The sequence below is a fragment of the Chenopodium album genome, chromosome 18, assembly GCF_948465745.1.
Source record: "Chenopodium album chromosome 18, dcCheAlbu1.1, whole genome shotgun sequence".
In the NCBI taxonomy this organism is placed as follows: domain Eukaryota; kingdom Viridiplantae; phylum Streptophyta; class Magnoliopsida; order Caryophyllales; family Amaranthaceae; genus Chenopodium; species Chenopodium album.
The window spans coordinates 4,945,034-5,085,456 of record NC_137851.1 but is presented as its reverse complement, the minus strand read 5'-3'; the positions used below and the strand labels follow the sequence as shown (position 1 = coordinate 5,085,456).

The 140,423-nt window shown below is 34.1% G+C and overlaps 17 protein-coding genes and 1 pseudogene across 21 annotated transcripts in view; 9 read left to right on the top strand and 9 right to left on the bottom strand.

Moving 5' to 3' along the window:
* The first annotated feature begins 3,972 nt into the window (after window positions 1–3,972).
* On the top strand, window positions 3,973–6,580 carry LOC145592807 (uncharacterized). Its single transcript, XM_081649314.1, has 5 exons — window positions 3,973–4,183; window positions 5,147–5,315; window positions 5,864–5,947; window positions 6,036–6,239; window positions 6,352–6,580. The coding sequence occupies exons 1-5, from the start codon at window positions 4,136–4,138 to the stop codon at window positions 6,438–6,440; spliced, it is 594 nt and encodes a 197-aa protein (XP_081505440.1). The 5' UTR covers window positions 3,973–4,135; the 3' UTR covers window positions 6,441–6,580.
* Window positions 6,581–8,140: 1,560 nt separating this feature from the next.
* Window positions 8,141–12,848, top strand: LOC145592806 (uncharacterized). The gene is made up of 10 exons (XM_081649313.1): window positions 8,141–8,543; window positions 9,362–9,457; window positions 10,875–10,959; window positions 11,160–11,281; window positions 11,384–11,408; window positions 11,501–11,584; window positions 11,709–11,738; window positions 11,818–11,923; window positions 12,021–12,122; window positions 12,561–12,848. Exons 1-9 carry the CDS (start codon window positions 8,448–8,450, stop codon window positions 12,082–12,084), a joined length of 708 nt encoding a protein of 235 aa, XP_081505439.1. The 5' UTR covers window positions 8,141–8,447; the 3' UTR covers window positions 12,085–12,122; window positions 12,561–12,848.
* A 933-nt stretch (window positions 12,849–13,781) lies between these two features.
* On the bottom strand, window positions 13,782–18,966 carry LOC145592805 (elongator complex protein 5-like). Its single transcript, XM_081649312.1, has 9 exons — window positions 18,705–18,966; window positions 18,528–18,620; window positions 17,681–17,844; window positions 17,140–17,186; window positions 15,953–16,022; window positions 14,780–14,988; window positions 14,604–14,693; window positions 14,326–14,401; window positions 13,782–14,197 (listed from the first exon to the last, which is right to left on the bottom strand). The coding sequence occupies exons 1-9, from the start codon at window positions 18,869–18,871 to the stop codon at window positions 14,007–14,009; spliced, it is 1,107 nt and encodes a 368-aa protein (XP_081505438.1). The 5' UTR covers window positions 18,872–18,966; the 3' UTR covers window positions 13,782–14,006.
* A 7,861-nt stretch (window positions 18,967–26,827) lies between these two features.
* On the top strand, window positions 26,828–30,829 carry LOC145591279 (mannose-6-phosphate isomerase 2-like). Its single transcript, XM_081647690.1, has 5 exons — window positions 26,828–27,807; window positions 28,110–28,277; window positions 28,710–28,922; window positions 29,575–29,832; window positions 30,327–30,829. Exons 1-5 carry the CDS (start codon window positions 27,328–27,330, stop codon window positions 30,642–30,644), a joined length of 1,437 nt encoding a protein of 478 aa, XP_081503816.1. The 5' UTR covers window positions 26,828–27,327; the 3' UTR covers window positions 30,645–30,829.
* Window positions 30,830–32,013: 1,184 nt separating this feature from the next.
* On the bottom strand, window positions 32,014–34,592 carry LOC145591278 (small ribosomal subunit protein eS7-like). The gene is made up of 6 exons (XM_081647689.1): window positions 34,521–34,592; window positions 33,581–33,665; window positions 33,407–33,480; window positions 33,193–33,316; window positions 32,476–32,658; window positions 32,014–32,371 (listed from the first exon to the last, which is right to left on the bottom strand). Exons 2-6 carry the CDS (start codon window positions 33,653–33,655, stop codon window positions 32,252–32,254), a joined length of 576 nt encoding a protein of 191 aa, XP_081503815.1. The 5' UTR covers window positions 33,656–33,665; window positions 34,521–34,592; the 3' UTR covers window positions 32,014–32,251.
* Window positions 34,593–36,360: 1,768 nt separating this feature from the next.
* Window positions 36,361–40,680, bottom strand: LOC145592804 (uncharacterized). The gene is made up of 8 exons (XM_081649311.1): window positions 40,256–40,680; window positions 39,204–39,248; window positions 38,927–39,056; window positions 38,482–38,551; window positions 38,341–38,389; window positions 37,043–37,140; window positions 36,794–36,932; window positions 36,361–36,622 (listed from the first exon to the last, which is right to left on the bottom strand). Exons 1-8 carry the CDS (start codon window positions 40,607–40,609, stop codon window positions 36,476–36,478), a joined length of 1,032 nt encoding a protein of 343 aa, XP_081505437.1. The 5' UTR covers window positions 40,610–40,680; the 3' UTR covers window positions 36,361–36,475.
* Window positions 40,681–42,395: 1,715 nt separating this feature from the next.
* LOC145591276 (uncharacterized) lies at window positions 42,396–49,499 on the top strand. Its single transcript, XM_081647686.1, has 11 exons — window positions 42,396–42,683; window positions 44,422–44,614; window positions 44,698–44,783; window positions 45,081–45,165; window positions 45,402–45,480; window positions 45,615–45,745; window positions 45,838–45,924; window positions 46,068–46,180; window positions 46,979–47,109; window positions 48,531–48,644; window positions 49,034–49,499. Exons 1-10 carry the CDS (start codon window positions 42,634–42,636, stop codon window positions 48,641–48,643), a joined length of 1,068 nt encoding a protein of 355 aa, XP_081503812.1. The 5' UTR covers window positions 42,396–42,633; the 3' UTR covers window position 48,644; window positions 49,034–49,499.
* A 202-nt stretch (window positions 49,500–49,701) lies between these two features.
* Window positions 49,702–51,805, bottom strand: LOC145591277 (protein ABA DEFICIENT 4, chloroplastic-like). Its single transcript, XM_081647688.1, has 6 exons — window positions 51,474–51,805; window positions 50,745–50,973; window positions 50,504–50,604; window positions 50,222–50,350; window positions 50,042–50,130; window positions 49,702–49,944 (listed from the first exon to the last, which is right to left on the bottom strand). The coding sequence occupies exons 1-6, from the start codon at window positions 51,522–51,524 to the stop codon at window positions 49,788–49,790; spliced, it is 756 nt and encodes a 251-aa protein (XP_081503814.1). The 5' UTR covers window positions 51,525–51,805; the 3' UTR covers window positions 49,702–49,787.
* On the bottom strand, window positions 50,963–59,665 carry LOC145591275 (caffeoylshikimate esterase-like). Of its 2 annotated transcripts, XR_014102286.1 has the most exons (10): window positions 59,129–59,665; window positions 58,772–59,025; window positions 57,157–57,186; window positions 56,361–56,487; window positions 56,095–56,241; window positions 55,021–55,151; window positions 54,778–54,909; window positions 54,534–54,632; window positions 53,925–54,275; window positions 50,963–50,987 (listed from the first exon to the last, which is right to left on the bottom strand). XR_014102286.1 is itself a non-coding variant. In XM_081647685.1 (9 exons), exons 1-9 carry the CDS (start codon window positions 59,187–59,189, stop codon window positions 54,045–54,047), a joined length of 1,212 nt encoding a protein of 403 aa, XP_081503811.1. In that variant the 5' UTR covers window positions 59,190–59,665; the 3' UTR covers window positions 53,801–54,044. The 2 variants fall into 2 exon arrangements, 1 of the variants encoding a protein (XP_081503811.1); XM_081647685.1 differs by lacking the exon at window positions 50,963–50,987 and having other exon boundaries at window positions 53,801–54,275.
* A 5,826-nt stretch (window positions 59,666–65,491) lies between these two features.
* Window positions 65,492–67,698, top strand: LOC145591274 (uncharacterized). Its single transcript, XM_081647684.1, has 4 exons — window positions 65,492–65,614; window positions 65,884–66,103; window positions 66,211–66,274; window positions 67,035–67,698. Exons 2-4 carry the CDS (start codon window positions 65,931–65,933, stop codon window positions 67,347–67,349), a joined length of 552 nt encoding a protein of 183 aa, XP_081503810.1. The 5' UTR covers window positions 65,492–65,614; window positions 65,884–65,930; the 3' UTR covers window positions 67,350–67,698.
* A 1,355-nt stretch (window positions 67,699–69,053) lies between these two features.
* On the bottom strand, window positions 69,054–73,083 carry LOC145592803 (large ribosomal subunit protein uL14mz-like). The gene is made up of 4 exons (XM_081649310.1): window positions 72,995–73,083; window positions 71,471–71,521; window positions 69,799–69,893; window positions 69,054–69,653 (listed from the first exon to the last, which is right to left on the bottom strand). The coding sequence occupies exons 2-4, from the start codon at window positions 71,502–71,504 to the stop codon at window positions 69,270–69,272; spliced, it is 513 nt and encodes a 170-aa protein (XP_081505436.1). The 5' UTR covers window positions 71,505–71,521; window positions 72,995–73,083; the 3' UTR covers window positions 69,054–69,269.
* A 6,920-nt stretch (window positions 73,084–80,003) lies between these two features.
* Window positions 80,004–87,669, top strand: LOC145592802 (uncharacterized). 2 transcript variants are annotated; one of them, XM_081649309.1, is made up of 11 exons: window positions 80,004–80,127; window positions 80,505–80,606; window positions 81,689–82,078; window positions 82,393–82,500; window positions 83,797–83,887; window positions 84,187–84,255; window positions 85,019–85,096; window positions 85,904–85,990; window positions 86,400–86,450; window positions 86,946–87,182; window positions 87,276–87,669. In XM_081649309.1, exons 2-11 carry the CDS (start codon window positions 80,533–80,535, stop codon window positions 87,423–87,425), a joined length of 1,335 nt encoding a protein of 444 aa, XP_081505435.1. In that variant the 5' UTR covers window positions 80,004–80,127; window positions 80,505–80,532; the 3' UTR covers window positions 87,426–87,669. The 2 variants fall into 2 exon arrangements, with proteins under 2 accessions (XP_081505435.1, XP_081505433.1); XM_081649307.1 differs by having other exon boundaries at window positions 85,901–85,990.
* A 3,792-nt stretch (window positions 87,670–91,461) lies between these two features.
* LOC145592801 (ribulose bisphosphate carboxylase small subunit, chloroplastic 3-like) lies at window positions 91,462–92,138 on the bottom strand (annotated as a pseudogene). The gene is made up of 2 exons (XR_014102490.1): window positions 91,816–92,138; window positions 91,462–91,714 (listed from the first exon to the last, which is right to left on the bottom strand). The product of XR_014102490.1 is annotated as a ribulose bisphosphate carboxylase small subunit, chloroplastic 3-like (transcript).
* A 5,915-nt stretch (window positions 92,139–98,053) lies between these two features.
* LOC145591271 (ribulose bisphosphate carboxylase small subunit, chloroplastic 3-like) lies at window positions 98,054–99,291 on the bottom strand. The gene is made up of 2 exons (XM_081647682.1): window positions 98,914–99,291; window positions 98,054–98,570 (listed from the first exon to the last, which is right to left on the bottom strand). The coding sequence occupies exons 1-2, from the start codon at window positions 99,223–99,225 to the stop codon at window positions 98,337–98,339; spliced, it is 546 nt and encodes a 181-aa protein (XP_081503808.1). The 5' UTR covers window positions 99,226–99,291; the 3' UTR covers window positions 98,054–98,336.
* A 4,587-nt stretch (window positions 99,292–103,878) lies between these two features.
* LOC145591270 (putative manganese-transporting ATPase PDR2) lies at window positions 103,879–116,362 on the top strand. The gene is made up of 23 exons (XM_081647681.1): window positions 103,879–103,982; window positions 104,095–104,168; window positions 104,575–104,856; window positions 105,399–105,491; window positions 106,965–107,155; window positions 107,850–107,922; window positions 108,068–108,240; window positions 108,323–108,494; window positions 109,011–109,115; window positions 109,227–109,337; window positions 109,424–109,510; window positions 109,614–109,796; window positions 110,315–110,365; window positions 110,456–110,581; window positions 110,662–110,741; window positions 111,575–111,683; window positions 112,126–112,254; window positions 112,381–112,446; window positions 112,521–112,592; window positions 113,686–113,837; window positions 114,004–114,115; window positions 114,197–114,313; window positions 114,904–116,362. Exons 3-23 carry the CDS (start codon window positions 104,608–104,610, stop codon window positions 115,999–116,001), a joined length of 3,549 nt encoding a protein of 1,182 aa, XP_081503807.1. The 5' UTR covers window positions 103,879–103,982; window positions 104,095–104,168; window positions 104,575–104,607; the 3' UTR covers window positions 116,002–116,362.
* A 599-nt stretch (window positions 116,363–116,961) lies between these two features.
* On the bottom strand, window positions 116,962–118,441 carry LOC145591272 (ribulose bisphosphate carboxylase small subunit, chloroplastic 1-like). Its single transcript, XM_081647683.1, has 3 exons — window positions 118,202–118,441; window positions 117,510–117,644; window positions 116,962–117,408 (listed from the first exon to the last, which is right to left on the bottom strand). Exons 1-3 carry the CDS (start codon window positions 118,373–118,375, stop codon window positions 117,178–117,180), a joined length of 540 nt encoding a protein of 179 aa, XP_081503809.1. The 5' UTR covers window positions 118,376–118,441; the 3' UTR covers window positions 116,962–117,177.
* Window positions 118,442–131,776: 13,335 nt separating this feature from the next.
* LOC145592800 (LOB domain-containing protein 42-like) lies at window positions 131,777–133,219 on the top strand. Its single transcript, XM_081649306.1, has 2 exons — window positions 131,777–131,988; window positions 132,382–133,219. The coding sequence occupies exons 1-2, from the start codon at window positions 131,799–131,801 to the stop codon at window positions 133,050–133,052; spliced, it is 861 nt and encodes a 286-aa protein (XP_081505432.1). The 5' UTR covers window positions 131,777–131,798; the 3' UTR covers window positions 133,053–133,219.
* A 3,353-nt stretch (window positions 133,220–136,572) lies between these two features.
* LOC145591269 (KH domain-containing protein At4g18375-like) overlaps window positions 136,573–140,423 on the top strand; it is a 9,252-nt gene continuing 5,401 nt past the window's right edge. For both annotated transcript variants that reach the window (XM_081647680.1, XM_081647679.1), the window contains exons 1-4: window positions 136,573–136,879; window positions 137,311–137,960; window positions 139,747–140,217; window positions 140,395–140,423. The exon at window positions 140,395–140,423 is cut by the window's right edge and continues 217 nt beyond it. In XM_081647680.1, coding sequence (XP_081503806.1) covers window positions 137,349–137,960; window positions 139,747–140,217; window positions 140,395–140,423 — 1,112 coding nt within the window. In that variant the 5' untranslated portion in view covers window positions 136,573–136,879; window positions 137,311–137,348. The remainder of the gene's footprint in view (window positions 136,880–137,310; window positions 137,961–139,746; window positions 140,218–140,394) is intronic.

Genomic DNA, 140,423 nt, shown 5'->3' with positions numbered 1-140,423 from the left:
ACAAGTAGGGAAATTTTGCACAAATGGGCCATGCATAGTGATTTGCGAAAAATGAGATTCATTAAGTACAACAACTTACAAACAATTTCAATCAAAATCTCGATCCCTTAATCCAACATATAAAACAAGTTGATTTTTCAAACTCATTTACTAATCTAGTTGAGAGGTGAGCTCCAAGACTTTTTTGGCTGTTTTATGTTGTCAACAACTTGATCATTAATGCACTTTACGTGCATTTTAAGTATAAAATATAATGATTTGTTTAAGCGTTCGTACACTTTAACCCCTATTTTCTTCAACTTATATAAATACGACTATACGAGTACTTGATATCCATGTTTTACGTTAATCAATAAAAATTAATAAATTTTAAAACAAATATAATAGATAATTACGTAGTAAAAATAATTTTAGGTTAGCAAATTTAAACTAAAGAGAAAACAATATTTACCTCTAAAATAAGCCCAAAAAAAGGAATTCTGTAAGAGAAAAATATCAAATCTACTCCAAGTACTTGTATAATTGTATGTATCAAAACTCTTTTTTTTTTAAAAAAAAAAAAAAGTAGGTTAGTTACTTACAACCATTTTTCTTTTAAAAAAAAAAAAAAAAAAAAAAATTCAAACTTGAAGCAACTAATAAGAGGAGCGCATATACCTTAGTAACAATAAATGAAGACTTGAAATGAATGTGATGTCGGTGAATCTTTCATCATTTTACCGTCAAAAATATAAATGTGAAGGCTTGACTAATTTCCTGCCTTGTACGCTACTAAAGTACTAATCTGCCATATCTTCATGTATGAATTATGAACATGGAGTTGTGGAGCCATGGAGTTACTAGAAGAACCAATAAAAAGACAAAGAAGATAATTGCACTACTAAAGAGTAATTTGACAAAAGAAATCGCTTTCATTTTCAGTTTTTAGTGCAGATTGAACCCTGAACTCAAGGACAGTGACGTAGATATGATTTGCAAATATTTGAGATACTAGGTTAAGTCCCGTGCCATACTGCCATGCACGGTCATAATTAAATTTTACAACAAAATAAACAATAAATAATGGTGTTAATTCAACGATAATTTATCCAAAAAAATTATTTGTAACAAAATAACTTGAATTTTAATTAGTTTATACCAATACTAAATACGTAAAGGTTATTGAATTGGATTGTATAAATAAATGAATATAATAATAGAAACTTAGAAGCTATAAGGTTTTATATAAGAAAATTAAAATATTAGCTTAGGTTAGTACCCATATACGAACTCATATACATTTGTCCTTAAATTATTGACACACTTTGATCGATATAATATGAAAATTTAGTTGAGTTCATTTTACTTTAGGATAATTAGTATTCAATAATCAACTTTTAAATATATCTTTAGTGAGTAGTAGGGGTTTTTATTTTTTAAATAATCACATAAATGTTTTGAATAATTAAATAATTTTCCTATATATGTTGCGTAAAGAGTATACTATAACAAACTTATTTTGTTCTTATAAATGTTACGTATAATTTTAAGATTAATACAAAGTTTGCTATCAAAATGATTTTTCTTTTTTTAATTAAAATAAATTTTATTATCAAATGATAAAAGTTGGAGAAAAAAAATCGATATTGATAATATTATACCAATTTGGAAAAGAATATATTCCAATACATTATTTTTAATCAATGTTAGTATTTTTGTAACTAAAAGTTTTCTAGTATATAGAATATATGTAAAAAATTTAATTGAATGTAATTGGATTAAATTAAATATGTTGTCAAAAAACTAAAAAGGAAAGGAAAAAAAAGGCGGGAAAATTTTTAACCAGGAAATGACAAGTGTCATTCCTGGTTTCGCTTTTAGTATAGATTTATGATTGTAATTTTTTAAGTAAAGAAGTTTGCAATTTGACGTAGTTAATCAATTAATGAAAAAAAATTAAAAAAAAAAACTTTTCTTTTAATATATATTTCTATAGTTCTCTATAGAAAATATATGAGAGTCTAAAAGAGTTGTGTCTAAATTAGAGTTTATCAATAAGTTTACCCTAAACAAATCTAGTCCACAATTTCGAGCTTGAGCCGAGGATAGATTACCTTGAATTTTTTAGTACTTCGTATTATGTATGGGCCAACTAATCTAATTCAAGCCACAATCAAGTTGAGCTTTTATTTGTCGTCTAAAACCGATTTATCAATATACTCCTTTTATTTTATAATAGTTGTAACACATATTTTTTTACGGTATTTAAAAAAAGTGGGATTTATATTATTTAACACACATTAAAATGAGGTGAGAGGTTGTTAGAAGTACAATATAATTTAGTGGGGCATGTGATTTAAATGAGAAAAATAGTACAATTTTTCCCCCCAAAATAACTTTTCAATTATAGTGTGTTGTAAATATTGTGACATTTTCATTTTAGATAAATGTTGCAAGTATCAATACGGATGAAGCATATACACTTCCAAGTATCTTGTGACGTATTAATAGCAACAATAATTAGGAGCTCATGATCAACATCCGGCTATGTTTAGGGCAAAATTTTTGGATGTGATATGTGGCCTAACTCACATGTTGAACATATGATTGAAGTAATGCTAATGATCGAAAAGATAGTTTTCAAAGAGGACACAATCTTAGTAATTTTGCTTATTGTTACACAAATATGATCCGTGTATCACGGGATAGATAAAGAATTAAAAATCAACAAATTCTAATACTAATATAAATAAACTTACATTATATTGTCAAGTTATCATGTCGGATCAACTTTTATCTGTTACAATTAAAGTATATTTGCGAAGTGTTATGCTCGAGAATTGACCAAACCGTATACAAGTCGGACCTGAGTTTGCCTGATTAACCCTACAAAGTGTACCATACATAAAAAGAGAGGCAAAACAAGTCCAAATAATCCGCTGGCAAAATTGATCGTTGTTGGTTATCTTTGTTTCACTCTTGTTAGGTTGTAATGTCAAATATAATTGTCAATCTCGACATAAAAGAGGAATCCACCAACTTTTGCAGAGTACAGCCATGAAAGTCCAAATTACTAAAAGCAAATTTTTAAATTTTTTTTTTTTATTTTTTGAGAAAAAAAGGAATAAAAAGGGAAACTTTATTATCCGATTGTTACTCCCTATTTAGCTTTATATAATTGCCCGAACATGCCTCGTGATGTAGGGCCTAATTCGGATAATGGACTTTTCCTTAAGATCAATGTCCATTTGGCCCACTTTTTCAATGGCCTATGATTTCGACAAAATGAAATAACCAAATAACGATTACGCAACAACATAATTTGTACATAATTTTAGAAAATTTATAGGGGGGAGATCGAATGGTGAATTTTATAACATAAATTTTTAATGTGTCTGGTCACACCGTGTAGTCGGGATTACTCGGCCGGTTAGGGATTACTTATTCAGAAATACTCAATCGACCATAGATTGCTGGGCAGTTATGGGTTACTTGGTCAGGGGTTACTCGGTCGGCCATGAGTTACTCGGTCAGTCATGGGTTACTTGGTCAGGGGTTACTCTCATACAGAACACGTGCTAACCGACTGAGTAACCTTAGAATAAATAACCCTTGACCGATTGAGTAATCCCAAAATAAGAAACCCCTGAATAATTAAACCTGACAAAAACCCGTTAATCAATTGAGTAAACCCAAAATAAGTAACCCTTGGTCGACTAAGTAACCCTTACCTAAGTAACTCCGAGACATTTTTATAATATAAAACATAATTAGTGAAAATATATTTAGTTTTTAGTTAGAGAGCTAAATAATAAAATAAAAATTGATCCATATCAAATTAGAAAGAAAGTGTTGTGACAAGTTAATATATAATATGAGTAGAAAATGTTCAAATGTTACAAATAAAACGGAGGCAAAAGAATAGTGTTGCGATAATTACAAAACTACGTTGTTTAAGTCCTACGAGGCTTTGAGTTTTCCGTGGTTTTGGTGCGTTTCATTTTACACCACAAACATGTTGGCTGTTCCAAGTTCACTCGACTATTGTATAGTTACAACTTTATCAGCATCCATCTTTCGATTCCTATCACAAATACAACATCAAAGATCAAAGTATCAAACACATAGTTTCTGCAATTGTGCTTATTGTTAGTCAATGGCATCTTTTCTGACTTCATCTCCCACTTTTTCACTTCCAAACAAGGTAATAATACTCTAATCTAAACTCATAGTTTTTTTTTTTTTTTTTTTTTTTTTTTTTTTGTGTTGCGTTAACTCAGTTTGTGCATATGTTTATTGATTTCTTGCTATTTTGAGAAGAATTGATCGATTTAATTTTGGGTTTTTTAAAGTTTCTTTTAATTTTTATCTAGTTGCTGAAAATTTGTAAGCTTGAAATTATTATTATAAACCCTAATTGATGAATCCAATTGTTCCAATTATGTATGATTGCTTGGTTGGGTTTAGTGATTGTGATAGTCTAGTTTCTGGGTTTACTCATGTTTATGAATATTGTTGCGGAATTATTTGCTACTGGGAAGGTTTTTCAGAATTTGATTAATTAAGTTTATTCAGGAATCAGGATTTAATTTCCAAAATCAATGGTTGTAATCTTACCAGTGATAGTTGATAGATATTATATTTATGGTAATATTTGTCGCAGATTAGGATAGTTATTTTGGCAATTATACTTAGTGAAACAAACTTTGGCCCAACACCAAACTTTAATCCTTTGCAACTTTAGATAATTAGTAGCACGATTATCGTTCGAGTTTGGAAAACATTTTAGAAGTCATCCCATATCAATTTACTCCAACTAACACGTCAAATTTCCGGTTTTTCCATGCTATCAAAGTTGCCAAGTTTGGATTCCCAAGCTGAATTTGACTAGTGTAGATTGGCATTTATGATTCATCACAAATGTGCAATGATCTTGAAAATTTCATAACCAAGCAAGGGAAGAGTTAAGAATGGTTAAAATCAAAATGGTTTCCTGTGATTTTTCCTATTTTTAAATGTACAAATGTTGTCCTTAAAGGATTGTAAATGTTTATGAGAAAAATGTTTTCATTTATGGATCTGTCTAATGATGGTTCGGCTTTTTTGAGGAAGTAAAACTACCTGATTCATGTGTTTATTTGCTTATTGTCGATTTTCTCCATAACAGATTATATATCACGGTGAGAAAATTCCACTCACTACCTTATCTGTATCAACTTCAAGCCCATCTATCGTAAGAAGGGGTAGAGGCTATGGGAAATGTTCAGTATCAAGAGCTACTTCAATCGAAAACGATGTTATTCAAAAGGATGCTCATGGGGTTGATAAAAAGGATGGTATGTCTTCCTACTAGCATGCACAGATAGTTGAATATATACAACAGAGTCCAGTAATTGTTGTCAAACATAAGCATGCAGGCACACATGGCTGAAAAAGTGTAGGTTCAAAGTTTATCAGACACTACAATTCAAAACTATGTTAAATATCCTCTCCCTTCATGATTTTATCTTGAAAATGTGTGCTTCTTACAAAGTAAGTACAGAGAATAAGACCATAGGTTTGAATTTTGCGGTTACTTATTCAGTAAAGTTCATGATAGCTCTAGCCTTTAAACCTCAATATTACGGAATTGTCAAGCTTGATTCTTCTTTGTTATTCTTTTTCCCTTTGGGTGATGAGGAAGCGAATTGGCACTTCCCCATTCTCATTTCTTTCAAAACTTTGTTTGTCTATCAACAAATAATTTCCTTTGCTTCAAACTGTGTTATAAACTGATGAAGCGCTTCATAAATCAAATCGAATCACGTCTGGTTTGCGTAGTATCTTAAACAGTTTTCTTTGTTGGTGTTGCCTCATCTGTACTGAGTTGGAGCTATTGATACAGATTTTGGAGTAGTTGGCATGCACCATGTTGGCATTCTTTGTGAAAACCTTGAAAGATCACTCGATTTTTACCAGAACATACTAGGTATGTATATATATTGCTATGTTTCCAAGGACACATTTTTTATGTCTCATTTTCATTTCAATGCTTTAATACACCCATATCTTGGCAGGTCTGGAGATAAATGAGGCTAGGCCACATGACAAGCTTCCCTACAGGGGTGCATGGTTGTGGGTTGGCTCTGAGATGATTCATTTGATGGAGCTTCCAAATCCTGACCCATCAACCGGGAGGCCTGAACATGGTGGTCGTGATCGTCATACTTGTATTGCTATTCGGGATGTGTCTAAGCTTAAGGATATCCTCGACCGAGCAGGTAGATATATATTTTCCCTTTTGGTTCAGGAATGAACTGCTTAAGTAATGTTTTAGACTTTTAGCCCTCTGCCATGATCAAGGGAAATAATTTTACTAATTGTAACTGGCAGGTATACCATATACCCTCAGTCGATCTGGAAGACCTGCAATTTTCACTAGAGATCCAGATACCAATGCACTAGAATTCACGCAAGTCTAATTATGCATTATACATAAATTTTTGTTTTGATTCCTTGATATATAGGTTGTACATAATGTTAAACGAACAGTTGTATTTAGAATATCTGGGTTTTCAAGTTTATATACTAGTATAATAATCATATGATTTCTTTGCATGAATTTGTATGTAATTTTGCAAATAAAATTTATTATTATTATTTAAAAAAAAAGAAAGATAGAAAGAAAAGGGTAACTTTATTATCCAATTGTTATTCTCTACTCGTATGTATCTTTATATAATTGCCCGAACATGTCTCATGATGTAGGGCCCAATTAGGATAATGGACTTTTCCTTAAGATCAATGTCCATCTGTTGGCTATTTGGCCCACTTTCTTAATGGCCCATGATTTCGACAAAATGAATTAACCACAAGTGTCTATATGCTCATTTGATCATCTTACCAAAACCCTCCGTCCCTAATTATTTGTCGATTGTCCATTTTCTGATATAAGAGGGAAAAGTGGTGAGATCTTATGTACGGAGTTGTAGTTTTTGTGAAGGTAAAGTTGCGGTCTTCATAAGAGAGTATGAGATTCAAGAAAAACACAAAATATATCTACGTTTAAGCACAAATGTTTCTACGTTCAAGCACAAGTATAAAGTTGTTGTCGATGGTGATAGATCTTGCATTATATCATTATCTTTATCCCATTACTATACCAACATTATAGCTTGTTGTTATTGCTTTGTTTTATAAGCCATATAAAGATTATTGGTTAGGTTCTCAAAAAAGCTTTTTTATTTTTGGCCGTATATTTATATATCCTTTTAGCTCGTATAATACGTAAAATAACAAAATGATTAAATTTTTTTTTTCTTTTCATTGATGTATAGAGAACTTGTGCAATAGCAAAAAATTGGGTAGAGTTGAACTTTATTACGAGTACGAGTCATAAATCTTACAATACTTGTGGACAACTTGTGCAATAATAGAAATATTAATGGGTGGAGTTGCACTTGATTTACAAATCGAGGACTAGAGTTGTTGCTACATGAATCTAATGTTCTAGTAACAATCATTGTCAAATTTGTTATAATCATCAATCATGATAATCAACAATTCATATCTATGGACACTTTTTTTAGTAGGTGTGACAAGACTCTTATCTTGGGGGCTTGGGGCCTCATTACCTTCATCGCATATCAACAATCTAAGCGTCTCATCAATTCATAACCTCATAAGCCCCAAAGACAACTTGAGTGCTTTAAAAAATCCACTTTGATCCTTACCTATCAATTTAGCTCGTTATTGACACATCTGTCGTCATTTTGAATACCACCGTAAACCTTTTTTTAATTACAGATTAATGGATACTTTTGATTCTAAAATAAGTTTTACGATTTTTGGATGCGTCCTTCATCATTACTTGATATATTGACACCGAGAATCTCAAAAAAATGGTTCAATTTCATGAAATATAATCTTTCATTTAGCCTCTGATAATCATTTTCAAATCTGACAAGATTTTATCGATATGACCAAACTCAATTATGTGTTATTATTTTTTATTTAAAAAAAAAAAACCAACAAACTATGAAAGATTAAATTATGAACATGGGAAATCATGTGAATACATTAATTGAATATCATTTGAAAGAATTGACGCTGAAAACTGAATGACATTTTGGAAGGTAAAGCCCAAATTAATAAATTCAATGAGTTTCATACAGAAAGAGCCAACTAGGCTTACCTTTCTTGAGAAGTTGGTACCTGACGCGGTTAATAACAGGTCAAATTCAACATCTAAACAAATTCTGTAACTGCAAATTTGATTTATCCACTGTCTTTTTTTGTTTCTTCCAGATTAATTAATTAAAAATATAAATTTCAAATTCAAAAAAAATTCTGAAACGTAATTGGCCTTTCTGGGTTTGACCTTTTCCACCAAACACAAAGCAAGAAGAAAGCAAAGTTTAAAGCTTTTTCTTCATTTTTGCTAATTTTTTTTTGAAGTTTTAGAGAGAGAAAGTTATAGAGCGAGAAAGATGAATCAACCAAATTGGGAGCTGAAGGGTTGCTGTAATCATGATCAAAGAAATTTTATGATCACCATTGGCATCTTCACAGTTGTTATTCTTGCGGTTTGTTTCTTTTTACTGATACCCTTTAATTTTCTTGAAATTTTTTCATGAAACCCAGAAAATAAAGTTTATAACTTTCCCTTTGATCTTTTTTGATTGTGCATTTTTATGCAACTTTGAATCTTGGGTTTCATCAGTAATGTATTTACTAGGTTTTTATAGGTTACCAAGATCCCAATTTTACTACTTATCCACTTGAGTTTACTCTTAATTATTGTAGATTTGTAGAAGAACTATTTGATATCATAGGGTAATAAACTGTTTTATAGATTTTGTCAAATTTTGCACTTTAAGCTTGTAGTTTAGGGGAATTACTTGATAATACATAATTGGTAGAGTAAGGATTGATTTACAGGAAATTTGAGTTGTTAAGTTTGTAATTTGAGTGTTGATGATGCTTAATTTAACTATTAAACTGTTCCGAGGTACACAATTTGGAGTTTGTGTTGTTAATTATAGTGTTAGTTACTCAAATTACTATGAGAATTTTTCATAGTTTTAGTATAAGCCTTATTCACTCAAACATTGGTACCCTGCATTAGGGTTTCTTCTATTATTTCTAATTGCTGATATGAACTCAATAGCTGATAGTGGATAGTGATGCCAGGATTGCCAACATTGCTCAAGGTCAACATGTTTTAGCTGAAGTGTTGAACTACCTGAAAGTTTGCTAGGATAGTTGAACAGTATATATAACTGCTTGAATATTTTAATCTTTATCGTTTAGACCTGTATGATCTTATTATACTCGACGTGTTAGTTGAATTTCATGACTTGATTAATTTGCTGAGCGACATACTTTCTCTCTTGATTGACAGCTATGGAGGACATTTTTGCTGACACCATTTAAGCTCATTACCGTCTTTCTGCATGAAGTCAGTCATGCTATAGCATGTTTACTTACATGTGGTTCGGTAAGTTATTCTCTGCTTTCTTTTTGCAACTTTATTCACCAGTTTTTTTTAGGTAGAGGATAGACAGGATAACCGTGACACTCAGCTAAGCCCCTGTGCCTCCTCCAAATTATTACTCAGATTAGTTAATTACTTTTGCATTGCAAAGACCAAATTGCAGAAAGTTATGTCTGGAGCCATTTCTTATGAATTAGCCAATCATCTCATTAGGTCAAGTTCATGAAATGGATCAGGAATGTCCCTAAAACAATCAGAAAACAAGGTGGAAAAACAGTAAATTTTGGAACTTGGAAACCATCTTTTTAGGAGGCACATCTCTCCCCCCCCCCCCCCCCCCTCTCTCCTCCTCCTCCTCTCTACTCCTGAGGCATTAAAATTTTCATGAAATGAGAACGAGTCAAGTTCCATACACTTGAATACGTCGATATCAAGTCAGAGGCATTTGTTTCAACTCTAGAGAACAAGCCAACCCAACAGTTAACTGTATTTATTGTCATAACGAACATAAAACAAGCTTAAACTGAAGTCTCTATGGCTCTAGCTTACCTACACAGATCTTAGAGAACTTCCTAGCACGAGTAGATAGTGTGAAATTAAGATATGAGATTCAGCAACATGCAACAAACAGAACTCCTTAGGCAATAGCTTTTGAAATTACATTACAGACTGAACAGCATGCACTTTTAAGAAAAAATGTTAATTAACCTGTTTATGGTTGCATGTTTCATAAAAGCAGCCTTGGGAAGGTGTAGAGGATATTGAGTGGAATATACAAGTCAAACACATCAGAACATTACAAATAGAAATTAATACATTTGTTTTATGAATAACTTTTTTCAAATACTTCGGTTTATCATAGCATAATGACAATTAGGTCTCCAAGTTCTTAGTGATTTAGGAGGTCAGTTAACCATCTTCTAGATCAAGATTCTTGTTGGGAATAGTAGGCCCGTAAGGGTAAGGCTACAAGCTACAGAGTAAAATTTTCAGATATACAGGTAATGGTATCTGTCTACGTAGGAATTTGGTGTCATTCGATTCAGGGATAATGTTATGTCGTGTTATCTTGTTTAGATGTCTATTCATTTGCAGTTCATCTGCACCAACTGTAATATATGCAGTTCAATAATTGCTGCCCTATTTTGGACCATAATACTTCACCTGTGTCTTTATGCCTAAACAGCTTAACGCTTAGATTTCTGCTTCCATCCCATGTAGTTTATAGACAGTATTCTGACTGAATTTTGAGCCAGGTTTAATAAAATTATGCTGAACTATACATTGGAATTTGTTTTAAATTTTCTATTACAATTCCATGTTACTAAGAGAATGTAAACTCGAGAAATTATCGATCAAAGGTACTGCAGGTCAATTCCTGATTAATGATTATGGTCGCTTGTTCTATGCTGATATCTAGGTGGAGGGAATCGAGGTTCATGCAAATGAGGGAGGTTTGACACGAACACGTGGCGGTGCATATTGGCTGATCTTACCTGCTGGATGTAATTTCCTGTCTAAAAGTTTTATTTAAATCCATGTATATTACTTTTCCTGCTTCTTGATCAATCTTGCCTATATCTGAGGATTCTTGCTTTCATATTATGCTTCAAGTTCACCTTTTACTTCTTGATCTGCTTATTTAGAGCTTAATCTTATCATATCGTTTGGGCACTCACACATTCAATGGATCTTACACATTTAGATCTCGGCTCTTCATTCTGGGGAATGCTTTTGGTACTTGCCTCCACAAATCTTCTTACAGCAAGAATTGCTGCTGGCTGTCTTGGTGTAGCACTGATCGTCGTGCTCTTCATTGCACAGAATGTAAGGGATTTATGATTGATTTTACATCATGGTACCATCATTTAGCTCCATTTTTGTCTTAGATAGATCTGACTTTTTTTAAATTTGCTTGGTAACAAACAGTGGACACTTCGAGGACTTTGTATTGGTGAGTCTATGTGCTAAATCTAATACTCGGTTTTTCTTTCTAATGATTATTTGTTGTATTAATTTACATGACACTTGATGATGACAATACAGGATTTATTGTTTTTCTTGCTGTAATTTGGATCTTGCAAGAAAAAACAGATATACATATCCTTCGGTATGTCATCCTTTTTATTGGTATGTGCTTACAATCCTCTTTTTCCATTTGATTATATGTACATGTTAGCACTATCTTTAATTTCATAAAATCTCAACAAGAGATTTTGCATCAGTCACTAAAAAGCATGTTTCATTTTTGCAGGGGTGATGAACAGTTTATTCTCAGTTTATGGTAAACTCATTTATCCTTTTCCAGAAATATCTACTCGCTTGATTTTCGGTTAAAGTTCTGAATTTATGCTATGATGTAGATATCTATGATGATCTAATATCTCGAAGAGTAAACTCTAGTGACGCTGAGAAATTTGCTGAGGTTTGCCCTTGCCCATGCAATGGGTTTGCATGGGGGTTCATTTGGTGAGTTTTTTGGAAAGAATAAATGCAATTTACACTACTTTGATTTTTTTTAGTTTGACAATAATTTTTTTTCTCCATCTTGAAAATTTTGTTGCAGGGGAATTATATCCTTTGCATGTCTCTGTGGAGCCATGTATTTGGGCCTTGTCATCCTGTCATGACCTTGAGTAACAATGCTTCTCTGAACATACTTTCCAAGGTGCATTTCATAGCCTGAACTACAGTTAAAACCGACTCTTGTTGCAAAGTGAGGAATGGCAGTGGTACTGTGGTAGTACATTTGTGTGTAGTAACTAATAAATGAGGAAATTTCTATAATGACTGCTCTAATGCTCTATGGTAATGCAACTCTATTCCCACTTAGGTGTTCATAAAGTAGCATCGAGTGGTAATGAAAATTTACAAATTAAATATTAAAACATACTTGGGGATGGATCTGCATTACTATAGACTTCCAATTTTTTAGACTTTCTTTACAAAATTACAGTGTATTGGAAATTTGCAATTACCATCAGTTATTACCACCAACTAAACAGACTGAAAAATGTTCTCATAATGTATTAGTAGTCTCCTACTTGGTGGTCACAGGATGATTTTATTGACATTTGACAGCAATGATTGGCCCTTGTTTATGCAGGATTTTGCATCATTGCGCTCTGGGATTGAATTTCTAGTTTCAGCTGACATCGTGGATGAACAGAATTTCTTCATTCTTTCGCCGTAATTTTTGCTATCTACATACCAAGGGTGGCTTGTACATTTAGACAGAAATGAACCTATTGTTGTAGACAATCTAGACATACTACTGACCATGGAAAACAATTTATTGGAGTTATTTTTTCGACTACTAAATAACACTTTGTATATTTGAGATGTTTCTGATGCATTGGTGTTGCCAAATGACTATAACTTTTACTGATGACTACTGCTGGCATTACTGCAGTGTGAAACACATTTTATCACAGCAACAGCTTCATGCTGCTACTAACTGAAGCAAAGGTTGTGTTAATGCGCTATGGGGATGGATTTCAGAGTTTATCGACTCCACTCCCTCACACACATATACATAGTACGATTAGTAAATTATTTTGAACAACACACGCGCACAACCCCAACCTGTCCAATTATCCTCCCTACACGGATGACAGGATGATATCAACCTTATATTGGCGGCCTTGATCCTCAAGAAGCAAATAACTATCAAAGACCATAACTAAACCTGTGAAGGTCCCTCTGTAGTCTGTACCCATCAAAGGCCGAAGGCCATAAAAGACGGCATAAACATGAAAGCATTTCATGAAGTTGAGTGAAAACCTTGTCCTGAGTTGAGTTAACTAATCAAATTCCATAATTCCCCAGAGTTCCGAATATTCTATTCACATATACCATGTTCTGAAGTACTTGTATAGTTTTAGTAAAGTAAACACGAAAGTTGTTTTTCATTAGACGGATGTTCCTATAATTCCGCTCTCAACTTGAAATTATTTTAATCAAAACTTACAATTTATTGTTGCTTTTACTTTCTTTAGATTTTGTGGAAAGTCAACTAATACAAGTTCTCTTATGCATAAAGGTGTATAATATATAGTTATACGGTACCATGCAAATATTCTAGAGTGCAAATTAAGTAACTTCAGAAATAAATGTTCCAAGTTATAATTTGTCAAGAGTTTTTAATTGTCTTAATATAAAGCTTTCCCTTTATGACTTTATTACAAATTTACAATATGAACTAAATATATGTAGTGAATGAACGTAAGATTCAATGAAGTGTCAAAAAAAAAAAAATAATACGAGTACAAAAAAAAAAAAGGGAGACAAAGTCGCACGATATGCTGCACGTTTAGAGAGTTTCATTCTTCAGCTGGTTTTTTCTTCCTGGTATTCTACATTTGAATTTTGACTTGGAATATTTCTTAATTTTAAATATATAATCCACATTAAATTCCAAGTAATTAAAATGTTACAATTGCTAAGATTATGAGCTAACTCTTTTTTACTGTAAAGACAAGCAAGTCATGCCAGGTTACAAAATTAGCCTTCAGAAATTCATGCAAGGCTCAATATTTTTTACAGAACAAAGCTATATATCCAAGTCATCATCAGGATCCTCATCAGAGTCTGGTCTTTCATCATCTGAATCACGGAGATAAACTATCTCACCTCTGGAAGAATTTTCAGTAATTCCTGATTTCTCAGCTTCGGTTGCCATCCCATTTTGCGACTCCATGAGAGATCGACGGCCATCATAAATTTGGTTTGCTTTATCTGTTTCTGAAGAAGTAACAACAAAATACATCATCAAATGTCACAGATACCATAATGACTGTCTTCGGACTTTTTAATATAAAAAAAGCTCAGATATAACCAAAACAGCCTTTTGCATTTGGATGCATCAGTACCTTGGTGTTCAAAAGGAAGAACTACTTTTGAACGATCAATATGCTCTTTCTCTGACAGATCTAGATTAAATTGCACCTGCAGAGATTAAAATTGAAATTAGGCAAAAGTTATGCTCAACCAAGAATGTTAGTTTACTCAGATTAGTCCATATAAGGACCAATAACTTCATTTAAGTCCAGGTAAAGCAGATAACATGGGTTTTTTGCAGTCTTTGTACCATGGAAAAAGTGGAGTATAGGAAGTAAAAATTCTACTAACGTGTGCACAGATTACTAACCTTTGGTACAAGTGTCTGTGCCATTGACTCCTCTTCAGAAGAAATTGACTTGAAAGTAATTCCTGTCGGCTCAACATAAAATTCTTCAGACTGAACAAAGTTAAATGTATCAGCAAAAGGACATCTGGACCACTGAATCCTGTAATGATATAGCATTATCTTAGAAAAAAGAATACCATCAATCTAACTCTTCCATTTCTGCGCTTTAGGCGCACCCTCAACTTTGCTTTCCTAAGATTCTGCTCAAGCAGGCCTTGTTGTCCATTTTTTAGTTGAGTCGAGCCTTCCACACTAGCCACAATAGAAGACATATACTCAAGAGCAGCAATTGTACTTGCGTCATGAATATCTGAATGCAACAGCCAAAAGGTACTGGAAACTTGTCCTGCAACATCACAGATATAGCGATAAGAAGGGTCATATAGCATACTCCACAGAAAATCATGATCCATGAACAACTTAGTGATTGCAATGAGATCATTGGTATAACCAGCTTACAAGACTATCACTCTTCAAAATGACAGGAAAAATACGCTAACAGTAGGAGAATTGGACTATAAGATGTCCTACATCTAGAGTAGTTAACTGTGTGCTTCACGCTCTGCTTGACGCCAAGTAATAGAACATAAATGAGAGGTCAAAGAGAAAATGTCATATTCCATTAGAACAGTAGCACCGATTCATGGACAAAACTTTGCTAGAGTAGAGTAAATTCAAAGAATTCCAGAAATTAGCAACAAACAAGAATGTACAAATAGATTATACATGGAAAATAAATCTCCATGGCCATAATAGTAATGGAATTATGGAAAATCAAAGCATGATGGCAACACAAGATCGCGCATTTTCATAGTTTAATCATGCTTTTTAAAGAAGGATTAAAGGATGAGATATAAGGATTTCAGCACTACATAAGAAAACCCAATCTTTTGAGGGTTTAAACAAGTGTAGAATTAACAAAAATACCCAAACTAGCAAAATTAGGGGTGGGAGATATATGTTCACAGACGCAATAGTTCCAAAACGAATCCAAGTCAGGTGAAAAGTTGCTGAACATATGGCCCAATTAGCCAAAGGAGGCAGACCAGAGATGTGATAGTATAATGATGAACAAGTACTGTTGCACACCTAGGTTAAGCCTGCTATTATCAAAACAATAGGCATACATGTCTTAGGCCAGCTGCAATAAGGAAAAGGCAAAATGTAATTTCATGATACCCTCTCATTTTAAGAAGGCAATCATAGTATTACATATTCTGGACACTGATTAACACAAGTTACGTGCATTTAGTTTAACATCTTACACATCATAAAGAAGCAAAATATTCAATCTAGATGGAGAATCATACCATGACAGCGAATATTACTAAGAAGATCGGCAACAGATGACAATGGGACATCTCTTAGTAACTCAGTTACCTGGAAAAATTAATTAACTGTTAGAAAGAAGAAGACAATATGAAAAAACTTTTCAAACACTATAGATTATAATAAGATACATTATAAAGACCGATTCATCAAAAATATTAACATAGAAATTTGCGACGCAAATATTAACCCCTTCCCGCCCCCGCCCCCCCCCCCCCCCCCCCCCCCCACACACACACACACACACAAAAGGCAGGACAAAGTAGAAGACAAATTTTCACATAATATGCTATATGAGTGATGAATGGGAGGCTATTTGCGTAGAGCACATCAGATATTTGGAGCCTTTTGGAAGTTATATCACTTTGACCAATTGGGTTTCATATTACTCGAGCATAAATTGACACCGAAACCATACATTTAGGTTGAAGCGCTGAACCACCACAACTTTAGCTTATACTTCAATAACTAAAGTTTCGATAGATATGAATACAATCAAGAGAATATATAAATATATTATGCCACGCCCTGCCCAAAGAGTTTTCACATCACGGGCACAATAAATTATCAGGAACCTTAGGGCTTGTTTGGCATCATTTTTGGTTTTCAATTTTCTGTTTTTTTGAAAACTAAAAACCAAAAATAGGAAACAAGAAAAAGGTATTTTCACTTTTTTGTTGTCAGTTTTCAAAATTATTATGATTTTAATAAGTTTAAATAATTTTTGATTCATTATGTAACATATATCATATACTTTTATACAACAAAAAACCAAAAAAAAAAGAAAACCACAGCAATGCCAAACGAACCCTTAGTTATATATTTCCATGTGTTTGTACGAATGGTGAATATTTCAATCCAGTGCTTGCCAAAATAATTTATTGCTAGTAGCAACTTAAATTCTTAAATCTAAAAGGTTTGTTCTCACTCCTCCCATCATTTTGACTTAGACATCCGCCCACGACCACCTTACCCCCAACAACAAAAAAAAAAAAAAAAAAAAAAAGCAATAAATAAAGAAAACCTCAAATGCATTTCATCATACTTGATTCTAGTCTACAAATCTACAACAGTACAATGTGAGAATCTATTCTACCAAAAGAAAAAAAAACGAGCATATTATCTAGTTTTTTATTTCAGGGAGGGGAGAACAGAAACAAATCATTACCGAGTCTATTGCTATGCAAAATCGATCCTTTCCTTGTCCAACCATTCCTGTGGCATAAACATGTAGAAAGTTACAGAGCGGTCTTTCATTTATCTACCCCTGGCTAAAACTAGCAAATATTAACATTAATATCACTTCCCATACCATGTGTTTTGACCATAAAAGATAATCATCTCTCTCCCTCCCTGCCTCCCTCTCGTACAAACATCATGGGATTTTATACTAACAAAAATTCTGAACTTCCAACAATAATGCTCTTTCTCCATAGTTTATCTACATAATTTTTGATAGAAGTAAGTTGAGTTCCTCATTAAACAAAAAATAGTTTGAGGTAAGCAAAAGTTCAGCAACACAAAAAGTTAATTTGAGCTATAATAAGTTAAGGAAAACAAAGTATTATTATTTTCAGAAAAATAACTTGGGGAGAGCAAAGCCTAAGGCATATCTCTAGCACTCACTTGTTTACGCACAATTGCCAACTATGTTTAATCAATCTCAGCTTTATTAATATGAAACATAAGAGCACAATTCGAAGCTATACCTTTTCCCAACTCAAGAATCCCAGAAAGCAATTTTTCCAAATTTCTTACATCCCTGAAAACTGTCACCCCAAATGAAGAATCTGAAGAACTGCCAATCCGCCCACTTTCCTTAAGCCTATGCTTCCAACCAAGAGGATCGGTATAACAATCTAGTATCCGAACCCTACACAAGAATTTCCCAAAGTCAGAATATTCCACATCATAACCAAGATTAGACCTTGACTTGTTAAGGTTCATTTTTTTGACTGATTATGTAGAACCATGAAAACAGACAATAAAACTAAGGAAACCTGGCAATTCTGAATACTACATGATCAAAATAAATGAATAAATTGTGAAACATTCCTTGGTTGGAAATAGTTGTCACAACTCACAAATCCTCAATCACTCATAAGGATAGACATGATATACAAGAAGAGCCTTCTATATGGTCGAACCACTCTCACGGTCTCCTCAACACTCAACCAAGTCTCTTGCAAAATCTAATCATAAACCATCACTATCTTAAGAAAAATTACAACTTTCTGATATGAACATCTGTAAGTAGTACTACTATATGCTATATTTTCAAATCAGCATATGTTTCTACTCTTCAACAAATTCAAACAATAATACAACCTCATTTCCTTAGCTTATTATCGTGTAAATTTTTGAAAAAAAAAAAAAAAAAAAAAAAGATAAAACTCGGGAATATAAGATAATTCAAATCCAAAACATTGGAAATTCTCACATACATTGTACCAAAACAACTACACCATTTAATCATCAATATCTTCACTATTTAAAATTAAATAAAGAAATATTAACTTCAAAATAAAACAAAAATGGAGGAAAGTAAATACATGCCATTTATCCAAAGAAACGCCATCGATTCCACTGCTCTTCAGGAAATCAATATAATACGACGGGCTTCGAGCAAATGCGACGATCACCATACCTCTGCAAACAAACAAAACACAAAATCAATGTAATTTTCAAAATTTTGGAGAAAACAGGATGATATGGCGTCACTAGGGTTTTAACCTGGATTGTGATTTTCCCGCCAAAATGAAGGAAGAAAGCTGAGAGAGAACGTAATCGAAGACATGAAAAGCTAGAGGAGAGAGAATGGAGTCTTTGATAGTGAAAGCTGGAGCTAATTCTCCCTCTAATGCTCCGTCTCGAAGAACTCTGCAGGTTGCTTCCGCCATTGTTGACGATGATGAAGCTCACTCTAAAACCCTAGATTTTGCAATCTGGGGTTGGGGTTTTGAGTTTTGACCTCTTTTCGATTTTGATTTTTGGTTGACGGTTGGTTGGTTATACCCCGCTGGCCGTACGTCGTCGTTTTGGGTTTTTTTTTCCCATTGTATAACCGATTGTACGAAAGTACTCGCGACGTGGGGAATTCACCTATGGACTTTGGAGTCGCAAAATTGAGGCCATTGTTATGGAAATGGTCGGAAAGGATTTTTTAAACTCGATTTTCAAGTTAAATAAGTTTAGATAACTAAAATTCAAGTAAAGAATTCATAAAAATAGTTAATGCTTGGAAAACAGAAATTATAGTATGAGTTCGAACTCATAGTGGTACATATATTATGAGCTATTAGACCTTTTAAATACGTTTTTAAACATTTTTGACTGATGAATGATAGCAAGTTTTTTAATACAAGTATGAAATATTTGGCATATCAAATTTTGAAGTTTATTTATTTGGTGGGTGAAGTCACAATGAAATAGAATCACCCATTAATATATGAAGAGACAAATATTTGAAAAAAAATATTTGGTTGGCTTTGTCGCATTAACACAAATACACATTAAGTGATAAATTTTCAATTCCCATAAAATGAAAAAAGTTGTTAAGGGTCTGTTCTGATTTATTGAACTAAACTAAATTAAACTAAATAGAGCTGAAAATGAATTGTTTATGAGGGAAGAAAATTAGGAACTGAATTGAACTGATTAGAGCTGAAGTGAACTAACATTAAGCTGAATAGAATAGGCCCTAAGTTGCTTACATATAATCTCCTGTGCAAGTAGAACTCTCCATGGGAATTCCATTTTCCTATTTATAAGCAATAATCAAACAATTTTCCTCACTTCTTTAAAAGTAAAACAGGGTCTACAATGCGAAGCTTGGGCATGCTTGGAAGCTATGAAATGGGTTCGTGCAAAGGGCAAACGGGGTCTCCTTGTCCTCTCATATTCAACTGCCCTCCTTAACAACCTCCAGGGCAACACAGGTAAGGATATTGAGATTTCGTGGACGGTAAATGAGATAAAGGAGGTGGGTGCATCTTTCAAAAGATGTACCATCTTGAAGGTTTCGAGAGACCAAGTCAAGAGGGCAAACGATATTGCTAGAAATTGCCGCTTTACTACGCTTAATTATCTATAGGTTTGTATGTTCCTTTGCTCTTGTCAAAAAAAAAAAAAAAAAAAAAAAGTGAAACCCATACTTTTATGATTTAAATGGAAGTGTAACTTACTACATGCAACCAAAAGATTAGTTATTTTAGTACTTAAGACAACAAAATACATGCATCCAATGGAACAAAATCGACATTTTTTTTTTAAAACTAGGGAATAACACGTGTTATTCTTGAATTAGTATTTGGTATTTTATTCTTGAATTAGTGTTTGGTATACGGAATTACGGAGTATAATTCTCCCTAAGCTTGTTAGGTAATCTCTCTTGTGCGTGGCGGCAGGCGGAGACAATCATGTGATCTCCATCAAACATGGGCCAATCTTGTGAATAATTTGTGATGTCATGATTTGCAATTGTAATGCAAAATTGTAGGAGAAATAAAGGGGACTACTACTTTACACTATAATGCATCCATAATTTACATTTAGTAAAAGAAATTAATTAAAGTGCACACTTGACATTACAATTCACGTGATTTTGTAAAATTTAAATTTATTATACAACTATACAAAAAGAAAAAGGTCAACTCGTGTATATGTTGTTGGAGTTTGTGAATTATTGTACAATAATATATAATCATAATAATTATATGATGTGATATTTTAAAATTAAAAAAAGAAAAAAAGAAAAAAAAAAAAAGAAAAAAGAAAAAAGCAAGATCCAAATGGTGAAAATAATAGTGGTTGTGATCTCAAAATTACGTTAGTTGTAAAGGTGTAATCAATCAATAATTTCATAAACTCTTCTCACCTTATACCTGGGAAAAAAGTTTCTAAGACTGTCGGTTACTATGTTACCTTCATTTTGACTAGCAACTATATTAAGAAAGGGATTATGTCATAGAATTTAAGATTTTGATGTTTCTAGTCCCTTAATTACTACTTGTGGTTAAATATAATAAGGAATTGATGTGTCTATTCAGTGAATGATTTATCCTTTGATTTTACAAAAGGATACAAAAATTGATAGTTTACTTCATGTGTAATGACTAATGAGTTAGTTTCTACCGTAATATACACGGGTATAATATAACAATTACTTTATTAGTTAGGTGCTTATCTGTTTCTAAATGTTTGCTTTTATATTGGTATGTCTTTTTGTATATATGTGTAGGTTTTACTCGTACATTATATGTTAAGATGATACATTTGTCTTCTAATGTACACACAATTATTTCCTCATATCACTACTTCTTTATTTACTCTTATTAGAAAGTGTATTAAAGTGCAAACAATAAAGAATGGAAAGAGTACATAGCATCCGAAACATGTTTAAATTAGGGTAAAATGGATCGAATGACAAAATATAAGAATGTAATGGACCCGTTGTACATCAACTCTAAGCAAGTATGGTCATATATCAAGGGAAACAAAAAAACATGGTACCTCTTTATATCAATGCATGTTACCAACTCATCATGATGATTTAGAATATTGTGTCATTGTCCTTTTAATATTTAAGCAAGTAATTAAGTTGAGCTATGTGGACTATTTCATAAATTAATAAGTGGGTCAAATGAGATTATTGAAGATCAGACATCATACCAAAAATATAAAATATTACTTAATGAGCTTTAAACTCATCAAGACCTCATTGAACTAGATATGCTAGTTGTACTTTGAATGTAATTTAGAATACCTAAACTAATTGTTTACAATATATAAATCATATAAAAGACCTACTAAAATCTTGTATATTAAACTTTCAAACTTTCAAAGGGAAGAAGACACACTACCTTGATGTTGAAGACTAAAAGAGTCATTTATTGGAAGACATGAATTTTGGTGTGATTTTGTTAGTAAAAAGGCAAGAGTCTCACGTGCATAGTAGTTTGAGAAAAGCATCCTTTTGTACCTTGGCAAATAAGCAAAATGTGATCACCTCTCTCTTCAATTCGATCTTTAGCCCTTTTTCTTTTTCTTTTTTCCAAGCTTATTAATTCCACTTTAATTTGGTCATTACTCACTAGACAAGTTTATGATGTAATTGTAAAGCTTTTGTTTTAGTAACATATCTAGAACAACTTGTGAATCAAGGTATTAATACTATAAAAAAAAAATGGAAATCAAATTAATTGGGGGTTAACTTTAGTTATTATATCATTGGTAGGGCATCCACAATACCACAAATAATGAAAATTAATAGAGAAAAGTTGATTAAATGAATATTTTTTAGACTTTGTTCTAATCAAATTACTATAATCGGTTTCAGTAAAATCAATTTTAATTACATCAACAAATAAATTCATTTACATTCTAAAATTCAAATCAGTTTTAATTATTAAAACCATATCGATATAACTTAGTTGCAAATAAATAACCTAATTGTAGATGAGCATTATCTTAACTTTCGATTAATTAGCACCAACGGATCAAGGGCCTAATCAATTTATTCATCATATTTCTGCTTATCTTAGGACATTAGAACTTGCACATTAGGAATAATAGTGATGAGAAAGTGATATTGTAGCAAATAGGTATTGGTAGATATGTTATAATGACGTATGGAGAATTTTTTTAAAAAAATTAGAAAAAAATGAGTGAGAATTGGAAAAACAATTGTATGAATTCTGAACCAGAAAAAGGGGAAAGAATTTAAAAAAGGGGAAAGAATTTAGAAAGTGATTGGGATGTAATTGGGGGGCTAGAGTTCCTTCTCCATATATTTCTGAAGGGGAAAGCCAGTAAAACCACACCCACGAATAATAGAAGTAATGTCTTTTTCATTGAAGTCAAAGTACTAATTGAATATTTATTTATTTATTTAATTACTATTATGAGTTTAATTTGTAAGTAATGGTAGATACAAATTTATAAAATTTATTTTGACATATGCAAATTCATACAATTGAGACCCTTAATTTTGTACAAAAAACACATAGACTCATACAAAAGAACAAATTAAAATTTGGAATATATACAGTATCACATTACTTATGTAGTAGTTGATGAATGAAAACCTTAACAATTTAACGGTGATACTTAGTTAAGACTTAAGAATAGAGTGATACATAAACTTCAATAATATTATTCTTAATAACTCTTCACGCGAACAAATTAAGTAAACAAAAATATTTATTTTTTGAGAACGAAAGAAAAACACAGTAATTGATCATGATTACTCTGTATTTTTTTGGACATATGTTTATAAAATCTTTAATCCGAAGTTCCTTTCTGGAAAGTAATGTTTCTAAATTAGCATAGTAACAATCAACAACTATGCATAATTGGAAAATGGAGATTGTAGTACCTTCATTTGTCAACATCTTTACCATAACTATTTTGTTTTGATCTTCACAAACTTGTCATTCTACATTTCTACCCCATAACCCACGGCATACAAGATGTCGAAGTCATTATTGTGTAACTTTTGCGTATCTTAATATATATTTACTGATATACAAACAACATAAATTCCAAATTTTTTTCTTTAGTTTACACTTTATTATTCAGTCCTTCATATATATATTTTCTTCTAAAGAATAATAAAAAATCACTACAATTTCCTTGTCTATTTTGATATTTCCAATGAAATCGTAAGTACGTGACAAAAGGATATCTTTGGATAATTAATGGAAGAGATTATTAGTATTAGGGTTAGAGAGTTATGATAACAATCTATAAATAATCCACACGGACATAAAAATAAATCTAATATCCGAACCAGATAAAATTTTTAAGGAATTTTGGACTAAATTTGACCGATGATTGAAAGATAAATTTTTTTAACCTACAGCCTGGACCGATTCTCTCCGATCGATTCATTCTAATCCATTTTTCTAGTTCGGGTTGGTTTTTTGAACTCCAATCCCCTAAGTGTGAACACATAATTAATGTATAGAAACTTAATATTTGTCCCAACACATGCAATTCCAATGCTATCTTCATACACACAAAAGCTGAGCATGCAATTGATATATTGCCAAACTTGTAAGGGTCAACTCCTTCACTTGTTTAAGATCATTACAACTTCTACATTAAACTACCTTCAATTCACAACTCACAACCGTTACTATGCATGCCAATTCAAAGTTGCGTCATCTCCAACCTTCTTTTAGTGCTTATATGCCAGCAAGTGCACAACTGCCTACACAATTTTATTTATATCCTTTGTTTTCTAATTTATCATATTTATTGCATGTTGTATGATAATAGATAATACACAAATTAATTAATTAATTAATAATATATTGTTTGGTCTGATTTATTTAGTAATTAGTTTTATGTGAGTGTGGTCGACTATATTATGTGTATGTATTCCTGCAATTAGGAATTATATCTAACTTATATACCAAGTCAAATAACCAAATAATTTGTTCAAAAGTCTATGGACTAGAAACTTTGACCGATCAAATTATTTGCTTGTTGCAACTTATTAGCTTACTTAGTATTGTACAATAATGAGAGTGACGGATAGCTCAAGTGCTTAGAACTTCTCTCCCGATTTCAGGAGATCCTAGGATCGATTCTCACCCCCTCCTTTGTGACTCTCTAAACACCAAAAAAAAAAAAAGGTATTGTACAATAATATAATTTCAATCGCATTAAATATGTTTGAAGCAATAGATAAAGACTTTATTTTCTATTAATTGATCCTTTTTGGTGATCATATCATGTAACATTAATCTTCTAAAGTAACTAGTTGGTTAACAATTTTAATATCCTCTCATAAATCTCATATTTAGCTAATATATTCCCTATTTATGAATGTATAATAATGTAACTTAAATCTCATGAAGATGTGGCCAGCACTCTATAAACAAATTGGCCGGTAGAATGCTAGCCATTTGACTATCATCACACATTTTCATTATTATAAGAAAAATCCGACTTCCTTAAAATTGCAACAATTTAAGTATGTATGTATCATGTTAGATGACACACTACTTTAATCATTATACATATTAAATTTATTTTTATATAATACTCCGTATTACTTCGTATTTATCAAGTTATTAGTAGCAAACTAGCAACATGAGGTCAAAAAAATTTGATAAAACCTCATATGATATATGTATACAATGTGGGACCAATAAAGATTTGAAGCATAATTCTATAGTATAATAATATTCGTTCAAGAAGTAAATTTTAGATGCATTTATGTGGAGTATAATTTCTAATAATGTCATGAAAATTTTGTTACTTCGTAGATTCTTTATAGTCGCAAAGTGTTTAGCGATACACGAAGTATCCACGTCCTCAAAGTGCAAAAATGATAGTTACACAACTACTAAAAACAAATCTATCCACATTAGAAAAATTCAGTCCACGAACAATACATAACGAAACTCGACCATTGACGGTCCAAATTTGCAGGAAGTTGGTTATTTTAGGATTTTAGCATAACGTGGATAATTGTAAAAAGAAAAAAAAAACAATTTGTTTGTTATCCATGAGTAATTTATTTGTTGTAGACTAGTAGTAATTGTAGACTTGTAGTTATTTGGTGTGAAATTATTATCTTTGTTATCCATTGTTATAGACTTGTCGGGCTTGTTTGACATTGTTTTTGGTAATCTGTTTTTTAGAAAACAAAAAACTAAAAACAGGAAACAAGAAAAAAGTGTTTCTACTTTTTTATTGTCAGTTTTCAAAATTATCATGTTTTTAATAAGTTTAAATAATTTTTGATTCATTTTATGACATGTATCATATGATTTTGAAAAACAAAAAACCAAAAAATAGAAAACCACAACAATGTTAAACGAGGCCGTAGTTATTTGGTGTGAAATTATTATCTAGGTCAATATCATGTTTTAGCTTAAGTGAAATTTGACCATACTTTGACTGGTTTTTATGGAAAAAAAAAATTGTGTGATCTTGTAAAATTTTCAATTTGCATTGTCCAGATAAATAATTTCCACAATTTGTCATTTCCCTCTCCAACCCCTCACCAGTCACCACACCCGAAAAAAAAAAAAAAAAAAAAAAAAAAGATGATCGCACCCTAAATCAAAAACTAAATTTCATGATTGTTCCCTCTATATTAACGGTGTTATGTTTTTTCTCTTATATCAAAAACTAAATTTCATGATTGTTCCCTCTATATTAACGGTGTTATGTTTTTTCTCTTAATTTGCCATTATAAATTTTTAAAAACACGTTGCCTGCATAAATATACCTTCCTTAAATATAGTACTCCATTTTACTCCTCAAAATTACTTTCCTTATAAGTTTGTAAAAACATGTTGACTACATAAAGCTCATTTTAATGGAAAATATTACAAAGTACTGTACATTCAATGTATGTTATAAGTTCTTGAAAACGCGTTAACTACATAAATATACTTTCCTTAAATTTACCATACATTTTAATCCACAAAATTATACAGCATGTACAATGTTTTTTATTTATAATTTCTTCAATACGCGTTGACTACATGAATATACTTTCCTTAAATACATTTTATATTTTTATTCCATAAAATTACTTCCCTTCTCACCCAAAAAGAAAATTACTCGTACTTTCCCATTCATCATTCTTATCCAAATAATAAGTACACCGTATACGGCACATCATCAATCTATCTCCTTCCCAAAAGCCAGGATTAAAAAAAATCAATTTTTTTACCATTAAAATATTAAATCTGTTAAAAAAATCATTTTTTTTACCGGAAAAAAATTACTGCAAAATATCTTTCGTCATCCCTTTCCAACGACTCAACTGCCTATTTCCCCCCTTTTTTCACCCCACCGACCCTCTTCATTCAACTCCATCTTCTTCTTCTTCTTCCTCCTAATCCTCTCTCTTCAATCTCAATTTTCTGACTATTTTTACAGAATTTAATTCTTTCTTTTTCAATACAGAACAAATTTAATTAAACCCTTAATTTTGTTTGTCCTTGTTTCATTTCATACCTTTCAAATTACTCATCTCTTTCTCTCTCCTACGATACCACACAAACAAACACATCCTCTGGATCTCAATCTTCCAATTCTTCTTTCTTTCTACATCAATTTCTCACTTTTTTTCCTTTTCTATATAAAACCCAAACATTTGTTTTAACAATGACACACAATTTCCATTGTTTTCAATACACCCCCTTCTTCCTCTCTAACCATCTATCAACAATCAATCCCTAATTTCACTTCAGTACATCATCTACATTTGTGGGTATCAATCGATTTTAGGAATTCTTTTTCAAAATTCATTCTTTTTGAATTTTGATTTCTGGGTTTTATTTGAATTTTGTTGGGGTTTTTTTCTTTTAATTTTTTAAATTTCTTCTCAATGACTGTCGAGTTTGCAGATGATGTTTCATATTTAACTTTTCTACCAATTTCATTGATTTTTGTTCTGATTTGTTTGGTTTCATTGTTGAAGAAGAAGAGTAAAGGGGTAATGGCGTTTGATGATGGTGTTTTCTGGAATGAGCATAGGCTTCAGAGGCTGAAATGTTCTGTGAAAAATTATGATTGGGGTAAAATTGGGAGTGATTCTGAGGTTTATAGATTGTTTAGTGCCAATTCTGAGGGTAATAAGTTGGATCCAAACAAACCCTATGCTGAATTTTGGATGGGTACTCATGAATCTGGTCCATCTCATGTGCTCAAAAAAGGGAATATTTTTGCAAATGGATTTGGTGCTAAGAATAGCAAATTTGGGGATTTTGAGGGTGACACTCTCAAGTCTTGGATTGAGAAGAACCCTAATGTGCTTGGTCATAAGGTTGTTGACAAGTGGGGTTATGATCTACCCTTTTTGTTTAAGGTAAAATTCTATTGATTTTGGGTTTTTTTAATTTCATTTTAATTTATTGATCTTGCTGAATTGCATGTTTATTAGATTGCTTAATTGGAAATTCAATGTTTGTTTGAGTTTTGGAGAAATTTGCATGTGAATTTTGTATACTGTTTACATTTTTATGGACTAATTACTTATGATTTTTGTGGAAGTTTATGTTGTGAATTATGTTTACCTTTACATTTTTATGGACTCATGGGATTGTATTTGGTTAATCTGTGATTAAAAGGATGAATTTGATTGTAATGTTGCTATTTTGAACATTGTAGGCGTTGTCGGTCGCAAAGACACTGTCAATACAAGCTCACCCATGCAAGGAGTTGGCTAAGAAATTGCACATTAGGGACCCACTTGTTTACAAGGATGGCAATCATAAGCCAGAAATGGCTCTTGCAGTAACAAAGTTTGAGATCCTTTGCGGATTTGTCAGTATCGAGGTATGAAGCTTGCCCGAGTTTCCTTTTCATTAATCTCTATAGCTGATTATCTGATTTTTCAGGAGTTAACTTTCTATTGAAATCAAGTGTTTGAAACTTATTCTGTAGACTGTAGTTAACTAGAAGTCTTGGCTGTTTAGACTTGTCATAAAGAGTTTTTATATGGAGCTCATGTGTTGCTGTTTATTTGATTTAGTAGTGTATAATTAAATACAGTATATAAACTCGTACATAATTGATAAACTTTTGTCTTCTTGGCTTATACATCTTTTGTTTTTTGGACCATTTGTTGTGTCTTTTTCTTTATGATGTTGTTTCTTAAGTAATCTCTTAGAAGTGCAATCTCCACCTCCCTTGATTCTAAGAAATCGATGAATCACTTGTAAGATAAAATCGTTTTGGCTAATGCATTAGTTTCCTCTTGTACCTCAGGAACTCCAAAGGATTCTTAAAGGTGTTCCAGAAATATCACAATTGGTTGGTGCTGCAGTTGTGGATCAGCTGCTGAACATTACCCCAGAAGATGGGGAAGATACAGTTAAAATTGCCTTGAAACAGCTGTTTACTCAAATTATGTCAGCAAGTGAGCATGTGATTGCTGAGGTGCTGTCTCAGTTGATTCCTCGTCTGAGGAAGAAGGATGAGGTATGTTATTTTTCTTATTGGTTTTGTGTTTTACTTCATTTCATGTTGCTCTTAGTTTTTTAAATATGTAATGGCAGATTTTGAAATACTTTTGGCAAATCTTATTGCTCTAATTTGTATAGTAGTATGTAAGAAACTGGGTCCTGATTCAATTATCAATGTAGAAAAGGGCCATTATGCAATTTGTGAGCCTGATGTCTGACGCACATTGAGTTTGTTTTAATGTAACAACTGTTTTTTTTTTTTTTTTTTTTTTTTTTTTTTTTTTTTTTTTGGTAAACAGTAACAACTGGTTTTTCATCATATCACGGGTGCAGTGTTTGTTAATTTTCTTTTTTTGAGTTGGTTGATGAATTTAGCTTGTTGCTTTTGAGGATGTTTTACTGAAATTACCTATGTCCTGTTTTATTTGTTGTCAATGAAGGCTTGCTCAGTCTTGAAAATGTTTAGACCTATGCCTCTGTTAGCTTATCTGATGCAGATTTGGCATAGTTCTGTATATTTTAGAATCTACTGTTTGTGATGGAATCCCTTATATGTGTTTAGCACATGTGCTTTATTGTTCTATTCATCAAGATACAATTATTTTCCTCACTTATGTGGGTCCTTGTGAAGCTATTGATCTAATGACATTTTCTCTTATATCAATCAGTTAACATCAGAGGAGAAGCTGGTCCTACGGCTTGAAAAGGAGTATCCGGGTGATGTGGGTGTGCTGGCAGCTTTCCTTATGAACTATGTAACGCTAAACCCTGGTGAAGCATTATGCTTGGGGGCAAATGAACTACATGCATATGTATCTGGTGATTGCATTGAGTGTATGGCAACTTCAGATAATGTTGTTCGGGCTGGTTTAACACCCAAAAAGAGGGATGTTAAAACATTATGTGATATGCTCACATACAAACTGGTAAGCTCTTGGTTTACTTGCTTGAATATTTGAATCCTGCTTTACTACGGAGTACTAGAATTTAGTTTTAGTTTGCATTGTTCTTGGTGCAATCCCTGAGTGATGTGTTGGTACTTAGGTGGGGAATATCAGTGCTTTAAACTCCTCTGATACTTCTGTATTTTTCTGATCACTTCCTTTAGATAATGGTTTCACACTCGGCTTCTCAGTACATTTTTTGGTGCATGAATCTTAGTTTTATTTAACAGTTTTATACTATTATCATTTCATGTAGGTTACAGTAGTATTTATGACAGGTTTAGGGTGGCAAAGTTTTCTGTGTTGTTCTTGGCCAAATTGTGTTTTCCTCATTTCAATTTTAGTTTGAATCGTATTGATGAAACTCGGTTTTTGATAGGAAGTTGTACACACAAGCAATTATGGGCTGTGATAAGACATAGTAGTACTGCATATCATCAAAGTAATATATCTGACTGTACTCATCTGATTTTCAGGGCCGACCTAATATACTTAGGGGCTTCAATGTAGAGGGTACTAATGGACTCACAAAAAGGTACCGTCCTCCATTTGAAGAGTTTGAGGTTGATCATTGTGATCTTCCTGAAGGAAAATCGACAAAGTTTCCGTCAATGGCTGGTCCATCCTTATTTTTGGTCACTGAAGGGTCTGGAATAATCAAAACAGCCTTTTCTGCGGAGATGGTAAGAGTAGGTGATGTGTTATTTGCACCAGCGAATACGAAGATAACCATAGAATCTTCTGGTAGAAGGTTGCAACTCTACCGAGCTGGAGTGAACAGTAAATTCTTGTGATCTGAAGGCTAAGTTGCATAATTTTTCAGATTTTTTTTGGCAGCCCCTAATGCATCATAATTTCACTATTCTGAGATTAATGTATCTATGTATTTGTTGATTTTAGCAAAAGGGCTTCTGTTGTACACATGCTACACAAAAAAAAATATATATATAGTAAAAAGTAGTAAGAGAAATTTCTTACATCTCCTTCCTCTTTTGTCTTGTGTTTAGTTTGCTTCCCATCTGCACAAATATATTTGCTCTGATCGATGTACTATTATAGATAATGCAAACTTAAAGTGAAATTTTTTTGCCAGAGTTAAGCTAATGAATTGTGGAAGTACTACGTATTTTGAAACGCACTAAGTATATAAATTGTGTGATTTGAGAAAACATTGCGTGGTTTTGAGCTTTCTCTTTCACGGTCCAACTGGATTACCACATTCTACATTTCTTACTACTTTACATGTTAGATCATCACACTATTTACATAAATTACTTTTGACTATTGATGATTAAAGATATTGCTAACTCATTACTGCAAATTCATTGCATGTTCAAGATGCTGAAGATAAAAGGGTAAATTGGCTTGAAAAACCGAGTACGAAGTATGATTTAACATACGGAGTAATTTGATAAAAACTAGCCCTAAATGGTTTGTCATTTTCATCCAAGTGAAGATTTGCCATCAGAAGTTGCGACTTGCGAGTGATGTCACTAGAAGAAAAAAAAAAAAAAAAAAAAAACATTCATAATATACAAATTTTTGCAGTGCACAATTGAGGTATTCAGTTAGTACTACTAATTCAACTAACATAACATCAAAGTAGCAATTAGTGCCGCTTTCATCGTGGTTGGAAAACTAATATAATGTTAAAAGATTAACCAAATATCAATTCACAATTAATTGGCAACCTATCAATTAACTACTAACAGACATGTCTGGCCTGCTTTTTGATGATTGCCACATCTAAGAACAGTGACTTCAACAAGTTCACATAAAAACAACCAGATACAATTACTCCATAAAACTATATCATTCAAATTAAATTAAAATATAGATCCAATGATTTTCTCAAACACAATAACAGATTCAACCAGTTTCCCAGTTGGGATATATCAGAGGAAAAAGATGAGCCAGTGCCCAGTTTGCTTAGCCTTTAGAGGCAGAAGATTTGGAGAATCAATAAACATTTTTTCTAACCTTCAAACCAAAGCACAATTGCTTTCAGAGACAACAGTATAGAATTTCTACTTATAAAAACCATACACCCAATTATACTTTCAACAACCCATGCTACAATCCCCAACTATATTTGCATAATAAAAACAAACAGCGGTGCAAATATGCAGGACATGAACAAGGTTGTTTAGGACACGAACATCATCAAGAAACCATAGTAGGCTAGCAGTTTTAGCTCCAAAAAAGATAGATGTTCTACAAACACTTTCAAAAGCTCAAAATCTTTGGCAGAAGAGAAAATTTCATAATTGTACTTCTGTTCCTAATTAACAATGCAATTCAAGGTGGATCAAAACTTAATAAGTAGTACTATCTTAAAGAGAAAAATAGACGAGATTTGCAATTGGTAGCACAAAACTCTGATGACATCCTGATTGCAAGCTTAAGCCTCTGGATTAGGGTATTCAAAAACTACATCCTTTCCGCAAAGCTTCCTGTAGACGCCAGAAAATGTCTCTAGCTTGTACTCTGTGTCGTTCTTGGCTTTGGGGTCCAAGAATACCTGCCCATCAACAATCAGTTTTACATCAAAACACGTAAACAAACATTCAAAACCTGAGCTTCTGAACACAGTGCAGTTAAATATACATGCAAGTCTTATAATACCTTCATGATCTTGGATCCATCTAGACGGTATCTGCAACGCTTTCCAACAATCTCAGCAGGCTGCACAAGGTCCTCAAGAATGTTCTCATGCACTGAAGTGAGAGTACGGGATCTAGGACGCTTGGCTGCAGAACCCTTCTTTGGGGGCCTCACAATCCTTCTGGTGGCAATGAAGACGACATCCTGAAGAGATAGAAGGATAAGAATGGACAAAAAGGTAAGAAAAACAAATCAAACATAACTCAAAATTAACACTGTAATATTCGACCACATAACTCTACCTAATAAATGTCAAACTAAAAATGTTTAATTTGGAGACATCAGATATAACCAAGAGAAAGCCACCCAAGAACATAATTGCCAGCTAAGCTAGCCAGTAACAGAAGCTAATACCAAAGGAGCAATCATACTAGCAATTCTACAAGATGTCCAAAGACTACAAATAGACCACCAGAATACATGAATAAGCGCACTGTCAAAGTAGATGTCCATACAAAACACCATACTTGAAGTGATCAAACAGCACAATAATAGATCCTAGTTAGAAAATAAAGCACAATCCTAATATGATGCTTATCAACAGTTCATACAGCTTAATCTTACATAGCCATATTGGAAATAACTAAAGGCTGTTTTCAATGGAAGGCACAAAAAATAAATGGACAAATTCTACCCAACAAACTTTATAAGCAATAAAGTAATGCAGGTTGAAGTTACCTTGCCACTGAACTTCTTCTCAAGCTCTCTCACCAACCGGCTGTGAATTTTGCGGAAAGATTTTCTCAATCTGTAAGGGACATGGATAACAACAGCCTTTTTGTTGTTGGAAATGTCAACCTGACTATACATTGATTAAAAAAAAAATTATCAAAAACCTCAAAGCAAACAAAGATCTATCACGTCATGAGCATACAAATCAAGCAGCACTTACGCAGCAGAGTTGATAAACAGATCCTTCAAATCAAGTCCGAGCTCCTTGTTGGTGGTCTCGAGGTCAAAAATAGCCTATAAAAATAATTAATCCTCAATTACAGCTCGTTTCTCAGTGAATGTATTCACAACTAGTCACATAACAATAAAGCAGCTTAATGTAAGCAAACGCTACCTGAGCAACAGTATCCTCGAACTCAGTTGGGTCTACACCCTTATCTTTCTGAATCTTCCTCGAAGAAGTAAACATTTTGACAAAGCTGAAACACAGAAACAAAGGACAACACAAATCAGCTCAAGTCACACAGTACTTCACTGGCAAATTCCATCTTAAAATAAACTAGCATTCGACTATTACACATAGCACTAGATTTCAAAATGCACCAATTCTAAGCTAGATGATCCTACAAAACCAAAATAGCCTTATTCTAACCCCAAATTGTCCAACGCATGATCCCATAATAATCAAACCGTTGCCACTGGTACAATGCACATAAAATGGTTATAATTTATAATGGTCCACAATGATTCAAGGGACCTACTGATTGGGTCTTATCAGTAAAAACAATGTCTAACATTTGAGTGAAAAGGCAACCCATTTTCATATATTAAGCCCATAATACAAATCTATCAGACTATCATCTTACAAATTATTCAATTTACTAAAAACTCCATCATTACATTAAATTCTAAATACTTCTCTTAGATAATGAATGCTAATTCTAAGTTTCCAACGGTACTACCAAGTAATTCCAGCAAAAACTCATATCATAATTTCTCCCAAATAGCAAAATAAAACCATGAAATCAAAATAAATACAATTCTAATAATCGAAGCCGAAAACAATAAAAAGAACAATTTCATTAAATCTAACATCATAATATTAAAACGCAGTAAATTAAACCCAGATAATCAAACCAATCAAAGATGCAAAATTTCCAACTTCTAAACCCTAGAATCAAAATTTATAAAAACTCGAGCATAGTATACAAATCCAATTCTACATTTCACTAAACCCAAACACAAAAACTAAAAACGAAATGCATTGAACGAACCCAGAATCTGAATACAACCCAATTGAAGAATAAGAATACCCAGAAAGTAAGAATACGTACCAGAAGTCGGGGATCTCAGGGAGGAGAGAGAAAAACCCTAGTAGGGGAGGAAGAGAAGCTGCTGCAAATAGAGAGAGAGAACAGAGAAGGGTTGAAGGCTGAAATGTAGGGTTTATATGAGAAGCCTCTTTTTTAGATGGAGAGTTATTTACCCTAGAGATCGACGGCTACGATTCATGGCTTTTCTCTCTCCTGGGCTTGGCCCATTTTTACTTATTTGGGTTTTCGGGTTTATGAACTTATTTTTTATAAGAAGCCCTAAGTTTCAAATACTAATTTTTTCAAAAAATTGTTCTTGTTTGACTTGTCAATGTGAAACTTTAACCAATAATATATTTAATTATTTTTAAATACGAACTACTAGTACGGAGTATAAGAATAACCTATTCACTACAACTTAATTTCAGTTCAATTCAATTCAGTTCATTTCAGCTCCTAATTTCATTCTCTCATAAAATATTCATTTCAGCTCCAATCAGTTCAGTTCAGTCCAGCTCCAATCAATTCGGTTCACTTCAACTCAGTTCAGTAAATGTGAACAGGCCCGAAGTTAATATAGAAGACTATGTATTGAAGAGGTTTGGCAAGTATTCACATAAATCTATTTGATCTTATGTATAAATCATCAACATTGGTTAATGTGATGTGTTTGATTAATGCATGCAAAAATCAAACTGGAAATTTAATTTGAAACGAAGGAAGTATTATTTTAGTAGGTTAGAACCCAGTCATTCGGTTTAAGTAGTGTGGGAGTGGAAAGTCATGGTTGGGTGATTTCTAAGTATTTGACAATTAATACGAATAGCTTTATTATAGAATACTAGCCGTATTCAGTTTTCGATATAATTTTATTCTATCCGAGTATCTAGACTTAAGTACCGTTTAGATATGATTCTAATGAGTTTGATCAAGTCAACATGAATAGATTATAGGGAAATTGTTCCATGTACCCTTGAGGTTTTAAAAAATGCACCGTGTACCCCTGAAAATTTTTAAATGCACACTATACCCTTGAGGTATGTAAAAGCGTGCACCAAATACCCTTAAACTTACAATAAATGTTAATTTTGTTAAATTGAGACCCGCTTAACATCAAATTCTATTAAATTATTACAGTTTAATGCTACTATAATGCTAAACCATTTAATTATAAAGTAAACTTAACTAATAAAGCAAATTCAGTTTCACACCCAAAAGTTTAGGATTTAGAATGATCGATGGAGTTCAAATTTTGATATAATTTATACTTTTAGGCGGTTTTACTAAAAGTAATTGTGGGCATGATTTCAATTTAATAAGTAAATGATATGTGCATTTGTTGGAGGATTAGTGTATTTGGTGCATTTATTTACAAACCTTAAGGGTACATGGTGCATTTGAAAGTTTTCAAAGGTACATGGTGATTTTTTTTAAAACCTCGAGAGTACGCGGAACAATATCCTTTTTTTTCTAGCAAGTAATATATTGATAAGTAACTTGCAAACCATTAAGGCAATAACTACTTCGTTATTCCAAATTAATGCCACAAGGCTATTTTTATGCTCGTTTGTTCATTTGGAGAATTCTAAAGAAGCAAAGAAAAGCTCCATTGGATATATGCTAAAGAATAGATCGAGGATTGTAACAATGGAGCTTTACCTTGCTATCCTGATGTATTAATGGTTACTATCCTCTATTGTTGCTTACTTGCTTGATGCAGTGATTATGCTAAAGAAAACACGCAATCAATTACTCGTCTGATAAAGTCACAAGTCTACTACACATAGTTCTTGGTTATAGTTAGAAGCTTAGAACCACTTGACAGATGATTGAAGGTTACCAACAATAAAATTCCAGAACAAAAAGTTAACCATGCAATGTTTGATTAATTACAAGTTTACAACTAACTGGGCTTCTAAGAAGCCACTGAACTAAAATAAACCATAACAAAAAAAAAAAAAAAAAAATCCCTTGTCTCAGGAGTCAATAGTCCTTAACCAGGAAAGAATAACATTGGCACCTTTTTCCCAAGAACAATCCAGCATCATATCGTGTGCAACTCCATCCACGCAGACGGGAGAGACACCATAGAATTTACCCGTTTCATCAAGCCCTTTGGCATCCTACAAGGATATTAATTATTAATCATCCCACTTTTTTAATGACAAATAAAATCATAGAACAAGAAACAAAACCAGCAAAAGCGGAGGACCTAGGTGCATATCATCTAGTGTAGAATGTGGATTATAAGAGATGACGTGAAAATTAAGGAGCATATTAAAAAACAATTATACCACTATGAAGTCATCTCTTGCACCCACAACAAGAACTTTAACAGAAGACTCAGGCACTGAAGGAACAGGAAGGGAAGCGTTTAGCTTCCTCAAATCAAACAAAGGCAGCCTTGAGCTCTCTTTCATCAACATTTGATACCTGGAGTATCAGCAAAGTTGGAGATCTTAAGAACACAATGCAAAGCTAAGTTGGATATCACATGGAGTGTGCATAACAAGCATGTTCAATAAGGCAAGCTATCCAGCTACCTTTGGACCAGGTTGTCGTCCATCTGCGTGGAGAAAAATGTTTCCTTGCAAAGTGACAAATCGGTCTGAAAAGCTTTTGCCGCTAAGCTGCGAGTTACCTGCCAAAAGTAGAATGTAATTAAGATTTTTCATTGTTACACAACATCACATTTGGGGTTTGAAAGGAGAGGGAGGCATTAGCAGAATGGTCACCCAACTAAATTTAACAAAGTGGTTTTACTGTAACTCAAATAAGTTGGACCAAATACAGTATAGGCCAGTTAAAATTGATGATTGAGATCGGGATAGAAATGAACAATAAAATTATAGTAAAGTACTTTGTAGTTGACAAACACCAAGTACATCTTGTCCTGACAGAGGTACTAGTAGTTTTGGCATAGATAGGCAATATAGTCAGATTACAGGGAGGAAGAGTGATTAGTGATGGACTAGGAGGTGGCACCTGGCATGCAGACACCAATGAAGCATTGGACCAATCCCAACCCCTTTAATCATTTGTACTACAATTTGTAGCAGCATTCTGCAGATTTGAAATTAGAATTGGTTTTCTAAGGGTGGAGCAAGGTGTTTCTTTAATTTATTTTTTACGCCATAATTTTGCTCAATAAGTTGATGCACAAGTTCAGAAGAACTTTCGAGCTATGAAATTCCCTTCAAGTCCTCAACTACAACATCAGTTCAGAGTTGCTCCAAACTAGGAAGGTAAGATACTGTCATCCTAGACAAAAACTTGATCCTTGCATCCTTTCAATAAGAATTTTGGAGGTAATTACTTTTCTAGCTCACTGTAACAGCTGGTATGACCCATGGTTTGTATTTTGTAATAAAAAGAGTTATTGCAAGGTTTTCAAAGTGTTTCCACTAGTCAACAACTTTTTCTGTAAGTTTCAGCGACACATATTACACCAATTACGGAGTACAAAGTAAATTATGAGTATTGTAGATTTTCTAACAGGTGCTTCTGATACTAAAAATATTTAACTAAACAGTAAAGGTACAGATATTCGTCAAATAAAAAAAAAAAGGCACAGACATCAACTCGGGAAGGGGGTTTAGAGATCCTAATAGGAAAGGGAAAAAAAACTTATGCATGCATGACAGCATGACCATGATTTATGAGGTTTATTATTAAAAAAAAATAAAAATATCTACTATAATGCTGGTTTCTGACAATCATTTAACAGCGTAAAATCAATCAAAGCCTTAATCCCATAATAGCGTAAAATGATTGAATTAAATCAATAAAGCCTAAGAAGCAGGCAAAGACCAGTATGACAAATACTAAGAGAATGCAATACCTTGAAAGCAGCAATTGGTTTGGAAAAGAGATATCTCCACACTAAGCCACTACACAACAAAAGTAACAAGATACTATTAAAATAATTAGAAAAGGTAGCTTATAAAAGAATAGTAACGAGAGGGGAAGGAAAAATCATCACCTATTACCCGACGGTGGCACAGAGCAAACAAGTACAGCTCCCGCAAGATCTGGGTGTTGATTGCCCATATCTAGCAACAAAGGCCGTAAGTATTAGAATCATAATTGATCATATTCCAAAATGGAACATGCAATTACCACCTTGCAAGTGAATAAAATTCTGTTGGGAAAAAAAGATTGTTGAATTTTCCTGCTAGATGATTTCATGCACGTTGATTCTTTATAAGGATACGACTCTTTCTTCAGCTAGCTACTAATATATGCTCTCAAATATAAGGAACATTATTATCAAAGCAACATCATCACAACATCTCAGAGAAGAGACAGCTAGGTTTCATCTCTCAAAGTTGAATAAACAAGACACTATCACAATATCTTCAAGATTTCATACATTATGTGAAACAACAGACGGTAGTACGGTACTAAAGGAAGGAACATGAAACAACCTAACATCTGCTTGTTTCCTAGGCTTGATAAGTAATATTGAACGATAAGACCTCCAAATGAATGTCCAACCAAAACAGCAGAAGATGTAAGTTCTTTCTTGATAAAGTGTGCAACATCAGCTGCATGTGTCTACTGAGCAATACAGATTCCAGAATAGTAAGATGACCTCATTAAGATGTACAAAATAAGCTTTCATATATTAGACAGCCGCAGCTGGAAAACTTCAGATGTTCAGAAGAGGGGATAGAGAGGAGGAAGGTACCGCGAATGCATTACCTGGAGAGTGCCAGCAGCTTTATCAGCAGGAGCATCACTCTCACCCTGGCCAAAAGCAGAAATCACATCAGCAAAGACTCACTTCAGCAACCAATCAAGCTTAGTGATGGAAGAGAGAATCCCTTACTTTTCTTATCCAATACCTAGGGGTGATAAGAGCCTAGTTGAGCTCAGGTCGAAAATACTATATAAGCAAACTAAGCTCAACTTAACGGGCTAGAGTTTCTTTAAATATGTAATATTTTGTATATGGTACTATACATTTGACTTGCCTTTACACAATACTTATGAGGTCTTTAAGTGTAAGCATAGACTTATTATTAGCAATCTTATAACCTCAATATATTAATGTATTATACTTCGTATTTTTCTTATTGCTATTCTCAAATTTGAGTTTAAAATTATATTGAAATTTTTCCCGAGCTATTCATTCTAGGCTCGAGCTGAGATATAACTCATGTAGATGTAAGTGTTAGAAGCAAAGCTACCTACCCTGAGTCCCTGACCTTGAGCTCAGCCTGACCTGTTATCATCCAACAACATACTTCTATACTAATCTAGCATCCTATTCTACAGTGTCCCATTGATATATAATCATCAGCTTTCAATAAGCTAAAATTTAACACAATCCCAGTGATCAAATGTAGTATTTTACTTTCGTGCCACGAATTTGATGACTTTTACAGGGCATACATATATTTTAGAATTATGATAAATCACTTGCATAAGTGCAAATGCACCATATGCAACATACTCAAACCCAATACATACAAAAAAATACACCCCAATTTTATTCAAGAGAGGCAAAAGAAACAGTACATTAGTACAACAAGTCACGATTGTTATCATAAACAATTTTATCAAACTAATAGCAATACAATCATCACCAAAAACCACAAGAATCAAGATGCCAATATAATCTAGGAATTATATAAGCTAAAAAATAAGTATACTATACAATTACCCTTTTCAATTTTCATGATATTAAGCCATGAACAAAGCCAAAAATTCATCTCAAATTTAAATTACCAAAAATTGAGAAGAGCACTGACCTGAGCTAGCAAGCTGAGGGCAAAACAGTCAAAGCCATGATGAGAAAAGAAAGGCAACCAATGTTCAGCCCAACACCAAGCACCATGGAAACTACCATGGACAAATACAAGCGGCGGACTTTCTCTCTCCTCTTCATCTTCTTTCTTTTTCTGTTTCTTCTGGGAAATTACCTCCATTTTTAACCCAGATGAGAGCTCGTGAAAGCGACGATTCTGCCCTTGTTTTAGCTCGTATTGCACTCCCATTTTGTACCCAGTTGGGCTGAGAATTGCCAGGGGTTTTACTGTCATTTTAGTGGATTGTGGGAAGGTTTTGGAGAGAGGAAATGAAGGGAGACAGATTGTAGCTGCCATTTTTATGTAGGAAGTAAGCTATTGTGAGTTTGTGACGAAATTGAAATTGGAATTTATCTTCGGCTAATCGGCTCTTTCGGTCATAGAACTTGGAAGTCTTGGGATGGAGTTGCTATTTACAACAAAACAATTACTAGAGGTAGCCATCGAGCCGGCCTAAGCTAGGTTAGGTTGGGTTGGGTTGGAAAATCTAGACATGGAATCGCATCTAATTAGTTTGTGAGTTTATTATACGGGTTAGTTTAGGCACCTAAATAGTTGTAAATTATGATGGTCTTGGAAAGTTTTATGAGTCGGCAAGTAGATTTAAATGTTTTAGTTTGTTTATAATTTCACAAATTTTTATATGTGGCTACAGAGATTACTTATATTGGTGTTACTCAGTAAATCACCCATGAATAAGTAACCCCTGACCGAGTGAGACCTCTGAATAAGTAGTCCCGGCCACACAGAATAAACACCGTAATATTTTAAATATTCGAACTTAGCCGAGTTCATTGGCTTCGATTTCAATTTGGGCACAATTCCCAAATGGAGTCAAGTTGAGTTGGTTTGACATTGGGTCAAAGCTGATTAACCCATTTAAGGGACGGTATAAGTGGATCATGATAAAGCAAGCCCTAACTAGGCCATATGGTCATCTCAACCACAAACACTCTACCTAGACGTCACCCTTACCACCTGCCCAACTAGCTCCTACATATATTCAATGAATGAATGAAACTCTTACTCGTTATTTTCTCTTCATTGTTTGACATGTTGCAAATATTTATGCATTTGATAATTTTAATTTTTGAATTGCTCTAATTTCATGTAATTCTCTTGTCATAATTTGGCGGAATTAAAGGGTTCTTGATGTAGAGAAATCACAAACATGATAAAAGAAAAATATATCAAACATACAAAGTATTAATTATTGTACGAGTGTCATCCTCAACTCCTCACACATATTCTTTTTTCAAGTAAGGGTGTGCATATTCCTACCAACTCAAAATTTACTTAGTATGTGGAGTTGTGGACCAAACACTAATTATAAAGTATAAAAAAATAACGAAACCATTCCAATTCAATAAATTCATCCAAAACCAACATTTATCCAATCCGATTGTTGTCAACCAATTTCCTTGACATGACTTTAGACCCGATCTTTTTTGTTGCAAAATCCTACAATACTAATAAGGAGCCACTTGTAATATTAGGGAAAATAAGGAATGCAATTTCTTTCGGATATGTTGTTTCATGGTTTTTTTATTTTTTTTTTATTTTTTTTAACAACTTGAAACAAATCTCATGTTTGTTGTGGGAATGAAAAATGAAGGTGGGTTTTGAGAACAAGAAACCTTTGGATCAGTTCCCATGATCATTTTATCTAGGGATGCTGATGGGAAATGAGCAAACTGTCCAAAATGCCATTGATGAGAAAAACGAAAGTAATAATATGCATTGTAAGGGTGTATTCCCGATATATATCCATTACGATCCAAACAATTTAAGGCATGTTCTGATTGACTGAACTGAGGTGAACTGAACATTTTACGAGAAAAGAAAATTAAGAACTGAACTGAAAATAATATGAAGAGAACATGCCCTTAATCGAACAAAAAAATCCAATAAATTATCTATCTATCTATCGTCTATAATTATTCAAGTTAATCACATAATTCATACCCTATTATCTCAAAATTCTCATTCTCATATACCAAACGCCCCATCATCCAATAGCCCAAACCAATATAACAAAGAATATTAGCCGGTTAGCCAACATGCCAAAGACCGACCACAAACTTTATGAAATGGTCCAACGACTTCAAAGACTTAACTCCTAAGTTCGTGCTTCAAGGACTTAAACTTGGGCGAAAACAATTACTCGTACCCAGATGCCTGAGAAACTAGTTAAAGCAACCATTCATTATGGCGTTGAAGATGCAAAATAGAGATTTTGTTTCACGTAATTTTTGTTAAATTTCATATTTTACATTTTATTTTAGAATTCTAATTGTTTGAATTTTCTGGGGATTAACAAGATGATGTCTCCCAAGCCAACTTCTGAGGATCGTTACTCAGTTTATTCCAGGTATAATTAAATTTCAGTCCCTTTTATTACTTTTGCATTGGATTCAGAACCCTAATTTCCGACGATTATTATTAGTTTTAGTATTTGGATTCTTGTGATTTTGTTTAATTTTTGCTCAATTAATGTTATTAGACTGATTAATATACTTGGTTATGTTGAACCTCAAGACCCTAGATCATTTTTTATTTTATTTTATTTTTTATTTTTTTTGTTGGATGTGTTTTAATAACGAGTAATAAAATTGAAAATGGAGGGTATAGTATATTGTGATACAAAAATCTTCAATTGGGAGTTAGAGCTTATCTGGGGTGTTGAGCATTGAGATTGTCTTACTCTGGAAGTTAGGATTGACTGGAACTTGTAAGTTATACCTAACTACCTAGTCAAGATGGAATGAATTGAGTTTATTAGCCGAATGGTTTGAACGAGGCCATTTATTTGAAATGAGTTGCTTACAATTATGTTTGCTTCCATTAGTGAAAATGAAGAATGGATTGTTTGATTGGATTTACCTGGTTAGATAAACATTTTTTGTATTTTTCCTACAGTATATACTTTTTATTTGGGGTTTTGTTGCCTGGGTCAAATCAGTTGATGATGACTTTAATGGAAGGAGTTCCCTGGGGTGTACAATGTAGTAGGATATTATTCCGAGGCTTAAAATTTTATACCACGAGCTACAGACGAGAGATTGGGTCATGGAGGTTTAAAATTATGGATAGAAGTAATTGGATTGGTTAGGCTTTAAACTTGAAGGTGTATAGACGGTGATGTATACATCGTATATTACATTGGGTGGTGACATACAGTACAAGGTGTTGTCTTATTTCCCGAGGGGCAATGTTTTGATCCACGTAAAACAAAAGTCCACGGAAAAACTAATACGCCAGAATGAAAGTGAAGCTGAATTGGTAATCACAATTTAGTTGGTCAAAAGAAAGCTTAGTAGATGGCATGAAATTCCAGGGCTTCCCCCATGGGATTTAGTCCTTGTTTCATTGGTCAAGTCTCTGTGTAACTCAACATAGTACATATTTGCTTAGTTGTTGGTGTGTGTTTGTTGGGGTTGGGGATGGGGTGCATTGGGGTTGGGGATGGGGTGCGTTGGGGTTCTGGTCAGGCAAGCATGATTCTTTCTGTATGTATGTCAAGTTGCCAACGGGATCCAACTGACATGGGAAGCATGGGGAACATCTTTATTTAAAGATACGGAGTGCTGCATCAGTAATGTCTGATGTCTGAGGACAGAATTTTCTAATCATGAGTAGTTATGATTTATGTGATCTTTAATAGATAGTGAGCTATGTTACTCAGACTCTTCATTTCACTATAAGTACCCATGTTGGATCCCCAACACAAGGATATCAAGTATCGACACTTCACACTTCATTTTAATCTTTAAAATTTGGATATTCTTGATTCTTTACACAGTATTCAAGTCAGATACTTGGACAAGTACTCGTGTTTGACACACTTACCCCGAGTTTCCAATTATGAGTACCGTAGGTCGTAGGATGTGAGTCAAAATTCTGCTGGTATTGCTGATAACATAAAAGAACTCAAACTGCTTTTGAGATCTAACATTCTAACCATTTTTGAAGTACTTTCATTTAGCATCATTAAGGTCAAAGTTTGTAACTTTATTTTACTTACTCATGTAGTGTTTTTACCAATATTTATCCCTTTTGCTGCCACTTCCTTTGTATAAACTAATTCCCAATGATATGCTTTCTCACAGGCAAACTCCTCTTAGAATCATTCATTTCACTGGGAACTTTATGCGGATATGGTCAATCTATTCCATGTACCATTATTTGTCTCAGTCAGAATCTTCGGTTGTGCTATATATCTTCAGTTGCTTGGTTCCATCATCCATCGTCTTTCTCGTTTTGCAAAAACCTTGGAGAGGAAGGCCACTTTCCAACACACAGGTTAGGCAACAAGGAAACAGACATATAATCTTTGTTTCCTAATACCATTTAATCTAAAATTTGGATTTTCTTACGTCTTCCAGATTGTTCCTTCTTTGATAAATGGAGCCATAACTGCTCTGTATTTCATCCTTTGGGTGAAAGGAGTCAAAGCATGTGGCCCTCTTCGGTATGATTTCTTATTGTCTACTTATGATGACTTCATTGGCAAAGATTGAAATGTGAAAAAGCGCCCCCCCCCCCCCCCACCCCCCTGATTTATTTATTTATTTATTTTCTAGGGTAGTATAAGCTGATAGCATCCTTTGATGGACCAGGATAATGAACTTAGTGTCCCAGCTGTCATTTTTGTAGCAGTCTCCTGTTTATTCTTCAATATTGTTTCATATATGTTGCTTGTGACCTTTTTCCGCATATGGTATCACTATGAGAGAAGGTAATTAACAATTACAGTTGTTCAACGCAGAGCAATTCTTGCAGAATACTCAGGTGCTGTACTTGGAGTATTATCTGCAGTTCTATATGGGCGTAGGGGTCATATCTGGAAGAAGGTAGCTCCAAGCTTCTAACTGTCTCTCATCTTATTTCCATATATTTTTTTTCCTTCTTCATTAAGGCAGCTTGAATTGGTAATATCATATTCTTTGATCTATCTATTGCCACAGATATTTAAGGGGAAAAAAAAAACTGGTCACTTTGAAGCTTGATTTAATGAGTGTGATATAAAAATTGCATTTTCTTGTTGCACATTGTCTTGGTTAATATAAATTCTGTATATTTTTGTCAGGTTGGTGGACTGGTAGCAATGCTAGCTTCCCTCTACTTCTTATCTCAAGGATGGGCCATGGCCACTTATTCTCCTTTTTATATCCTTTGGTTACATAGGCTCCTATTTCTCCCATGGGGAGGGAGAGAATATTTCCCTGGGTTTGTTTTTGATATTATCCTAGTAGTATTAAAATAAATACAAATTTGAGCTGTGAACTTAACCATAGATTACCGTCAGGAGAGAATCTGGATTCTGATGCTCAGAAGGAAAAGGTATTGGGAATGAGAGAAATGGCTGTTCCTATGTTGGCAGGAATATTATCAGCTTTCAGAAGAGTTATCGCACGGCGTATTTCAATTAAGGTTTCTATCTACTTCATACATATGCAGTTTAATTTGCTCAACCTGCTATTAATAAAAAAAACCTGTCTTAATTTTCTATCTATGAATTTCAGAATCAGCTTAAGAGGCGCCTTCATGCCATTACCATTGCTTCTGCTACATGCTTCATGTTTCCTGTTGCCATGTGGGACGTGATACTGGTATTCTGAACTCAGTCTACTTTCATCATGTTCTTTTTTTAATTACTAGAAGTGGGAGAATGGGAATGTTTGCTATTTGACCTTTTGGGTATAACTTGTGTGCTCAATTGGATTTTAATGTATGGTGTTGTTTTGTACTTCAGGGGACAGCTCCTGATAGCAATAGGGATCTTCCCTTTTCCACGTGGCCTTACATAAGCACCATCCTTTTTGGAGTGATATTGATATCCTATGTTGAGAATATTGCAGAAGAGAGGTACCTAGCCAGCTATTCTATTATTCTCCTTATAGATATCTGCTGTTGGTGTTTGTTGTGCATAATATGTAATAAGATCTATCATATATTTAAAGTTGTGCATCCTTGAAGATGTAGACTTATAAAGTGTTTGGTCTCTCAAGGTCACAACAGTTAATTGTATTTACCTTGCCGCTGTAACTTTTAGCTGAGAATCATCATTGTTCTACGGTGTCGTTGACATTATTTCTTATCTTATTGATGTGTTGGCTATAGTGTTGTGTGAAGCTCTAAATTAGCTTTTTTTCTGTACCTACCCAAAAGAAGGCCTGATGTTTAAGGAGCTTCCTTTGATGTGATGATTAAAAGTCAAGTCACAGTTTGGAAGGATGAAAGGAATAGATTTTTGCATCATGTCATGATCTTGATATGAAATACAGCATAGAGTTCATAAAAATCTCCCTTACTTTCCTTTCTGATAATTACTCAACTTTTCATCTAGGAGCATTAATTTGACCTAAATTTAAGGTGAAGTAGGATGTGACGCCTCTAGTATATGTTGAAGTTTTGCTGAATACCATGTTTTGATAGCTGAAAAGTGAAAAAAAAATTGCACTTTGAAGCTGTCCTGTTTGTTTGCTTTCACTTCTCCAATAACTTTCCATTGTATTTTTCAAGAAAATGATATATCACTTGAATATTGGTATGTTTCTGTAAAAGTTTCTTATTCTTAACTAGAGTCTTTTTGAATCCTTGCTCTAATTTCTGTGTACTGGTGGAGCTATAAAAATGAATGATGAAGTCCTTGTGTCTGTGTAGGTTGCACATGGTGTTTTCATCTCCTAAACACCTTATGGTAGCTGGAGGATGTATCATTGTATTGGAGATTTTGTACAAAATGGACTTCTCTCTGGCAGGATTCATTATTTGCTGCGCACTTCTGGGTTTTGGTATGTGTTATAACTTGTTATTAAATGTTCAAGTTTTAGTAGTAAATGATGTTGCAGGAACTCTAATAATGATATCTTGAAGTCAAATCGCTTTAATTAGGAGATTTTGAGCTTTGAAGTTATAGAAAGGTCTTTTTTTTTTATTGGATATCGCCAATTTGGTTGACTTATAGGGAGTTTTGTATTTCCTCTTAGTAACAAGCATATCTCGATTCTCATGTCTTGCTATCAGTAAACATGGTTTTTGTTCTCGCTTTTACCAGCTTTCTTAAAATATATTATGTTATAATGAGTTGATGTCTGGCTTGATTAGAAGATGAATTCAGTATGTGAATCTTTGCTTCTGCTCAAGATTGATGCTGTTTTTTCCTCCTTGGAAAATTGTATGGCTGCATTCCCAACTATGCATCCCCTTTTTATTAAACAGTCCCAACTATGGCCCCTCATTTTTAAACATGCCAGTCCCAATTATTGATTAACTAAAGGCACTCTTAACGATTTATTAACCATTTAGCCTAGAATAGTCCCAACTTTAGAAGTGTTTTCTGATTTCTAAAACTAGCCTCTTGCAAGCTTATTTATTTCATCTCTATGCTATGCGTCAGTTTAGGGAGTTTCCTTTTTACCTTTCACTAAAATATAGATAAATAAAAGAATAAATTAGGCTTTAAAATAAAAATATTCTTCAATATCAGACATGGTAGAGACAAATCAATTTATTTCATAATAATTATAAGTAATAAAGGGCAAAACTAGAACAAATAATTTATCATTATACATCAACATTCCATGATTAATCAAGTAATTAAGTATATCTTATATAAATCTTTGGTAAAAATTGATGTTACTTTTGGTTTTGATATAGAAAGAAGTGCTCCAAGTAGACCCATAGGGTTCGGGTAAGGGTCTAAAAATTTTATACCCTAAGGTCCGGGTAGGGTGTGGATAAAAATTTACGGGTACGGGTATTACTATACCCGGCCCAGACCCTACCCATTGCCATCCCTAGTTTCTACATATTATGAGGCACGTGAGATTGTCTTTGGAAAACACTCCAAATGTTCCCCACACTCTTATCAAACAAGGTAGGTATTGCTAACTCCAGCAATTTTCTCCAGGCACCAGGCCTTGGTATCTTCCTCGTGTTTCATGTGCTTAAGAAAATTTGTTATAGTTTATTTTTTGGGGCGTGTGTGTGTGTGTGTGAGGGAGGAGGAGGGGGGGGGGGGGGGTGGGGTGAAGGGAAGCTTTGCTCCATCTTTTATTTCTGGTTATCTATATAGTTTGAGGATTAAAGGGTTTTATTCCTAGTTTTGAGTCTGACAAGTTTATTGATTGTTGTGCACATAGAGAGACAAGAGTTTTGTGCTTTTAATTGTCTCTTTATCTTTAAACTATTACTTAATGTCTACACTCTACAGGGATATATGAAGCAACTTCTTTGGAACGTCCAAGGCGAGATCATCAAACTCTAGAACCTTCAGAGAATTTATTTGAGGAGGATCAGATTCAGATGTCATCACTGCCAACTTAAAGTATGATCGCGTTGGAAGTTCACTAGTCAGCTAAGATGTGGTTATATATTTTAATTGGTTTATTTTGGTGAATTGGTTTTTTGACTTGATCATATTGAAGAATGGAGTTTAAAGTGAGGGAAAGGGAAGAGAGTGTGTGTGAACTGGGAAGTGATGCTAGGCCTTGGGTATGGACCCTGAGACTAAATGTAGGCTATGTAGGTAGTGTTGTAGTACAATTTAGTTTGAATTATAGCACAATACTGAAAAAGTATGTGCACTGATCTCTAGATGTAAATAATACATTACAGCTGATCATTGTAGATATTATCAAGTTAGACCGCTTGATTGTATTTATTTTCTTACATTTAGTGGCTAGCTTTGCTAACTAGTCATTTCTACTTGTGCAGCCGAGATTGTAGATACCTAAGTTAAACCAGAAGAATTTAGCTGGGACTGAGAGCTTGATGTTGTAACTCAGATGGTGAATTTTCAGGAAAATGTCAGTGTTTTTTCATCTTTTAGGCAAAGCTTGGAGGCTCGAAGATTGACTTGTGAGATCAAACAAGGTAAATTGATGTTGGATTGTTGGTCTGTCAATGTTGGGACTTGGGAGCTACTTGTTGGAAAGAGATTTTAGTAGTTCGGGAATATGCAGCGTATGAAGAATACTAAACTTGGCTGTGAAGCAGCATATACTCAACTGGAAAACATAATTGTAGTTAATTTTTTTTTCTCGAGACGATAAGGAAAAGGGAAAGTGATTTTATTTTTGCATCTCTTTCCTGTTTCTTGTATTGCAAATGTGTAGTTTAGTGATACAATCAATTCATGACAGATAACTTGTTATATTCAGTCTAATGTTATTCTTACGCGTCTCTTATGGCTAATTCTTGTCTAAAGTGTGTTATGGAGTACGGAATATTTCCTTTTTGGTTTATCGTCCTTTACAATCATCTTATATACGCACACCACTGTTCTTGATCCTACTAAATTTATCTTCATTAGAGTAACAATTCCGTTGATCTGTATTGCAAAGGACATCTTGGTATGTTGGCATGATGTATGAATGAGAAACTAAAACTTGACAGCAACTTCCTTTGCACATTTAACTACAGAGTAATACAGTAGTTCACGAAAGCCTGAAAATACAGTTCTGAAGAATTAGATAATAGTATCTGTATGTCTAGTTTTCTCAGCAGGTTTGGTCAGTGACGATGTGATCAAATGGCTTAGGATTCCAACTGGACAGAAAAGCAAACACATTGAGACTGAATGCCGGGTTTCAATTTCTTTCTGTAGACCATCATGATAAACTTGCCTGTTCACAAAATAGGAGCGTGTGAGCTTTTAATTCAATGCCTGATTATAATAGAACACCATAATCTAGAGTCAGCAGGGGAGAGGGAAGAAGAGACCTAGCAGCATAGAGGTCCACTACCAACAGATGAATCCATGCTGATGCTAATGTCATCTCACTGGAAAACATTTTCGCTATACCTTGCAGCTACATATCATCCATAAAATGCAAAATTTGAGGATATGAATTTGTTTTGTATTTGAATCTGCTGTTAATTTGTTAATGCCAAACAACTAACCTCGGGTAACCAGTATTTACTGGCAAACATCAAGCGTATAGTTTCAGGAGTCCACGACAGGTACAGAAGATAAGCGTACAGAAGGCCAAACACAACATATGGTATGCTACTTTTCATGGTCTTTTTTGTCTGCAGTATATTCAGTAATCATACTGTCATACACATAATAGAAGAGCACAAAATAACACTTTCCTTGGTGTAACATTCATTTAGACTATTTAACGATGACTGTTACACCAAGAAAAGATTTCATACATAGTTCAGTTAGTTCAGAGAAGTTACAAGTTCAGCTTTCGGAGCAACAACCATAAGAGTGTAAAACGGGAGGACAGCTGCTGTCCCTATGGTAAATGCACTGGTAGCAATTTGAGGATCCGGCAACCCTGAAATAACAAGCAAAGTATGCTGCATTGGGTTAAAGGTCGAACCTAAGATTATAAACCCGACAAGGATAAAACTGATAATCACATGTTACAGGCTTTGAGCAAACCAGCATTTTCAGGATTAAGAAGAAAAATCTTACAAGAATAGCATACTCCAGAATTCTTCCGCGAAAACATAAATTTGTTTACTTTCGGTCTAACATCAATTCTAAGCCCTCCAAGGAAACACCAATCATGCTTTACTTCAGGTCTTAGCTTAGACACTTGCTGGCTATAAATTTCAGTGCCTACACCCTGATGAGAAAGAGCTAAACTTGGACTTAATCCCGCCTTATGATGGTTTTTATGTACTAAAACGCGGCAATCAATCTACATCAAACAACCTTAAATCATAAAATTGGACAAAATTAAAGAAATTGAGTGATATTTCACCACTGTAATCATTCAGTAAATAATGTGGTTCTGACACTTAACACTAGAACATTAACAATGCATCATTTTTGCCACTGATTTATAGAGGATTAGAGGCAGTTAAATCTTTGTTATTTTTCAGCTTTCAACCAGCTTTTCAACTACTTTGCATGCAAACCAAGCATATATAGCATAATCAAATAAATCAATTGGGTGAATGTTCTGTTTTTAATCACCAAAAAATGATCATGAATTCTTCAGAAACCAAAAATACATACTAAAAGAAGTTAATTTGATCAACACCCAGATGAAATTAAGCAAAATTATCAACAAATGATGATGCAAACAGCAAAAAAAAGAGCACAACATCAGAAACAATTGAATTCAAAGTTTGATAATTGGGATATAAAATTGAAGTCGATTAAAAAGCTTGTAAGTCAAAAAAAGAAAGTGGGTACCTTGGAAGAAGAGATCTGGGGATGAAAGGCAAAGCAGGAAGAAAAAGCCATACCCAAAAATATAAAAACAGCACTAATTCCAAAAGACCCAGAAAGTATAATGAATAGTGAAGTTAGCAAAAATGAAGAAAAGTAGAACCCACTTATACATTTATGATGAAATTATAGCTTAAATATAGAACTGTGAATTAATTTTGACATAATCATGATTCATGAAAAAAAGGAAATGGGTGATGAAAGTAGATAAACTTCCTCCCATTAGAGGGAAAAAGAAGGGTAGGCTGGCATGTTGTTAGGCCCTGGTAAGGTAAGTGCTCCACTGACTAAAATTGTCATGACTTCATCTAAATTGTTGATTTATGACTCATACTACTGCTCATTCAGTCATTCCCATGTGGGCTCCTTTTTGTTTGCATGTCTCTCCTTTTTTTTGTGCTCATTTTTGGGATTTTAAAGTTGCTTACTCATCATATTGATACTCATACTCCCCCTGATTTTTTAAAGTGCATTACTGCTTCTTGACGCATATACTAATGTTAAACTTTGACCAATAATTTAATGATAAATAAAAATTATAACAATTGAATGCTAGTATTAGATTATTCATTAAAACGATTTCAATAACTATCTACTATTATATTTGTTTCTTATGTATAAATCATTAACTAGTGTGTGTCCCAGACGATGCCCCGGATTGCTAGTTTGTACTTCTTTAATTTGATAATTATGTTCAAGTGTTGTATAGCTAGTGTGTGATTTGGACGTTGTCTCGGATGTTACGGTTTTTTTATACTACATATGTATTTATTTTCTAATCTTGTGAAAAACAAATAAATTAAATAACCTCAAAGAAATATATAATGTTAAATATGTGAAATTTGAAACACTAATAAAAGTTGGTTGAGATGGTAAGTGTGTAGCATTTATTTGTTTGAGGTTGAGGGTTCGAATCTAGATAAAACCATATTTTATTAATTTTGTTAAATGAAGTCGCAAGCTTATGTGTCGCTGACGTGGCATTGTGACATGTTGTCATATACATTGAAGAGTGCAACGTGGCACCGTTCCTTCAAAAGGAACGCCTTTTAATATATTGTATAGATAGTAGTCAACGTAAATTGAGAGTGAATAGTGCAAAATGTCGAAACATTTTATTCTAAAATTGGAGTGTGTAATTGTTTAGTGCCTAGGTAAATATAGGGATACACTAAGCAATAATAATACGATCCCAAGATGCTAAGTTGGTGATAGAAATCATCTCTTGCGGCTATTGATTATCAATGCAATTGAATTTGAACTACACTCAATTTCATGACTTTATAGACCTATTGGTTGGCATTTTATTGTTCCAAGCCAACTTATATGACCTCAAGAAACATTTCCTGCATTCAATTAAATTTGAAAAAAAAAAAAAAAAAATCTCAAAATTGGTCAAAAAGCGTGGATTATAGCCTTTAGTTTTGCACAATTTTCGACTTTTTCAAACTCGGAAAGAAAAGAGGTTGGCGAGCTTTCCATCAACCCCACGGGACCTCGAGAGGCATTTGGGTAATTGAAACTGTTCACTTTGCCTTAAAACTATCATATTTTCCTTTTTTGTGACCGACCTACCTAGCTTCATTAATTCAGGCCACCACGAGCCTTTGTGTGACCGACTAATTGATTTGATTTCATGTATTCTAGCCTTTAAATTTGATTTCCACACAAACAAATGAACCTCATAAGATTATGTATCGAGGTACGTTCTAAGATTCTTCGGAAGGTCTACTTGGTGCTTGGAACCTATGTCAAGGGTCGTCCCAACAACCCAACTTATACAAAGAAAACTCCTTAACTAGTAGGAGTCATGAGGTTCCTATGTTGCCACATTTCACGAAGCTAGTTTGTTTGTTTCGAAGAAGGAAAAATGTTGTCCTTCATAACGGCTAGTGACTAAGTAAGCGATCCTATCTGTGGAGATGTTCCAACAACACTGATAATAAAACCTAAAATATAGATGATGAATATGGCATTAAATCATATTGCAAACATATAAATCCAAGAATAATACACCCTATTACTTGACATTAATTATTCTATTTATAATTTTTTTTGCTCCTTCCCTCCTCTTCTCTAACCCTCTTCGCACGTTCTCTACCACCACCGCAACCATTCAGGGCTCACCGCCACTAAAAAAGACATGAACCAACTTAATTTGATTTTAAAACGACACATTATATTTATCTTTTGGCATTGTAAGAATTGTAACAATCACAAAGGACTTAGTCGTGGATGGTCAAGGTAAGGACTTGGACTAAGAAGCTAGATTAGTAGTTTCATCACAGATGTCAAAGACAGCTACACCCTCGTGGAAAAGCCAAAAATACATTAATTCACACAACTACACCAGAGTTAAGCAAGTAAATATGCAACAAAACATTTTACTGCTTCAAATATTTATTGCATATTCACCTGAAAATTTCAATAGATAACAATGCTTCTAGCACCAAAACTTTTCAAAGCCTGTGATTTTTCCTTTGTACAGAACAAATACTGCTTATAAAAAATGTTTGTTTTCCTTTATTTTCATCATCAGCTCTGATTAGTGTCGTTCTTGCTGTGGTCATCTAACCAAGAGATAATATCATCAAATACGCGAAAAATAACATCATCTGGCTCCCCTTCAAGAAGTGAATGGTAAGCATCCTTGTAAAGAATAAGATTTTTGTCTTTGCTGCTTGCCTTCTCATACAATGCCTCGCTAACTGATGGATCTGTTACTACATCAGCCTCTCCATGTAAGATCAACAACGGCAATGAGACCTATTCAATTATCAACAAGAGAAACAGTCTGTAAGATTACAGAAAATACTCAACGGCCTACTCTTTTTGTAAGCATAATACTAGCTGGAGGACTGGAATCTCATGGAAGTTGCAAAGTGATATGAACATCAGTGTTTGTACAAAAATCGATAGGAGCCATCAAAATTTGCACGCAGTAAATGTCATTTTATTTCTCCTAAAAAAACACACCATTTTATATAAAATACACAAGATTACAAGGCAACAGTAATCACTTACTTCTTCCAGTCGACGAGCTATCTCATCTGTTGTGTGAAGCAGCTCAACAGCTGTCTTCAGACGTGGTTTATCCTTGTAAGCAACGACATTATAGCCTGCCTGAACTCAAGAATGTGACAAAAATATATTTAGTGTTCTGGACTAGTGCCAAGAGTTAGGAAAATGGGATGCAATAACAATTTGGAGCAACCAAGGGGGAAAAGAGTTGGGGGGGGGGGGGGGGGGGGGGGGGGGAGGTGGTTACCGTTTCTTTCTTCTCACGGAATGCCAAATCGGCTAAATCTTTTTGTGGAACCATTTTCGATTTGGGAAGAAACTTTGCTATGGTAAGTAAAATTTGGACCACAATAAATGGGGGGTACATGTCATCTGCAATCTACACAAGAGGAGTAGAAAAAAAAAAGGCAGCAATTGTCAATAATGCACACAGGTTTAATAGCACTATGTATATGTTGATGCTTGTAAGAATTTCATGAAAGAAAAGTACTTTGCACATGGGTGCCAATAGAACAGCGCCATTCCAAGCATTGGGTTGCTTAAAGTGCACCTTTAGAGCCACAGCCCCGCCCATTGATTGTCCAAACAAAAAGCTTGGATGGCCACAAAACTCTGGTCTTTCTGCTACAGAAGAGTAAGTGGTCAGCAGCTTATATATAGGCAATACAGCCAGAAATTTGTGAAGGAAATCAGATGGTTCCAGTCAGTGATTATCCATGAAAGTATCGCATTGAATTAATTATCCATATAGACCCCATGCATAGACGAAAGATAATGAACATAACATTGTATTAATTATCACAAGATAATGAACATTGTCATAAACATTATCCTGACTTGACAAGGGGGCCATTGTAATATTGTATTGATTATCCATATAGAATAACAAGAAAAGAGATTCTGAAATAAAATAGAGATAATTGTAAATTATTGCAGAAGAATATGCTTTTGATTGAACTCTTAGGAATCTCTAATGAGAAAAGATAATTTCACAATCAAAACTTCAAACACGTTGCATAAGAATTTTGACTCTTTGTAACTAAAAAGTTGCAGACGATAAAGATGAGAATGTTCTGTTATCTACTTCGCCAAAATGATATCCAAGAAATGAAAGAAAAAGAAGGCTGAAAGGCAAGAATCAGAAAAATGAGTAAATTAACAAAATCACGAGTGACAATGAAGATCAGAATGTTTTCGCTTTTTCTCCACCAAAATGATAATCAGTGAATGAAAGACGTGTCACGAGGGTGAAAAGGAATCAACGAGCAGAATGATTTATTCTAAATCCATTGAACACATAAGAAAAGCCTAAATGTACAAGTGTCATCCTGTATTGCTTAATGCTTATAGCATATTATGATGGAATCTCTTTTGGCCAGATCACCTTCGACCTTTCCATATATTAAGTTAGTAAGGCAAGAACTGACTATGAAATGCAAATATCAACATGAAGCACCAAAATTTATCTCAAAACCAGCCAAAAGATCCAGGCAATACAATAAGAAAAAAAATAAATAAATAAATAAATCCTCTGAAGAGTTGCCATATTAGTGTCCATAATTACCTTTAACTTTGGAATAATACTCGACCACATCATCAACGAGCTGATCAAAGCTTTCAATATAGCAATGAAGACCATCTGAAAGGCCAAAACCTGGATAATCCATTGCACAAACCCCATATCCAGCTGATGCCAGCTTTCTAGCAATTCCTGCAAACTAACAAAGTAGAAAGATTGAACTTTTACCATCAAGATAATTTTCTATTTTAATTATGAAAATTTGTGATGAATAACCCAAATATTAACCCAATGGGAAACAAGGTACATGCCTTCGAAGAAAAATGAGCAAGTGTCTCCATAGCCATGGCAGTAACAAATTAATGCTTTTGGAGGAGACGACTCTGGAAGCCAAGTTTTGGTGAAAATTTCCAAACCTCTTGAATTCTTTTCATACTTCTGTTCCAATGAAAAAAAAAAAAAATAAATAACAACAAATTAACTTCACTTACATAGGACATTGCACACACAAAAAAAGGGAGTATTACATCAAAAAGATTATACAGCAAGAGGAAATGTCAATTTTTGGATTCTATTTTACAAGTACTTTCCACCAGTGTAAACTGATATGAGGCTACGATGACTGATCAATTAGTCTACCACTTACAGGTCACTCCCACTTTGCTCGGGCCCCTAAAAATTCTAGTGTGTGTAGCTTACATGTTCTTAGTTACTCGTAGATTATAGCAGCAGCAGCGATACACTCATGTGGGACAATTTGTCTGAGAGATCAAGTTTCATATAGGCTGGCTTACCATTAAATTAACCAAGACTATCAAATCAAAACGTTTTTTGCAAAAAGACACAAAATTGTTTAAGTTATAGCTATTACATAAGTACCAAAGCTTGCTGTAAAATAAGTAGTTAAACTTAAACATATACTATTATACTAAACAATTACCAAGACACTCAACTTGGATTGATTGATTATTTATATATTAGCAGGGTGTTCCTCCCTTTACTTTTTCTATTTTTTTTTTTTCTAGCTCGGGGGGTAGAAGGAGGAGCTTTGGACTAGTTGAAATATTCAAGAGCTTTTAACAGATAGTGATAGATAACAGTCATTACCTCTTCCATCTTCAAACCCTGAGTTGGAATCTGTAGCATGTAAAAAAGAACGAAAAAAATAAACATCAAAATAAAAGAAGTCTCATACACCAATATTGATCAATGATTAAAAGAATATTCAAAATACTGAAATCAATAAGTAACATATTTTTTAACCCATCATAAATCCTCAAAATTACATATTGGCAATGGATTACTATTTACAATATCAGCAATAGAACAAGCACAACTACAACATCAATAAAATCGAGTGTCAAAACTCACAAGTAATGTGAAACTTCCAATACTCAGGTAAAACCTAATCTTCAACCATAGGGATGATGAGGTACAGTCCCAAATAAAGCACTAACTTACTGTAAGCTAGAATGTATACTCATGTAATATGTTATTAGTAAGAATCCAAATGACTAAAACAAGTAAACTATCCATGTTTGTGTTTTACTCCATTCAGTAATCAACCAACCATCAAGTGCCAATTCCATAAACAATACTTCCTCCGTTCTTTTTTTATTGCACCATAAGGGATTTCACGTTTGTCAATGTATTGCTTTAGCTATCAATATCTTCAATTATACTTTTGTAAAAATTATAAAAATTTGGTATTTGAAAAGTAGAGTTCGATACGAATCTAACTAGATCCCACATTACTATATTTTTCCTAATGTATAAATTACAAATGATGGTCAAAGAAGATTAAGTGAATAGTGTAAAAGTCCTAATGGTGCAATAAAAATAAAAACGGAGGAAGTATAATATTCGATGACACCCTATTGATTTTGAGTGACACTTTAATATAGGCTCGAGCACTGTGAATCCGTGATCATAGTGAAAGTCCAAATGCCTAAAACAAGCAAGCCATTGATGCATGTACCTTATTCAAAGATTCAGACAAAGATAAACCACCACAAGGCACCACTTACATATAAATCTAATAATCCGTCTATCCCACTAAGATTGCCCCACTTGACCATCAAATGGGGTAATGGTAATGGACCGAAGGAAGTAGTTCGCATTACTTAGTGACAGTGTGACACAGTGTTGACTTAGTGGTACACAAGTACACAATATCAACTACTTTAGGTCCCATTAAAAAAACAATCAACATGGTGCTTATAATGTCATTTAAAATTACACCCCCACAACTATAAATGCAACAAACTCCAACCTTTTTGACCAAGTTGTTACATACACTGATACACTACCTATATATAACCCACACCTTTATTTATAGTTCTCTGTTCTCTGACATAGTAATTACATGCATTTCAAACTTCCAAGAAGAGCCCAATATCAACCAATACAAAGATGGTAAATTTCTTAAAGTGAAGCTAGATAAAAAATTAAAAATACCCCTCTACGCATTGATAGTATAATTATTGATAGTATAATTTCTTAAATTTGAACTGATAACGTGACAACCAAATCCGACCCGATTTACTACATAACCGTCTTAATTCACCCTCAAAACTAAAGTTCCCATCTTTCACCACCACCGTACAACTACACCCATTGAAAATTTAAAATCAATCAAAATACCCAAAAAAATAAAAACTTTGTGTTAAAAAAAATTTAAAAACTGAATGAATTAAATAAAATTGCGAAGAAAAATTAAAACCTTGAATAAGCAATGGTCGATTGAGAGTTGAACATCCTTAAAAGCGTCACGAGCACGGCGACGAGCAGGAGCTTGATCCATATTAGCGTCGAGAATTTTCTTAAGATCGTCCGAAATGCCATTAAATTTCGACGATAATGGAGATGCCGCCATTGCTGACACTTCTCTGTTTTTCTTCTTCTTCTTGTTCTGTTTTCTCTCTCCTCCACCCACAACAAAACCGCAGCAATTTATCCCAATTCTTCGCTTTTTACCTACAAAAACCCCAATTTTTATTTTTCTTGAAATTACTAAAAATAAAAATTGAGATTAAAAAAACAAAATTGAAATTGGGTAATTTTATTTTATTTGAAATACCATCGTCAAGAGGAGATTGGTCGTTGTTGGTGGAGTATGACTTAGCCAAATTCAACGCCATGTTGGAAAAAGGGGAATTACAATAATTAGAAAATTAAATTAAGAATTTGTATTATAAAAAAAAATTAAAAAGGAAATTTGGGAAAGTTTGTGAATGGAATGATGGTGGAGATGAAGAGAGTGGAAGTAGGAAAAGGAAAAAAGATGGATAAAGGGGTTGAGCTATGGTTGCATGAATAAAATAAGCAAATTGGGTAAGTTGGGAATTATCAAATTCATCAACAATCATATTTATACCCTGATAGTTTTGGAGATTGGATGATTTTTTTTATTTTATTTTTTGCCATTGAAGTGTATTTGAGAATTTTTTATTGTTTTTTAGGGGAAAAAATCTAATAAAATTTAAGGGTGAGGATATTGGATGAATTAGTTGGTGCCATTGGTGGTGTAAGAGTTCTTTGTAGTTATTAGTTGGATTTGCTACATCAATACTTCCATCAACCATGCATCAATACATCCATCAACTATTCAACATTAATGTTTTTTGATGTAAATTCCATATTGGATAGAATTTTGAGTTCCTTTAGCAGTTTCCATGAAAATCGCTCGTTTATTTTTATACATACACTTTTCATCTACAAATAATCTTTCCGTTAGATTTAGACACGCATATTAAGGAAGTTGGTTAGCTAAGTGAAAATGTGAGAGAAAGAAATTTAATGGAGGGATTCACATCACATGATTTGTGTAAATAATACTCATTAGGAAATTATTTGTGAATGACCTTAAAATAAATAAATAATTGTGGACAAAGGGGAAGTTGAGTGCAATTATTTATAACTTCGTATATCTCGTTGGAAAATTTCATGATACAGGCACAAAGGGGAAAAAACAAATAAAGTTATCCTAAAAGTTATCAATGCAATAGTAGGTGAAATTTAATCCTTACTAGTGTGTACTGAGTACTGGATAAACATCATATTAACAATATAATTCTAAGATTCACTTATGTCAAATTATTATTTATGAAAAAAATCGTTCATAATTATTTATGTTATGCTGTTATAAACCCCATTTCATGCACATAGTGAAAAAAAAAATATACAAAATAACAATAATTTTGTCAAGTTGTAAGAGGTATTATTCAGGGTTGCAACTTCTCTTATCCTTTTCAACCCTCTCACAAAAATCCAAGTAATGCAAACAATTGGGGATATAGAGAGAACTTTAAAAGGTTGTTTGGTTCGACTAAGAGAAAGGGAATGAGCTCACCAAAAGGAAACAAGGTGAATGGAGGAAAGCCCTTAGATTTTTTATGTTGTTTGCTTTTTATAAATGAAGGGAAACAAGCTGCCATACTACCATCACACAACAACCATACAAGATACAACCACCTATTTCCTTCAATTTTCTACCTTCTCCAACCACCACCCATCCTACATCGTCACACCTCCCCCACCCTCCGAAAAGCTTCCCCCACCCGCCGTAAAACCTTGAAAAACCCTTCCCCCACTCTGTAAAACCACTAGTTGCTCCTCTTCTACCCTCAACACCCTAGCTGGGGGAGGGGAGACAATAGGCCGGGTGGTGGCTGGATGGTGGGGGTGGGGTAGGAGGGTGGTGGCTGGTGTGGGTATGTCGGTGGCTAAGAAAAGGGAAAGGAAAGAACCGGGGGGCGGAAAATCAATTTGGAAGATTTTTTGGAAAAGTAAAGAGAGTGAAAAAATGTCTAACTAACAAACAAAATTAAGGAGAATAAGGGTAGTTGATTCCTTTTTCATTTGATGAATATCCCCAACCAAACGGTCCCTCGGCATAAAGTAGACGTGGCAATCTTGACCCGACACAAATTGATTGACTTGACCTGTAACCTAAAAAATGACTTGAATCCAAACTAACCCAACCCGACCAGTATCCGACCCGAAATAGAGTTGACCCGACCCAAACTTGACCCAATACCCAAAGTTGACTCTACCTTAAGTGAACCAACCTGAATTTTAACCTGGACTTGACCAGACCTAAACTTAACCTTAAGTGTTGACCCGAATTTGAACTAAAACCCGAATTGACCTATCTTGACCCATACCCAGCAAGAATATAATTCAACCAACCCAAACAACCCTTTTACCAAGTTTACTATAAAGTATTATAGGAAATATAAAAATAAGGAAAATGATAATATAGTCGTACGGGCTATGTATAAAAAGCTAATAAATAAAATATCAAAGATAAATTAACATTAATTACACCGATTTATGTGTGATTTTATCATAAATTTCCAACTTAATTTTATTTTACAAAAAATTATATTTATATCATTACCCTAAATTTAAAGATTCGACACAAAAATAGTCATAAATAAGTAGATATTGGACATGTGATCCAAAATCTTTGCAAAGTAGAGCCCAAATTTATATGAAATTGGACCCATAGTACCAAACTAGCATAATTCAAGCAAAAGTGGAGCCCAATTAAAAAAAAAAAAAGTTTGGTACTAGCATAAAAGTGGGCCCACTTGCATGAAGGAAGGAAAGTAGGGCAGAACAAAAAAAAAACAAAGGACTTTAGAAGTAAATTTGCTTAGTCATAGACAGCAAGGATGAGATCAAAGAGTCAGATCACGCGCCGAATCCATACTTTTGACTTTTATAAAGGGGACACACTTCTAACATGGGTCCCACAACATGTTCCCTCTCTGTCAACTTCAGCGCGTGTGAGTTATTATCCAGTACATACAGTTGCATGGAGATCTACACTTTGGAGTATCATTATGACGTGGCATGTTTTTATTTGTTGGTATTTGAGGAGATATACGGTGTATCTTGGAATAGTTTGACTGTCTAACACTTAAACCTCTCTTGCTTACTTTGCGGTCGTACTCCTTTCCTATGTCCTTCCGAAGGTTATTTAAATTTATGTGTATGTAATACCAAGTATGTATATTTGAGTGTATAATTTAAATTTATGTGTATGTAATACCAAGTATGTATATTTGAGTGTATAATATAATGTTCAAGTACAATTATTTATATGCCTTTACTTTTGTTTAGTATTGTTTAATCAATCTTATTAAGGAATAATATTCGGATCTAATGCATTGATGAGGAAAAGTGGGGTGGTGGTTTGGAAGTTGTATTATCATATTTTTGGGTCAAGTGTGGAATACATTCGTGCGGTGCATATTAAAAGGTAAGCTATGAAAAAAATTTAAAGCTTAGGTTATAAATCTTGTTACTCCGTAATATTAATTAAATTAAACTTAATGTGATTGAGTTATCGTCCTCAATTGAATGAGAGTGACTAGAAACGTATTAATAGTTCTATGAATACACAAAGGGAAATTAACAAGCCCCCTAGTCATGAAATTTCCTCAACTAGGTATTAAGGTAGCTCTAAAACTTGCATTTATAGTCCATTGTAAAATGTAGCAATCAATGTTGTGGATCCGAATGAGTTTTCTCATTCTCGACAATGATGATTTGCTTTGATACTTGCTTATGGTTAGCTCTTTAATCGACCTTTATTGAATTGATAGGTTTAATATATTTATCCTTGATCCATGGTAGGGGTAAGTGTAGCAGGGTACCCTGTAAAAATCTCAGAACCCGGAACCGGAGCCTGTTGCAATAGGTTCCTAAAAATAGGAACCGGAACCGAAACTTATTCAACAGGTTCCTAAAAATTGGGAACCGGTTCCGCAACAGGGTACCCTGTCTTTCAAAGTAAGCTTAATATTTACTTCATTGTCTAAAATATTTAATACAAAATTACAAATACTTATATTAATACCATTAATTAAACCTTTAAGAGTAGGATGAAAAATGAACAAGAGGAGGGAGAGAGGTAGGTGACGGCTTTTATACAATTTTGATATAGGGCTTTTATATTTGGGTTTAAATTGCAGGTTTCGATTTCATATACCCTATAGGAACCTATATTAACAGGGTACCCTACAGGGTTCCGGGTCCAAAATTTTATTACCCGAAACCGGAACCTGTTGCAACAACTTCCCATTTTTATTACCCGGGATCGGAACCTGCGGTTCCGAGTAGGTTTCGATTCCAGATCAGGATACCCTAAATTTTTGCTCACCCCTTCCATGGCATATGTACTAGCAATTAACCCTCGTCAAACTCTGTAAGGGAGACAACTAACATATGAAGTTGATAGAGATAGTAGAGTTTTGTATATATAATGGATTGGTTGTCGGCTTATAACTAAATATATGGGAATGTATAAAATTGTAGAAATACAAGTAAAAGATCAATTTAAGGTGTTGTTTGATTGACATTAGCATAAGAGCTAGGTAAGATTCATATATAAAGATTCAATTATAATTATATTCAATGAGGAAGTTGTAATTCTTCCATCGGTGAGTAGTAGTTTCCTTAGAAATTTGAACTTTTGATGGTCAATCTATACCCCTGTTTTATGAAGCAACTCTCTATAGCAATTGTATGTTTAAAGGTATATTAGGGAATTTTTCTCGCGAGGAAGAGTTTCTGATGTTATTTTCATTACCCAAAAAAAGCATACTTAAAGAAAGTGTAATATCGTTTTATTTGTTTCTCGTATATACTTGTAGATACTCGTCGATAGAATTGATCCTAGATACATCATACAAGCACATAAACTAATGGTTCCGTATTTAGTAATTACACATTGTATAAGATTGTCGCAAGATGGCAAAAACTTACTACAAGAACATGTCAACCCATTTTAGGCAACATTTAGGCTATATTGAGTTCACATGCATTACGTAAGGACCTTATTACTTATTAATTATTTTTGATAATGTTAAAAAAAAAGTCTAATAAGAAAAATTAAGTTCAAATCTACCTTATCTTCTTATAAACGCTTTTCATCACCAAACATATTTAATCCGTGCTGAAAAAAAACTTATGAAAATTACATAGATATAGCCCATTTAATATGCTATTTCCTTATGAATTAACTTACATATAAGTTCAAACCTTAGTTAAACCAAACAATCAAATCACATCATAAAATATTAGTTCAGATCAAATTAGAAAAAACAAGTTTAAATTAAATCAAACTATTAAGGGCTTGTTTGACATCGTTTTTTGTTTTTCTCAAAACAAAAAACCAAAAACAGGAAACAAGAAAAAAGTGTTTCCACTTTTCTCTCATCAGTTTTCAAAATTATCATGATTTTAATAAGTTTAACTATTTTATGATTCATTACATGACATGCACCATATGATTTTGAAAAACAAGAAACCAAATAACAGAAAACCACAATAATGCCAAACGAATCCTAAGCGAAAATAAAATGAACTAAATATAGCCTTAAACGGCTATCCTTATTCCTTGTACAACATAAACTTCCATACCCAAAATACTGCTACTCTGGTTTTAGGCACGTTGTAAATTTCATTGAGGTTGACTTGGGAATATTTGCCCTTTGGGCCAATTGGACCTTATACTTGTAGTAAACACAAAATTTCCATTTTTTGTTAGTGTTAGTAGCTATTATTAGCTATATCCCTTTGTTAAAACTCAAAGTAGAAAAAACAAGTGTTCCACATTGAAAGAATATGAAACTTTACTCTTGTTTATGATGTCAATTTCCTTGTACTTTTTGATCAAAGGAACTAAAGGTATGCCCCCAGTACGCACACAAAAGTTTTTATATCTTGTTGCTACATGTTCTTGACCATTGCAAAAATTATTTTATGTTGGAATTTGTATTTGATACGTATGTTATACCACTGATTGAGTAACCTTAAAGTGCTGCATGTTCTTGACTCTTGTGAAAATTACTTTATGTTGTAATCTATGTTTGTTTCCATAATTAGTCCAGGCGTTTTCTCTTGATTATCTAGTCTTTTTTTTTTTTTTTTTAATCTTATTACGGTCATATTAATTGTCTGTTGCTATTAGTCGATTACATTGATATAATTAAAAACTAAGCCTCTCCCTTTGATCAGTACATACAAAAATTCCTCTTCTCAGCTTCACAAAATCTTAAAACCATAAGCTGATTGTTTGTTTGAGCAATGATCAGATAAGATTTGTGGGAGAGGAGAACGCATTGATCAGACCTCAATTCTCATAGTTTTACTTCAACCCTCATATTTTTAGATCCGATATTTAATATATGAGTCAATACTTTGTTGATAACCATTTCCGGAATATTAAATTGTTTATGTGTTTGGTCTATACAAAATTGGTACGGTATAATAGTTTTATACCCACACATAAATTATCACCCTTCCTTGTCAACCACAAATAAACGTGACAGCAAATTGGCAACAAACCAAAGTCGCACGCTCTTTCTTCCCCGACAATCATACGACGCCGTACTACCTTAATTTCACTCTAATACGTCGTCGTTTCACCATTTTCTAGTAGGTTACCTGCTTCCTTTTATCCTCCTATAAATCATCCTTTTCCTTCTCAGTCTCTCTTTCGCCCTTTCTTCTTCCATTTCATCATTTTCTCTCTCCTCGGAGATTTTTCCAGGTATTTTTTTTCTTTAATTTCCCCAATTTCCATATCTAATTTTAGCTCAGATCTAGTTCATCTATAATTAAACAAAAACCCCTATTTTTTTTAATTTCAAAATTTTGTTAGATCTAGCCGGAATTTTTCTAAATTAACCAGTAAGTATTCTGGGTTAGATCTAGCTGGAATTTTCAAAATAACCAATGAAAAATCTGGAATTAATTCTATCTATGAGCTGGGTTGATGATCTTTAAGACTAATTTGCTGAATTGAATTTTTTTTTTCAGGCGTTAATTTTTGTTATATAATAATTCCAAAAAAAAAAAAAAAAAAAATGAATCGATGGGAGCTTCAACAGAACGCCATGGTGGTGGGTTGTGAAGAATTCCGGGGCCCAAGTGGAGTATCGTTGTCGGATCGTAAAGGTCCTGTTCTTGTTTGCCCGAAACCCAGGCGAATCGAGTTTTTAGCAACGAATCTTACCATGTCTTTGAGATGGCAGAGAAGGTAATTTTAATTTTACTCTTAATTTTAATTTTTTCTTTGATTTTGATTTTTAGGTTTTTTTTTTGGATTTTTTTGCTGAATTTTGGTTGGTTTGATTTTGATTACAGCCAACAAAACGATGTTTGTGATTCAAAAGCTGGTGCTGATCTTCTTGACATGATTCTTTGCAAGGTAAATTCATGTTTAATTTTCATTTTATTGAATTTTTATAATTAAATACTTTCTAATTTTGGTGCTGTATATATGGTATGATTATCTTATGTGATGAGATTTACATAGTTTTATATGAAGAAATGGTTGATTTTAGCTGATTATGTTAAATCTTAAAGGTTGATCTGTTTAAATGATTGGAAAATTGTGTATTTGAGACTATTGTTTAATTTTTTCTTTGATTTTGATGAAATATGACCCTGGTTGTGTGTGTTGAGGCGTAGCCGCCGTGTAATCGAATCGCGTATGTTTTAATGGATGGTGTTTGATTCAAAGATTTATTGTTTGATTGTATGGTTAAAATATAGCCTGATGGCAAATCGCATGTGTGGAACATCGTAGTCGGCCGCTAGATGTGGTTGTGGTAAAGATCCAGTGTTCGATTTTTGGTTTTAGATGATTATATCATACTCGGAATATGTTATGTTGTAGGTTTTTTTTAGATGTGGTTGTTGTAAAGATCCAGTGTTCAATTTTGTGGTTTAAGATGATTATATAAGTAGATTCAACTATTGTGTAAAATGAGTAACTCGTTTTATGATCTTGGGTTTTAGTTGTATTTAACCAAAATGTTGCTTATTGAGTAGGTTGGATGAGTTTAACAATAATATTCTTGTTTCTGAAAAGAAATCAGTTGTTTACAATGTTAACTTCTTCGTGTGTTTTGTCGCTTTTGCAAAGAACAAAATTTGCTAATCTACTTGTGTTGTTGTTCCTGCAGGAAAGTCATGGCGAAGGAAGATCTTCAGCTAGAGAGATTGCATCATCACCCCCATTTTTTTGTGGATCACCGCCCAGTAGAGTTTCTAACCCAATAGTTCAGGATGCGCAGTTTGGGGATGAAAATTTATCCCCCTTGTCAACTTTACAACTCGCATCTCCTTCCACATCCGCATCATCTTCACCATCACCATCGTCTATGAAGTCTGGTGGTGTGAGGATGAAGTTTGGTCTCAAATCACCCACTGTTAGAGTAGAAGGTTTTGATTGCCTCAACAGGGATCGCCAGAATTCAGGCATCACTGCTGTGGCGTAAAGAAAGGAAAATTCAATTGGTTAACTGTATATATACAAAAGATCGATGTGAAGCTGCCATTGCATAAGCAACTGCATCAAACTTCTTGTCAAGGAATTCCGGATTTTGACGAAAAAGATATGTTTTTGGTTTTTGTAGAAAAAATTGCTGGAGAGAAATTGTCTTGCCATTGTATATAGGATGATGTTCTACTAGAAAGAACACCAAGGGAGACAACCCAGAGGTGTGGTCTCTTTTCTTTTTGTACTATATGAGAGGAAGAAGATTGTAAGAGAAATTTGTATAGAGAGCCATTGAGAGTGGTCTGACCTTGTAACTTATGGTGTAAATATACGCTCATTTGCTACTATTATATCGACTCCATTGTTCTTTTAACTCGTGCCTCAATTCTCAAAGATCCCCAAGCAATCTACGATGGATTAAGAGCAATTTCCCACAATCAGGGTCTTTATGATGCGTGTTGAGAAGGTTAGATTCAACTCAAACTTGCTAACCCAAGTTTGAGCTCGAAGGTTAACGATCTGTGTTGAGAAACCTGCGTGCCCATGTTTGAGCTCGAATGCACCTTCCATTGACTAGTATTATCAAAAGCTCGTGTTTTGAATAGATTTGACTAATATGTCGATAATTTTCGAGGAGTATATCAATTAGTCCAAATCTCGGTATTTATTTAGTCTTCCGTAATTGTTGATAATCCATGACTTTAATTTAATAGACTTGGTAAGAAGACAACAAAGTGAAGAAATGGACATATATGGAGGCTGCTTTGAAGAATTCAACCACATGCTTATTTTAAGAATCAAGTTAAGATCAAGTCTTTTGGCTAAGTGCTAAAAACTTTGGCATTGGTATTATGTCAATATCATGATTTAATGGGTTAAATAATGCGTCAATACCATACTTTATCACTCTTATTTTCTTCGTGTTTGTTTTTTATTCGTAGTTTTTGGGTGATGAGTTTTTGTTGCTTGGTCAAAATATAGATTAATTATAAATTAATCATACAGTACGAGGACAATTAAGTAACAGCTAAGATGTTAGGTAGTAATTTGCAAGATTAATGCTTTGCATGTTCTTATAAGATTTGAACCTTACTTTTTCATAATTGTTGTTGGTTAGAAAGGGACATTCTTTACTTTTTAAATAATTTGATTGAAATAGTTATACTTTTAACTCCTTTTCTTTTGACAATTTTGAATTCATAGTAGGATTATTATTAGTACTATATCATTTATAGGGAACAAGGCTTATTAAAAATCTTTTTGCAAGATTTTTAGGTCTCTTGCTCTGTTTTTACGTTCTCATGTACTCGTATTATTTTTTTTATCAGAGTACTTATTACATATTATTACTATAATAAATAAGATTAGATTAGGCCCGAAAAAATAAAGTTAGGCTACGGATTATAAAAAGAGTTCTCTTAAATAAGGTGAAGTAAACCAAAAAAAAAAAAAACTCCTTTCATCCTCAAATAATCTTCTTGCCAGGTTTAGATGTTTAGTAACAATTTAACGAACCATTCTTCAGGCGTTAAATCCATTTTACATTAGTATTTCGTCAATCAAAGTTGATGAAATAGATCTCAAACTCATAAGCACCATCAGAATTACTAACATCTAATGACAAAACAAGCACCACCACAAATTCATGGTTAGTTAAGACTAAACTAAAGGAAACCTCATAGAGTCACAGTCAACACCAGAGTAATCAATGAGAATTAGCAAACACATCAACAGATTTCGGGCAAAAATTGTTTCCTAAGCCATCACATTTCAAGTTTGTGATACCTTTATGATAAGTTGACAACCAAATCAAACTAAACAAATTCTTCAATCTACCTTATAATTATCCTAAAAAAGAGTGAACATTTGCCATAAAAATGACGGAAATAAAAAAAATTCACTTATGGTCACAAAATGATCATGCTAGATGTTGGGCCATTGTAAGAATCTTGAGATGCTTTTTCTTCCTTAGCTCATGTGGGACTGGGCCAAACACTCGGGTCCCAACAGGCTCACCTTGCTTATTAAGAATCACCACAGCATTGTCATCGAATTTGACCTCACTTCCATCACAGCGACCTCGCTGCATGGCAGCTCGCACAACAACAGCCCGTACAACATCTCCTTTCTTCACCTTTCCCCCAGGACGAGCTTCTTTCACTGAAGCTACTATAGTATCTCCCAATCTTGCTCCTTTCCTTCCCTTTAGAGCTTGTATGCACATTACCTGTTTAGCTCCAGAGTTATCAACAACTGTAAGCTTTGTCCTCATCTGAATGAAAGTCCTTAGCTGCTGCAACACCTGAAGACGTTCATGTAATATGTCAATTTTATTTTTCACTTCCTCATTGAGCAACAATTCAGCATTATTTGGATGTTTGGGTTTTGTGGTGAATAGCATATGAAATCTGCAAGGAAGGTAAAGTAAAGCAGAGAGGGTAGCATACCTGGGGATGGGGGTGGTTGCTTGTGGTCTCACACGTAGATCTCAGTAAACTAGAACCACTACCATTGGTTAGACCACCTAGCAATGATCGGCCCCCTATTACAACACATATTGCAAGAAACAAACCAAGTCAACCTCAGAACAAGAATTAGAACATATAAGGTCTTCCATTTTAAGTACAACCGCAAAAATCTAGAATTGATTTAGCTTCTGTTAGCACTGCCAGGGAATCAGGGACCGATAGGCTAGCAAAGTGAATGTGGGTAGGCAACAAATTCAATTTTTTTTTTTTTTTTTTTACTGCAAATGCATCAGAAACTCGTATAGTTGCAGCTTTAAATGGGATGGTCAATACTCAATACACAAACTAGCACAACCACTTTCCTTGTTAATGTAAAGAGTCTTACTCTGAAAACAGGTAAACCAACAATAATGTCCCTCTCTCCCTCCCTCCCCCCATATAGTAGCCAGTGAAAAGTCACTGTTCAAGAAACTAGCAGTCTAGCACACTACAAGTACTTTTTTTGAGAAGTAATAATTAATTTGGAACAGCTTCCAAGTCCTCGTTTGATTGTAACAATGATAAACACAACTGAATAACAAATAGTCACAGACTCACAGCACATACCACCTTAGTTTGAATAAGTGCAAGGTGCACTGAGGCATCAAGTCCTCAACTCCGAGGTGCAAAGTGAGAGACAGAGGTACAGACCATCGTTAGGAAGCACAAAGTTCAACAAGAAGGCTCATAAATTCTTTGGATATTTTAGCTACTAAGAAAAAAATTGAAGGTTCCATTGACAAATTTACTTGAATTTGAACATTACCGGATGGATTTAATAATGTAGGCTGTGGTGGTGCACTGCCTCACCACCATGAGGCATAGAGGTTAATACCTTCAGAATAAAAATTGCAAAGGTTCCCCGAACATTTTAGAAGTCAAAACTAAGTGTGCTATCTAAAGTTTTATAGGCTGGTACAAGAAAGCATCCCACTTATGGGATTAAGGCTTTGATTGATTGAGGCTGGTACAAGAAAGCATCCCAAAAGATCAAAACAAAACCTTTTTTTGCTAAGAAAACATCCACTATGAATCTGGTAGTTTAGCCTGATTCACAAGGGCAAGACATCCTATGAACAGATTTGAAAATAGTATGTGAACACAATATGTATAAAAATACTTTTCTAGTTTAGGAATTCTAAGCAACAATAATAATTTCTAGATGGAGCAAATATAGTGCCTATAATTTCTAGACACATGATCAAGTACAATTATAATGTTTTGATATATCATAAGCATAATACTCTTACTCCCTTGATCCAAGCACAAGAGTACGTACTTTGTACTCTGCACTATTATATGTTTCTCCCCAGTGTAACTCTACTACTCCCCTTGTTTATATTTCATTTTTTCTTTTCCACGTTAGGGGGAGGGGAATTTGTGATGACATGTTAGAAAATTTTTGCAAAGGGTCCAGTACGACAGCATAAATAAAGGCAAAATCTAAGATCAAATGATCAGTCCAATAAGAAGAACGAAAGATAATCAGAATCTGAAATGCTGATCATGGTTTTTTACTACTTAGTTTGTTGATCATTTAAAAAGCACTTGATAGACAAATAAATATGGAAATCAAAACATAAAGTAATACGAAAATATTATGAGCATATACCACGAGATAACTTCGAAGCCACAGAAGATGACATCTTTTACTTTGATATGCCTGTCCAGTGACGAGAAACAAAGGCACAGATATGAGAAAATGCATATAATGCCTAAAGTAATCTGCATAAGTAGAAATGTGATGAAAATAAAGACAGTCTAATGAGTTCAAAAAAGTCAGTAGCCAAGAAGAAAGGGGCAGGGGGCATTCCTCTCCCTTTGATGGTTAAAAAATCTGCAAAGGGCTTGTTCTATCAACACTATAAGTCACGTTTTACTTATTGAGTTGTGAAACAATTCATGAAGCTAATCATCAACACTGTCTAACATTTCATTCTCAAAATATAATACAACTAACACATTTAGTAGCAGATAAATTACAAAGCATAAAGAATTCATTCTGAGAAAGTTGAACAAAAGATACTTGGTGAAGAAGAATCAAAAGCAAAGAGACGATGAGTTCTGAACAAATTAGCTCCTTGGTAATGGCTACCGCTACTGATCAAGCTCAACCTACCTATGGTATGCCAAACTCTAGATTGTACGAGTGCCTGCCCGAGCTAAAGTCCGGTGATTCATGCCATGTCGGATGAGCAATATATGTGGAAGATGGGGGGGCTCGCCCCCGCTTCCAATTGCTTGGAAATTCTCAGTTGTCGGCTTAGCTCCGCCCGTGGGGTAGGGGTCGCATCCTTCGAAAATCCGAATTCGAGGTAGGGGTGAATTCGGTTTTCTCAGGTGCCTAAGTTCGGTCCGTGTGTCGTTTTTCTTCTCTACCATGACGAATCAATTGATGAGCTATTCTTATGTAAGTGCATCAAATCCTTACAACCAAAATTTCCGTCTATGAATTGTTCTTATATGCTCAAGAGTCAACACAACCATTGAAAACGTACTAGTATCACGAAATGCATGGTATAATGAGATTTTCACAAATTTCGTAAATAATGTGTAATCCTTGCAATTTCTTCCTATTTGAAGTCTTAATATCAGTATCTCATGCATAACTTAGCCTCTGATGGATCTAGCAGTAACGAAACGGGTGGCAATACAATCCCTTTTGCAAGGGAGCCAAATTATTTCAATGTATACCCGAAGCAATACACACTCTATCAAGCCAAAAACTACCTAATACCCAAATGCATTCTTCAATCTCCAATCCTCCTTAAACCAAATATAATCATTAAATACTAATACGAATATCGAGAATCGCTCGATCCTCCTTAAACCCAAAACAAGAACAGCTCCAATTTCCTGGAAAACCAATTTGCACAAAACATACCCCCAATAACAATCCAAACACTACCCATTTTCTAATGGCATCCAGTTGCAACATCAAAGAAAGTTTAAATTTGTGACATTTCAAAATAGTTAGCAAATCACTTCTTCTTCTCCTACCGTTTCAATACTGAACCCTAATAATCATAGTCAGCAGTCCAGAAAATTACATTGATTTAAGTCAATACATTTACAATTACAAAGATCATTCAACTAATTTTCTACAAAAGTAAAAGAATTAAAGAAAGAAGGTTACCTGAAAACAATGGCAAGATGTGAATGGAGCTAAAACTCACTGCAGAAGACCGTCGCTCAGTATATAGAGAGAGAAAATAGAAGGAGAGAAAAGGGCTGTTTGTTATGAAATATATAGAAATTAGAGGATTAAGAGAAGAAGGTAATAAGAGAAGTATTACTACTTTTATGTATTACTCTTGGTAATATTTTTGTACCTCATACAAGTGAAATTGCATGGCTATTTATAATAGTAAGAATCACTATTACATTGTGGGCTATAACATTAGAGGGTGACAATTAGGGTTGGCTATTACATTAAATGCAATGAAGAAATTGGAGTGTGGACATTCACACCTTGACTAAATTAATTAACTCTTAACACTCCCCCTTGAATGTCCATACAAAATAGGGTATATGTTGTCTCGTTAAAACCTTGCTAAGTAAAACCCTTTAGGATAAAAGCCATAGCTAAGGGAAAAGAGTACAACAATATATTACTATATGCTTTAGTGTACTGCCTCATTAAAAACCTTGTCAGGAAAAACCCATTGGGATAAAAACCTGATCGAAGGGAAAAAGAGTGCAGTGCATATAATGCTCCCCCTGATTTTAACATAGTTTATGAAGACGACGCATCCCAATCTTGTGGACCAACCGCTCAACACTCTTCGAAGGTAGGGACTTTGTAAACAAGTCTGCAAGATTATCAGATGATTGGATCTGTTGGACATTTATCTTCCCTTCCTTTTGCAAATCGTGTGTAAAGAACAGTTTTGGGGATATATGTTTAGTCCTATCACCTTTAATATATCCTTCAGTTACTTGTGCGATACATGCAGTATTGTCTTCGTAAATGATGGTTGGACTTTCAGTTACTTCTTTCATCCCACATTCTTCTTGGATATTGCCGATCATTGACCTTAGCCATACACACTCACGTCCTGCTTCATAAAGGGCAATCAACTCAGCATGATTTTATGATGTCGCAGTTAAGGTTTGCTTTGTTGATTTCCAAGAAATTGTAGTTCCACCATAGGTGAACAGATATCCAGTTTGTGACTTGGCGTTTTGTGGGTCTGATAGATATCCAGGATATCCAGCATCTGCATATCCGATGAGGGTGGTATCTTGCCTTGATTGATAAAACAAACCAAGATCTTTCGTTCCTCGTAGATATCGTAGTAAGTGTCTTACTCCTTTCCAGTGTCTCTTCGTTGGTGCGTTGCTAAACCTGGCTAACAAATTCACAGAAAAAGCTATGTCTGGTCTAGTATTGTTAGCTAGATACATTAGAGCCCCAATTGCACTTAGATATGGTACTTCAGGACCAAGGACATCCTCGTTTTCCTCTCGAGGTCTAAATGGATCATATTTCATAGTCAAAGACCGAACAATAATCGGGGTGTTTGTTGGGGTCGCTTTGTCCATGAAAAAACGTTTTAACACTCTTTCGGTGTAGTTAGACTGATGGACAAAAATACCATTATTTAAGTGCTCAATTTGCAATCCAAGACAAAATTTAGTTTGTCCAAGGTCTTTCATCTCAAATTCTTTCATCAAGTATTTTGCAGTTCTTTCAAGTTCATTTGGGGTTCCAATGATATTCAAGTCATCAACATAAACTGCAACAATTGCAAACCCTGATTGTGATCTCTTAATGAAAACACAAGGACTGATTTGATTATTCTTGAACCCTTCTTTCATAAGGTATTCACTAAGACGATTATACCACATCCTCCCAGACTGTTTCAATCCATAAAGTGATCTTTTTAATTTTATGGAAAGTAAATGTCTAGGCTTGTGGTTTTCTGGTAATTTTAGTCCATCTGGGACTTTCATATAAATATCTGTATCGAGTGACCCATATAAATATGCGGTCACTACATCCATCAATCGCATCTTTAGTCCTTCTGAGACTGTCAAGCTTACCAGAAATCTTAACGTAGTTGCATCAACTACGGGAGAATATGTCTCCTCATAATCAATCCCTAGAATTTGAGAAAAACCTTGGGCTACAAGTCTTGCCTTGTATCTAACAATTTTATTTTTCTCATTTCGTTTTCTCACAAATACCCACTTGTATCCAACTGGCTTTACACCTTCTGGTGTAAGGGTTATTTTTCCAAACACTTCTCGTTTTTCGAGTGACTTTAACTCTGTCTGCATTGCCTCTTTCCATTTTGGCCAATCATGCCTGCAACGACATTCTTCCATTGTTCTTGGTTCACTATCATTTTCGTCAGATGCCATTTCAATTGCAATGGAATATGCAAATATTTCATTTACGATAACATCATTTCTATTCCAATAATTCCTGGTAGAAACAAAGTTTATTGAAGTTTCATTGTTATCGATGTCATGGTCATCTTGTTCATCCCCTTTCGGATTATCATCTTTTTCTCTATTCTCATCTGTACTTTGTCTTTCTTGACCTTCCGTAAGGGGAATGTTGTTGATCTCATCAGGTCTTTTTAATTTTCTTGGTTTAGAGTCTTTTGAACCAAGTGGTCTTCCACGCTTTCGGCGTGCTAGAGATTCATTTTCAATGATCTTATCACCTGATGGAATTTCAATTCGTGCAGGGGCATTTTCAGCTGGTATATGTGATTTTGTCACTTTCTTTGCATCTATAAATGCATCAGACAGCTGATTTGCAATGCTTTGTAAATGAACAATTTTCTGAACTTCTTGTTCACACATATTTGTTCGTGGATCAAACAGTGACAATTGTGTTGCATTCCAAATGATTTCTATTTCTTTCTTTCGTGGGTCCACTTTCTCTCCCCCTAAGGCTGGGAATACTGTCTCATTGAAATGACAGTCGGCAAATCTGGCCGTAAATAAATCACCAGTCATTGGTTCAAGATATTTAATTATGGAGGGTGATTCAAACCCAACATAAATTCTCAGCCTTCTTTGTGGACCCATCTTTGTTCGTTGGGGTGGAGCAATAGGAACATACACCGCACAACCAAAAAATTTTAGATGTGAGACATTAGGTTCTCGACCAAAAACTAATTGTAGTGGTGAGAACTTATGATAAGCAGTTGGTCTCAATTTAATTAGAGTTGCCGCATGTATTATGGCATGACCCCAAGCAGATGAAGGCAATTTTGATCTCATCAATAATGGCCTTGCAATCAATTGTAGTCTCTTAATTAATGACTCAGCGAGTCCATTTTGTGTATGAACATGAGCTACTGGATGTTCTACAACAATTCCAATCGACATACAATAATCATTAAATGTTTGGGATGTAAATTCCCCAGCATTGTGAAGCCTTATTCTTTTTATTGTATGGTCTGGAAATTGTGCTCTTAGTTTAATAATTTGAGCAAGGAGTTTTGCAAAAGCAACATTTCTACTGGATAAGAGACTTACATGTGACCATCGAGTTGAGGCATCAATTAATACCATAAAATATCGGAATGGTCCACATGCAGGATTAATTGGTCCACAAATGTCTCCTTGAATCCTCTCTAAAAATGTTGGAGATTCAGTAGCAATTTTGTTCATAGATGGCCTTATTATTAATTTGCCAAGTGAACATGCAGAGCATGTTAATTCATCTGATCGTGGGATTTTAACATTCCTAATTGAATGTCCTACTGAATTTGTTATAATCTTGTGCATCATTCCTGTACCAGGATAACCCAAACGATCATGCCATAAATTTAGCAGATTCTTATCTAACTTCTGGTTAGATATCGAATTTATTTCAACTGGTCGTATATCTATATGATATAACCCTGAAGAATATGCTGGCAATTTCTCATACACATATGTTCTTGCCATGTTTTTCTGTCGTGAGGCATAAATATTCCTTTTGATCCACTATCATTGTTTCTAAATGAAAACCATTTTGACGCACATCTTTAAAACTTATAAGATTTCTTCGAGATTTACTCGAATATAAAGCGTCATTAATGATTAATTTTGTTCCATTTGGGAGTATTATGCAAGCTTTTCCAGAACCTTCTATTAGCTTGGCTGACCCAGAAATGGTATTAACATTTGCTTGAAATAATTTTAACTTTAAAAAATATTTTCTATCCTTCAGAATAGTGTGTGTTGTTCCACTGTCCAAAAGGCATTGAAATTTGGAACCAACTTCGGGTAGATCCATATCTTCATAAAATAATAAGTATAAGATTAGTTTAAGATAATCAAACTGGACTTACTTTATTAATGATGAAAAATTAAGAGTACATAACTTGAACATGAAAAAAAAACATATAAGAAAAGTACATAATGAAAACATAATACATATCATAGTAATTGATGAATTATCTAAACATGATTATTCTCTCCAAAGATAAATTCACCACCAGCTTCACCATTGTCTATGTGGAAATCAGACACATCAAGGCTAATTCCAGGGACATTTTCTTCATTAACATAATTTGCTTCGACATGTTTTTCTTTCCCTTTAATGGAAGCCTGGTATAGTTCTACCAGATGTTTGGCCGTACGACAAGTACGTCCCCAATGTCCAGTCATGCCACATCTATAACATGTGTCTTTTCCTTTTGTGGTGGCTTGATTTTTGTTTCCTTGTTGATGCCCCCTTTGAGTGTTGTTTCTAGGGGGAAATTGGCCTCTACCACGGCCATAACCACGTCCACGGCCACGTCCGCGGAAATTTCCACGACCTCTGCCACGGTTATTATATTTTCCACGTCCACCTCTGTGAGCAACATTTGTCTCGGATGGATTTGAGCTTTCTACAGCATTTGTTTCATTGAATGCTTGAGACCCAGTTGGTCTTAGGTTGTGATTCTTCAACAGAAGATCATTATTCTTTTCAGCAACCAATAATGTAGAAATAAGCTCAGAATATTTTGCAAATCCTCTTTCACGGTATTGCTGTTGCAATACAATGTTGTTAGCATGGAATGTAGAGAGTGTTTTCTCTATCATTTGCACTTCAGTGACTGGTTGATCACAATATCTCAATATTGATACGATTTTATATAGTGATGAATTATAATCACTGACAGATTTAAAGTCCTGAAATCTCAGGTTTGTCCACTCAAACTGTGCTGAAGGAAGGAGTACCCTTTTATGGTGGTCATATCTTCCTTTCAGGCTATCCCATAGTTCTTTGGGATTTTCCACCATTAAATACTCAGTTTTTAAACTGTTATGTAAATGATGTCTTAAGAGAACTATAGCTTTTGCTTTCTCTTGATCAGTTGGAACTTTAACTTGAGCAGGGGCATCTTTTTCGTTTCCTGGGATGGTAATTTCTTTGATTGTATGTTCCAATCCCTGAGCCTTCAAATTCATTTGGGCATCAACTGTCCATTCAAGATAATTATGTCCGGACAAGTCTAATACGTCAAATTGTCTTTTCATCAAGTCTCCCATTTTAACTACAATCAAATAGGTAATTATTATTAAGCCAATTAAGCAAGTGATAATTAAAGTAATCAAATTATAATCATAATAATAATCCATTTAAAACATATTTGCTTCTCCCCCTTGGGTTATTATTATGATTTACATAAAGTTAAGCTAAAATTAAACATGATAATTATTTTAGTTAAACAACGACAACAACAAATATAACAATAACAATGATAATAATAACAATAACAATAAATACTACTACTATTACTATATCACCGACAACAACAACAACAATAATAATAATATTAATGACATACATTAATGATAAGACAAAAGGAACATTTATTATAACAAAATGCACTTATAATCTACCTAGAAGACAAAAAAAACTTGAAGTACTACGGAGATTACATGCATGAATTCCCTTTGTCGAAAAATCGAGCACTACTTATGTAAAATGATGAAAATCATCATTGCCATTAATAAAACTACTAGGGCCATAATTAAAACTAAGTATAGTTTTAATTTCCTTAAATCTTCTTCAAAGGTAAAGGGGTGTGGTGGTTGTCGGTTGTTGACGGGGAACATGGTGTGTGGCCGGAGTAAATGGAGGAAGAAGAAGAGGGGATAATTTGGGTAAAGTTTAAGGAGGGGATAAGGTTTGTATGGTGAAATAAGGGGGGTGTAATCCGCCTTTTATAGGGGGTAAATTATCCGTTTCAGCTTTACACAACTGTAAAAATATCATACAATGTTCTAGTAGACTGGTAAAATAATCGTCATCAAACTATTAATATTTACAAACGTAAATAAGTATCACACTGGGATGCAAGCTGTAGTGATCCGAGAACCCTAATCTATTCATGAGGTCAAGTGTTCGAAAACTGAAAGAAACATAAAAAGTGTGTAATCTAAAAATTAAATAAATATAAAGGCTGCATCATTTTTTTTTTCATTTTAGTAATTATGCACAAGTAAGTAAGTATGAACATGATTTGTGTGACCATGAAATTTACTCTATTAACATGCATACAACAAATATTTCCACATGCAAAAGTAATTATATATTACTTTCTATAACCATGCATGAGAGTTACCAAACTAAGTATCATAAATAAGGTATGTATTGATATCCTCATTTTTATCAACATGGCTAATTATGTATAGTAATTTTGTGGAGAAATATATTGTGAGTTTCTGGTGTAGAGGATCCCATATGGGCAACTATAGAGCATACTCCTCAAAATATATTTTGTGAAAGAAATTGAATCTTTGTAAAAATTGGATAATCGGTATAAGTATACCTGATTGAAGATGGTGCTGATAACGTGTTATGAAATATATAGAAATTAGAGGATTAAGAGAAGAAGGTAATAAGAGAAGTATTACTACTTTTATGTATTACTCTTGGTAATATTTTTGTGCCTCATACAAGTGAAATTGCATGACTATTTATAGTAGTAAGAACCACTATTACATTGTGGGCTATAACATTAGAGGGTGGCAATTAGGGTTGGCTACTACATTAAATGCAATGAAGAAATTGGAGTGTGGACATTCACACCTTGACTAAATCAATTAACTCTTAACACTGTTTTCTTTTTTGGCCTCTTTTTATTTTTTTATTTTAATTATGGGAGTTTAGTAACTTGTAAGACATAAAACCCTCCCTTTTTACGATTTTGACCCTCCTTTGCACTGGGTGTGACAATCACTTTCAGATAATAGCGTTTTCTCTCTCCTGTAAAACAGAACAAAATCCAGAAAGAATTGAAGATTTCTACAGATTTAATTTTGGAGGTATGAAATTATTTTGATTTTTTTTTTTTAAATATTGGCTCGAATTTGTGTTTGTACATTTCATTTGGGGATTTTGCTTGCTTATTTGTTAAATTTATGTGGGTACAAGAAGAACCCAAGATAAAAGATTGGAACTTGATGATAAAATTATAACTGAATTTGGAGAATTTTGAAATGGGTATTTTAATTTTGCTAAATTTGATTGTTAAACTCTAAATTTTTGTGTTTGGGAGGTTTATTAGATATGAATGACTGTTAGATAATTTTATCTATTTATTTAATTACTTGTATTTGTTTATGTTTATCTGTATTAGTGGAGACTATGATGTTTTGATAGAATGTGCTAGCTGATGATCCAATTTTACTGGATTTACTAGGGTTTATGAATTTGGATACAGCACAATAATGACAAAAAATCCAGTGGAGGCTTTCCACCTCTTGGACCAATTACAGTGTATTTTGGATCGCGATCCTCTTATGTAAGTTTCTGTATTTGCAATTTGTTGTACTACAGTTCTTTTTATTGTGTTTGAACCTTTTGATTTATTGAATTATGTTCTTTTGGACGCTTGGCATACATCATCTTATTTTGGTGAGTAATTAACTTTGCTATTGCTAGTGAATTATTAAAAATGACAGTCTTTGTTGGATCATGCTAAAATAACTTTAACCTAACGATTCCAGAGAATTTAACCCTATGAGATTGCTTGATCATTGCTAGAATAAATTGCCGATAGTTTTGAGCTATGTCGAATACATTGCCCTCTTCAGGTGATGATATTCATCATGAGGGCTTTTCCCTTAGGACATATACTCAGTAGGAATTTAGGATAACTATATTTCTTGTTCCACGAACCACAAGGTTCTCACTTGTCACCATCAAGGCTAGTCCCCTACCATTTAGGGCCTGTTCACATTTACTGAACTGAGCCGCTGATTGGAGCTGAACTGAGCTGAACTGAACTGAAGTGAGCTGAAATGAATATTTTATGAGAGAAGGAAATTAGGAGCTGAACTAAACTGAGCTAAACTGAACTGAACTGAACTGATTGGAGCTGAACTGAACTAAAATTAAGCTGAAGTGAACAGGCCCTTAATCATTAGGCTTTACTAACTTTCTCATCTTCCATGTACTTGGATTTTAGTTCATTTTACCCGGATCATGAATTAAAAAAAGTTATCGATATTACTGTTAGCTCCAAATTAGTGATTGTTTATGTCATGCAAGTATCATGTATAAAACTGGAGAATTAAATACTTATTCATAAATTAAAAAACCTAGAGGAATTAATGGTGTCCAAAAGCGTGCGTTAAGTGTCTTGGATCGATGCCTTGCCCCAGAGCCATTAAGTTGATCTTGTGCACCTCGAGCCTTTGTGCCTTTAAGTGTAACTTTTCTTGTATTGCTGTACATAGTGATTGTTATGAGGATGTCTCTCCCTATTAAAAGAATATTGGTTTCATCCACTATTATCTTTCTCTGCTATATACTACAATCATATTTTTCCACTGCTTGTTCCCTATTATCATTCCCTTTTAAATGAGCTTGGTTCATTTACAGTGATGAGTTGGGATTTATTCATCCATCCCAGCTAATGATGCTCAATGAAGGGGAAGATGCAGCCATTCGTACTTCTAAGGATTACAAAGGAGATGCAAAACTGGGTTCTGAACCTTTAGATGCTAGTGAAGTGGAGGGAAAAAATGATTTCTTCTGGAGCAGAGAGCACAAGTTGGGAATATCCACTGAGCATCTTCTTCCGTTGTATAAAGCAGCAAAGCAGCGGTTCATGGATGCATATGCAAATTATAAAAAGCATTCCAGTTGTTCTTTGAAGAATGAGGATGTACCTAGCAGTTGCATCTTATCTGAGATTGAGGATGCAGTCATGAAGCACAGCAAGGTTCTTTTGTTGTTGAGTAGTGACTTTGGGACTGCATGGAATGCAAGGTTAAATTTGCTTGTCTTTTGCTGGATGCAATTTGCTGATATAATTTTATTTGGTATTTAACCTAAACAGAAGGTTAATACTTTTAATGAAACAGCTTCCATGTCTAAATCTACTCTAGATTCTTTTCTTGGGATTATTTGCATTGTTGTCTGGCCTTCAGTCTGGCAAGTTATTGTATTTTTTTTTTTTTAATTTTAAGCTCCAATAACTTCTTTTTTTTTACTGGTTTGATTTGTTAAAAGTATATGTTGTGAGTTTTTAGATGCAAATGCTATTCATTTGGACTAAAAGTTACTTTGTCTCATCAATACAGGAAGCTCATTATATCAAAGAGAGAAGAATTCTCAATTTCAGATGAACTTCTCGTATCCTCTTTGGTTCTTTCTCTTGCTCCTAAATCTGAAAGTGCTTGGAACTATAGGTATTATGCTTCTCATCGATGTCCTAGTTTCTCTTTCTAATATTTCTTATCATCTCAGTTGAGACGAGTACAATAATTTACATTACTGGGTGCATTTGTCTGATTGTCTCCATGTGAGAACCTTCTATACTTTGAGCCTTTGAGGGATTATGTTTTACGAAAATTGATTCTTAAATCCTAGGCTTTGTTCTCCAGCTAAAAATGGAGTTATATTGAATACTTAGATCTAAGTGTGATGGCTCAAATATTATCCTTGTCTTCCTTTTCTCCCTTCTTAGAGCCTTTCCTCCTGCAAACTTTAAGCTACGAAGGCTCCTTATCAGGCAACCTGCAATTGGTGGACATTTGACATGCTCACATGCAATAAGTGGTGGCCTTTTCATATCACTCCCTCTTTTTTCCCTTTTTGTGTCTTGCATGTTATCTTACTCCCTTCCTCTCCTCCCGGAAGCTCAGACACTGGCAAAATGCTAATCATCCTTTACCCAGAGTTAGGGTTGTTAGCTCTGAAGGGAGCCCTCATCAGCGCTATCTCCCTCTAAATCTTCCACTCTATCTTCTCTATTGGCAAGACAGTAATCAATCTCCATGCCTTTTCCTTCAACCGATTAATTTTGTGCCCCACTATTGTTGCTTACATGGATCCATTTGGCAGGGGCTATACTGCTATAGAATGTAAGGGGTTTTGGCAATGCCAAGGGAGGGACAAAATAAGGAGAGAAAAAAATCACGAAGAGAAACTTTTTCATTAGATCTGGACTGAATTGTGATTCATTGGCTGCTTTTGGTGATTCCAACAGGTCTTGGGGAGTAGAAATTGCACCTTTTGATGGTCATCACTCATCTATTGTTCACCCCCATAGGCCCCATTTTTGTATGATGGAAAATGTGATGAGCCAACAAAGGCAGGGGTTGAATTGTGGTTAGGGAATTTCCTTGTTGATATTTTTTTTTTTTTTTTTTTTTTGACCTTTTGAACCCATTCAGATTAGATCTAGATAATAATATGGTAGTGAAATAAGTAATTTGACCCTTGAATAGTGATTTTTTGCACAAGGGTGCATGTTGAGCTGTTCAATGACTTCGATCTGGGGCTTACATTTTGGATTCAAGTGCTGGGACGATAAAAATTTATGTAACAGGAAGAGAGGGGATGCTGTGACACCTCTCTATGTCAACTTTTGTCAGGGAGGCTTTTATGCTTTTACTGAAATTTGGTGTTTGTGGCCCTCTCTTATCACCGTTTTTTGTGTGGATTTGGTGTTTTCTGACCTCCTTGACTGTGCTTCTTGATAGGAGATGGGTCATCAAGAGAATTGCTGGAAGATGTTCAAATCTGGAGCTGATTTTGGCAAAAGAATCTGAGCTTGTTGAGAAAATAGCAGAGGTTTAATTTCAGTTGCAGAACTGGGTATTGTTAAAGGTTTATTTGCTATTCATTGTTTGTGTGGCTTCATAGCTAAGTGCTGGTTTTTGTTCATGTTCATCTTCTTTTCTTACTTTCGGGTGTGGGAGTTTTTTACCAGCTGTATTTAATCCATTCTCCAACTTCTCATTTAAATGAAATGATCCTGTACTTACAATGTGATCGCACTGTGTATTTTTTAGCTGAAGACTGAATGAGATAAGTAATCAATTAACTTTTTTTCCCTAGAAAGATATACTAATTCTGGACTGTCTTTGCAGAAGTCAAAAATGAACTACCGTTCTTGGAATCACAGATGTTGGTTAATATCTTATATGACTAGTGAACAGGTGAGTTCTGAACTAGAATGGCATGTTATGCATATTTCCATCCTTTGTTTATTAGATTTTCCCCCTACTATTCATGGTGGAAGTTATGCAAGATAGGAGAACTTACAGTATCTGTTAGAGCTGATTTTGGAAATGTTTCCTAATGGGTCAGCTGAGTATCTACCTTTTATGACAAGGTTTTAATATCCATATGAATTATGACATAAGATTCAAGGGAAGGGATCAGAGTTATTTTTAAAGGATTTGCGGTCTTATGACCCAACAAAAAGTTGGAAGATCCTGAAGGAACTTCTAATTGACAGATCATTATAACTTTGTTTGTAAAACGCCTCTTAGTGGAAATTGGAAAATAACTATGAAAATGCTTACTACAGGAACCAATTTATATGGTCTTGGAACTTATAGGCGTATAGCTCACTCACTTGATATCTATGTCAGGACTCAGGAAGCAATATTTTAGTGACAGAAAGCAAGGTCATGTGGTAAAAGTGCACTTTCAAATGTTTCTGTTGTTTTGATGTTTAGGCCTAGTTTGGAAAGTTCTTTAAGCATACTATCTCCAGGAGAAAGGTTTCTGTATGCTTATATAGTGTCGAAACATGCATGACACCAATAATTATAATGAATTGCTACTACACATTTTCCTACTTGTGCGCGTTGGACCACCCCCAAAAAAAAAAAGAAGGGGGGAACGGTGTTTTTTTAAAGCTTTTCCTCCATACTTTGTATTTCTCTGATTGAATATGACCCTGCCATGTTACAGACTCTTTTTGAATTGAACACCAACAGAAAATGGGCTGCTCTGAATGTTGCTGATAATAGCTGCTTCCATTATCGACGGGTAAATATTCCTTGCTAATATTTCCAGTTTTCACTTAGGTTGCAAGGTGAAGCTTATGCCTCCTTTTGCTGTTTATACAAATACACCAGATTCCCCCTCCCCCCCCCCCCCCCCCCCCTCTCTGTTTTCTTTATTTTATTTTAACTTAAGTTATTTTAATGATTCTGAAATAACCTACTTGCGTTCCACTTCCCCAATTCTGGCAGAGCTGCTGAGGTTAAGTTAAAAGTTTTAAAAAATATCAATTATACTTAGTGCTGATATGGTGCATCATTGACATTAATATTCGATCCAGATGACATATGTTCCAAAATCCAAACAAATATTGGAGGTTTCTGGACTTTCTGCTGTTACCGAAATTGCTTCCTCAGCTCGTGCAATAGCTGGAGATCTATCAGAAGCATGGAATAAATCTAAAAAGGCTGAACTGTAGAAACAATATGTTAGAATACTTTCTCAGGCTTATATTAGAATTATGATGCTACTTGTATAAATGTGATTGAGGCATTGAGCTACTAGATAGTTTGGCAAATTCTTTACTGGTAAAAATATTCAGCCACGTATCTCAAAAACAGATTGTGCCAACCCCCTTCCATGAATGCTATCAGTTAGTAGTTCCCTGATGTAACTCATGTAAGGACATAAAATTTATTTACTTGATCTTTAAGATGCATTAGTTAAAAAAAGATGAGGTCATTGAGAATGCTGAGGGGTACATTCTTGTATGAAGTTTCATATAAGAGTTTTTGGATGATTTGGCATTTTATAGATGTCTTTAATATTTTTGACATTTCTGGTTGACAGAAGCTAATGCAGCGGATGTTTGGGGATGTTAGCCATGGGATAGCTGTTGATTCATGTATTGCACAGGAATCACTTAAACAACTATGGAAGGTAATGTCTTGGATTCTGACCATCAGTAATTTGTTTTGAGTAAAATGTATTTTTATTTTTATCACTATACAGTATGGTTACACCTTTTAGTAATGAGTGTGGTTGGTTTAGCAAATTTCTGGTTTTAGTTACTATCCACCAGTGCAGCATGGCTTGTGTTTGTTTTTACACTCTTTATCTCACAAGTTCCATGTAGAATTACTCCAAAATCTGTGAACTAAAGTTTTTGCACCGACATAGTAACTTTTGGCTTCAAAGGACTTGGCAGGGTCTCATTGTAGTAGTTCAGAGACCCCAGATCCTGAAGCTAAAAGCTATGACAGTTGTGCATGAGGGGCTTGGAACTCCTTGATTGTGAGGTTATGTCTTTTCTTATCTGGGCGTCTAAATTATTTTTGGATGATGGCAGGATGAACTGGATTGGAACGAAGTGCTAATCAGACGTTATATTGGGCGAGAGGTACACCTATTTGATTGCTTGATAAAAAAAATGTTTGTTTCATGTATTGTACTTGCATACTTGGTACTCTCCTGGTAGTAGAAGTCATTTCCTCTTTTGGCTTGAAAACAGTACAGTTGATTGACTGATTAAGTACTGATGTTAAATGATAAAAGAAGGCTTGAAATAGGTTTATGCTGTATCACATGAGAATTTGGTCTTTTGTACTTTGAGTATAAAGCTTCTATGGACTTTGCTCTTTTAGGTTCTTAGTTCACTCTTGATAGGCTTCTACGGACTACGTACTTTATAAAACTTCTGTGATGAATGATGTTAAGCTAATGGTGCAAGAAACAAATTTCAATAAATGGGGAAAAGTTAAAAGTGAAGGAACCTGTTATAAGGTTTTTGTGAAGTGGAAATTAAACAGTCGCAAGTTTAAATTTACCTGTACTTGGCAGTCAATCTTTCTTGGTTACATTCAGTCTTTAAAATTGGTATTTCAACATTTGGCAGGCCTTGTGGCTTCATCGCCGGTTTTTATCTGTATGTTGGGTGAAACATTTTGGAACTGATCAACCTGACATTTCACGGCCCCCCTACGAGAAGAGCATTGAAAATGACTATGTATCTGTCTTTATCGACAATGAAGTTGGTCTTCTGCGAGATTGCTTGAATCTTCCAGAGAGCATGTTTGAGGATGTTCAATCACAAATCATTCATTCTGCTTTCTACATTTTGTGGCTAAACAGGGTAATATGCACAACTTTTCCACCTTTTTAAGTCTTCTTAGAATATCTGTTGTTCTGCTTTGCTAATCTTTTCTTGTTACTCTATATGGCTCAGGAACTTCTCTGTCCTATGACTATTAATCTCAACCAGAAGCTTGAAACTGGTGATTTGAGGATATTGTTAAACAAGCTGTGCCCTGAAAAGATTACTGTTTGGGATTGTTTGTTGCGCGAACATTCTTTGCCGGACTCTACATCTTTGTGAGAGGATTCCCTCCCTTTACTGACTTGAAAGAGATGTAGAAATTCGGAATGATAGTTAATTTGTTAAACAGTCACAGCGAAACTGAAAGTTTGTTGTGTTTTAGGCAACTTTATTAGTAAGTGTCATAAATCATATTAATAATAGGTCCTCAAAAAATCATATTAATAATAACCAGCCAATAAACAAGTTATTTTTTGTTACAAGAACACAATACTCATTTGCAATTATTGTTAAAAAGTCTTCATCATCTTGTAACTTGGTTGCATGTTGAACTCTTAATTCTTGATATATACTATATGAAGTATCGAATATGGTCAGGAGAGGAGTGCTTAGTTCACCATCTGGTTCTTCAAAAAAAAGAAAAAAAAAAAAGTTGTCCATCTGGTTGAATTAAGGTGTTTTTCAACAATTTAGTTGAGCTACATTTCTTTTGTAAAATTAAAGGTAGGTGATTTATGCTCTGCTTTATCCAACTTTGTCTAAAAGTATCTTAAATTATTACTCTATCTGTAACAGGGGTGTCCATTATTCAGATTAAAACCGAATCCAATCCACATTAAATGCTTTTAAATTGGATTAGAATTATTAAACAACCAATTTTATTTTAATAATCCTATTTTTATTTTAAAATTGCATTTTTGTTTATAATCACATTAGTTAGGCCCTACAAATTGCAAACTTAATTAAATTAGATTTTTTTTTTTTTTTTTAATTGGATCCAAATAACTGAATTTTAATTCAAATTGATTTTGTTGAAATATTCGCATCGAGTTGGATTGAAAAATTGAAAATTGAATTTTATTTCACATTGGATCTTGTTATCCATGCCTAAGAATGTGAGTTTAATAGGTTACCGCAAAATACGAGGGAGAATTTTTAACTTTCGAATTAAAAATATATAAATAAGAATATAAGATAAAATTTGATTATCTCTCTAAATAAACTATTTATTCCAATGATATATGCAATAGGGAAGTTCTTCTAGAATTCACTTATGAAGAAGCGAAGTAGACGTGAAAAAGGAGTTGGAATAAATTAACTTTGTCCAAAACTCCAAATTTATATCAACTTTGTTTGAACTTATTTGAAATTGCATAGATTAAAATAAGTAGAACGTAATAGAGTCGTACCTCCATTTCGTATCATCTAACTACTTATTTAAAATTTCACAACTTATGTCAACATTCAATTCATGTGAACATTTTTTAAAATAGTAATATAAAATTGGATAGAAAGACTTGCTAGACTGGCACATAAACGCATTTATTATACTGGCACATAAACGCGTTTATCATCATACTGGCAAATAAACGTGTTTTACCATACTAACACATAAATGCATTTATCATATGACTATCTTTGTAGGTCAATGTAATTATGAAATGTGCCTTGCACTATTTTGCATTTTTGCTAATGTTGGATACCTTGGTAACATTCATTTGTGGCCATGAAAGGTTTTTTTTTATATCCCACATTCCCACATGATTTGAATGGTTGGACATAAATATTAGTTTAAGTGGGATCATCTTTTTTTGGGAAATTAAGATTAGTTCAAACATTGACTTTTTATAAAATTGTTAGCAAATCATTTCAGCTCTTATTCAAGCAAAAATTTCCTTTAGTAGAGGATATTTTCACCATTTTTTACCATAAAAGAGTCCCATAATAAGCCTAAATTCAATTAAAACACATTTATTAAATAAAAAAAGGACAAAAACTAATAATAATAAAGGCCAAATTAATTTAAATCACAAACTCTATCCATCTACCACCCTCTATAAAAAAAAAACCTTGTGCTCACAAATTATACAGTTTCATCTTTGTTTTCTTTAACTTTTCTGTCATATATTTTTGATTAATCAATTTTTACATCATCAAAAAATGAGTTATTTTGAAGAAGGCAATAATTATCATTCACATCTAACAAGTTGGGAGAAAATGAAGTTGGATCAATATATGTGGGGTTATGATGAATTGGAGGCTTGTTGGTATCCTTATTACAAATATGCATTTGAGGATTATGAGAGGATTATAAAAGAAGATGCTGAGGAGATTGTTTGGCAAGATGATGTTTGGAATTTGATGGACATTCAACAAACTCCAGATTCTATAAAGAAAGATGATCAATTGGTCCCAAAAGAAAAAGAAGAAAAAAAAAATATTAAACTAAACTAATCAGACATTGTAATTTCCGATGAGGTGTGAGAAGCAAAACATGCGGCAGATTAAAGAGTTATGGTAGCGCATTTAGTTTTTTCTCACATTTTGTTATGTGAAAAAAAAAAGTGTTTTTAGGTAACATTTGACCCTAAAATTATTATAAAAGATTTGTGATTCCTGCATTTTTATTTTTAATTAAAAAGGGCATAATCTGCTAACATATATGTCTAATATAAGATGGATCTATATATTTAACTAAGAAAATTTCATCCATAAAAAGTTTAGATCGTTTTATTTATTTATTCGTTACCATTTGTGATGCACGGAAACTCTCTTTGGAGTCTACATTTTCGTTTCCAACATCGTTTCCGTTTTCGTAACTCTGGAATTTTCTCTGAAACTTTAATTAAAATTAACCCTTAGAGATATGAATTTTAAATTGAAAAAACATCTTTTTACATAAAAATATGATATTTTCTAACACTTAAGGCCTGTTCTGATTTACTGAAAACAACTGAACTGAACTGAACTAAACTAATTGGAGCTGAACTGAAGTGAGCTGAATTGAACTGAATTGTTTATGAGAGAAGGAAATTAGAAACTGAACTGAACTGAACTATTTATGAGAGAAGGAATTTAGGAACGAAATTAAGGTGAAGAGAACAAACCCTTAATCTCCTAAATATAGCCTAATGTATTGTATTTTTGCTTTCTTTCTTTATTTTCTCTTTTCATTTAGAAAATATGTCAATAATATTGCCTTTTATTTTTCCATGTCTCTGTTTCCCATAATTTTAAACTTTTTGTTTTCTCGATTCCCCGTTTTCTCATTTCCATGAAATGAGAGTGTTATTGAAAAGTGGGTCCATCAGAGCATGCCTTTCGTGACTCTCTCTACCTGAAAATAAACGTACTCTGCCCCTTTCTAACGTCATACTACCTCTAATCCTCTATTTTAAATTCTTAATTGTTACCATTTAAAAAAAAAAAATCCTTAATTGTTATGTTTTTATTACACTATTCATGTTGTTTGTTTTAATTATTTTTTGTGATTTATACTTCTAGAGAAAATAGTCACGTGTGATATTGTTATGTGAATTTATCTAATTAATATAAAATCCCTTTAATTTTTGTTACTAATAATTAAAGATATTAATAGTTAAAGTTTTGCATAAAGTTGTCTACATATATTTGGATAAAATTGAGTGCAACCGTACCCTTCCAAAACATTGTAATTCATGTTAATATATTATAAAAATTGGATTAAATCAATTTAATTTTTGTAAATACAAAAACAAAGCTTTTCAGTTCAGATTGTATTGAGAGAGTTTGAATCTGATCTCACTGAATCAACAGAACTTGGATTTATAAACGGCGTGGAATTATTTTAGTAAAATCTCAATTGAGAATATGAGATTGCACAATATTTTCAATGCATTTTTATAAAAATAATAATTCTTTATAATTCCAATTTTGAATTGTATTCAAATCACTAAACTCTAATTTAGATTGGATCGATCTGATTGAAATTAACTTGGTAGGAGATTCGGATCGAATTCCATAATTCAAAAACGGTTTTATTTCAAATTGGATTGGATTGGATTAGGACTTGCACTAGTATGACTAAAGACACGTAAGACGTAACGTTTGGAATAAAAAAGGAAATAAGTAAAAACAAGGAAACAATTTGGCAAAAAAATATGAAATATTAATAGTTGATGACTGGCAAAAAAGGGAGATTTCATTTATAATCAGGAAATAAATCAACTATAAAAGTAATGATCACATCCCTCTATATGAAATTATGAGCACATGATACATGATCTATTTGAATCCGGACAAACGGAATTAATAAAAAAAATAAGGTAGCAAAAAAAAAAAAAAAACAATCAAACTAGTAGCCTTCTGGCTTGTAGGCAATGAAACTGATGCATTGCACTTGACGGAAGCTGTCGAATCCAATGATACGGATGAAGGCGTTGGGGTACGCCTTCTTGGCCTCCTCGAGCTCGTTCACAACCTGGGTTGGGTCAGTGCAACCGAACATAGGCAACTTCCACATTGTCCAGTATCGCCCATCATATATAGTATCCTGGTGACCTGTGGTTCTCACGGTACACAAATCCGTGCTACAATAAATAATAACACAAAATGTGTTAGCTGTGTACACACGTAAATATATAATATGTTGTTAACTAGTAAAAAATGTTGTAATTAATGTGAAACTTACCTCAAGCTCGAATTCTAAGCAAGGAACCCAACCCTTGTTAAGAAGGTATTGGACTTCACTAAGCAAAGACTCGGTGGTTAGAGGTGGAAGGTAAGACAAGGTCTCGAACTTCTTCTTGCCAACTGGTGGCCATACTTGCATGCATTGTACTCTACCACCATTGCTAGCAAGAGAAGTAACATCAATGTTGTTCTTCTTAGTAACAGGGAAAGCTGAAGTGGACTTCAACCCATTGAATGGTGCCACCATGCTGGCCTGAGCAGTGCTAGCCGAGGCTACGGCCGCAGCGGCGTTGGACATCATGCTGGCTGCCATTTTTTTACTCTCTTGTGTATGTTGTGTAGTGTTTCTTTTTTGTTGTTCACTACTTCTTTGGTTGAGGCTTATGTTATGTTGAACCAATGCTATTTATACTAGAAAATTGGTTAAGTTGCTGTATGGGATGATATCTGGGTATAACCGATATCTTGTAAAAGCACGTGACTAAACTTTGAACAATTGTGAGAAGGCGCCGATATGAACCAGAAAGCAGACATATCGGCTTGTCGGAATTCGGCACGTGGCAACAGAAGCTCGACACTTGGCACAGGAGGCTTTGCATGGATGAGAGCCACCTGTCAAGGTGGATCATTATAAATAGTAGGTAAGACCTCATTAATAAGGACATTAATTACTCTCTCTCTCTCTCTCTCTACTTTCTCTCTCTTACTTATCTTCTTCTCTTAAACATTTTCTGACTTTGTCATCGGAGTGGTTATCCCCGGTCCACCCCGGGGTTAGCTAATTTCTTCTTATTGTGTAGGTTCTCAGCTTGCCGATAGGAGTATCAGGATCTCAGGTCCGAGTTCTTGAGGGAATCAGATTCAGACAGAAATAATTTGGCGCTAGAAGGAGGGGGCATTGATCACTTCTATCGCCTAAGAACCTCACACAAAACAAATATCTAACAACGATAATCATGGCCGGAAACAATTTGAGATCCTCGATTTCGATCCCTTGAATAACCTTCTTAACGATGGCTTTAGGGCTTTTTGTTGTTTTGGTGGGAGGAGACTTCTCGGTCTCCGGTTTGTCCTTCTTCTTCTCACCTCGCCCTTCAACTTGCCTGGGGCTCGAAATCACCACACCACCACCACGCCGATTGGCGAGGGATGTCAGCTTTCTCTTCTTGGCGTTGTCGTCAGCCATCAACTCAGCTCTCCTCTTAGCACTAACGGCAGGTGCACGGCCGCAAATTGAGGCTAAGGTGTCGTAAGAAGCTGTAGCTTTGGGGCAACGCCTGAGAACCCTCTTTCCGTCTGCTGATAGGCCCAACAACTTGTTGTCCAACTTGTCAGTACCTAAAAACAAAGGACGGGAAAAACAATAATAAGCTACGAGTAAACAACATCAAAAATAGGATGAAAAATAAAAACTTAGTGAGATAAGTAATACCGTGTTGGTCAGTCCAACAGAGACCGACACGGGATAACGGTGCGTTGCCTAGAATGTAACTCACATTCGGCACCCACACCGCAGGAACTAGACGAACCTTGCCGTCACCCTAATCAAATTCAGAGATGTCAAAGTGATTGACAGCCCTTTCTTCATGTTTATCGAGATCTCTCTCGGGGATCGAGTCGAAGTGAGGATGAGGCCTGAAAAAAGTTCTCCTCAAAGGAAAGTCCTCTGGGACCGACATAAAGAAAAACCTATATTTCCAACCCTTGCAGCTGGATAGCTTAGGATGAACGGTGTACTTGTGGGGTTGAGTGTATAACGACCACCACCCATCCGACTGACCATCCCTCTTCAGGGTAATTAACCGTCTAAATACGTTAAGGGTTAGAGGGAAATTCCGATATAGCATGACCCAGACCGTAGCAATAACGACGCGAATTGTTTGAGGAGTTAACTGAACCAAACAAACATTCCAGGCCTTCAAAATTTTAGCAACGAAGGGATGTAGAGGAAAACGGAGGCCAAAATCAAAGTGCTTCATATAAACGGCCACAAAACCAACCGGGCAATCCAACACTGAAGCCCCAGACGGAGGAAGAGATAACTCATATCCATCAGATAGGTTAAAGAACCTTTTTGCGCGACGACAGTAATCTCTTTCAATTGCGGTTTTCCTAAAAGCATCACTTATTTTTGCCTTCGCAACTTTCCCATTGTTAGCAAGAACAATAGGTTGTCGGAACTCAGCCCTATCTGTCTCGGAGTTATAACCCTCATCCAGATTTTCTTCCTGGATAACTTCTGTCGTCATATCAACAATATCCTCCCTTCTCTCATTATTGACACTATCTTCTTGAGTATCTTCATCTCCTAAAACCGAATTAACAGCTGATTCATGAACGGGAGATGACTGACCTTCTTGGGTATTTACAGGAATCTCAGCTCCTTGTTCCTCTTCGGAAGAACTCACGACTTGTCCTTGACCAGGCCTTTTACTGGATTCAGCCGCCTTTGCGACTTCGGCAGCCCTAGCGGCTTCAGCAGCCTTAGCGGCTTTAGCAGCCTCAACGGCTTCACGGGCAGCAGCTCGAGGCTGATAACTGGTACTCTTTACCCTTGGCATTGTGTTTATACCTATATTGCCAACGTTAGTGCCGTATTGATTAAAATACCGCCTCCCGGCAAAGCTGCGTAAGTGATAACGAACACTAACAGGCTCAACGTCAAGAATTTCGGTATCGGCAGGGATATCAGGGTTAGTAGGGTAATAAGCACGTTCACGATGAGCAATGGTCCTATGTAACATAAAAGCGCGTTTTTCTTCTTCAGAAGATAACGTCTCAAATGGGTAATCTATGTTATCAGAAAGGGAGGACGAATTACCCTGATTACTACCGGTTTCTTTGCCTAAGGATTGTCTAATTAAACGACGCCTAGCAGTACTAAGGTTAGGAAAGTTCTCTTCCACACTATCTTCAGACATTTAATTAAAAATAAGAAAATAAAAACAACATGCAAAATCAGGGGTTAGGGTACGACAATACCTTCGACGGAAACCGTTGATTTGGTGCCTTTAAGTGATAAGAAACGACGAAGAAGAAAAGCACGCCTGAAGTACTGAAGTGCGCAGACCGAAGACAAAGAAGAGAAGAAAGGTAGGAACTTTGGTCGAGAAAATTAGCTCTGGGAGAAAACTTAGAAAAAATGGGAAATAAGAAGAAATGGCATAATTTTGATCTAAAAAGGGGAAACTGAATGGCCAGTTGAAGTGAAAGGCGGTTCAGAGATCCGACGGATCTCAATCGACAACCAATTTCAAAAAGCAGCGGCGGGATTTATGACACGTGTATGATTTTCCCGCTCAAAAAAAAAAAACGATTACGCTACCATAACGTGCATTTTGTACAAAGTAGACCTTGTCTACTATCGGCACACAAGGTCACTTGGGGGGGAAAACAGAGTTTTTCGCTCTCATATATTCTGTAACAAGTTGACCTTGTCTGCTATCGGCACACAAGGTCACTTGGGGGGGAAAACGAAGTTTTTCGCTCCCATATATTTTGTAACAAGTAGACCTTGTCTGCTATCGGCACACAAGGTCACTTGGGGGGAAAACGGAGTTTTTCGCTCTCATATATTCTATAACAAGTAGACCTTGTCTGCTATCGGCACACAAGGTCACTTGGGGGGGGGGGGAAAGGAGTCACTAGAATTTAAAATAAATCTTCTCAGCAAAAGAATATAGAGCTTAAAAATAGAGGCAAATCTTCTCAGCACAAAATGTGAGTCTCTGAGGTGTCCTCAAGCGTCGTCCGATGCAGTGTTTGAGTATAAGCCAAGCGGGTATAACGAACTGCAGCAGCGGCAAGGTCAGCAATAAAGTTTTGTTAATGCACAGTGCTTGACAGAGTACAAGAAATGTTATCACATGAAACTTCCAACATAAGGTAAAATTTGAAAAATGAGAAGTGGAACCCAAAATTTGTCTAGCTAGGTTAAGTTTATTGGCTACATTAACTGAGAACGATGATGTGTGATCATGCGTTCTCACTTGGGAGGCTAATTGTATGGGATGATATCTGGGTATACCCGATATCTTGTAAAAGCACGTGACTAAACTTTAAACAATTGTGAGAAGGCGCCGATATGAACCAGAAAGCAGACATATCGGCTTGTCGGAATTCGGCACGTGGCAACAGAAGCTCGACACTTGGCACAGGAGGCTTTGCATGGATGAGAGCCACCTGTCAAGGTGGATCATTATAAATAGTAGGTAAGACCTCATTAATAAGGACATTAATTACTCTCTCTCTCTCTCTCTACTTTCTCTCTCTTACTTATCTTTTTCTCTTAAACATTTTATGACTTTGTCATCGGAGTGGTTATCCCCGGTCCACCCCGGGGTTAGCTAATTTCTTCTTATTGTGTAGGTTCTCAGCTTGCCGATAGGAGTATCAGGATCTCAGGTCCGAGTTCTTGAGGGAATCAGATTCAGACAGAAACAGTTGCCTAATAAAATTTATGGTTATATTTGAATGAAGAGATGAATGAGATATATATGGTTGTGATTTTATTATGAATAATAATTTTGGCCATTATAATCAAGTGGGTATGCAACACCTTAGCTTGTAGTATAACCACCACACATGACTCAATCTTGGAGATGTTATGAATATTTTCCACCTCAACATTTTTTTGATTTTTCTTTGATAATATTGTTTTTTTCAATAGCTTGTGCTCATAATTTCTGAACAATTTTTTGATATTGCATAGTATGATCAAAACTACAATTTCTCTTAAGAATTTAATTGGTAAATTGTCGGGTAATGTAATTGACCGTGCTTGTGTGATTGGCAAATAGTTGGATTTTTTATTTTTTTTATTTTTTCAATCCATGCCCTTATGTTTTGTGTTCAAAGAGGTATATAAAAGAAATGATTTAAACATGATTAGTATCTTGACTTAATCACGTCAATTTTGAACTTTACCCCATAAATTGACATTTATATTGTTATTTTTCAATACAAGATCTTTTTAATTTAGGTGATCAACTTCCATTTAGATTCATGTAATATTATGTCCGCCTTTAGGTATTGAGCAGGCCCTGTTCTCATCAAATTATTTTCAATTCAGTTCAATTCAGTTCTAATAAGTTCAGTTCAGCTTCTACTTTCCTTCTCTAATAAAATATTCATTTCAGTTCAGTTCAGTTCAGTTCAGCTCTAATCAGTTCAGTTCAGCTCATTACAGTCAATGAGAACAGACCCTTAGTATAGTTATACTATTGGTCATAAACGTCAATATAATCTAAGGCCGTCCCAGTTAATCTCCGTGATAAAATACACTTTTGTCCACGTAGCGGTTTTTTCCATTTTCACCGCAAAAATTACACTTGTGTCCACGTGATAAACAAGTTTTGTTTATCACGGAGATAAATTGTATTTTCTCATATAATCTTATATCCAAATGGTATTCAAATTTACAACTAAGGGCCTGTTCACATTTACTGAACTAAGCTGAACTGAACTGATTGGAGCTGAATTGAACTGAACTGAACTCAGCTGAAATGAATATTTTATGAGAGAGGGAAATTAGGAGCTGAACTGAACTGAACTGAACTGAACTGATTGAAGCTGAACTGAACTGAACTAATTGGAACTGAACTGAACCGAACTGAAATTAAGTAAATGTGAACAAGCCCTAAATCTAAGTACACGGTGTATTCACATTACTCAATTAGATTTTTTAATACAGATTAGTATGGAATAGAATTGGGCTCAAATGTAAGGCAAGGAGAAGTGTAAAGTGTAAAAAGGAATTCAGGAATTGAGAGTTGGGATCGATATGCATGACCAATGTATATACTTGGAATCGATATTTCTGTACCATCGGCTAGCTAGTAAGATTTGTTCACAGAGAAAAGGTTGATAATCTGATAGAGCTTATGATAGCCACATAATTTTATTTTTTTAAATGCATATACGAATTATTCCTAAATTTTTGTAACATTATTTATCTTTTTGCCTTTTTTTTTTGTTAAATACCTGTATATTCATACCTTCACTAAATCCATATTTGAGTTATCTTTTTTTAAATAAAATGGCATTTTTGACTAGATTTTTATGCTATTAGATAGATGTCAATTAAAGAATATCACTTTTTTTACTACTCTTAATTTCCGTGAGCAATAAAAACAAATTATGAATAAAGCGACGGAAGAAGTAGCAAATAACAAGTAGCAATTAGTGCCAATACATCCAAATTACAATTAAGAAGTAATGACAAATTCAATAACCCATTTGAGAATAAGAGAGGTTCCATTACTTGATATGACCCTTAGGCCTCCTTTTACATCAAGTCATTTAATTTACAAGTTCACTTCTCTCTATATATGGACCCACTCAATAACCCCAAACAAGAAAAATAAAAACCAAACAAACATACTTTTTCAATGAAAAAAACTTCAATTCAAACAAAGATCATCAGTCATACATAATGCTTAGATACACGATTTATCTGTGTAAAACAAAACAAATCACAAATTAGGCCAAGCACTTAGATCTTGCAACGTCATTCATTGATCACTCGTAGTTCTCTGGCTTGTAGGCAATGAAACTGATGCATTGCACTTGACGGAAGCTGTCGAATCCAATGATACGGATGAAGGCGTTGGGGTACGCCTTCTTGGCCTCCTCGAGCTCGTTCACAACTTGAGTTGGGTCAGTGCAACCGAACATAGGCAACTTCCACATTGTCCAGTAACGACCATCATAGTACCCTGGTGAGCTGTTGTGCTCACGGTACACAAATCCGTGCTAAAATAGAAAAAAAAAAAAAAAAAAAAAACATAGTAATGAGTTTATTTTCTAGATGTAAACATTTATTATATCATACGTATAAAAAAAAACCCTACTGAATCAGTACTTTTCATAGGTAATCACCCGTTAATCCAGCAACATATAAGGTTTACTCATTAAATAAGAGGGGGGAGGGGAGGTTTTATTATTATTATTTTTTTTAAAAAAAAGAAAAAAAAAAAAAAAAAAAAAACTCCTAATGAACCAGAACCTTTCATAGGTCAATTTGTCGTTAATCCAGCAACATATAGGGGTTAACTCATGAAATAGGAGGGGGAAGGGGAGGGTTTATAGGGCTTACCTCAAGCTCGAATTCTAAGCAAGGAACCCAACCCTTGTTAAGAAGGTATTGGACTTCACTAAGCAAAGACTCAGTGGTGAGTGGTGGAAGGTAAGACAAGGTCTCGAACTTCTTCTTACCAACAGGTGGCCATACTTGCATGCATTGTACTCTGCCTCCATTGCTAGCAAGAGAGGTAAATTCAACGTTGCTCTTCCTGGTAACAGGGAAAGCTGAAGTGGACTTCAAACCATTGAATGGTGCTACCATGTTAGCCTGAGCAGTGCTGGCAGTGGCCACGGAGGCGGCGGCATTCATCAAGCTAGAAGCCATGGTTATTGTATGTAATTTGTTACTCACTCTCTAGCTCTTTTCCTTTTAGATTACTTGTTTGTGGAATGAGTAATATGATGTATGTACAGTCCAATTTATAATAGTATGAAATAACTCAAGCTAATCTTCTAAGATGTATCTTGTATGGTCATTGCATAGCTTGCAAATAAAGAGGATTTTTAGCCATTGGAATGGAGTGGGGGTGATAGTGTGGGGCCTTACACATCAACTTAGCCTCACAAGCAAAGATATTTTTATTCATCCCTTTTTTGGTAGTCGGCACCCATTTGGCCATATTCAACAACTTTACCATTTTAAACATTATATATGGGCTAGGAGTAATAAGTTTTTACTTCTTGTTAAAAAAACAGGGATTTTACTAAATCAGGCTGACACGTACACTTACAAACTAATTAATCAATTTAACTATATAGGTCTAACACTTAAGAGTAAAAGGATAAGGAAATCTCTTACTCCCAAACATATATATGTAGATAGCGAGATTCACAAAGTTGTACGTGACTTTAAAATTACAAGGTGAGTTCTCCAATATCTTTTCCAAACAAACTTGAATTTTTACATGTGTTTGTTGGAGGGGAGTGTAAAATTTCTTACACCTATACAAAATTGAGAATAAGGTGCAAAATATCAATTATGTTTATGTACAAAACATGTGACTGGTTTAACAAATTTTAAAAGGATGCACTTAGGTAAGTACATTCGATTGTATAATAGATATAATGTTTAGAAGGATAGTTCATGGTGATTATTAGCTGTGATGGTAGGTGGTCAATTAATTAAAGGAAAAGGAACGAGTCATTTAATTATAAATTTATTTCTTGCCAATCATCCATCACCTTCACAATTACGCTACCATTCAAATGTTAACCAACTAGCGCAACAAGTCTTAAGCAACGGTCATATATGATTGTAATATACTCTTTTGTAACAATGCGAGTTGTTTGATGGGCTCATTTGTGACTACAAATTCAGATAAGAGCATCTGCCTAAGCTCTGTGGAAAATTATGGGTCATGAATTTTATGTATATTGTATATTTGTATGAGAATTCCTTCAAGAAAAGCCAACCACAAAATTGAACTTAATCTTAAAGATAATGACCTCCAACCTATCAACACTCTTAGACAAATATTGAGAAAGTTGAAACAGTGTTTATTGTACAGTATTTATTTCCTATATTGCAACGAGTTGCTCGATATGATTGTCCCACTAAATTGTCTTTTCACTTATTATTAGTTGCTCCACTAGTCATTTAGACGAGATAGAGAAATTAAGTTTCACTTTACATTATTGGTTTTATGCTCATGTTCTTTTCATTTCCAAATTTCTAAATTTGTAATGTAATTTTTATTAAATTGACTGTACATAGCAAAGTAGGACCTCACAAGTAATATTAGTTTTGCTTACTTGAATTATGACAAAATTTCGATTTAGTTACTTATACAGTCATACTTTTAGGCATCCGTGTGAGATAATTTAAATATAATTATCATAGTTTTTTTTTTTTTTTTTTTTTAGGGACCATAATTTTTTCTTACTTGAAGGTGAATGTGCATGACAATTATGAGAAAAACATTATTAGTGATTTTGCAAAATATAAAGATATGTAGTTTATTGGAGTAGAAGATTTTGTTTGGTAGATAATCGATTTATTGCTGAAATGAGCTGTTTAAAAGCTTAAAAGTACATAAATGTTATTTCTCAAAAAAAAAAAAATATATATATATATATAAATGTTAAGTGCGTGTCATCAACGACCATGGCTGGTTTCACCAAAGTAGATAAAAGTATGTATTTATCATATTTTTTTTTGGTTTAGTATCTTAAGAAAATTATTATGTGATTCTAATAAAATAAAGTAAAAATAAAAAAGCCTATGAATTAGAATGGCCTGTTATTTCTTCAAAAAGAAAAAAAAATGGCCTGTTAAGCATGAGTAAAAAGCATAATTTCTTAAATCGGTTAATAAGTATTGTCTAAAACAATAAAAAATATAGTTCAATTTGACTTGACATGAAAACTTTGGTTTAAATTGTATTAAATTGGATCCCCGACCCTAAATCAATAAAAATTCTGATTATGGGATTATATTACCCAATCTAACCTAGGCCATTGATTTTGCTCAGTGTATTTTCCCATGCATATTGAAATGTGATCATTCAAGCCCTCATTGATGCTTTTTTCATTAAATTGATTTCCACGAGCCAAAAATGGAATTTGATGATACAAAAATATTTTTACTTTTTTACAACAACAAAAATATGAGACTTATGGCAGAGTATAATACTTTTGATTGAGACATATAAATTTGTAAGTTTTACTTCGTCTTGATTATGACATCGGAGTTAACCTATACATACCAAACATTATGAGGCGATATGATATTACAAGCATAAAGGGCAACCTATATACGAGTATCTAGGAAGTATATATAAATGTGTTATTGATATGTCTATCATGTATAGTGTTTTACCCCCGTCCCTTGATCATAATTAGTAGTATTTTTTTAGAGCCACTTTTATTACTAATTGGTGTTTTCTAGTGTTTTTGTAGTTTTGGTTGAGTTTTGTAGGAAATTACATCTTTGGAGCTTTTTCCCGGGATTATTGCGGTACAACTACGAGCATTTGAAGGCATGACCGATTGCATTTGGACATCGAGTATTCAAGACCCGAAGTGGAGATTCGAATTGGGCCAAGAATGAAGCCCAATCCAAGTCCAGCATATAGCTCGCCCGATCGGGCGGATGCCCAGAACGAGTGGGCGAAGAAAAAGGCGCGCCCGATCAGGCGCGTGTTTCTGAGGAGAAGTTTAAGCGTCGTTTAAGTTGTTTTAACTTAGGATTTTCGAGCTTAGTATTTATACGCTTTTGTTAAGCGAGTTTAGGATTCTTTTTCCCCTTCCCTTACTCTTTCTCTCTCTCTAACTTTTCTCTCTCTCTCTTCTTAAACTCTAGTATTATTTTCTCTCTCTACAACTTTTTGTTTAATTCCATCTCTTGTTTCCTTCAACTTTGGTAACGATTTCTTCTCCTTTAATCTCAGTTATTTATTCTCTCTCTTTCATCATAACTTGTTTAATTGCTTTGCTTAGTTTATATTTAATTATGTGTGAGTAGTTTTCTTTCTAGGGTTATGGGGATCCATAAATAATATGAAGAGATAATTTATTATTGTTAATTGTCAATGATTGATTAATTTCCTATTGATTGATTTAATGTTATGCGGTTAGATTTGGCCAGATTTAATTCGTATGAGTTTAGCAATATTGATTCGAGATTCGAGAGATGAGAATTGATGTTTAGGCTTAGCTTCAATAGGCAGGCTAATTTATAAATGGTTAGGTCGAGATTCGAGAGATGAGATTTAATAACGGTAAATTAACTCTGTGATTGTAATACGTAGCGAAAGCCCTTTATGATCTGATTAATTGATGCATTGATGATTAATTGTTGTATTTTACCCTGGAATATTATTTATTGGTGAACCTATGCCCTAGGTCTTTTATTATTTGATTTCTCCCTACTTTTATTTCTCCCTACTCATATTCTTCGTAGTATAGTTCCTTTAAATAACAACTTTTAGTTACTTAATAATTTAGATTATAATAATTAATTATGAATAGAAAGACTCGTTTCCCTGTGGATTCGGCCCTACTTCCCTATCTATTATTAGTTAGTGGTTTTAGGAATTACTTTTGATTAGGTGATACGACTTTAGCCTGTCAAAAATAAAATAGAAAACCACCACCCTATCACCAGGCAGCCACCCTTATCTCCTCCCCTTGTTGCAGCCCCCACCCATGGCGACCTAACTCCACCGCTGGCCGATCCCCCTCCCTTTCCCCTTTCCTCCGTTGCAACCTTCCCTCTCCCTAAACCCTGGCAGCAGCCCCCAATCGCCATAATCGTTGCCGCATAACCCAATTCCATGTCTTCTCCGCTGAAGAAGAAGAAGAAGAAGAAGAAGAAGGGGGCTACCGCCATGGTTTAGGGAGGAGGGAGGTTGTCGCCGGGGGTGAGGGCTGCTGCCAAGGGAGGGGGAAAGGGTGGTTGACCGGTGGTGGGGTGGTGGTTTTCTATATATTTTTTTTCTAATTTATATATTAAATAATTAATCAAGATTTATAGAGTGATTAGAAGGAATTAGATGTTAATTAAGTGAATTAATGCTACTAGGTTGTTTTAAACAAAAAAAATAAATAAATAACTTCGGGTTTTCTTTTACAATAAAGCTTTTAAAAGATTTTTTTTTCGCAAAATGACGCATTTAAAAGTTTTTTTTTTAAACAAATTTGCCTAATAAAAATAACAATCAATTGATCATCATAAATTCATAATACATTGGTAAATGAAAAAAAAAAAACAAAATACATTATAGTCATTAATAATTGGTAGCAACATGACAAGAGAAGAGTGACAGTAGTCATTTTTTTTAATTTTTTATAATATATAATAATTAATTTTTTTATTTAAAAATTATATAAATATTAAAAAACGGTTTATTGGTTTACGATTTGGTTTGGTTTATAATGTTTGAAAAACCAAACCAAACCAAACCGTAAACCATATTTACAAAAAATTATAAACTGTAAATCTTTGGTTACGGTTCACACCAAAGTATGTACAGCCCTACACGTGACATAACACTAACCCTGTATCACAACTCAACTCAAAGAACAAGAACCGTATTCTGTGCTCTTACTGTAATAGATAAATCAATCGTACACTTTTGCAAGGTACTTTGATTTTAGGGTTGCAGAGATTGATTTCCTTCCGAACACTTAATTCAATTTCGGAATGTCCAATCTCTGTTAAATCTTCTTCTGATTGTCTGAATTTTTTTTGCAGCGTAACTTCAATCTAGTAATTTACTTTAGTACTGTCAACTCTTTCTCCCATTGCTTCTCGAGCGATTTCTCAAGGTTAGTTTTTTCTCCAGTTTTTGGATTTAATTTCTAAATTTGACATGAACCCATCTTATATTACATAGTTTTACATTAGTTTTTATCTTTGTTCAATTTGCTATTGTTATTTGTTGTTTCAATTTGGTGATTCGATCATGATGGGGTTGTTGGTTTGATTTTGGAGTATATGGGATCGAAAGTTGAAGCTAATTTGGATTGAATTTATCGAATTTTATGGATTAGGGTTTTTAATTTTTGTTGTTGATGTAGCAATGCAATCCCAGTATTTGATTTTCCTCAGGGCGTCTTCTAGATGTTAGATAGATTAGCTTGATGGGGTTTAAAGATTTAGTCTTTAGAATGATTTTCGCATAATGTCTTGTTTAGAAGTTAATTTTGTGTAATGTATTTTTCCCACATGCAGTGGATTGAGAATTTGACTTGGATTTCTATCGAGATGCCGAAATTTTGTATTGGAGGGAAAGTAGTTGATGGAATTGACTTGTTGAAGAAGAAGCAAAAGCTATGGCGACTTGACGTTTGGCCGTTTGCCATTCTTTATGCTCTTTGGTTGGCGTTGATTGTTCCTAGCTTAGATTTAATTGATGCCTTGATAGTTCTTGGCGGTCTTATCACCTTTCACATCTTGATCCTGCTGTTCACAGCTTGGTCTGTGGATTTCAAATGCCTTGTACAATATAACAAGGTATGTGGCATAATTATGAATTTTTTTTTTCTTTTGGAATTTCTGTATGGTATCTGTTCCCATTGACACACCTAACTAACTTAACCAAATTTTACTAAATCAATCGAAAAGTGGCATGGTGTATTCTGAAGTCTTAACTGCACCCAATAACAGCTTTTGTTCAAGATATGTTTATTAAGGTCATTAGTTTGAATAAGGAGATGTTTATTGTGGAGTAGGGGGTAATATATGAGCAGTAAAAGTTCCCCAATACGTGAGGCCTTTGTTGACCATTGTAAGGGCTTAACGTTCATATTATATATGCCGAGGGGTGTATAGGTATATACTACACCTGTAAACAGAAAGCATAACGATCAATATGGGAGTGGAGCTGGTAAATAACATGTGGTAATTAATGGTGAATACATTAGAATTCTATACGAGGGGCTATTTTGAAGATCCTGCTGGCATGTTCGCTCCAAGCAGTCATTTACTTGAAAGCTATTGAGGCGTGGCAGTGGGATCATCTATCAATGACACAGTTGTCATTTTATGTTCTGCAGGTTGACGATATCCACCAAGCAGATTCTTGCAAAATTACTCCCGCGAAGTTCTGTGGCTCAAAAGAAATTGTCCCGCTTGAGTTCCGTAAACAAGTAAGATCCAATTTTTTCCTGGATTTGGTAGGTTTATAGATTTATTAATTGATAAAATTTCTGGTATTTCTGTTCATGAGATGCCTAATTATTTCAGATTTTTGGTTTTTGGAGCTTTGTCTGCATTAATTAGTGTTGCTTACTCCTATTTAATCTGAGGGTATCAAAACTAAAGATGCTGAAATTTACGTGAGATCATGGGTGATTCTGTATATTTGTAGGACAGTGAAGGCTTGATGAAAATTTAAGATTTTGAACCCACTCTTGTAATGTTTGAGGACACTATGTTTTTGGAGCAGTACCTGTTCCTAAACATTTTTATGAGTTTTCCTGCTCTTATTTTTACTGTGGCGGAAGATATTGATTATTGTTTACTTATACATCAATAAGTGGGGATGAAAAAATAATATGATCCATGGAAATCTTCATTGAGATCTTTAGTTCTACTTTTAATTTGATGTTTGCTGATCATACATTCCTACCATTCTATTGTCCTATGATGTTCATAGGTATAGGTTTGAGCGTGTAGAGTTTGGGTGTTTTTCCAAAGTTGTCTTGATGCTCAAGGGTTAAGCTGGGAAATGATTCTGTGCAAGTTAGATTATTGTTAAGAATAGTGCAATTGTGGGGATATCATCTTTGATGGGGATGCAAACCTCCTTAAGCTACTTACTTACACAGAGACTAGGGCTTTGCTGGTAGTATTTCAAGAAGCTAGCCTATACAGGTTGTTCTCTGGCTAGGGTCAGCATAAGGCTAGATGGTGAAGAGAGTGTTTTATCCTTTACGCCGTTGTTTTTATCTAGTCCTGTTTTGTTTGATAACACTGCTGTTTAGTGTTCTTAGAAGGTTGGCATGGGATGGATAAGACCATACAATTATTTGTTTGATAGATATATAGCCTCCTATTGTACATGGGCGACCTACTGACCACCGACAGTCTTGGTGGCATATTAATCTATTATTACCTTGTATAATGTCGTTTTCACTGGACTAAATGGAATGCTTTGATGTATTTGAAAATTTTTATGCTCCTCCGTTGGAAATTCATTTTGGAGGTTAGTTTCCCTGCGCATGTACAAAGTTAGAACTAAGGATTAAAGTCTTGCATTCGGGAGGTTTTTTGTGGGCAACCCTTTCTCTCCTCTGTCACATATTCTTGTCTTTGCTTCTCTGGTTTTGTTGATCGGGGAGGACATTTATTCTCTAAGAACTTATAAGAATAAATAATATTAATATTAAGGGTCAGTAGGACACTTCATATGTTTTTTTTTTTTTTTTTTGGGGGTGTGTGTGTGTGTGTGTGTGTGTGTGTGTGTGTGTGAGGATTTTAAGACCTTTTAGTCTATGAAGTCTTATAACCAGATCCAGATAGTTCCAATTCCATAGTATATCAGACTTCTGGGAAGTATGTTTCTATTTTCTGTGCAATAATGATGATCAATAACAAATAACTTGATTCACCCCTTGCAGGCAGGTTCCATTGAAGATGAAGAAATTTTCTTTGATTTCAGAAAGCAAAGGTTTATCTATTCAAAGGAAAAGGAAACATTTTACAAGCTTCCTTTCCCAACTAAAGAAACATTTGGATACTATCTCAAAAATACTGGACATGGTTCTGAAGCTAAAGTGGTTGCTGCTACAGAAAAATGGGGTCGCAATGTGTAAGTTTTCTCGCGCAATATGTCTCAACTCTGAATGATTATATCATCGAATAACTTTTTTTTGCAACACGACCACTGGCATCATTATCACCATGACTAGCATGACCAATGTGTATGGCCCTTGCTGCTACTTGCTAGTAAGAGTACTTTCTGGTATCCTTTTACTTGTAAAATTGTAATATATGTTGATCTCATCGTATATTAATTATTCTCAGCTTCCCCAATGATTTACCAAGTACTTCCAAGTTCCAACTATTTTGCTTTCTTGTAGAGTGTACCTTTATGCTCTTTAGACTTAAGCTATGAGCTGGAATTTCTGATGTTAGGGTTTTCTAAATTTATACTTTTCATCATTTTCTTGCTCTTTTATTTCAATGTAATGGCTTTGCTGGGGATTCTTTTAGATTGACCTCCTTATTTCTCTGAAGAGGTAAGACTCTGCTTTTGTATTTCAGCAGATCGAGTATAAGTAGAAGCACCCTTTTTTTGCTGTACACTCATACTGATTAGGCTAAAGGACTGGTGTTTAGATCACATCAAAATTTGATATACTATTTTTTTCTAATGCTGTTTCATATTGCAAAAACATGTATATATATATATATATATATATATATATATATATATATATATATATATATATATATATATATTTCCTGATTCCTTTTACTCCACTTTGCAAATGTTGTTGCAGATTTGAGTACCCCCAGCCAACTTTTCAGAAACTAATGAAAGAGCACTGCATGGAGCCCTTTTTTGTTTTCCAGGTTTGCTTCTTCTGGCGCATTTTTTTTTTGTGTGTTGATTTCTTTCTGCTTGTAGAACTTCCCTGCTCCTGTTTGTCATTTACTTCAAATTTCAGATAATTTTTTACCTTGTATATGATTTTGAGTTGATTTTTTCTGTGTTTAGGTCTTCTGTGTAGGTCTCTGGTGTTTAGATGAATATTGGTATTACAGTCTGTTCACCTTGTTCATGCTGTTCATGTTTGAGTCAACTATGGCAAAAACCCGTTTAAAAACTTTGACGGAGCTTAGACGTGTACGAGTTGATAGCCAAACACTAATGGTGCATCGTTGTGGCAAGTATGTGATTATTTATGCTGTATCAGTTTGTTTATTGGATTTAGAATTCAGTTTCTGATGGTGAATTGGTGATGCATTGCAGGTGGGTGAAACTTTCTGGAACAGACCTTCTTCCTGGAGATGTTATTTCTATTGGACGCGCATCTGGTCAAAATGGCGAAGATAAGTCTGTCCCGGCAGATATGCTATTATTAGCTGGAAGTGCTATTGTCAACGAGGCCATTCTCACAGGCGAGTCTACTCCTCAGTGGAAGGTGCTTCTTCTCCCTTTGCATTTCATTTCAAATTTGTCTTGGTGTAGTGGCTTCTGCTGAGTTGTGTTGCATTCGGTTATAATGGAATCTTACTCGGACGTGTTAATGTTGGTTGATAATTTTTTAATCTTAAATTCTTTTAAATGTTGTCTTATTTGAAAAAACAGGCAAGTCAGAACCCACCACTGAGGGCTGGGCAGGGTTGAGGGGAATCCCTGAGTTGAGCCCCTCAAGTATTAAACCCCTGTCAATGGGGTTGATGTTGAAAGGGCTCATGACTCTCCTCCTCCTCCTCCTGAGTTTAGCTTGTCTCTATGTTTTGTATTACCTGAAATTGTTGATCAAGGAATCATACTAAATTTTTCTATATGTAACTGAAATAGAAAATTTAACATAATACTATTATTAGAAGCTCCGTTGTAGCATTGGCATTGATATACCAAGTCAGATGTATTTGTTTGTGAACTAAAGTGTTGGATTGTGATATAGTGAGTTTTGACACTTGGAATTTTGTAGGTATCCACCACAGCCAGATCTGCTGAGGAGAAGCTTTCAATTAAAAGAGATAAAAGCCATGTGCTTTTCGGTGGTACAAAAATATTGCAGCACACTCCAGATAAGGTAGTTTGTCCTTTTTTTTTTTTCTTTTTTTTTTTTTTTTTCCATCTTACTGTCATATTAGTATAATATTATGTTGAAACTTTTCTTCACTAATATGCTGTGATGTATCAGTCTTTTCCTCTGAAAACTCCTGATGGTGGCTGTGTAGCTGTTGTCTTACGAACTGGTTTCGAGACAAGTCAAGGGAAATTGATGCGCACGATATTATTTTCTACTGAGAGAGTATGTAATCTTCTTGTCTGTCACTGTTTCCTTGTTGGTACACTTGATGTAATCTTCTCACATCATAACATGCCATTTTGTATCAGGTTACGGCAAACAGTTGGGAAAGTGGATTGTTCATCTTATTCTTGGTTGTATTTGCAGTTATAGCTGCTGGTTATGTATTGATGAAGGCAAGTACATGTTTGCATAGTTTAATACTATCTAATTTGTGTGCATTTCAACTCTTTAAAGCTCGTATGACTATGCTTCTGATAACCAAAGTGTCTTTTGTAGGGACTGGAGGACCCTACCAGGAGCAGATACAAACTTATCCTGAGTTGTTCGCTGATTATCACTTCTGTTATACCTCCTGAACTTCCTATGGAGTTATCTATAGCTGTCAATACTTCCCTTATTGCTTTAGCTAGACGTGGAATATTTTGCACAGAACCATTCCGAATTCCATTTGCTGGGAAGGTGAGTGACTTTTCTTTCCTATAAAAGCCTCCAAAATTATTTCTACTTGAATTGTCATCATTTACTTGAAGAGTTGAAATTTGTGTTATAATTTCTCTTGGATGAGAGGTATGGTTATGTGCTGGACTGATTTACAGAACTTGCTTAAGACTTTGTGATACCCTTGAGCCCGGAGATCCTGATAGTAAACCCCATACACTTCTTTATTTTGGTGTTTGATTTCAATAATATTTTGGTGTTAGTTTCTCCAAAACACAAACAATATCTGGAATTATATTCCAATGGGTTCACCATGTCTAAGTTATGTTTAATAGCTTAAGGCTGTTTGGTCCATTGTTCCATGTGTTGTGGTACCTGTCTGAATTTATTGGTCTTGTACATTATGGTTAGCCTTTTGATGCGCTGGGTTATATATGGTGGGACTTGCAACATTGACATTAACCTATGACAGAATAGGCATCGACAAATTCTCTTCTTTGCTAGTATTCTGAGCTTTTTAATCACTTTATTATTTGCAGGTTGATATATGTTGCTTTGACAAGACAGGAACCCTGACTTCAGATGATATGGTGTGTCATATATTTGCTTTGTTAAATGAGTCAACTTGAGCCCAAGATTCTTTCAACTCCTTTATTTAATATTTTTCTTGTTGCCCTTAGGAATTCTCAGGTGTGGTTGGATCCACAGAAAGTTTGGAATTAGAGACAGATATGAAAAAAGTACCAGGTCGAACACTGGAGATTCTTGCTTCTTGTCACGCCTTAGTCTTTGTTGACAACAAGCTGGTATGCTTTACTATTCAGTTAGTCAGAATTATTTGCTGCGTACAACTTCTAATTTCTTCAGATTTTTTTTTTTTTTTTAGGTTGGTGATCCTCTTGAGAAAGCTGCACTGAAAGGAATTGACTGGTCCTACAAATCTGACGAGAAGGCGATGCCTAAAAAGTAAGGGATGGCATTAGTGTCAAGTATTCTTTTATCTACACACTTGAATACCCTTTATCAGTTTTATGGATTTCTTACTCCATGTTTTAGGATATCATAATTCCAGCAATAATTTGCACCAAAGACATTTCACCAAAACTCCCCCCACCCCTTTACTTCAGTGCTTTTGTACTCACAAGGAGTATTAAGGATTGTCGTATTTATAAATGTTCATGTACAGATTGCCTGCTGTTTTTGTTGGTTGGAACTTGATCTGGTCTTATGGTTCTGGGCCCTTTTGGCCATGTATATAATTATATATACAACTCAGTTGTGTTAATGACCAGCACCACCACAACCTGTAGAGGCGTAGATTGTAATATAAATCACCTTATTAAGGGAAGATTTGGGGAGATTCAGATATGTGTCATGTCAGGCTTATAATGACTAAAGAGGCTCTTTTTGTTATACCAACTTTTTTGGTTAGGTTATGTATCAATGCTAGTATGAAAGCTTTGCCATAATTAGTACATACATTCAAACATCCAAACAGCATCTACTTTGTTGCCTTCTCTGTTATTGTTTGTTGTATTATAAAGTATTTAAGCCGTTAAGGCTATGTGCCTTCAACTTATTTCAGGTCCTCATACTTAACTGAAGCACATCAGTTATCAAACTACACCACAACAGAAAACGATTACATCAGACCACACCAGATATCCTTGCTCTAATTCAATTCTTTGTTTTTCTGGGAGACCTGCATGTGTTGCAACTTGCATGATAGGATCGCAAATGCTATGTAAATTTTGAGTACTTGTGAACTGATGTGTTTGTTTAATCTATCATTCTTGTAGGGGTAATGGAAATCCTGTGCAAATCGTTCAACGACATCACTTTGCATCTCACTTAAAGCGAATGGCAGTGGTTGTACGTGTTGATGAGAATTTTTTATCATTTGTGAAGGTTTGTCTCTGCACCTCTCTCCAGATTTTTCATTGGTAAATCATGAGCTAATATGTATGTAATTAGCTGTGTATAACAAAGTACAGATGGTGGATCTGCATCAATTAAGATGGAATTCATGAAACCAAAAAAACTAAAAAATAACTATTGCAAATGCTGGAGTCCAGGCATTTTATGCTACAATTTCGTTACCTTTGTGTGTCTGTGCTTGCTTATGTGTTATTTTCTTTGTCGATATGGAAGTCTGTATAATACGTGAATAATAAGCATGTTTAGAACAATCCTGTTTCTTTCTCTGCAGAACTATATGTTTAATGTATATGTTCTCTGTTGATTTGCTTCTCATACAATGAATCTTGGCTGTTGAGTAGTTTGATTATTGTGCAATTATGTAAAATCATGTGTGGCTTAGACTCCATGTGCATCACTTTTTATGATCCAGGGTGCACCTGAAACTATTCAAGATAGACTTATAGACTTGCCATCTTCATATGTCGAAACCTACAAAAAATATACACGTCAAGGATCTAGGGTTTTGGCCCTGGCATACAAACCCCTTCCAGAGATGACAGTAAGCTTTCTTCCATTTTATTTCATCAGTTCTGATTTATGAAAAGCAAAGTTTGTTAAGTTCACCGTGCTGTATGGATTGGTTTATATGCCTTAATTATTGTTTGACGTGTTTGGCCGCCTGAAGGTCAGTGAAGCCAGAAGCCTGGATCGAGATGTCGTGGAAAGGGACCTAACATTTGCTGGTTTTGCGGTAGGCTGTACTACTGTGCATTTTGTCTTATCATTTTTGTCTCTTGGTATCCTTAAATTTTCTTCTAATTTCAGGTTTTTAATTGCCCTATCCGCCATGACTCAGCCTCTGTATTGGCTGAACTAAAAGGGTCCTCGCATGACCTGGTAAGGAAGTCAATGTCTTTGTTCACTTGCTTTCAGACCTTCACTTTGGATTTTTTTTTTTTTTTTTTTTTTTTTGAAGGAAGACCTTCACTTGAGATAATTCCTGCCTTATGTCATTTTTTCTTTAGCCCATCAAAATTTGCTGTTGATTAATTGTTGACTTCTGAAATAATTGCGTAAATTGTTTGGTATAGTGTAAAGTGGGAATGACTTCTGCCATTGTTTGAAAGGAAATTTTTTTTGAAATGTATTCTGTATCCTTTCATGTAATACTTTGTTCAATTATCATGTAATGAGAAAGAGTGAATGAAGCATAGCAGCTATCAATCTCTTCCACTTGATCTTTTACTTCTTCCATTCATTATATAGATTTGTGGCACTTCTAAAGTTATATTATATTGAAGCAATTTTATAAATGTGTAAGCCATTCTTGAAATATAAAACCAACATACAAAAGCGGATTGTGTGTAATTGCCTGGAAAACTATCATATGAGTAATTCATATGATCCTGCTGCATCTTTATGTAATCACTAATTGTGACTTATCTATGAATTTCTATTTCCACTTGTATATAATATAGAGGACTCCCTTCTTTTTTCAGCTTAGCCACGTCGCCCGGATCAATCCATTGGTTGAATCTAGGATAGGACTGGTTAGCACAACTTCACTTACTTAAACATAAAAGTTTCACACCTGACCTGCTTTACTTGTTATTGTATTCGGTCTAGGCCGTTAATCCAACAGGTATCACATAAGCCCTATGTTTGGGATATTGACTAACGAAAGTTCTCTTGTTTTCGATGAATTGGATTCCTCAATAAATAGAAATAGTGCAATTTTGTTTCCCTTATTATCCTAAAAAAACCCGCCATGAACAAGGAGTCTATCCCAACCACCAACCTGTGCCACTAACTCTCTACAACCAAGAATTTTCCTTAACATCCAGGAAAGGGACTGAAAATAACACTGATTCCTGGGCTTATTCTTAATATAGTAAACATGAATCCACTGGCTTGATTGCTATTACTATATCTCTTCCGACTCTTGATCAATGACTGATGTTGCCTTTTACACTTTGGGGAATCCATGCAGGTGATGATCACTGGTGATCAAGCATTAACTGCTTGCCATGTTGCTGGTCAAGTGCATATCATTTCCAGACCAGCACTAATTCTATCTGCAGTAAAGGGTAGTGACAGATATGACTGGGTTTCACCAGATGAAACTGAGACCATACCTTTCAAGTAAAGTCCGACTAATTCTCCTCAAACCCTTCCCTATTTATGGCTACGTATGCATTTATTTGATATACAGGCATTTTCACCCGTGAAAATGTTGCCTATTCCTCGTGCTACTTTTCCATCTACTTTTCTTTTATTTGTTTTGATAAACTAGACTTTTTTTTTCCAGTGCTAATGAGGTTGAGGCTTTGGCTGACTCACATGATCTTTGTATTGGTGGTGATTGCTTTGAGATGCTGCAGCGGACATCGGCTGTTCTGCTAGTTGTGCCTTTTGTTAAGGTTTGTGAATTCCAATGTGTGAGTGTTGTAGCTTGGAGAAGAATTTTAATTCATTTTAACTTATTTCTGTCTATAAATCAGGTTTTTGCTAGGGTTGCTCCTGAACAGAAAGAGCTTATTTTGACCACACTAAAAACTGTGGGAAGGATGACACTAATGTGTGGTGATGGTACAAATGATGTTGGAGCTCTTAAGCAGGTAATGTTTGGTAAAATAAATGTCTGGCCTGCATTTCTGCTGCCTATGATCTTTCATTTTAGCTGCTTTAGAATATTTCGTGTATTTTGGGGCATTTGTGAGTTATTTTGTGGAAAATCCCTTTTTTTACTTATGATATATTCAGCCATTATGCAACATCATTTAGAAGTGTCCAAGTTGGGACACTCATATAATCCAATCATTTTTTTGTTAGAGCTGCATGTTGGATAGACAATGGCCTAAGACCTATGCGTCTTTTCATGAAGTAAACTTGATCTAGTTATTAATTTCTATAAGCTAGTTTCATTTGGTTTCATACTCAACAGTATGTTCAATTTTTGTGTTAAATTTATATATACTTATCTGAACTTAACACTTATTAGAACTTATTGTGGCTGTGATTGAACTTGGATAATACTTATTGGCTCTAAATTTAACTCATCTAAACTCATTACCCCTTTTTTGAATTTTATGGCCTTGATTTTATCTGAAATTATTTAGAGTTATCTGAACGTAGTTTTGCCTTTATAGTTCCAAGCTTCCCACATGAAGTATGCTTTAATGATCTTGATTTATTGTTATGTTATTAGGCACATGTTGGGGTGGCTTTGCTAAATGCTGTGCCTGGAGATTCCTCCGTAGCTGCAAAAAATGAAACTAGTGCATCTAAGTCCAAGAAGCCTAAGGTTGCTTCTGAGGATAAGAAAGCTGTCAATGTTAGTGGTGAAGGCTCTTCAAAAAAGAAATCTGCTTCAAAATCTGAATCCTCTACCCAAGCAGCTGGCAATAAGCATCTGACTGCAGTTGAGTTGCAGAAGCAGAAGCTAGAGAAGATGTTAGAAGAGATGAATGACGATGGTGATGGTCGTTCAGCCCCCATTGTGAAGCTAGGGGATGCCTCGATGGCCTCACCTTTCACTGCAAAGCATGCATCAGTGGCTCCAACCACAGATATTATTCGTCAGGGTCGGAGTACTCTTGTTACCACACTTCAGATGTTCAAGATCCTTGGTCTTAACTGCCTTGCAACTGCCTATGTGCTCAGTGTCATGAACTTGGATGGTGTCAAACTTGGTGATGTCCAAGCAACTATTAGTGGGGTTTTCACTGCTGCTTTTTTCCTATTCATCTCCCATGCTCGCCCGCTTCAAACACTCTCGGCTGATCGACCCCACCCTAATATATTCTGCTGCTACGTTTTTCTCTCTCTACTTGGACAGTTTTCTGTCCATCTGTTCTACTTGATTAGTTCCGTGAAGGAGGCTGAGAAATACATGCCTGATGAGTGTATTGAACCAGACTCTGTTTTCCATCCAAATCTGGTAAATACAGTTTCATACATGGTTGGAATGATGTTGCAGGTTGCCACTTTTGCAGTGAATTATATGGGGCATCCTTTCAACCAGAGCATTACAGAAAACAAGCCCTTCCTATACGCTCTTGTGTCAGCAGTCGGATTTTTCATTGTCATCACATCTGATTTGTTCAGGTACCTCAATGACTGGCTAAAATTGGTGCCCATGCCAAAACCTTTGAGAAATAAGCTGTTGATTTGGGCTTTGTCTATGTTCTTGATTTGCTATTTCTGGGAAAAGTTTTTGAGATGGGTATTCCCTGGAAAAATGCCCGCATGGAGGAAACGCCAACAACAAGCTGTGGCTAACTTGGAGAAGAAGAAAAATGAGTAAATTTCAGACGGTTACAGATGAAATTTTCTCTTCAATGCTCGAGCCTCACTTGCCTGCTGCTGCTGCCATACATCGATGGAGCAAAAAGGAGCCAGCTTACGTGCAGCCACATAACATGTTTAAAATGTATTTCATGCTGGCTGCTGTTGGGCATTTTTGTTAGGACATGCTTCCCCATTCTTTGTAATGATTAGAGATGTTTATTACTTTATTATGATAATTATGGTCCTTAGCAGCCATAGTGATAGCGGTTCTTAACATTTAACGTACGCCTGGAAAGGTTATTTATGTTCTCTCTAGCTGAATACCTATTTACAATCTCATAAGATTATATGAAGTTATACCACTATTTTTTCATTCAGTTGCATTCTGATTATTTTGCTGTGTTTAGTTCATTACATGGCCAGCATTGAGGCAGAGAATTGGGAAACGCTTGCGTCTGATCTTTTTTGGTCCCTACCTCTCGTCATGAGTAGCAGTCTGATGTTCTAATCTTCAGGGCACTGCTTCTGTCCTGATATGCACTGCGTCTAGAAATTTTCTTAGTTCTAATACAGCAGTCTGATGTTCTATTCTACAGGCACTGCTACTATCCTGATATGCACCGCGTCTAGGATTTTCTCAGTTGTAATATCAACTCGTAATGTGACAAGTAAAGGCAGACAGATCTAAAGGCTAGTGTTATCTTGCTTGGATTGTACTGTACATTCTCACAAGTTCATAACCTTGAAAATGAAATAATTCTGTTAATTGAACTTAATTACACATCAAAATGTCAGTTTCATTATTGTCAGCTGTTTATGCTATGAAGATCAAAAGATTCAACTCATATACTCAAGTTGTACTTATTCTAATTTCGACGTAAATCTCTCTAATATCCTTATATTTGCAATCATATTTAGGTACATTGTGGAAAGAAGGTAATTTTGCAAGAAAGTAGTGCATTTGACAAAGTAAGAATTGGAAGAAGTTGTAAATATATAATTGTTAGGGACAAAAGCTATTATTATAGAGTACAATGCTCAACATTCCCATTCCATTAAAACATCCGAAAAGACATCAACTTAAGAAGGGAAAATAAAAAAACAAAAAGTGTTTTGAACAAGAAATAAAACATCGAGTACTAACTACACTTGTTCAACAAAATAATGCACAAAAACATTGTTGATTTTAAATTTAGTAGCCTTCTGGCTTGTAGGCAATGAAACTGATGCATTGCACTTGACGGAAGCTGTCGAATCCAATGATACGGATGAAGGCGTTGGGGTACGCCTTCTTGGCCTCCTCGAGCTCGTTCACAACCTGGGTTGGGTCAGTGCAACCGAACATAGGCAACTTCCACATTGTCCAGTATCGTCCATCATAGTATCCTGGTGACCTGTGGTTCTCACGGTACACAAATCCGTGCTACAATAAATAATAACACAAAATGTGTTAGCTGTGTACACACGTAAATATATAATATATTGTTAACTAGTAAAAAATGTTGTAATTAATGTGAAACTTACCTCAAGCTCGAATTCTAAGCAAGGAACCCAACCCTTGTTAAGAAGGTATTGGACTTCACTAAGCAAAGACTCGGTGGTTAGAGGTGGAAGGTAAGACAAGGTCTCGAACTTCTTCTTGCCAACTGGTGGCCATACCTGCAATTTATTCAACAAATTCAATTAATTATATGAATTTTTAGTTTCTTATTATTATTTTTTATTAATGAAAAAATGAAGGTTTAAATGTGTTAGTCTTTTCACTTAGTAGTTTAACCCTAGCATGAGTTTTCGTCTCTAATTGCATTTCAAACATATAAAATTAATTTCATAATACTCCAATTTAACCAATCATGATTCATTCACAAAGTCTAGACTTATTGTAATTTTTAAAGTTATAGATCCCCAAAAAAATTTAATTTATTTTATACTCTGTACTTCTATATCAAATAAACACTATACTCCTAGATTAGCGAGTTTATCCTAAAATTGTCAATCTATATATCCAAATCAACTAATTTTAGAAATATCTAATCTTTCTTATTTCATGATGTATGAATTAATGTATGACAATTAAAATACCAATACATTGTCTGTGACTTAAAAATAAAAAGGCAATATAATGTTTTTAACTACTCCGTAATTTTAAACCCTAATAAAATAATGAACAATTTCTTAATTTAAATTTCATATTAGTAGTAGTAGTAGTAGTATACCTGCATGCATTGGACTCTTCCACCGTTGCTAGCAAGGGAGGTAATGTCATCACTCTTCTTGGTGACGGGGAAGGCGACGGTTGACTTCAAGCCGTTGAAAGGAGCCACCATGCTGGCTTGAGCCGGGGCACGGACGGCGGCGACTGCGGTGGATGAGATAACGGAGGAAGCCATTTTGTAACACTAGTTCACTACTCTTTACTTACTACTATTACAAATTTTTATTTCTTGTTACAACTTTCTATGTTACAACCTTACTATATATAATGGCCTTAAACTTCCTCAATGTGTTATTTTTATCAAGTGGATATGATTTTAGGATAATTTAATCTTGACCGTTGATTTTGTTAGGTGTTGATATTACAGTTTAGCTACTACATACAAGGGAGTAATTTCATTTTTATTTTATGAATTTTTTGAATTTTGTATTTTTTAATTACTTGATTACTAAGCACCATGGATTGATGCCACGTGGCAAAACCCAAATCTTATCTCTTCTTTACAAAAATAGATGATAAGAAAAAAAATGTGTGATGGTTGTGAATTCATGAGATCCTAACTCTATCTTTAATTTGTTGAGATGTGGTATGATATAATATATGGTTTATTTCAACCCATTTTAGCAAGGGATTTTAGACCATACCTTTCTTCAGAAAATTTATTGGATTTTTCTTATGTGTAAACATCACCTTTTTCAATTGATGTTTATGATGACTTTTGAAGAAATAATATGATTGGTTATCAATGCCTAATGTAGGACATTATTGATCATTATCAATGCTTATTATTTGACGATTACGCAATGTTATTTTCTCACTTATCTTAGAAAAATCTATTTTAAAAAGAAAAATATTTCAGATTTAAAACTTTAGAAGCATTAAAGACTAACTTAGTTACAACTAAAATAAATTTTAAGAAGTTCATATTAGTAAAAATTAGGTAAATAAGCACACTGTTATCATATATTATGTAATGCAAAGTGTTTATCATACAAAGAGACGATGTTATATGTTTTACTTAATTAAGTGTGAGCTACAATAAGAAGAAGTTAATAATAAAAGCATTTTTGTCCAAGTAACATCGCGGATCTTAATTTTGAGATTAACCAAAGTTTTCTAGCTAAGACATTGTAATTAACAAGATATAACAATGTCTAAGCTAGTAGCAAAAGGAGGGGGGGAGAAGAGAACGAAGAGTGAGCAAGTACTATACTGACTAGTGAGTAGACTAGTCTGACTACATTAACAGTAAAGATTCAAGCTTTATGAATCTCAATTATGTTAACAATGATTGGTTTGTCAGGGGGAAAATAAAATAAAATATTTGTTCCATGGTACGGAAAGAATTTCTTGAATCCAGACCATTAATTAGCTTAATTTAGATAATTTGTAAATAAATTTAGGTCATTTTCTATGTTTTCACCTCTTGCTGATATCGTTAACTAAAATGTCCTAGAGTAGGAGCAAGAAGGCCTCGTTGCTCAAGTAGTCCAACCTCTAAAGTGAACTTGAGAAAAGAGATGCATCGAATGCCCTTATTGCCCTTTTAGTAAGAAAAGAAGGTAATGTCAATTTGCTTACTTGTTAGATTAAGCTCGCAAATTACATGTTGTACTGTGGACTACTTGTCCCTTGTACGTACTTGTATGATTTGTTAATTTGTCTCATAATTTTTGTGTTTTTTTGTAAGTTGTATTTCATCAAAATTGTCATATTTTTAATAGATGTCGTGATCACTAATTAGAAAAGATATATAGCATCTCCTTTAAAATTACTTTTCTAGGTCCAATCAGCATAAAAACCTAAAATTATTTTAATAAAGTACGTGAATTTTAAATTTTATTGTTTTATCAAAATTACAAATTGATAAAAAATTCAAAATTTTAAATGATATAAACTTATTCTAGACTAGACAATACAGAGGCTTACTAGCTACAAAAGAAACAATTAAAGCAAAATATTTGAATTTCTCCTCATTCACCCAAAAATAAAATATCTGTAATTCTCTATGCAATAATAATTGACAAAACAAGAACAACGGTCCAATGAAAAATCAAACAAATAAATAAATACAAGTCGTTTTCTCCAACACCAACAAGAGTAAATTGGTGGTCTTACAATTAAAGAAAAGACGTGACTAGTATGTTTCAACATTACACTTAGGGCATGCTTGGATTGGGTGTAATACATTAAGGGGGTAATAAAAGTCAAACTAAGCAAAATGAATGTGAAAATAGGGAAGAAGGAGATAGTGATGGTGTGAGTGTAAGAAGATTATGTAGTGATGGTATGGTTTGAGGTGAAGAAAGAGGAATCAATACCCTCATTTTGGGGGTAATAGTTACACTAGGGGAAGGGTGGGTAACTATTACTCTCATTATGAGAGTAATAATTCCTCCATCTCTCTCTTTTCCTCATGGCACAACTAGTTTATTTCATTTGTAAACACCATGTCTCCTACAACACCACCTCTAATTACTTTTGTTTTTTCAAGTTTGACTTTTATTACCCCCTTAATGTTTTACCCCCAATCCAAGCATGCTCTAAGGGTAGAAGGAAGTTTCTTAAAAATCATTTGGGCTCATCAAGCCCAAAGACCCAATATATTGGATCTTGTCTATTTCAAGAAAACCTTTGTAGATTGGTGCTACTTTAGAATTTATACTAGTTTGGAACCCATGCTATGCACGGTTTTAGAGTACAATAATACTTTCATTATTCGTTTATTTAAAAACGTGTAAAACGAAATAATTGTCTGTAAGATAAACATAAAAAAAATATAATAAACATTATATTGTGATATTTTATAGTACATGTGAAAAGGAAGGAATATGGGGTAATAAAATTTTTAGTATTTGTAGTATTAAAGCTTAATCTTATTCTCAATTAAGTAACATTTTTTATATACTTTACTATTACACTTTTATATTTTTATTTAAATTATTATAGTTGTGCATCATCCCTTCTCTAAATATAAGGTAAAACGTAACAAACTTCTTTCAATAACGAAAAAAAAAAAAGTAACAAACTTTTAAGCGGGAAAATTTTTTATGAGGTAATGCCAAGTGTACCTTATGGATAATTATTGGGATTACTTTAGTATATAGTATAGATAGATTTTGGTGGGCTTAAATCTTAGTTTTGCACTTACCATTTACCATTAAGTCCCACACATTAGAGAAAGGGAGAGGAACAACATATTTCGGGTAAATGTAGTACTACCTCTGATTTTTTTTAGTTGCAACTTTGGAATATTTTATATCTCTCAAATAATATCCCAAAGTTGCAACTAAAAAAATCGGAGGTAGTATTCTCTTTGGAGTAGACAAAACATCAACACTAATACACTATGATTTTAATAGCTAGTGGTAGAAAACTCCCTTAAAATTATAATTTTCCACTCTAAAAATTACAAAATTGTAATTCAAATCAATTATTATATGAACTTCCAATGCTTATATAACTTGCACCTTGTAATGGAGATGAGAGTTTTTGTTAACATAAATTCTATTTATTTAAGGAAAATTGAATTTAATTTACATAAGATTTTAGATATTTAATTAATTAGTTCAAGATCAGAAACATGGTGATGATATAGAGTATAAATGGTGATTTTTGATATATTTCAAGTGTACCTATTATTATTATATGATCTTCCCTATTACCCTACACTTTATGATAAAGTGGCCTGGGCCACACCCGTCATAACTGTCCACTTTATACAACTAAGGAGGTTCCACCTCAAAACCATATGGCAATGAGGGGAGTAGCCCCTTAGCCTTATAAAGTAGACACAACTTTCTTCTTTTTTCAATGTGGGATACACATCCCAATACAAACTCTCATTTATAAACTCAACCAATGTGGGACAACACACCACTCGAATGTGGGTTTTCTCATGGGGCTCAACACTTTATAACTAATTCAAGATTATCCTACTATATTCCATGATAATTTATCAACTTAGCTAATGTTTGTTGTAATTAAATTTACAATCCATGTGAAATAAAAATATGGAAGGAATTTTTTTGGTAAGAAGAAGGGGGCTCATTTGAGGGGGGAGATAAGGGAAATCCCTCAAATGAGTCCCATGAGGCTTGATTCCTAAACCTCAGGGATACGAGGTAAGAGCAATGTCACTATTCCGCGTCTGTTTTGATTGACTGAACTGAGCTGAACTGAACTCAACTTATTAGAGCTGAAGTGAACTGAATATTTTATGAAAGAAGGAAATTAGGAACTGAAATGAATTGAACTAAACTAAACTGAAAATAATATGAACAGAACATGTCATATATCACCTCAACCTCAAAAAAATATATATATAGAAGGAATTGATTTATCAAGTTACCAACTTTTGTGGAACTACATACTATATTCTATCATCATGGAGTATTTAATTTACTACAGTAGGATTATAGGATAGATTATACTCGCACGCGCCATGCAAGCGCGTGAAGATAGTATACGGTATATGCGGCTGCTGAGAATTTGGAGAGACAACGAATTAGGTCTTTCCACTCAACCAGGAAGAGCCATTTTTGCATTTGCTCCTTTTAATTTTTCTTCCTTATTTATTTATACCAGCCAAAAAATAAAAGATAAAAAATTGATAATAACCTTTCAATCTTTGATCCCTTTTCAAACTTTAATAATGGGTGATCTTTAATTATTACAATATCATACTGTATTTATAAAGATAAAAGTAAAGGCATATTAAACAATCATCGAAATAATGAAAATAACTCAATCAAATTAGAATAAAAAAAAAAAACCCTACTACGAAGTACAACACTTCAACTGTTTGTTATTCATTCCAAGATATGATAATGAGCTTACATATTTCGCACTCCTACAATATATTGTTATAATGTGGTGTGAAGTTATTTGAGTTGGTAATTAATAACTGCTTCTTCCGTCATAAGACATTTGTGTTCCCTTTATCAAACGTGTGTTCTCTTACAATTTTGTTGCATGCAAGACAATTTTCTTTAAAATTTTCATATCAATAATTATCATATTTCTAAATTTAAACAATTATAACATCGGAAACTGCTTTCTTGTATGCCTTTACTATTTGTTTGCTTGATTTAATTTTTCTTTTTCATATATTTTTACATTATCATGCGACGTGGGTCAAATTGTCCACTCTCACCTTAATTACTTCTTTAATCCCTTTCTTAATTGTTCGTTCAACTCATTTGTTAATAAGAGTGTAAATTTACAATAGATAAAGAACGACGGAGGTAAAAGTAATTACCTTCGTACAATTGTACATATCTAGTAATTCCAGTGGCGGAGCCACATTGTCCGAAGTGGGGTCCTTTGACCCCACTTGAATTTGCTAAATAGAAAATTTTAAGTGTAAAATTTTGGAATTTGTCATATTTTATATCAAAATTTGATCATTTAATCTAAATAGAGTTTAAACAAATGTATTTTTAACCCCACTTGATAATATTTCTAGATTCGCCACTGGTAATTTATGGTGTACTTTTACATTTTTGGCTGAAGTTATACATACTATACGCTTTTTAGTTCTTACCCTAATAATGCCAATTATCATTGTCACTAGACCCGGCCATTTAGTATATATGTGTATGTAATTATGTATGGGCTTAAAGTTTTAGTATGGAATGTTCTAATACAGGGTAGTTCGATGTAATTCAGTCATTCAAGTCAAAAACTACGAGTTTTAAACAACCTAACTGCATGTCGATTATGCATAGTTAGCCAACAAAGTATACTTAGCAAAACAACCTCAATCTGTGGGTTTCATGCATATAATATAATTAGTCGTTTATTCATGTTTACATAATGTTTTGCACCAACGAAGTAGATTACTTTACAATATATTTATTTATATGGTGGAAAAAAGTGGAAGGTCATACACTCTTACAACTCCTATTGAGCCGCAAATAATACATGTAAAAGATACAAAGTAATAAATTTTGCACTAGACATTTTCTCGAGTTAATGTGTTATACATTTGTATCCAAGATTTGTTCTACAGGACACCGAATAAAGAGCGATACAAAACTATATATAACACCGTATATATATACACATGCAAATCAACAATGGAGATTAGTCTTCATTTACGATTTTACTCCCCCTATTTCAAAATAGATGTTCAATTTAACTTGTGCATTATTCATACATGTCACTTGGATTTCAGTTTGTGCATTATACCTGCAAGTTAAATATAAAAGTGTATTTACTCTCTTACAACCCCTGTAACCAATGAAGAAATTAAGAATGTCTTTTTCGATATGAACCCGCTTAAAGCACCAGGTTCCGACGGATTCGGGGCGAAATTTTTCCAATCATATTGGCCAATCATAGAGAAAGATATTTATTTAGCTATTCAAGGCTTCTTTCACCATGGTCACCTTTCGCCTTCTTTGAACCATACTCTAATAACTTTAATCCCAAAAATAGATTTACCGGAAAATCCAAATCATTTTCGCCCGATAAGTCTTGTAAACACAATTTATAAGGCAATTTCAAAAATTCTAATGAATCGTTTATGTCCAATTTTGAAAGACAAAATGAGCTCGCTTCAAAATGCTTTTACCCTAGATCGTTCAATTCATGATAATATTTTGATTGTGCAAGAAGTTCTTAACACTTTTCAAAAGTCTAACAATAAGACTGCCCTGAAATTAGATATGGAATAGACGTATGATATAGTAGAATGGGATTTTTTATGGGAATGTTTAAAAGCTTTTGGTTTTCCTCAAAAATGGATTAATTGGATTATTGAGTGTGTAACCAAAGTCTCGTACTCTTTAAAAGATTAATGGCACTTCTACTGAATGGTTGAAACCATCAAGAGGCCTAAGACAAGGAGATCCTCTATCTCCCTACCTCTTTATTCTTTGCATGGAAGTTTTAATAAGGAAACTTTCTATTGAAAGTCTTAAAAACAAAGCCGGAATAGGCTTTAAGATATGTCCATGATCCTTTAATATCCCTTGTCTCTTATTTGCAGACGATAGCCTAGTTTTCTGTAAGGCCACAACTAGTTCTTGTAATAGATTAAAAGCTATACTTGAGAATTTTTGCAAAATTTCAGGTCAATTAATTAATTTTCACAAATCGTCAATTATTTTCTCGAAGAAAATTCCAAATGCAAGACGAACCGAATTAGCAAGCCACTTTAACATGACCCCCAAGTCATGTTTGGATCGTTACCTTGGGGTGAATTGTAGTTCTTTTTTTCCTGAGAAAGAAGACTACAAGCTTATTCTTCAAAAGACTGAAAAAAGAATTCAACATTGGGAATCTGGTTTTTTATCAAAGGCAGGACGGCATACCCTAATCCAAAGCAATTTAGAGGCTTTACCCTCCTACTTGTACTCATCCTCTCTTTTGCCAAACGACATTGCAACAAAGATAGATTCCTTACATCGAAACTTCTTTTGGAGACAACAAATAGATAAAAATAGTATTCCCCTTATAGCATGGGATAAAATTTGTCGATCAAAGAGCGTCGGAGGACTTGGCCTTCGTCGAACTTAACCGTTTAACAAAGCTTTTATCGCTAAATTAGGCTGGAAAATTATGACTGATCCAATAATCTGTGGGTGAAATTCACTAAGGATAAATATCTTCACAATTCATCCTTTTTTGAGTGCAAAAATGGTGGGAAAGATTCTCATCTATGGAGAAAAATTCTTGCTCAACGTGAACTTTTGAGAAAAGGTATCCGTTGGAAAATAGGTGATGGTAAAGAAATTTTTTTTCCTGGATCGATAATTGGGTGGCTAATCAAAGTCTTTTAAAGCTCATTCAGATAGATGTCAATCAGGTTAATCTTGACACTAAAGTATCTGACTTTATTTTACCCAATAAACAATGGGATAGACAAAAATTAAGGGTTTTTCTTCCTGAAAACATTACATCCCAAATCATGGGCATTCCACTACCTCTTAATGATATGATGGATAAACCTGTTTGGGGACTCACTACACATGGAAATTCTCTGTAAAGTCAGCCAATTGGCTTGCTCATAATCTTAACCCTAAAGACAACAAGTGGCTCCGTAGATGGATTTGGAAAATAGACCTCCCTCCCAAACTCCAAATTTTCCTTTGCCAAATATTTAATAATAGTGTAGGTGTTCGTGACACTCTTCACAAAAGAAACACTATCCTTTTAACATATGCCTTTTGTGCAATTAGCATACTGAAACAGTTGATCTTCTTTTTTTCAATTGCACTAGAACCAAAGAAGTTTGGAATCTCCCATTATCGAAAAAGTGATTAGATTGCTCAACCTCCTTTCTACTACTTACAGAAACATTAATGTACTTAAGAAAACACCCAAATGCTTTAAGGAAATTCATTTTCCTCATTTGGAGTATTTGGAAAGAGCGGAATGCTATTATCTTCCGTAATGAGACCTTTGGTATCTGTAGGATTTACCACCGAGCACAATTTGTGTTCAATGAGTGGCACCAAAGAAGTCTCATAGATACCTTTTCCTCCATGGGATCTCCCATTTTGAGATCCCATAATCATTCATCTCATACTCAATCCCCATCATCCATTCTTATATCATGGAAGACGCCTCCCAACAACTTCTTCAGGCTCAACTTCGACGGTTCAGTTTGTAATAACTCAGCAGCAGCAGGTGTTATCATTAGAGATAGCAGCGGAGCACTCATCAAGGCATCTGCATTCAACCTCGGCAACGCCAAAGTATTTATAGCGGAAGCTACGGCTCTTCATAAAGGAGTCCAAGTAGCTCTTCAATGTGGCCTTCAAGACATTGAAATTGAAGGTGATAATCTATTAGTCATCAACTCAATAACAGGAATTTGGGCGGTACTTTGGCAGATTGAACATATTATCGAAGACACTCGTTCTCTTCTTTCTTAGTTTCGCAATTGGAGTATCCATCACATCTACCGAGAGGCAAATTGCGCAGCGGATTGGATAGCTAATGTTGACCATTTAGTGTGTAATAGTATGGATATTAATGTTTGTAATAACTCTAGTTTGTTTTCTATTCTATCTTCTTATACATTAAGAATTCCCCTCGTGAGGAGGGCTTCCTAATGTTTTTTTCTTCTTACCTTCTCAAAAAAAAAAAATGATTTATATATACATGTATTTATTGTATTTTCTTAACATACTTCAATAAATAATTTTCAAATATATACTACTTCTGTTTCATATTATTTGCAACAAAAAAGTATTATTTGTGAGACACGAAATATCCATTTGTTGCGAGTAATATGAAACCGATGTAATATAAGTCTTTATAATTTATACTTGTTGATAATAAAGATATTATGTACTTCGTATTTGTTAAAATTCGACATTAACAAATTAACCGATCAAATTGAAACATCTACTGTATTTTGAAAAAAGGTAATATTACTACTAGAAATAACAATAAAGGAGCGAAGATAATGTACTCCGTATTAATGTTACATAATTAATTAAAGGGGCGTTTGGTAGCAAATTAATAAATGTAAGGGAATGGAAATAAATTAGGAGGGGAAAGGGTAATATATAGTGTTACCCTTACTAGTTGTTTGGTATTACTAAGGAAACGTAAACAATTATAACCAATCCGTTTCCTCTTAGTCGATCCCTAGATAAACTCAACTCAGCTAAACATTTCATCAAACAGGTTGTGTGCATAAATAAAAGTATCACTAGATAGAGTACTCATCATAATCGCTGCAATTATGAAAAGTAGTTTTCTGAGCTAAACAATTCATCGAACACTTTGTGTGCAACACAATATAGATTGACAAGATAATTTACACTCCTTTAACATCATCAATCTTAGATTAATGTATAATTATATTGTTAGTGACGAATAAAATGTCAACAAACAAGCAAGTCACTGATGTTATGAAATCAAACTGATGTTGTAAAATCGAAATTGATATCAACAACCCTAGAAATTGATATCATATTAACCCTAGAAATTGATATCATATTAACCCTAGAATTCAATGAATTTCGAGATATAAAATCAAAATACAAAAATCATACTAAATAAACTTACAAATTCAAAAATACTTACAAATTTGAGGTAGAAGATTGTAAAAAATGGAGCAAAATCAGAAGAATAGTCGTTTTCTTAGGAGAATTCTCAACAGAAATGTCGAACGAATTTGGGAACTCTCATGAAATCTGTAAAACGAGAGGAGAGAGAAAAGAGAATAATTTGTCTTTTGTGATTGAGGCAAGTAACGTTAATTGTTTCCCCAAGATTTACCCTACAAACAAAAGGGTGGAAACGGTTACCACAAGGTAACGGATTTTGTTTCTTTACTTGTGAACCAAATATATGATAAAGGAAACGGTAAGTTAATTCCGTTTCCACCCATATCAAATACTCATACCAAACACTCCCTAATTATACAATGGTTAGTGGTAAGGTAATACCACTTGGACACTCAAAAAATGCGGAGGGTAGGGTTGTGTAGAAGAATAAAATTAAAAAAAGTTTTAAGCGATGGCAAAATCTAACATGTCAAACCGAAATCCAAGGTGATGGAACCACTATTAAATTAATATTTCTTTCACAAATTAAATTTGGAATATTTAAATACTCCCTTTTCAAAACTAGGTATGTCTCCTTTCTTAACCCAAAGTATTCAATTCATTAAATTAACTCTGAAACAATCAATTTGTTTTTATACAATAAAGTCAAGTTCATTTTATTTTATTATGGGTCCAATCTTATGGGATTAATTCATAATCACCAAATTTAGACGACCGCCCTACTAATTAAACAGGATATAATTAATTATTTAATTAAAAACCACTTGAGTCTTGGACCGACCTCTGATAATAATATCAAATTTAAATACCTCTAATTGGGCGCCCACAGTCCACAATCCTCTAAAAGAAATACCAGAAACCAGAAACCGGAAACCAGTCGCCGGTTTTGTAAGGTTTTACCAGAAATATTGGAAATTTGTTTACTTTATAATTTAATTTTATGGTTTCCCGAAAACCAGGAGCTGGAGATGTGGAGTGGTGGGTCCTCACCAGTTTTCTCACCTTATGTGGCGATTCGACCGCACTCTGACACTTACACGTGTTCTTCACGCGCTGTCTCGTGGTTATTTGGACTCACTTGCATGGCTCTCGACTGCCATTTTACCAAATGGCTATTTCTTTCTTCTTTTGCTACGTGTCTTCCATGCCATTTCCACATTTTTTTTCCTTTTCTTTTAATCGTTTTTCATTTATTTTATAAATAAATATACTTCAGATAAGATAAGCAGTACGGAGTAATTGAGTAATGTTATATGTAGCCCTATTCATTCCGTAATATCTTTTCTATTGTAGTACGAGTATTAGGTATTGTTCTCTTCACCTTAATTTCAGTTTAGTTTTTAATTTCCTTCTCTCATAAACAATTCAGTCAGTTCAGTTCAATTCAATAAATCAAAACAGGCTCTTAATTTAGAATTACATGACAAAATAATACGCAAATTAGTGTAAATAATATTAAACTTATTTACCTAAGTTTTGATAAATATAGATACGAAGTTACGGAGTATTCATCAATTTTGATATACAACCAAGAAAATCAAATGAATAAACCACACAGAGTTCCAAAGTACACATAATTCATCATATATAAGTATTAATGATTGCAATTATGAATTGGATTTATCTAATTACGCTTTAGTGAAAGAATGACTCATTGATAATTAGTATGAATATAATTCTTTCTCCATATTATAAATCGCAATATTTGAGATTGTACATTATTATTTTTATATACTTTTTTAACCACTTGTAATTTATTTGTTAAAGAAAACATAATCACATGAGATCTTATTATATTCGTTTTAATTTATAAGTTCACATTATTAACTTAATTAATTATAAAGATATAAAATTCGAATTTTGCAAAGTTTAAGAGTACAAAGTATGTGTTGAGATATAAGGAGATATGATTCATATGAATGCATGTGGAGTATTAGCCGTTAGGGTTCCAAAGTTCCAGGCCAAGTATAGCTGGATGGATTGCAATCCTTTTAAAGTTTAGTGCATTTACGGAGTAAGTATTTAGACTATGAAGGCTGCAGAAATTGGAACTCGTACCCCCTTTTTCTATTTTCTATGTAATCCCTATTTTTGTTTTTGTACTGTTTGCCAATTTAATTCGTTCAAAACTACTAGTACACTAGTGTAATTCGAGTATATCTGATCTATATGTGGTATATTTTTGAATTTCAAAAAGATATGTCCAAGCTCCAACTCTCCAACCCTTATCTCGTTGATGAACAAGCATAGATTGTCCAGATTATAATGTGCATGGAAGTTTTTTTGTAAGCATGTTTTGCTCAATATTTCCTAGGTCCTATTATTTTGAGTTGTTGTACTAGTTTTGTCCAGAACCTTATAGAGCAGGGCCTTAATCGTTTATTAAGGGCTGAGTACAACGATTGAGATCGATAACACTTTCAATGCTCAATTAATTAACAAAAAAAATTAAGACGAAGTTGCAGAAGGAAAATTTTCATGAACATCAACACTTGAGCTCTATCCCTCACTCTATCTAGTATAACTTTATGAGTGCATTTTTTCTAATTTAATTGGTAAATAGTAAGTGCACGAAAGTAAACACATGAAATATAACCTTAACAAATGCATTTTTTTATCTACTGCGAGTAATATAGTAAGGATCTGTTACCTTCAGCTTAATTTCAGTTCAGTTCAGTTTTTAATTTCCTTCTCTCATTGACAATTCAGTTCAGCTTAATTCAGTTCAATTCAATAAATCAAAATAGACCCTAACATATGACTATTTGTAAATATAAGAGTATTTTGTATCACATAATTGGAATACATTTTCTACAAAAAAATTTAAAAAAAAAAAGAAAAACTTAGAATATGTTAAAACCTTAGAATATCATCCATATCGTACTAGTCCATAATTAAGAAACGTTTTTCATTAGTATAAAAATACAGGGGTATGTACTACTTAACGAAACCATTAAATAAAAGACTAATCTCCTGCGTATAGCACTCATTAAATAAATCAAATAGTTTCGCCCACAGCTTTGTAAGCCAACAGGCTAAAAAGAATGACTAATTATAGCTACATTACAAACAATACACGCTAGCTAAGCATATTTAAATTTAAAATTAAACTCCCCAAAGGAGTTGGAAATTGGAAAGTATAATTCACTCTCTTTCTTTCTTTCGAGAGTAACACAGTACCAAATACTATTTTATTCTAATAGTATGACAAATATGACAAAATAGGTTCATCTCCCCTCTTCCCATTTTCTGGAAACTTTTTATTTATATACTCGTAATAAAATAATACCCCCAAAAAAGGCAAAAGACCACACTCCCTCTCTTTACCAGTTTTTGGGAAACAGCTGCGGCTCCTGAACCCAGCAAACTACTTTTTATTATTTTCTCTCTCCTCTTTCCAACATTTCTATTTTCAATCTTGATTCATTTATATATCTTCCTACATTCTCCTCTCTTCCTCCCTTCCCCCCCCCCCCCCCAAACCAACACCTTCTTAACCTTAACCCATACTTCAATTCTCTCTATTATTTCAAATTGATCGATATCGATAAGTTTCGTAAAATTAAAATGCGGATGAGTTGTAACGGATGTCGAGTGCTACGGAAAGGTTGTAGCGAGGATTGTAGCATTAGACCTTGTCTTCAGTGGATTAAGTCCCCTGAGTCTCAAGCTAATGCCACCGTCTTTCTTGCTAAGTTTTATGGTCGCGCTGGTCTCATGAACCTCATCAACGCTGGTCCTGACCACCTTCGCCCTGGTTAGTCTTTTAACTTTTTCGAAAAAAACAACATTTAGAGACGAGTAATATATCTTTTCATAGTTGATGATTTTGTAATTGCTATCGATGCATCATGCGATTAGTCATCTATCTAACCCTTTGCATGTACTAATTGAATATGTGTGATATAATTTCAAATTATTGGATTAAATTTTTTAATTAAAATGAATAGAACAAAATTATATATCTAGTGGTTTTCTAATAGTGGAAAGTGGTATAGTCCCTAGATTTTAGGTGGGTACTTGGTTTTGGTTACCACGTTTCTATTTTTGTTCAAGTGGGGTCAAGTTGTTGTTGGAACTTCTTTAATTAATTATTAATCATTTAATTAATTACCTATATATGCTGATTAAATGTTTTTGTTTATTTCAGCAATATTCAGGTCACTGTTATACGAAGCATGTGGTCGAATGGTGAACCCGATCTATGGTTCAGTTGGGTTGCTTTGGTCAGGTCAATGGCAGCTTTGTCAAACAGCCATTGAAGCCGTTTTAAAAGGCGCGCCGATCACGCCGATCCCTACTGAAGCCGCGGCTAACTCCCCGCCTATCCAAGGGGCTTACGACATCCGCCACGTGTCGAAAGATGAGCACGCCCACTCCAACAACAGCTCTGGGTTGCACCGAGTCAAGCCGACTCGGACTCGGTTCAAGCGTGTCGGCTCCAAGTCCAAGCCGGCTTCTAAAGCCGAGTCGGCTGCTGCAACGGCTCTTCAGGTGATGGCGGCGGCTGAGTCAACTCGGCCTGACTCGGCCGAGTTGAACGGGCCAAGCACGAGTCATGACTCCACCGTGAGCCACCCGGATGAGCCCGGAAGTGCCACGCACACGAGCTTGGTATCGACCGATGTAACGGTCGATGCTGCCGAGGTGGTGGTGGAGAGGGAGAGTGGCAGACGCGGTAGTGACGGTGATGATGGTGAGGTGGAACTCGAGCTGACGCTCGGGTTCGGGTGTGAGTCGGTTGTGAAGGCCGAGTCAATGAGTCGGAAGGTTAATAATGATTATCAAGTTGTATGTGGAATGGGACTAGGACTTGTTTAATTAAGGTTTAGATTAGATGTTAATTGAGGTTTTTTGGAAATATTTTCCCTTGTTAACAGTTTTGGGTTTTGAATGTACAAAACGAACATATTAAAAAAAAATATTAGCTAGTCAGAGATGGTACAATGGTACATGTGTTATATACAAACTACTTTTGTCTTTTGAAATGTAGTGTATTTTGGGGAAATTGTATCCAATGGAAGTTTAGGTAAACATAATCCTTTGTTCTACAATCTACAATAATGAATTAACAATTCTTAATTTCTATCTATTGTGAATTTGTGATACTTCTTTTATTGTTTAAATCACGAAGTCTTTGTATTAATTGTGTATTTTGTATTAGTTTACCTACATTCAATTTTCTTGTAATCATATTGATGTAACTCATGTAAGGATAATCTTTTATTAATATATCTCGTCTTTATAGTGTTAAAAAAAATAATAAAAAATAAAAAAAATAAAATTCACTTCTTATAGAGAGGATATCTTGAAATATATTTGTATGTGCTTTGTAATAGTAGTTGGTTTCACTTTCACAAGCACATATTCATTTAGAAGAACATAATTCAAGTATTAATATCTTCTCTTATTAATAAGCAAAATTATTAAAATTGATACCAAATGAATTTAACAAAATTATGGATTTTTTTTTAAAAAAAATAGCTCACGAATTAAAGTGAAAGTAAATTATTTGAATAATTTACAAAGTCAAAATGATTGATTATAACCAATTTTGGATCTTAACAATCAACTTTTCATTGAACTAGTCATCTAACATGATATAATAAGCTAAAAGTCAAGTATTGCAAATGTGTTTGTAACAAAGTAAATACAAGTACCTTGGAAGTGGTCAACAAACGTTTTGTTGGCACGAGAGCTTCACATGAATGTGCCCAAATATGTGGTACTAGCCACATGATTAGATGGTTTTTATGGTTTCTTTTCACATGCAATTGAGTGGATTCGTGTGAATGCCCATCTAAACTTCTTAATTAAGTTGGTCAATCCACAGGTTTGAGCTATTATTTTCATATTTTGGTTGCTCAAGGCCTCAAGATGTAGTTACAAACTAGTTTGAGAACGAGGCAAACAAGAAGGTAAGACAAAGTGAATGTGAATCTCACCTAACTTATAAGCATTTATAGTTGATGAATTCAAACTCTTAAAATTAGGTTATATTTAATTCGCCTGATTAATTCTTGTTTGATTTTGTTAAATCTATTTTCTTTGTTGTTAATCATCAGTTGTAGATGTCGAATGCCTTTAATCCATGAAAATTATTAGTGTCCTTTGGATTATTTTATTTTATTCTTTTAAAGACGACTTTGTGTAATCCACTTCCTCCAACAATTGCCAATTATTTTCAGCATATTAAAATTATTAAAATGCTTATAAATATTCATATTATCTTATTCGTTGAATTCAAGATCGGTCAACAAATATAATTGGCTTTACTAAGGGCCTATTCAATTGACTGAATTGAGCTGAATTGAACGGAATTTATTGGAACTGAACTGAACTGAACTGAAAACAATCTGAAGAGAACAAGCCCTAAACCTTATATAGTTGGTGAAACGAGAATTTTATAATAAATAGTGTGAGATATACTTATTACATACAAATGACAAAAATAAAAAATGATGCGTTAGAATTTACTTGTATTAGTGGTATGTTTGTTTTTAAGTGTAAATATTACTCGTACTATGTTCGAAAACTACTTTTACGAGTTAAATAACCAGGATTGGATAACAAAAATGTCAATTGTTAGGAGTACATTAAATATTTATTATGGTTATAATTTTTTGTACTTAATTAGTTATTACTTTAACAATTCTTGTAAATAACCATGTTTAAGGATTATCTACCTTGTATTAAATTTATTGCTCTTTTAAAAAAATACACATGTTCTGCTATATTTTGTTCACCTTATATTTGCTTATTTGATCGATATGAATTTTTTTTTTCTAATCTGATCCAATTTCTTGATTAAGTATAATGATATATAAAGAAACAAGGTATAAATTGAGGTCTTAACAATAAAGAATTAGGGCTTGTTTAATTTGTCTTATTTTTGTTTATCTGACTTGATTTATTTGTTTATCTGACTTGATTTAACATGATATGGTATAATCCGACTTGATTATTGTCTGATTTGACCAAAATTTAATACGATATTCTATAAAAGAGAAAAATATATTAACTAGGATTTTGTTAGATTCGTAATTAGCTATAAAAAACCGCAAATAAAAGAATAATTTGATCTGAATTTATTTTTTCTAATTAAGTCTTATCATAACTTATTTTTCTGAAATAAATAAAAATAAGTTGAATAAATAAGGCCGTAAAATAATAAAGTTAATTTAAAATTTATTTTTTTAATCTGATCTCACATGAGTAACAAGATCATGAAATAAAGCGAGCTAACCTCATTCACCCAAATCACCCGTACTCGAGTAGTGGATGGATGTAAGCCATGAGTAACAAGATCATGAAATGAAGTGAGCAAAAGCAGGTGGATGATACCGACAGTTGTTGAAGGTTGGTCTCGAGACTGGATACATATTTATGGTCTTCGTTCAGAAATGAACATTTACTATAACAAAATTGAAATTTTCTAACTGAGCATATATCTCAATAATTAAACGTTCATTTTCATGCAATATGATGTTCATTATTCTAAAATAAATGTTCATGCTCAATTAATTCCTGCAAATTTTGATGGATTTGTGTACAAAAATCCCAAGAAATTCAACCTAGAAAGTATTTTAATTGAAGCTTTCTTTGACCCTACCCAGATTCTCGTGATGCTTGGCCTCCTCTTAAACAAGCTCTTCATTTTTATGGTTATAAACTCTCCCTTGTTGTTCATCCTTTCCCTCTCACGTAAGTCAATCCTTTCAAATTATTTTAGTGTTTATCAATGGCATTATTTTTCTGGGTAGTTACTTGATTTTCAATTTGATTGGCTTTTGCTCGTGCAGTGTTATGTATGATGCATCATATTCACTGGGGATTGATTGTTAGATTGTGTAAATGGGTTTAATTTGAAATACATAGTCCAATAATTTCAATTACAATATTGATTATAAAAATTAGATTGATTAATAATTGAAGCAGTACGTTGTAAACTTGTAACAGAATAATCTTTGTTGATTATCTCACTAGGAGGAGTGTGGAGTAGATGGGTCAATATGTTGATTTCTTACAATAGTGTCATCATCTGATAAACTGATAGTATGAACATTAATATTACAAGAATGAACTTCCGATAGTAGTAGTAAAATGAACATTTAATTTTATAAGAATAAATATCCTATACCAAGAAAATATTCAATTTTGTTATATTAAATGTTTAATTTCAAAATAAGTGACCAGGTAGAAATGGCTGGACTAGGGACCAGCTAAAAATTTGCGTGATACCGATGCGGGTGAAACTCTTTCCAATCCGAACCCAATGAAAAGTCATCCCTTTTAAGTAACCAGTTCGAAGGCCATTTACCAAGCCCATATTATTGTTAGCCCTGTAGGAAATTAATTCCTTCAAAGAAAATCGTACAGAGTAATAAATAAAGAAACAAGAAAACCAAAGACAACTATGAGTTGAAGAAAAAAAGTAATTGCAGAAAATTCAATTAAAAATAGACTGAAAAATAAAGAGGAAGAAACGAAAAAGAGGAGAACCCTAATTTTCGTAGCGAAGCGAAATTGGTTCGCATCGAATTCTTCGAAGATGAAGAGCGTTTACGAGTAGCAGTTAATTTTTTTAGGGATTCATTCAATAATTTCCGCCTGATTAACACTTTCTCTCTCCTCAGCCTCTCACTCCGGTAACACTTTCTTCACCGCTTAAACCCTAATTTTCTATTTGTATTTTTTTGAATTAATGTTCATTTGTTTTGGGTGAATTCATGCTTTAATGCGTTAATTACAAGTGTTTCTTGATTCTGTGGAAAATTGTAGCTTTATTTTTTCTTGATTGTTAGCGGAAGTGCGGTAATTTGTTTAATATGATGATAGATTAGGGTTAAATCAACTAATTTGAAGTAATTTTTTTTGGTTTTGTTGCGGTATGTGATTGCATTGTTGCATTTGGGAGCTGGAAGAAATCAGCTTCATGTTTAATTGAGGTGGTTGTATCAGTATTAGAAATGGGACTTGTTGTATGAAAGAATTTGGTGTGATTTATATGGTGTGGAAATCCCGTTGGAAGTAATGTACTTTGTGTGCGGTGATTAATGTGAAATTTGCAATTCTGTAGGGTTTTGTGACTAATTAGATTTCGGGATAGTCGAACCGATGGAAGGGGACAGAAAGGGTGCTCTTAAAGGACGGCAAGGCACCTCATTTAAGAAGAAAGGGGCGAATAAGAAAGGAAGATGGAATAATCCTAGGCCGGAACATATTGAGAATACTCAGGTTCCTAACCCTACTGACACTGTTTATCGGATTCTCTGCCCATCTAAAAAAATTGGGAGTGTTATTGGCAAAGGTGGTGGCATAATTAAAGTCTTGAGAGAAGAGACAAAGTCGAAAATAACTGTTTCTGACTCAATTCCTGGATCAGATGAGCGGGTGATAATGATTTATAGTCCTCCTGAGAAAAGCTCAAATAAAGAGGCAGATGAGGGGAATGAGATCATGCCATCACATTGTCCTGCTCAAGAAGCTCTTATGCGAGTTCATGACAGGATTATAGAGGAAGACTTGTCAGCTGGGAAGGAAGACGTTGAAGATGAGAACTGCACGGTCATCGCTCGTCTTCTTGTTCCGAATAACATGGTAGGATGCCTTATTGGCAAAGGTGGAGATGTTATACAGAGATTGAGGAGTGAGACTGGTGCTAGCATTCGTGTGCTTCCATCTGAGCATCTTCCGTCATGTGCCCTAAGTACTGATGAACTTGTGCAGGTATTGCCTTTTTATTTTATTGTTGATACACCATTCATAAAAATGGACATGAATCAACATCTTGAGTTGACATTAGAGATATTTGGGAACAATAAGGTGAAAATGGCTTAATTTTTACTAGCATCTGGCTTCTTAACAGAAATATGTTGTTGATCTAGTTTAACATTATAGAACAGAGTGATTGCATTGGATTCACATATTTATATTCTTTTTAGAGTGTAATGTCTTCTGAAGAAGTGTGGGCTCTTTGTTTCTGTTATAAACAAGTTAAGGTTAAATTATTAGTATTATCATATGTTGTTGATTTAGTTTAACATTATAGAACAGAGTGATTGCATTGGATTCACACATTTATATTTATAACCTTCCAGAACTCTTATGTTTCTAAAGCTACATTGTTACTCTCTCTGTTGACAGGCAAGACCCTGGCTATATCTCCTCAATTTCTGTTGGTTCATCTTGTGGGATGTTGAAAAATTAGATGACAACCGATCATATGAGATTTACTTTTATTTCTTGATTAATTTAGTTTAATGTCATGTCCTTGTCTGGCTAGGAATTTATGATAACCTTTTTCTTGGATTATCAACATGATTGATTTTAGAATAATGTTAATGGTTTGAAGCAACATGTAAAAGGATCCTGTAGATTCTTAAAGCCAACTAGGTACTTGAGAATTGGGTAATGTGTCCTTTATAATGAATTAGGAGTTCTGAGCTCTTTATTCATGCAAGCAGCACGAATGTTTATTATTTATCGATAGTCTCCGGGTGACACTAACCTCATTAGAGCATATGACACCAACCGCTAGAATTATATTTAGTTGTTGTTAGATTTGATGGTTGTTTATTCTGCTGTGTTTTAGGAACTTTGAGATGATCCTTTTATTTGAAAAATTTGCTTGAAAAATTTTCATAAATTTGGGCTACGTTTCGCTATGTTATCTTTTTGCTACTCATAAGTCATAACTATTATCTGAAGTTCTTATCTGATAATACTCTATACTTGAAATGCAATTATTTTTTTCGTGTTTTTCTGTGCTATAGTTTTGAGTTGATTAAGAAATCTGTGTAACTAAGGGAATAGAGGACAGGCAAAAATTGTTTTGCTGGATTTCCAGCTTCTCCCACTTCTTCAGTCTCCTTTAATACTCATGGTTTCAGGCCAGCACTAGATTCTAATGTGAATAGAATTTGGTTGTTAATCTTTAGTCCGGTTTCTTTTGCTTCTCCCACTTCTTCAGTCTCACTGGTTTCTTTGCATCATACTTCCTCCTTTGGAAGGGAAGTGAGAAAAGAAATAAGTTTTGTTGATACTTAGGAGAGTTTCCTTTTCAAGCATTTATCAAAAGCAAGTTGGAGGGATTAGATTAAATTGTAGATATATGGCCTTGTCTTTATATATTTTTAAAAAACAAGTAAATAAGTAATAGATAAAGGGAACTAAGCTTCACAACTAAAGATATTTTTAGATAAGAGGTTTATTAAGGTGAAAAGAACATAGGGGTCAATGAACCTCTCAGGAATATAATTCAGAATGTGATACCAGTGATCTGTAAACTATATTTTTTTTTTTTTTTTTTTTTTTTTTTTTTTTTTTTTTTTTTGGGTCTATGGTGTTGTATTGTTGTTATTGCACATTTATATTATGTCAGCAATAGGATTATGGGTGTAACGGTAGATGTCTTTCTAGGTATGAATATACTTTCAGAGGTTAACACATATTTGTCAATTTATCATCAATTGTTGTTCATTCTCTTAATTTATTTATTTTTTGGCTTAAACAGATGCAAGGAAAACCATCTGTTCTGAAGAGAGCACTCTATGATGTTTCAACGTTGTTGCATCAGAACCCACGCAAAGAGAAAGCATTAAATTATTCCCTGCCGTCCCGTGGCCCTGGTTTTCAAGCTGTGGGTCCTCCTTTAACAAATTTGCCTCCACCTCGTGGAGGTGAACCAATGTGGTCTCCACGAGATCCTGCTCGACACATGCCGCCACCACCATGGATGGAGGACTTTGGGCGCCACCCTGGACACAACCCTGGCGCTTTTGATGATGATTTGACCAGGCCTGGGGTTGAACCTTCAGGTGAATATTCCTTGAAAATTTTATGTTCAGGCAGCAAGATTGGAGGAGTGATTGGCAAAGGAGGCATGAATGTGCGACAGTTACAGCAGGAAACTGGTACAAGTATTCATGTTGAAGATGCATCCACCCAGTCAGAGGAGCGTGTTATTCGTGTTTCGGCTTTTGAGGTGAATCTCTGTTCTTCTAACAGCTGCTGTTGTAAAGAATAGCCTGTAGGCCACACTGTTATGCCATCTGATTATTGTTAATTTGGATGTGATCATTTCTACCATTGCAACTTCTGCTGAATATGAAATACTAGCTGCTATTCTGTACCATTGATTACTGTATTTGTTTTGTATCAGACTTTGCGAAATCAAAGATCACAGACAAT

Bases quoted from the DNA above. Each gene is read 5' to 3' on its own strand.
- LOC145591279 (XM_081647690.1), top strand. From the start codon at position 27,328: ATGACTGTCGAGTTTGCAGATGATGTTTCATATTTAACTTTTCTACCA. The intron at 28,278-28,709 runs GTATGAAGCTTG...CTTGTACCTCAG, and splicing joins GCGGATTTGTCAGTATCGAG to GAACTCCAAAGGATTCTTAA. The intron at 29,833-30,326 runs GTAAGCTCTTGG...TCTGATTTTCAG, and splicing joins ATATGCTCACATACAAACTG to GGCCGACCTAATATACTTAG.
- LOC145591270 (XM_081647681.1), top strand. From the start codon at position 104,608: ATGCCGAAATTTTGTATTGGAGGGAAAGTAGTTGATGGAATTGACTTG. The intron at 109,116-109,226 runs GTAGTTTGTCCT...GTGATGTATCAG, and splicing joins TGCAGCACACTCCAGATAAG to TCTTTTCCTCTGAAAACTCC. The intron at 112,593-113,685 runs GTAAGGAAGTCA...GAATCCATGCAG, and splicing joins AAGGGTCCTCGCATGACCTG to GTGATGATCACTGGTGATCA.
- LOC145591272 (XM_081647683.1), bottom strand. From the start codon at position 118,375: ATGGCTTCCTCCGTTATCTCATCCACCGCAGTCGCCGCCGTCCGTGCC. The intron at 117,645-118,201 runs GTATACTACTAC...AATAAATTGCAG, and splicing joins GAAGAGTCCAATGCATGCAG to GTATGGCCACCAGTTGGCAA. The intron at 117,409-117,509 runs GTAAGTTTCACA...TATTTATTGTAG, and splicing joins GCTTAGAATTCGAGCTTGAG to CACGGATTTGTGTACCGTGA.
- LOC145592800 (XM_081649306.1), top strand. From the start codon at position 131,799: ATGCGGATGAGTTGTAACGGATGTCGAGTGCTACGGAAAGGTTGTAGC. The intron at 131,989-132,381 runs GTTAGTCTTTTA...TGTTTATTTCAG, and splicing joins TCCTGACCACCTTCGCCCTG to CAATATTCAGGTCACTGTTA.
- LOC145591274 (XM_081647684.1), top strand. From the start codon at position 65,931: ATGAATCGATGGGAGCTTCAACAGAACGCCATGGTGGTGGGTTGTGAA. The intron at 66,104-66,210 runs GTAATTTTAATT...TTTTGATTACAG, and splicing joins TCTTTGAGATGGCAGAGAAG to CCAACAAAACGATGTTTGTG. The intron at 66,275-67,034 runs GTAAATTCATGT...TTGTTCCTGCAG, and splicing joins TTGACATGATTCTTTGCAAG to GAAAGTCATGGCGAAGGAAG.
- LOC145591276 (XM_081647686.1), top strand. From the start codon at position 42,634: ATGATGTCTCCCAAGCCAACTTCTGAGGATCGTTACTCAGTTTATTCC. The intron at 42,684-44,421 runs GTATAATTAAAT...GCTTTCTCACAG, and splicing joins CGTTACTCAGTTTATTCCAG to GCAAACTCCTCTTAGAATCA. The intron at 46,181-46,978 runs GTACCTAGCCAG...GTGTCTGTGTAG, and splicing joins GAGAATATTGCAGAAGAGAG to GTTGCACATGGTGTTTTCAT.
- LOC145591271 (XM_081647682.1), bottom strand. From the start codon at position 99,225: ATGGCTTCTAGCTTGATGAATGCCGCCGCCTCCGTGGCCACTGCCAGC. The intron at 98,571-98,913 runs GTAAGCCCTATA...TTTCTATTTTAG, and splicing joins GCTTAGAATTCGAGCTTGAG to CACGGATTTGTGTACCGTGA.
- LOC145592804 (XM_081649311.1), bottom strand. From the start codon at position 40,609: ATGGCAGCTACAATCTGTCTCCCTTCATTTCCTCTCTCCAAAACCTTC. The intron at 39,057-39,203 runs GTAATGCATTCG...ATTGCTCAGTAG, and splicing joins AAGCTGCTGGCACTCTCCAG to ACACATGCAGCTGATGTTGC. The intron at 38,552-38,926 runs GTTGTTTCATGT...CTTTGTTGCTAG, and splicing joins AGGAAACAAGCAGATGTTAG to ATATGGGCAATCAACACCCA.
- LOC145592803 (XM_081649310.1), bottom strand. From the start codon at position 71,504: ATGTCATCTTCTGTGGCTTCGAAGTTATCTCGTG. The intron at 69,894-71,470 runs GTATATGCTCAT...GTGTTGTAATAG, and splicing joins GGCTTCGAAGTTATCTCGTG to GGGGCCGATCATTGCTAGGT. The intron at 69,654-69,798 runs GTATGCTACCCT...GAACGTCTTCAG, and splicing joins GCAACCACCCCCATCCCCAG to GTGTTGCAGCAGCTAAGGAC.
- LOC145591275 (XM_081647685.1), bottom strand. From the start codon at position 59,189: ATGGCGTTGAATTTGGCTAAGTCATACTCCACCAACAACGACCAATCT. The intron at 57,187-58,771 runs GTTTTAATTTTT...TACATGCTACAG, and splicing joins TCGACCATTGCTTATTCAAG to ATTCCAACTCAGGGTTTGAA. The intron at 54,276-54,533 runs GTAAGTGATTAC...ATAATTGAATAG, and splicing joins TAGCTCGTCGACTGGAAGAA to GTCTCATTGCCGTTGTTGAT.
- LOC145591277 (XM_081647688.1), bottom strand. From the start codon at position 51,524: ATGGCTTTTTCTTCCTGCTTTGCCTTTCATCCCCAGATCTCTTCTTCC. The intron at 50,605-50,744 runs GTAAGATTTTTC...TTGTTATTTCAG, and splicing joins TTCTGGAGTATGCTATTCTT to GGTTGCCGGATCCTCAAATT. The intron at 50,131-50,221 runs GTTAGTTGTTTG...GATGATATGTAG, and splicing joins GTAAATACTGGTTACCCGAG to CTGCAAGGTATAGCGAAAAT.
- LOC145592805 (XM_081649312.1), bottom strand. From the start codon at position 18,871: ATGGCGGAAGCAACCTGCAGAGTTCTTCGAGACGGAGCATTAGAGGGA. The intron at 17,845-18,527 runs GCATGTATTTAC...ATTCTTGTGTAG, and splicing joins GGCGTTTCTTTGGATAAATG to GGTTCGGATACTAGATTGTT. The intron at 14,989-15,952 runs GTATGATTCTCC...GTGATGTTGCAG, and splicing joins TAGTAATATTCGCTGTCATG to GACAAGTTTCCAGTACCTTT.
- LOC145592806 (XM_081649313.1), top strand. From the start codon at position 8,448: ATGAATCAACCAAATTGGGAGCTGAAGGGTTGCTGTAATCATGATCAA. The intron at 8,544-9,361 runs GTTTGTTTCTTT...CTTGATTGACAG, and splicing joins TCACAGTTGTTATTCTTGCG to CTATGGAGGACATTTTTGCT. The intron at 11,585-11,708 runs GTATGTGCTTAC...TCATTTTTGCAG, and splicing joins GTATGTCATCCTTTTTATTG to GGGTGATGAACAGTTTATTC.
- LOC145592807 (XM_081649314.1), top strand. From the start codon at position 4,136: ATGGCATCTTTTCTGACTTCATCTCCCACTTTTTCACTTCCAAACAAG. The intron at 4,184-5,146 runs GTAATAATACTC...TCTCCATAACAG, and splicing joins CTTTTTCACTTCCAAACAAG to ATTATATATCACGGTGAGAA. The intron at 5,948-6,035 runs GTATGTATATAT...ATATCTTGGCAG, and splicing joins TTTTTACCAGAACATACTAG to GTCTGGAGATAAATGAGGCT.
- LOC145592802 (XM_081649307.1), top strand. From the start codon at position 80,533: ATGACAAAAAATCCAGTGGAGGCTTTCCACCTCTTGGACCAATTACAG. The intron at 85,097-85,900 runs GTAAATATTCCT...TCTGGTTGACAG, and splicing joins GCTGCTTCCATTATCGACGG to AAGCTAATGCAGCGGATGTT. The intron at 87,183-87,275 runs GTAATATGCACA...TATATGGCTCAG, and splicing joins ACATTTTGTGGCTAAACAGG to GAACTTCTCTGTCCTATGAC.
- LOC145591278 (XM_081647689.1), bottom strand. From the start codon at position 33,655: ATGTTTACTTCTTCGAGGAAGATTCAGAAAGATAAGGGTGTAGACCCA. The intron at 33,481-33,580 runs GTAGCGTTTGCT...TTATTTTTATAG, and splicing joins TCGAGGATACTGTTGCTCAG to GCTATTTTTGACCTCGAGAC. The intron at 33,317-33,406 runs GTAAGTGCTGCT...ATCAATGTATAG, and splicing joins CTGTTTATCAACTCTGCTGC to TCAGGTTGACATTTCCAACA.